The sequence below is a fragment of the Thamnophis elegans genome, chromosome Z (genome assembly GCF_009769535.1).
Source record: "Thamnophis elegans isolate rThaEle1 chromosome Z, rThaEle1.pri, whole genome shotgun sequence".
NCBI lineage: Eukaryota > Metazoa > Chordata > Lepidosauria > Squamata > Colubridae > Thamnophis > Thamnophis elegans.
In genome coordinates this window covers 99,452,174-99,588,639 of record NC_045558.1, presented here as the reverse complement: position 1 = coordinate 99,588,639, position 136,466 = coordinate 99,452,174, and the positions used below count along the sequence as shown (strand labels likewise).

At 38.0% G+C, this 136,466-nt stretch overlaps 2 protein-coding genes across 4 annotated transcripts; one reads left to right on the top strand and one right to left on the bottom strand.

The window, feature by feature from the left end:
• Nucleotides 1-16,665: 16,665 nt before the first annotated feature.
• Nucleotides 16,666-46,711, bottom strand: CAVIN1 (caveolae associated protein 1). Its single transcript, XM_032237478.1, has 2 exons — nt 46,038-46,711; nt 16,666-19,192 (listed from the first exon to the last, which is right to left on the bottom strand). Exons 1-2 carry the CDS (start codon nt 46,455-46,457, stop codon nt 18,503-18,505), a joined length of 1,110 nt encoding a protein of 369 aa, XP_032093369.1. The 5' UTR covers nt 46,458-46,711; the 3' UTR covers nt 16,666-18,502.
• Nucleotides 46,712-52,655: 5,944 nt separating this feature from the next.
• ATP6V0A1 (ATPase H+ transporting V0 subunit a1) lies at nt 52,656-113,998 on the top strand. Of its 3 annotated transcripts, none has more exons than XM_032234675.1 (21): nt 52,656-52,772; nt 55,181-55,343; nt 57,261-57,339; nt 59,044-59,141; nt 61,919-62,047; nt 68,246-68,331; nt 70,758-70,884; nt 72,540-72,622; nt 76,395-76,488; nt 77,061-77,273; nt 77,961-78,111; nt 79,591-79,730; nt 80,476-80,633; nt 80,845-80,935; nt 81,913-82,031; nt 82,435-82,648; nt 83,408-83,515; nt 89,695-89,802; nt 99,917-100,034; nt 100,650-100,821; nt 112,356-113,998. In XM_032234675.1, exons 2-21 carry the CDS (start codon nt 55,227-55,229, stop codon nt 112,447-112,449), a joined length of 2,499 nt encoding a protein of 832 aa, XP_032090566.1. In that variant the 5' UTR covers nt 52,656-52,772; nt 55,181-55,226; the 3' UTR covers nt 112,450-113,998. The 3 variants fall into 3 exon arrangements, with proteins under 3 accessions (XP_032090566.1, XP_032090565.1, XP_032090567.1); XM_032234674.1 differs by having other exon boundaries at nt 68,228-68,331; XM_032234676.1 differs by having other exon boundaries at nt 52,657-52,772; nt 68,249-68,331.
• The last annotated feature ends 22,468 nt before the right edge of the window (nt 113,999-136,466 follow it).

Genomic DNA, 136,466 nt, shown 5'->3' with positions numbered 1-136,466 from the left:
CTGATTAAGGCCTACTCACGGTGGAAATATTGGGTAAAGGAGCCTGACACAGAGCTCGTCTTCCTTCGGTTGCAGGAACTAGCCATGGCTAGTCTAGTGAAGACAAGGACCAGGGGAGACATGATAACAGTATCCCATTATCTGAGGAGCTGTCACAGAGAGGAGGGGGTCAAGCGATTATCCAAAGCACCTGAAGACCAGACAAGGAATAATGGATGGAAACTGATCAACGAGAGATTCAATCTAGAATTAAGGAGAAATATTCTGACAGTGGGAACAGTCAACCAATGGAACAGCTTGCCTTCAGACGTTGTGGGAGCTTCATCACTGGAAGCTTTCCAGAAGAGACTGGATAGCCCATCTGTCAGAAATGGTGTAGGCTTTCCTGCTTCAGCAGGGGGTTGGACTAGATGACCTACAAGGTCCCTTACAACTCTGGTGTTACTCTGTCTTGGAAGATTCAGTTGCCCTTCAACTGCTGTGGGGAGGTTGAACACCCTCATGCCTGTCTGTCATCCCACCCCCACCCCCCCACCCCGCTTCAAGGGAAATAAAGGGAATAAATAAAGGGAAATGACACATTTTTGATGGTTAGAAGGATTTTAGTAATTTTTATTAAATATTATAATTATGGTAGTAAAATTTACTACAAACTAAAAGAAAAATAGGAGTAAAAGGATCAAAGGGAAATAAAAAGGCATAAAGAATAAAAGGAAAGGGAAAATATGAATTGGTGAAGGAAAAGAAATATAGATAGTCCTCAGTTTACAACCACAACTGAGCCCAAAATTATGTTGTTAAGCAAGGCAGTTGCTGAGTGAGTTTTGTCCCATTTTATTACCTTTTTTGCCACAGTTGTTAAGCAAATCATTGCAGTTATTAAGTGAATCCAGCTTCTTCCACTGACTACTTTTCAGAAGCTTGTTGGGAAAGTTACAGATAGTGATCACATGACCCTTGGACAGTACAAGTGTCACAAATACATGCCAGTTAAGTGGCTGCATTTTTATTATGTTGCCATGCGGATGTTACAACAGTCATAAGTGTAAAAATGGTTGTAACTTAAGTCACTTTTTTCACTGCTTTGAACGTTCACTAAATGAATGATTATAAGCGAAGCACTATATATAAAGAAGTGACTCCCTGTTTCAATTGCAACGATTAACAATTTTAGCAATTTTTCATCTCTTAAGTTATAACAAATTATCTCCTCCTGCATCCCATTTGTTATTTATAAACAAATCCATAAAGCGTCTTCATTTCAGTCTTGGTGTTGGCAGAAGTCCATTAAAGGTTATCAGAAATAATAACTATTTTAACCTTGATCAAATAAACTAATTTTATTCCTTCCTTTTACTTCTAAAGGAAATCTAGAAATTGATTTATTTTTTTTCATTTAATCTTTGTCTCTTCTTATGAGATTCTTCAAAACTTTAACAAGACTGTTCCAATATGGAAAATAATTCAGGTCGCTCTTGTTTGTTGTATATCCTTTTTAATTATTAACATAGCCAGTTTCTTTGTATAACCCATGTAACGCCTTTTTCATGTCATTCTCACAGCCTATCATTTGCAAATCCATGTTGAATTCAGTCTCTGTCATGTCAAGTAAAACTTGTTCTTCTTTACATAGTCTGGCATAAAAACAGATATTACTATTACCATTATTAATATTAACTTCTGACTCCATTTTTTGAAAATATTTTTCAATAATTCCAGTGTAAGAACAGTTTCTTCCATTCCGTAGCTACTAGTTGAGTTTATTCTCCTTTAACAGAAATCCTAAGATTATTCTAGCGTCCCAACTTTTTTATTTATTTTCTTAAATTCAAAACAAAAACATTTTCCCATGAGAAGGATTTTTATAATTAATACTATTTCAAATATATCTGGGCACTTAGTCATTTTGTAGCTTTTTAAAATCAAAGTTTTAATCAACCTTTTACTGATTATTTAAGGAAAAATGTTTATTTATAAGCTTGTAGCTAAATTTGTCTTTTATTGGTTGAAGACAGCCTCCCTAGAAGTTTTTAGATTTGTCACTTCAAAGGTTTTTAATAGCTGAAAATAAGTTCATAAACAATTTCCAGATGTAATTACAAAAGAAAGTACATGAATTTAATGCCCTTTTAAAAGTAAGTAAAGTAAATGTTCCCCTCACACATATACACTAGTTGTTCCCGACTCTAGGGGGTAGTGCTCACCTCCATTTCAAAGTCAAAGAGCCAGTGCTGTCCAAAGAGATCTCCGTGGTCATGTGGCCAACATAGCTAAACGGTGAAGGCGCACAGAACACTATTACCTCCCCACCAAAGGTGGTTCCTATTTTTCTGCTTGTATTTTTACATGCTTTTGAACTGCTAGGTTGACAGAAGCTGGGACAAGCAACAGGAGCTCGTGGTGCTGAGGATTCGAACTGCCGGACTTTCTGATCAACAAGTTCAGTGTCTTAGCCACTGAGCCACCATGTCCTCCTTTAAAGGTACCAAACACAGTTTGAGCAAAATAGCTATTCCCTTGCCTCCTGATGTTCAAAAACCACTGTCTTTTAGTCTCCTTATGAAGAGCAACTGTGTGGAGCACTTGTGGGTGGTCTGTGGTCTTCTTTATCTGGAGAGGTTTGGCGAGCCGTGTACTTGCCACATTTTTATTCTTTGGATGGTTGCAGCTGTCTTTGGTCCATTATTTTTTTCCTCCAGAAGCCCATGGTTGGGAAGATTTAAAGAAAATGGCATAATAGTCTTCCTCTCCTGTACTTTAGGCAGAGTTGACAGCAGAGGCTTCATGTGAGTAACTAAGCCCTTTTAGTTTCAGTATGCTGTGGTAACTATGTGTCTGGCAGATTTAGTCAAAACAATTATCTTGACTAACTCTATTTTGCAAACTCAGAAACCCTGTTTTGGAGCTCATAGTTTTGTACTTTCATTCCTCCAAGTAAGCAGGATGAAAATGCAAGAAGTTGCACTGTGAAACTCAATGCAAAAATCTAATAGCCACAAAACAAAGCTCCCTAATGTTGATTGCCTGCAGTACCAAACTTTGCCTCCCTGGTCAATCAAAAATTGGCTTTTGATATAATGGAAGAACCATATCTCTTCAAATAGTTCATATGGATCTGATAGGATTCAACCTGAAGAAGCTGCAAATGGTTCAGTGAGTGTCTGGAATGAGCTGTGCAGCATTTTCATCTTCAAAGATATTTTGTAACATATAAGAAAATGCTGGGCAGCAGTAGCAGCAGACCAGTAGGCCAGCCACACTCAAGAGCCATAAATGGGCCATGCTCATGGATCAGTCAGTAATAACTTTGACAATGACTGATCATATCTGAACCTATCACAAAAAGAGTTAAGGAGTTTTAAGGATGCTGTTTGGGGGGGGGGGCAGTGCCTGCAAGTTTGGTTCTAGGGTGAGAGCCTAGGAGCAACAAGTAGGCTTGAGTGAATGTTAGTGACCACCACCAAGAGAGAATCAAGAGGTAGACCCTGCATGAGGAAGCCTCCTCCCTGGTTGGTGAGAGGGATCAGCCTAGGCTGGAGAAAAGTATAATAGCTGGGGTGAAAGGAGTGTGGGGGAAGCCCTTGGTACAGAGAGTTTGCTTTCTTATCGGAACATCTCTAGAATGAAGGAGTGGATGCATATGAATGACTGAGTTGGGGTGGCAGAGCCCTCAGTAGAGAGAGGTAGGCCAAGAGAGAGAAGTATAGATTGCTCTGAGGAACATAGAGCAGGACATTACATCAGTATAGTGATGGACATGGGATGCAACAGAAACCAAGGGGCAGGCTGTTACAAGGGAAGATGCCACGAATGTTTAATGTCATACTCTGGCCCCTTGAATTCACGCTCAGTTCCTTGACAGTATTCCCTCAGAGATCCAGAGCTTTGGCTGCTGTTGTTGAATGCCAGGTCAGTCAACAACAAGGCTCCCTCATTCAAAACCATATTGAGGAGAGGTATGTTAACATAACATGCATCAGAGACCTGACAGTCAATTGTTTGGAGTTTGGCACCAGCTGAGACTCCAGAGCAGGGTAAGTGGGGTGGCTATGATTATCAGAGAATCTCCAAGGGCCTTGCTCCCCAAGTGTCTGGCTGTGAGATCGTATCTGAGATGGGCGCACAGGACCATCTGGAATTATTGTTACTGTGATCAGTAGGTCTTGTAATGGAGAGGTCACATCAGAAGAGGGTCTTGTGATCGGTTTGTGATGGGCCAGGTGTGGGTTGCATCAAGTTAGGGTATAGTGATGGATCAGGTGTGGGTCACATCGGGTAAGGGTCTTGTGATGGGGTTCCACAAATCAACCACACAGCCAACTGACCCTCAGCCAACACAAGCATCCCCCATCCAAATCAATACTTCACCTCCCAGTGAACGTCACCTGATGTGACTTCCCCATCATAAGACCAATCATGACACCTCACCTGACATGACCCACGCCTGACCCATCACAAGATCTGTCACAAGACCCTCATACAGAGGTGGGTTGCTCCTGGTTCGGGTTAACCGATAGTAGAGGCAGTGGGAGGTCCCACCCACCCGGATTCTTCTGTGGATGTGCAGAAGCATTGGGCACAAATGCGAGCGAACCTGTAGTAAACCATTTAGGAACCCACCACTGCCCTCTCCATCACAAGACCTACTGACTACATAAAGCCCTTATAAAAAGAGAAACACTGACACTGACACCCCCTAAACTCAGTTGAAGATGTTACTTGGTTTGGTAATGAAATGTTTGGAAACCAACCCACAGCTTCAGAGAACTAACCTCCACCCTCATTGTTGCTACTATACAGACCTCTCTGCCTGAATTGCTAGAAGCTGTCGTAGGATTGTCTGTGGCGTTCCCCAAATTTGTGGTTCTGAATGATTTCAATCTCCTTCCCTAGGTTCAGCTTCAGAAGCAGCTGGGAGTTCATGTCCTCCATGGTGGCCATGGGCCTATCCCAGATTGTTACAGGTTCAACTCGAAAGAGTGGTCAGATGCTAAATCTAATATTCTTATCAGAATAATGTCAGTGCGATCTAGTAGGGAGTTCAAATTTATCCCCCTGTGATGGTGACATCACAGCCTGATGTCCCTGAGATTTTCTTATATCATCTCCCCCACCACCACCTACGGCTCTATAATGAGACTGGACTCATTATAATGGTCCGCTCCAGAGAGTGAGGATCCAAATGGATGACTCTGAAAAGACATGATTTAGAGCCACTATTAAGGCCTTTCTTGTGATAGAAATAGCAAAACAAAATATTTCTCTGCTCTTTTTGTATCCTCGGAGTATTGACCCTGTTCCAGATCACCCACTCCCTCCCAGCCTGGGGAAGTTTGGCTGATCATCTTCAGGGCTGGGCAGAAGAATTGGTTCAACATCAGTCACTCAGATTCGTTCCCAGTTAGAACTCCTGCATAGTGCTAGCCTTTATGAAATGCCCAGGGAGATTTCTTGCCCAACAATTTGGAATCAGTTTGACCCTGTTAGACCTAAGGAAGTGGACAGTGCACTGTCAACACAATCACTTACCAATTAGACCCTTGTACCTCCTAGCTGGTGAAAGCCTCCAGGACGGTGACCATCAGGCAGATTCATGGAATTATAAATTTCTCACTGCGTGAATAGACATTCATGGGAGGTTTTAATCAGGCTTGTCCTCTCCTTTAAAAAAAAATCACTATTTGACCCCACTCACCTGGTCAATTTTCATCCAATTTTCTATATTCACATTTTGGAGAAGATGGTAGAAAAGGTGGTGTTTCAACAGTTCTGGGATTACTAATTAAATCCTTTCACTTAGGATTCAGGCCTGGCTGTGGGACACAAACAGCTTATACTCATAAATGATCTCTGGCAGGATCAGAAGGTAATGCAACCATTCTCACTCCCCTTGATCTCTTAGCGACCTTCGAAACTATCAACCATGGTATCTTTTTGGATCGTCCATATGAGTTTTGACTGGGTGGCACAGTTTAACACTGGTTCAGCTTCTTCCTCCAAGGTTGGTCCCAATCAATGTTGATAGGGAATGGGAGATCCAGCCCTGATCACTCAATTGCTGTGTCCCACAGGGCTTGGTACTTTCTCCTCCCTTGTTTAACATCTACATGAAACTGTTGTGTGAGAACATCGATCCCCATGGTTGAGGAATCATGTTTGCTGTTGATACTCCACTCTACATCTCCACACATAGTGATCCAAGTGATTCTGTCTCTACCCTGTCACGATGCCTGGAGGGATCTGGATGAGGGACAACAGACTTAGACTGAACCCTGACAAGATTGAGTGGTTTTGGATGCATAAAGCCTCAGGATTCAAGTGTTTGTCATCTTTAGTTGTGTACAGGGATGCACTACCCTGTTCAGACCCAGAATGCAACACAGGGGCTCTCCTTGATTCATGTCTCCTTCTTGAAGAGCTGATAGCAGGTGTGACCAAGGGAGCTTTTGAACAGCTCCAGTTGTGCCCCAGTTGTGACCTTTACTGGATCATGACTACCTGCAGTCATTTACTCAAACCCTGTCCATCTTTTGCCTAGACTGTACAATGCACTGTACATGGGGCTATCCTTGAAGTCAATTCAGGATCTTTAGCTGGTGCAAGAGGACTCTTTGGACCTCCAGAGTGGCCCATCTTACATCTCTGCTCCGTGAACTTCACTGGCTATTGGTCTGCTTCCAAGTGTATTGCATGGTGTTAGTTATGACCTTTAAAGACCTTAATGGCATAGATCAGGCTAGCTGATGAGTTTCCTCATCCCACTAGGACAAGCCTACCTATACTGGGAGAAACTCCATTGGTCAAGAATTTTGATTATTCAGGATCTAGAATGCAGCACCTGCTCATTGGAACATTTCACCCTCCTAGGTGGGATCCGCCACCACCCTACTATTCTTCTGCAGACTTGGCTATGCCAGTTGGCCTGGGAACCAAATGTGGAAGTTGCACACTGGAGGTAACTGCTAGATTGATCAAAGGCTCTTCCACTCCCTTTGTTCTCTACTCTCCACCCAGACATCTTTTTGGTTATCATATTGATGTATTTATTGTACCTGGCCCTTGTTTATTACTTTTCTTCTGTTTACATACCTTTTCATTTTTCTTTCTTTTTGTTATAGCAATAGCAATAGTAGTTAGACTTATATACTGCTTCATAGGGCTTTCAGCCCTCTCTAAGCGGTTTACAGAGTCAGCATATTGCCCCCACAGTCTGGGTCCTCATTTCACCCACCTTGGAAGAATGGAAGGCTGAGTCAACCTTGAGCCGGTGAGATTAGAACCGCTGAACTGCAGATAACAGTCAGCTGAAGTGGCCTGCAGTACTGCACCCTAACCACTGCGCCACCTCAGCTCATCTTATTGTAAGTCACCTAGAGTAGCCCCACAGTAAGATAGGCAGTAAATAAATTAAACAAATAAAAGATAAATGAAAATGAACAGGTGCCATATTTGTGTTCCTACACGGTGCCAAACAGGTAAGTGAATCTTACAGATTATGTGTTTTGTAGCTCTAATAGTTACACAGTATGGTCAACACAGTTTTCTTCTCTCTTCAGAATAGTTAACAAAACTCGGTCCAGTCTTTAACATGCTTCCAAAGACAAAAAAACAAGGATAAGGAATGTTTCTGTGTAACTTCTGCTATGTCTAGCAGCTTCTTTAAGTCACCCTGTAGGGTTTGTCCAACTATCATGTCCCTCAAAGGAACTGGGAGATAGAAAGCATCCATGAGGGGCCTTTCACTTCTCATGGATGTTTCCACCCATTAACACCTTCCAAACAAAAGAGAAAGACACATGGAGTAGAATTGCTTCTTCCAGCCAAAGAATTCTTAACGATTCAGGAGAATTCCATATCAGGAGAGTTTATTTCTAACCTCCTCTGATTCCAAAATTATGGCCATTTATAGTAGGAATACTGGCTTAGATTGGTTTGCATAATGTTATCCCCAAATACGGTTTATTTGCTTCTGGCATAGCAAGTTGAGTAGATCCAGTAGCCATTGTAACTATGTCAGTTACACTCAATTGAGGTAAACCATGCTTAGTCAAAATGTGGCTTAGCATGCTCTCAATATTTATTTTCAATTGAAATTACTGCTATTGTCAGATGATTCCCAGACTTGGACATTTTCTCTTTCACAGTAGGAAAATATTGTGTCATCCAGCTAGTTTTTTTTTTAATGCTTTAGGGACACTCCAATGGCAACGACTCAAACTTAAGTCTATTGGGGCTGATTTTTTTTTTAAAGATGTCCTTTGAGATTGCTGTCTTTTCTCATTTTTCTCACAGATTCTTTTATATAATCGTTATAGTTTAATCTTATCACTAGATATAAGGGACAGTCAGACCACAATTAACTGGGATGTGGTGGCTGCAGGGTATTGGAAGAGAAAGATGTGACATGTAGACCATCCTCCTCTAGGCTGCTTACCTTTTGAATTGCTGCCCCATTCTAGGAGCTGAAGAGACTAGGGAATGGATGAATAATCTTGCATCAGGATCTGCTTTGGGAACCTATCTTCAGTTGAAGCTTTACAATATGTCTAGGCTTAGTAGTGGACTTACAGTCTTCTTTAAGATTGCATAAACATAGGAAAATTGCGTTTCTCTTCATGTCATCTTTGAGTCACACTGAAAATCAGTGGATTAATTCTGGATGTCTGTAGAGTTTCTCGGTCACCATGTCATAATTGCTTCAGAAACATTCTGGGTGAGGTTTTTCATGATATAAAATAAAGGAGAATATTTGTAGCTCAAGATTGAAATGAAGAAGGGTCCTTGGTGTTCCCTGACCTTTGTTATCTTGCATTTTCTTGCACATTTTCATTACCCAAATTAGCAAACATCATCAGTGCTACTAAAGAGTGGGGTTTGCTCTCAATTCATGTCTTTGGCTCAAATACGTAGATGATTTATATAAATCATATATATTTGAGCCAAAGACATGAAAAAGTCAAACCTCCTTTATTACATTGTTTTCCTCATATGAGGAAAACAATGTAATAAAGGAGGTTTGACTTTTTCCCCCTTCTTTCAATCCCCCTCTAATATCACTCAGTGGATACAGTTTGGCCCTTTCCTATAGATGTTTTAACTGAAAAGCAAATGATTCACAACCTTTCAACCAACATTTTATTTAGGCCATGAGGTGGCAGACCGGGTCTGGGAAGAACTGTGTCAAACAGCCAGAAACCCTCCATGTAAAAGAAAAATACCATACACATTGAAAAACAGAAAAAAATAGAGAAGACTAGATTGCTTTAATATGTTGGCAAGAAATGTGGAGTAACATACAGTTGTAGTCCTGTGATCTTCCACCTGCAATATAATATGATCCAGATCCAAATCTGGCTTATACATATGCTAAACAATAGTGTAGTGTATGTCTTAGTGTGTTCTGTGAATACAATTACATGTGATTTATGGTACTGTGACTGCAGTCAGAGATTTGAGAGCTCAGTCAGCAAGTCCTTTATGAGCTGGAGTCAGCATTCCCTGTTCACAATATTGTATTCAGTGCAACATTTTCATGTGGAACACAAAATGCACATGCTTCTTGGCTGCTATTTCCCCAAATGCATTTATTTGTGGAAATAGGACAAATTCTGAAATGGGGCAAATTTTCAGAGAGTTTAATTCCTTAGACTATTGTATTCCTTGTAGATTATTATATATTTAATAGAGGGGTACTTACTTTAAATATCATATGGCCAATGTATGTTTCTCATATGTATTAAGCCACAGGTGTCAAACTCACCATGTCATGTTGCCATCACATGATGTTTTGCAACATTTTTTCCATTCACGAAGTTGGGATGGGCATGGCATCCGGCCTGCGGGCCACCCGTTTGACATCCCTGTTTAAGGAATAAGTGCTTTTGAGCACATCAGTCTAATACTTTGATGGCGAACCTGTAACACGCAGAGCCCTCTCTGCTGGCACGCGTGTCATTTCCCCAGGTTAGATCTCCATGATATTTCTTTCGTGAGCTTCTGTTTCTCTGCAAATGACAAAAGAGAAGCTCATAAAAGAAAAAGATCTTACCTCTTGCTGTGCTGCCTTGTTGGGATACTCCATCTCCCGCCGACCAGGTGGTCTTTGGGTTTCTGCTGCAGATACCACGTGCACAATCATGCATGTGTGAACATACACATGTCTATGCATGTTTGTGCACATGTGTACCTTTCAGTTTGGGCATGCGTGGGCAGTTTGAGCACGGTGTCTAAAAGGTTCACCATCACTGATCTAATAGTTTAAAATTAGTAGCAGAATGAAGTTCTTAGGTCTTTTTATACCAAATCTATTGTTGGCTTTTCTTCAGGAAGTGGGGCTTTGTAGGTGTTGCTGCACTTGATTAGATCTCAACTTATTTAAATTTGTTGCAAATTACCAGAATTGTACAATGTGATGAGTATCTACTTTCAGTTTTGTCTTTTTTTTTTTCTCCCTTACTTCCTCCATTTAATTAGACGTACAGTTTTGGGGAACTGATTGTATCTGCTATCGGTTTGCCAAATAAATTTTCATTTTGGGAAAGTAAATGCAACAACAAATCAAATCATGGAAGATTTGAGATAGATTAAAGGAATTGTTCATAACATGCAGCTCTATGAAGCATTAAAGCTATTTACTGCTTATAATTACTATGACTGCATCTTCTTTAATACCAATGTGCTTTTTGGAATGCCATTACTAAAGAATATGAGTGGAAGGCAGGGATGGGCTGCTGGGATTCACATGAGATACTCTAGTTAAGATTCTGCCCAGTTCAGCGAACCCACAAATGCCACCCCTGGTTGGCCCCGCTTGCCCTACCCCACCTCTCCCACCCTGCCCCTCCCCTCTCAGGAGTCTCCATGTGGCCTGTTCATCATGCCAGATAGGTTCAGGGCCCACACAAAGGCTTGGAGAAGGCAGGAAAACCGGCTTACCAAAGGTTCTGGAAGTCCAGAAATGGGCCTATTTCCAGCCTCCAGAGAGCCTCTGGAGGCTGGAGGAAGCAGTTTTCGCCCTCCCAGAGGCTTGAGGAAAGCCTCTGAGGGCAACTTTCATGCTCAGGTTTTGGCCATTTTTGGACTACTAGCTTTTAGTCTGATCTAGAAGGATTCATTATGATTCAAATTGTTTTGTTGTTGTTGTTTTTGTGTACAGGATACTACTGATCTGTTGGAATTTATCTTTGCATGGTGTCTTTTTGCATTTACAAACCTATTAACTATTAGGAGCAATACAAGGCGAGAAAGTTAGTAGAGAGCTTATGTACTTTTATTTTCTATCATTGTCTAAAATAGGGTCCCCAATCTCCAGTCCATGGACTGGCACCAGGTCATGGCATGCCAGAAATTGGACTGTGTAAACAAGTGAAGCTCCATCCATGGGATGCAGGCAGCATGAAAAACCACAACCCCTCCATTCCACGGAAAAACTTTTCTCCACCCAATCAGTCCCTGTTGCTCAAAAGGTTGGGGACTGCTGGTCTCAAAGACTTATTTTGCATGTCTGTAATGTGTCTTGTATTGGTTAAGCTATTATTCTTGAGACCTTCATCACTCCTTTCTCAGTTCAATTCTTATTCTTTTCTAACTCTGAGCTGTGTAGTTTGAGGTACTTGTCTGACTTAAGCTGTCTCACAATCGTGAAAGCACAGTGCAAGCTTTAGTAGATAAATAACGTTGTATTATTATTGCCATTCCCATTTTCTGACTGCATAAATCTATTTGCTAACCAATATGGCTCTCCTACTCTTTCTTTATAAATGGTGTTACCACAAATAGTTGTACTAGAAGACAGAAGCCCATTCTTCTTCTAGCTCTGCTCCAAAAAGAAGTGGCAGTTCTGAAATGCAAAGATCAGAGGAGTCTCCTCTGTGCAGCTGACTGAGCTGACCTCAATATAAGTGCAAGCTATTCCAGTCAGTTTGATGACATTGTGGGAAGGCCCATCAAAGTAAAGGAACTACTCATATCACACTACTTTTTGGAAAAAGGGATAATGAGTTGCTGAAAGAGGAAAAATATGCCCTCAAGCCAAATTGTATTATAAGCACTTTCACTGGAACTATTCTTTTTCTCAAGAATCTGAATAATCTTTCATAATCTAATCCATCAGGAAATTAATCACTGGTTACATTAATATTTAAGTAGCTGCTAGGAATTTTTTTTTTGTATTGAAGGGTGAGAAGACTTTCAATGTTGACTTAGATTGTGGCCCAGCTAGACAAAATGATGGATACCATAATTATATGCTTGTAATTCTTTAAAATTACATTTGCATTTTTTGGATTATATTAAAAGACTTAATTTTCTCCCATCCTAGGCCTTTTTCCTAATGTGAAATTCTGTACCATCAAATGGAAGGAAAATAGACAGATACTAAACGTGTACTTAACTAAGAATGATAGGGTGTGTCTTTTCCAAAGAGTCCCAGGGTAAATTCTTCTTTATCTCCTCTGAAGGCAGAGAAAGATTCCTGAAACCAGAGAAACCCAATTTCAGTTAGACAAGGATTCTGCCCTGCTGTCTAAACTGTCTCCTCTGCTGGTCCAATTTATTAAGCCAACTTCAAACACCCATGTCCAGCTTGCAGTGGGACTGGGCTGGATGAATCAACTCTGTCTTATGGTCATAGTAGGATGTGGTTGGTCATTCCTCTGTCCATTTCATCTTACTGGCTGGCAGTCATGAGGATAGTCTTCCAGTGCCTTTCTCTTCATTTTAGGGATTGCTTCTTCTTCACTGGTTGACATACCTTTGCTTTTCTAGATTTGCAAAAATGAATCCAATCTCTTTTCCACATCTTCTCTTTCAACATAGATACAGACTCATTTCCCCTCGTGATGGTATCATCATTGCTCTGATGTTACAATAAACAATGCAACAGGGGTACGGGTTGATCTTCCATTGGCACATTTTCTGTAAGTTTATGAACACTTTGTAATAAGGATGTGTTAATAATTCAGCTTAATGGAAATAAAGCGGCAACATGGTGACTTTAAAAATGAAAGGGAGGAGAGGTTTTGTATTGCAAGGCTGTGGATGTGGTGAGAAACTTAGGGGTTCATTCTTAGCCACCTGATGGCCACTAAGAAATACAAAGGTTGAGTGGTGAGGATAGTCCCTCCAGAGCTGAAGATGGTCCCTTGATTTAAGGGACCATTGTTAGTCATCTGCAGAAGTATTTTAAAAAAGAAAGTTGACAAGTGGTGAAGAACATAGCAGCATGGTAGTCCAGGATAGAATGGTTGCCCAGGTTAGTAACCAGCCATTGCTGGGAAGGGAAGACATTGGCATTTGACTGGGGGGTCTGCTTAGATTGGACAAAGCAGCGAGGACCATCCTGAAAGGCTTAAAATGCCTCTGGTGGAAAATGGCAGTTTGGAATCAAAACTGGAAACCATTAGCACAAGATGGATTTGTGATGGGTTAGCAATGACAGTTGGAGTCATCCTTTTCTGCAGGCTATTACTGGCAATTGGCCAAGCAAAAAGTGTAAGTTTGCCTTAATTAACTGGAAGATAAATCAATAGTTTAATTCAGGGTGAAATGGTCTGAAGTCTGCTACCGGTTCCCTTTGCGTGCACATGCACACAAAATGCGCGCTTCGCACGGATGCACACCACAGGCACTAAGAAGCCCTTTCTGAGTCTGCAAAGGTAAGCACAACAGCGAGGGGGGAACAGCTGTGCCGTGCGATTTAGATTCGCTAGAAAGCAGGATTTCCTGCTTTCTAGTGGATATAAATTGTGCAACACAGCTTATTGTTGCACAATTGCTGATGATTGGAACTTTAAAAAAAACTTTTTAAAGCATTTTTTTTATTACCGGTTTGCCTGAACTGGTAGTAAAAAAATGCTTTAAAAAAGTAAAAAAAAGTTCTGATGATCAGCTGTGTGACAATCAGCTGTGCTGCATGATTTCTAGATAATAAAATCAGGTGGCACAGCTGATTGTTGCACAGCTGATCATTGGAACTACCGGTATTTTTTTACTACCAGTTCAGGGGAACTGGCCCCAACTGGTAGCATTTCACCTCTGGTTTGATTCCATATGTCCTATATTCATGTGCATTCCCCACTGGCTTTGAGGAGGTAGAGTAAATGCTTTGGGAAATGAAATCTCATTTTTTATTTCTACTCTTAAGAATCTTACACTATTTACCTATGATGAATCTGTGCAAAACTGCTTGCCTTTAAAAAAAAAAAAACTTCACTTTCTTTAACATGGCTGTAATGGAAATATATAATAATTTTGGGAACTTTTTACAAAATTTTCATCATTAATTTCCAATCTATTGGGAAAGATGTGTTTTATTTAAAATTTGAGAAAGCTAAATATTATCCTGTCATAATTATACATGCATAACCCTATAATGCTTTTAAGAAAGCAAAAGTCGTTGCATGCATAAAATAGCTGTCATTATTAAAAAAATCAAAAACTGAAATTTTACTCTCTATTTGAAAATGTTTAAACTATAAACTGTTTTGCACAAGAGATGTACTATACTTGTAATATATTAAAGAAGCTAAGACTGATTTTTTTTCTCTCCCAGGGAAAGTCACTATAAATTTCTCTTGCCCCAGAGAATAGAAAAAGTGGTACCAGGGTTTTTGTTGCTTCCCAAAAAGAGTGATAATGGTTTGCGATTAATTTGAATTCTGTTTTAATAGTTTTATTATATGCTGCCTACAGTCATATTTCTGTGAAATGGGTGACATATAAATATAAGAACATTTAATGATATTTATTTGGATTCAAAGGAAGGGATATAAACACTTTAATTAAAAAATTGGTAATGGAGACTGAGACCCCCCCCCCAAACACATTCATTTGGTCTTTTGCCCTTGCTATTATTATCATTTGTTTTATTGTTTTTATTTTAATTTCATTGTCATCAACTGCCCAGTCACTGAGAGTCAGTGAATATTTAATGTAACATTTTCCACATAGACTGGGTAATCTGTATTTCCTTCGATCATTTCATCTGAACATTTTTTTTCTTTTCCAGTAAAATTGTGCAAGCTAACACAAGGGTGGGATTCAGCAGGTTTGGACTGGTTCTGGAGAACCGGATGCTAATATTGCCAAACTATTTATTGCAAAGACTGGCTGGCCCTGCCCATCGCTCCCAGGAGTCTACACACAGCCCGTTCATCATGCCAGGTAAGTGCAGGGGCCGCACTGAGGTTTTGGGAGGGCGAACAACGGGACTTCCAGAAGTCCAGAAACAGGCCCATTTCCAATTTCTGGAGCCCAGAGGAGGACGTTTTCACTCTCCTGGGGGCTCGGGGAAAGCCTTCAGAGCTTGGGGAGGTGAAAAATGGTCTCCCAGAAGTCCAGAAATGGGCCTGTTTCTGGCTTCCGGGGAGCCTCCGGAGCCTGGGGGAGGCAGTTTTTGCCCTCTCAGAGGCTCAGGGAAAGCCTCCGGAGTCTGGTGAGGGCAAAAACACCCGCTCCCAACCTGGTGCAGGAAGCTGAGTAGGCCATGTCCCCCATGGCCACACCCACCCAGCAACTGAGCAGAGAACTGGTTGTTAAAAATTTTCAATCCCACCCCTGAAGCCAAGGTGAATTATAGGTAGTCCTCGAGTTACCACAATTGAGCCCAAAATTTCAGTTGCTAAATGAGACATTTAAGTGAGTTTTGCCCCATTTTACAACCTTTCTTGCCACAGTTTTAAAGTGAATCACTGCAGTTGTTAGTAATACGGTTGTTCAGTGAGTTTGGTTTCCCCATTAACCTAGCTTGTCAGAAAGTTACAAAAGATTATCACAAGATCCTGGGGCACTGTAACAGTCATAAATACATGCCAATTGCCAAGCATCTGAATTTTGATCACATGACTCTGGGGATGCTGCAATTGTTGTGTGAAAAATGGACGTAACTCACTATTTTCAGTTGTAACTTCAGTTGTAACTTTGAAGTCACTAGGTGTCAAAATGATTTATTCGATGCTGGATCAGCACTGTTGTTCTCTGTAGGAGGGGGGAGATGGGACGGGCACCTCCTGCAGCATCCTGACAGCCAAAATGGGACATGGGGTGTGTGTCTGCACTCAGCCCCCTGTACTCTGTTTTCAGCCTGGATGGTCTCCTGCAGCATCCTACTGGCCAAAATGAGGTGCACCCTGCACCCCATTTTGCTGTTTCCAGGCCAGCCTTGCAGGGCAGATTTAAGCACCCTGCAGACTTTTACTGGTAAGTTTTGCTAGTAAGTAAATTTTGCTGGTAAGATCTATTAAATAGTAAAAATATGGTGGACAAGCAAAGCCATTAGCAGTCTTCTCCAAACCACAGCATTTTGGTTGTATTGGCACTGCTGCACCCACCACTCCCAACCAATATCTTTTAGCTAGGCAAACTGGAAATTTTTTGTCCCTTTGAAGGATGCCAGGTTAGAAAGGGCTGCTCTAGAGAGTGAACAGTCATTTGGCCAATCCTTCTTCTACTGAGGCAACTGCTGTCTCCCTTCCCTCTCCCCACTTCCCAATGGGATCTATGTCTCATTTCTTATTTCAATTTATTTCTTGTTCTTGGGAACCGTTCCTCAAAAACAGAAAGGTGTTGATGTACTTTTAAAAAATGTCATCTGATTGTGGAAATGTTCCTGCTTCTAGTTCACTAATCTTTGTAATGTTGTTCCCCAAAACACTTTACACTTGTCCATGTAGAAAAGAAAGTTTATTATTCATGCTGCTCACCAGGATGCAGTCTTAGAAAAAAGAGCAATGCGGCTGCTTGGCACAGCACCCTCTTCCCCACATATTTATTTTCCCCAGAATGAGGCAAGATCCCCATCCCATCTTTGATGGTTTTGAAGGCCAAGCATATCTTACATCCTGGGCTCTCTCTTCTTCTAGATAGATCCATGACAAGAACTGAAAGGCTTGAAGGAAAGTGCAGTGCAAAGGGAACAACCCTTACTCACTTGCACACTTCTCAGTCCAATAAAAACACCCCTTACACACATACACTTCTTCTTGCTAAGGTCTGGGTAGCCAAGCCATTTCTGGGGATGTTAGAATAGGCAGTTCCGGTACAGATGTGGCATTTGTGGTAGATACGTTGGACACAGAATTGCAAGACATATGATGGATTCATAGCTGCAAATATTTTCTCCTTGACCATAGAGAGACACTGGGGGGAAATCCCAGTAGAATGTGAGGAAGGCAGGAAAGCAGGGGCTGGGGTAAATCACAAAATCATGCAAGGCAAGGTTACACGTGTCAGAAAATGGGGAAGGAGGCCATTGTCTTGTCACTAGAAAGCGAGGCTTCAGGCTCGCTTGAAAACTGTCCCCTGCAAGCCAAAGAGGTAGCTGTATGGAAGTTAGTATGTCTGTGTTTTTGAATAGTGTATTGTTCAGGGGAGGGGGGTTTCTGAGAATCCCTTTCCCCGTAATGAATTATCCTGTATTAGTGAACTCTTGCACTTTGACACCCTTTCTATGTTACAAGCTTAATAAAAACTGCATGTACTCAAGTATTACACAACTAGTTAAGGCTGGCCTATTGCTGGAGCCCTGGCATAGGCAGAAAATAACCCTGCAGTGCTCTCTGGATCCAGCCCAGGAATGGAAGTCAAGTTTGCTAACGTAATAGATGATAGTTGCCTCCTATTTTGTTGATGTTGATAACCCTTTATTGCTCCTAGCTAAAGCTGTCATAAGGCCACATCCACTCTCTGTCCTTGATCCATCTTTTTCGCCCTTGATTCTCCCTACTTGTCCAATGTTTCTTGCACCCACTCCTTATCCCCAGATCAGTATCCCTTTTTCAACCATGTTGCAATAGCTTCACAGATCTGTATAGCTAATAGTGCAAATGGACACCCTGTTTATATTACTCCCTGTTGATGTATTTATTGGCAATCACTTGATTCTTACTGGTGAAATAAGGTCTACTAAGTGCAACTTTTTCCATATAATCTCTTGGAAATTGAAGTATGCACAGACTGTATGCCTGAATCAGGCATCACAATATCTTTGAATTCAGGCAGTAATTTCCATGTTCCCTTCATTATTCCCTAGTTCTATGATATACTGAGCCAATTCCTTCTTTGCTTCCATACCTGCACTTCATTCTTCTGTCTGACAAGTTTGCGTTTAGGTCTCCAGGAAGCATTCTTGACATCAAAGAGGATAGCTAAGACGCAGCATGCTTCTTGAGAAATAGATTATTTCTTGGGTAGCACCTTTGGGACATTGGGATATTGCCATGGCAGGCTGGCAAAGCAAGCTTTTAGTAGCAGGAATGGTATTTTGCTGGATTATAAGTATGTTCCATGTTCTATATGATGAATCAGAAATATACAAAAATGCACCTTGAAGCTACATGTTGAAAAAGGGGGAGGGGAGCTGTAAAAATTCTGTATATACTGTGTATGTATATGTATGCATGTGTATGTGTGCATGCGCATGCCCATGTGAGGCCAAAAAGAGGAAATGTGGAAAATGTGGAAGATTATATATTAAGCATTTGATGCTTTCATGCTGCCACCTGCCTCACTCACTATCACTCTTCTCTTGAAGCACTGCATCTGACTCCTCGGTGATCTGCAGAAGTGTGCTCATCTCAGGGCTTTCGCTTCTCAGCAGATCTGTGTTCTCTGTCTCATCTCCACCAACTTCCACCATCTCTGTGGCCTTCACTTCTACCTCTCCCTCACGGATCTTCTTGACATGAAAGGTGAAAGGTGGCACTTTATAGACAGCTGTCTTGGAACGTGCATAGACTACATGATCAGGGGTGAAGGACTTCTTCAGCTTATCTCGGGAAGTCTTCATCTTCTCTCTGCGTTCAGTGGTGACTATCTTAGTGCCTAGTTTGTTCATTCTCTTCTCTAGGTTATGTCTGGTCTTCTCCAGATTTTGCTTGGTTTTCTCCAGGTTCTCTCTGGTCTTCAGCTTGGTCTTCTCTAGGTTCTCTCTAGTTTTCAACTTGGTCTTCTCCATTTTCTCCTTAGAGAATGCTTTCTTAAAGTCATCAACCTTCCTCATGCTGCTTCTCTTAATACGTTCTGCTCGTGATTCCTCAATAATCTCTTCAACTTCAACCTCTTCATCTGAGGAGAGCTCAATATGATCCTCTCCAGGGTGCTCCTCATCAGCTGGGATCTCTTCCCCTTCTTCCCCTTTTTCTATTTCTTTCACAGATTTACTTATGCTCAGCTTGGTTGGCAGTTTCACCTCATCCTGCAAAACATAAACAAAAACTACTGTGTGCATAATTTTTTGATCTTGTAAGAAATTAACAGGCAGTTAAAGTTTGTCCTCAGCTATGGTAAGAAAGCAAACCCATTATAACTTTGGTAATTCTTTTTTGTTTTAGCTAAAATGGATTTGCTAATCCTGATAATTTAGTGTGTTGAACACTGATAACAATAATCAATCTCAATCAGCTTAGAAATCAATCCATTTGTAGACCAGACTAGAATCTTACCTAGAAATCTGATTGTTTAAGCCTTTTGTTATTTTGGTACCCTACACTTTGAAATAAAATTTCATATCTAAGCATCATATTCATACTGAAAGTCTGGATCATGGTTTATAAATATTTTGGGGAATCTTTACAATACTTACTATATATTTCATTTTCTTTTTTTATGACCAAAAGGCCAAGAAGCGACAATAAATTACTTTTGAAAAAACACAAGATTGTCAATTTTTTGTGTAGTAACATATAAAACTAGACAAAGAATAATCAATTGAACTTTTCTGAAAATGGCTTTACCTCAGCATAGGTCATTTTTTTTAATGTCCACTACTCTACTGTATCTACCTCAGATTTATCTGGGGCTCTGTAATTCTAAATTTTAGATTACTTTTAACTATAAGAATGAAGCTTTTAAACATATTTTTCTATGTGTAGCTCCTTATTTATTGTTAGATGTTCTGTATATCTGAAAACAATTGTTTTTCTTCTTTTTTTCTGCTGGCTAATGATTGCACTAAGTTTATTTGGATTTGATCATGGCAAAAATGTTATTGTCTTATTCTCCCTTACTTCTGCTTTTGAATGCTACACAGACTATGATGACCTGCACAAAGCATCACTTAGCAAATCTTGAGTGATAGCTACTGTGTCAGTGGCAGAAATGGAACTATTCCCAACTTTGTTATAGTATTATTTTGTGGACCTCTTTTTGCAAATGTTCTTTAGAACAGATATCTGTACTAGTTGTTCTTTGCGTTTGGGTATCCCAGATATATAATAACAGCAGATACTTTGAATAAGTAACTTGCCTTGAGTTACTTATAAAGTTTTAAAGGCAGGAGAAAAATCTAATGTTGTTAACATGGTTAACATAATTAATTCATGGTTGGTGTTCTGTGTTATGGTTGGTATGTCATGTTGGGCAGCTCAATTCTGATTAAATTACAAATCATAGCTAACTCTAGGAAATATAATGTAAGAATTACTTCAATTTATAATTAACTTTCAAAAATATCTTAGATAGATCATCAAAATATTCAAAAATATATGCGCCTTGATTTTGGAAAATTTTACTTGGTGGAATATGTTGCTTTAAAACTTTTTTTTTTAATACCAGCATGCTCAAGTACTGATTGTCAAAGGGTCTTCCCCGCTACCCTGACCAATGCACATAATTTGATTTGAAAACCTTAAGTAATATAAAGAAAGCAGGCAGTTATAGATAGCAGTATATTTAATAAACCTGGAGCAATGGTAGCAACTAGATGTGACAATTTTTTCAACAAACTCTCTGTTTCTTGGCAATATAATGAGATAGATAAATGATAGGTAGGTAGGTAGGTAGGTAAATAATATACTTTTTCATAGATTAGATACCATTTCATTAAATGCATGGAATGTCACCTTGAGTTAGCAGATACATGTGTATGTGTGTACTTGGTGTACAGAGAAAAAAAACAACTGTCAGGACAGGTCATAAATAAATACATACATAGAATATAGATACCAGTGGTGGGTTTCACATTTTTTTTCGAACCTCTTCTGTAGGTGTGCCCTGCTTTGTGGGAGTGGCTTGCCAGCCATGTGATTGGATGGGAGTGGCTTGCCAGCCATGTGACCGGGTGGGAGTAGCTTGCCAGCCATGGGACTGTGTGGGGGTTGTTTGGCAATTATGGCAACTGGGTGATTGTGGCCAACTTGTAAAATATGGTGAAACTCACTTAACAACGCTCTTGCTTAGCAACCAAAATGTTGGCTCAGAAACTCTGGCATTTGAAGCATGCAAGTCTTAAAGCTGTCAAATTACAAGACCCTTGCACCCCTAACTCTTTAGAAAAAAACTCCAGGGGTGTTCAAACTTGACATCTTTAAGACTTGTGGACTTCAACTCCCAGAATTCCTCCTCTCGCTCTTCATCTTGATGATGTGCGGACGGGCGCTGGGCGGGAGCTGGAACCGGTTCTAAACGGCACTGTAGATTTGTGGAACCTCTTCTATAGAAGAGGTTAGAACTGGCAGGAACCCACACCGGATAGATACATATGTTATTTGATTAAATACCCTTATACTGTTAAGTCAGTCAATATAGTATAAAATGGTGTAAAGCAGGGGTAGTCAACCTTTTTATACCTTTTGCCCACTTTTGTATTTCTGTTAGTAGTAAAATTTTCTAATCGCCCACCAGTTCCAAAGTAATGGTAATTTATAAAGTAGGGAAGTAACTTTACTTTATAAAATTTATAAAGCAGAGTTACAGCAAATCCCTACCGCCCACCATGAAAGCTGGAACACCCACTAGTGGGCGGTAGGGACCAGGTTGACTACCACTGGTGTAAAGAATATAATCAGAATTCAACTTTGTCAATCTTTTGTCAGCCATTTCATCATGAATTCCATGTTTGAAATTCATTTAAAAAGCTATTTTAAAATCAGAAACCATTTGGTTTGGGAAAATGAAGTAATTAACCTACTAGATGTTCAGCTTCTGAAAATTCATTTTGAAAACACTAGATTAGATTAGCTAAAACTTTAATAGATTCAATTATTATCTAACTAGCAACAACTGCAGGAAGTAACAGGAGAGCAGGAGAAAAGAAAATCTATGTGGTTTGTTATCTCTGCAAGATACCAGCTCATGTTGACTCTTCTGAAGATATTCCATTGGGCTGCTGAAATTGTTCTCATGCTGGCATATAATTGTAAGAATACAGATTTAAGATATAACCCATATAACCTATGTTTGATTTTTCCCTCCCTTTAAAAAAACATTGATATTTGCATGGGAATTCTTTTGGCTAAAGAACATGGCAAGCATTATTTAAACACATCAAAATAGTGGGTAAGATTAAAAAAGACATGGGATTTAATACATGGCCCTGAAATGTTATGACAGTTTTGATTTATGTCATTCACTTGCAGACTGCCTGAAAACATATTGTGTGGCCTGGCATTGGTTTGAAACCAGGATGCAGAAACTATTGTTAAAACAATGATGAAAGTGATGGAGAAGGCAGTGCTCATATGTTATGCTAAGCTAACATAACATTGACTTGTTGGATAAATGACTGGAGTCACAAAATACACAAACTGGGAATAATATTTTGGAAGCTGGAACACTGATTTAAAAAAAAACATGTTTTCAACTTCCAGTATAATATTATGAAATGATTAGTGTAGTGATTATTTAGTTGTAGTGGTTAAGACATTGGGCTTAAGACTGTGAGACTATGAGTTTTAGTCCTTCAGTGGGCACAAAACTAGCTGGGTGACTTTAGGCCACTTGTTCTTTCTTAATCCCAGAATACAGGTAATAGCAAACTACTTCCCCCCAAAAAAAACTTGCCAAGAAAACTGAAGGGGCTTGTCCAGGCAGCCACCAGAAGTCAAGAAACATTCAAATGCTCACTCACTCCACTTGACCCCCCCCCCCCAATCATATTTAAAAAATATTTTAAAAATGAAATAAAGTATAGCTGATATGAAGCCCGGCAGTGTCAATAAATGTATCCATAGGCATAGTGAGTTATATAGCCATCACACTGGAAATCCAAGCCATAAACTATAGTTTATAAATCACAATGATATATTTTATACAGTATGTCAACCCAGAGGCAAAATAGCCATCTTATGACTTACTTAGTGTATGGCAAAATCCTAAAAGTGGAAGCAGTAGGCACCTCTAAGAAGCATTTGTCACAGGTCTTTCTCTGCAGACAAGTAGCAGAATTCCATCTGACATTTTATATTGCTGGAAAATGTGTGCTTTTTCTATTCGTAAAACTTTCAGCATCATCAGTAAATTTGTTTTGCATACTGATAACCAATTCACTATATATGCAAATTATTTTATGTATTTCAATATGTCTGCCTGATGACATTAAAAACCAATGTTTTATGGACAATTATACTTGTTGATCTGAAAATGTAATCAAAAATTTAAATAAAACATAATGCTAACCTAATCATTAGAAAGTGGATGTTTAAAAATTTAAATTAGTATTATAACTGTGCTTTCCCCCCCCCACTGAACTGCAATAGATAGCTATATTTAGATATGGAAATTCTGAAAAAGAGCAAATAATAGAACACCAATGAAAATCACAGTGAAAGTGTCCTAAATGAGGACAGGTTTCCCTATCTGATTAATTAGTTGCAAATGGGAAAATTACACCACTTGGATACAAAAGACCTTTCCCCCTCAAATCAATTTGGTTAACTACTGGTGTCAAACAGGTTGTAAGAAGCTGAAAAAAGTCTCAGGAAAGTGAAGTAATAATACAAAGCAAGTGAGATATACAGTATATCCTTGTTAAAAGCCTAATGTGGAAGCAGCCTCAGTGAGGACATTTGGTGATAGGGCAGCTATTCTTGAAAATAATTCTAAGCATTCAGAATATCCTACTACAAAACCCATTTTTTTTCTTTCCAAATGAGACATAAGCAATCTTGCTGAAGACTATCTAAGCCAGAAAACCTAGTGGATTGGGTTTTTCTTATATGACACTTTCTAGCTATACAATATTTTAGTTGTGTCCAACCTTTACGGGACCAGGGACCGGTTCCTCAGAGAGGCTTTTCTGCGGACCAGAGGGGATGGTGGTTTCACATGCTGCCTGCATCTTGTAGATGTGGCTTCGCTTGTTTGTGCGACCCAGTTTCTGGCATGCTGCGGACTGGTGCCGGTCCACGGATCAAGGGTTGGGGACCCCTAGAGTACTTGACAGATCAGAATTTCTAATGAGGGGCCCTTGATGGGGTAAAATTTATCCCTACAGGATGGCTCATTCCTTGTTTTTTTAATTATTATTTCTGTTAGGATAGCTAATTGTAATTAGAAGCTCAATAGTGTTTTTGATCGGAGTCAGCAAACATTTTCTATGCCTATCTTCTACAGGTGGAGCTGGCAGGCCAAAAGGCATGGCAACCATTGGATGGTGCCAGCCTGCAAGCATTTTATGCCCCTTTGCATGTGGGAAGCATAGCTGAAGCCCAGGGCATGGCAATCTGTCAACTGCGCACTCAATTTTTAGCTTGTTTGCCATATAAAAGCAGGCAGTGAGACTAATTTGGTCTGTGAGCTGTAGTTTGCCAAGCCCTATTTTAGACTAAAAAGCTGTACTTCCTCATAAGAGAAAGTGTCTGGGATGGCTGTGCTTTCTTTAAGTATTTGGGCACAGTTATTGCACTAAGCAAAATTCTATGTTGGTTGGTTTGGTTTAATTAATTTTGCAAACTTATTCAGTTTTGGCTAATTCCGTGAATCCTGATTAAAACAACCATTGCTTTGTTTAAGGTGTGACCTCATGCATTGAGCATGAGCTCAACCCCTTAAGTTTTGTTTCCACCCACTGCAAGTATGTTCCCTCTCTGCCCCAATAACTTGCTCTCATTGGAACGCAACCTTCTCTCTCCCCTATGCCACAATGATATTGTTTTAGGCCAGCGTGGGGACTCACATTATTATTTCTGCACTACAGCATTTCTTACAACAGCTAAGTTAGAGGAAAATATTTAATTAGATTTTCTTTATGTCAAGGTTTTTTTTTAATGGAGAAACTTTCAGTCAAATTTGCAATTTTTAGTGGAGCATCTGAGATATAGATATCAAAAGATGCACAGTTCTTTATCTGTCACCCCAACCCTTTATCGTTTTTCACAAATAAGAGATTTACCTAGCAATTGACTGCAAGCAAAAGTAAAATGTGCAAACAGCATGTGGATGAGAAGGGAGCAGATATGAAATGAGATTGGTTTTCACCCAAGCAGCACATAGCGTGCATCCTGCCTGGCATTCTCAAGCCATGCTGGAAATAGCCACTACCATACAGAGCATTGGGACAGAAGATTAAAGACAGGAAGATTTATGGCCCCGGATCTGTACTATTTGAAGAGAGGGAATGGGGAAGCTGTGGAATTACTAGGGAAATTCTTTCCCATAGGCTAAGGGGAACAAGACTGAGAGGCAGGAGGAAGGGGAAGAGGAGTCAAACATGAAGATCTCTTCACAACAAAAATTAAGATTTCTAGGAACATTGTAAGCATCTCAATTTTGCCCAGCAGGAATCCTAATCATGGCTTTCCTTGTTCTTTCCCTTTTGCCTAAGGATTGGTTTGGTTTATTAGATTTATATGCCACCCTTCTCCCAAGGATGAAGTGAGTTTCCACTTTCTTCTTAATGGGATGATGATAATTTTGTCACTTCACTCCTTAAGCTACCAAGAGTTAAAACTGATTAGCAAAATGCCAATAGCACAAATTAGAACACTGTGTTTTAAGGGATTGCATTCTTGTCTGATAATTCAATCCAATCAACTGACAAATATCAAGAGTCACATATTAAGTGGAGAATGAGATAATACCAAATATTTCCTGTTCAAAAGAATTTTAACTTCCAGGCAAATGCTCATTTATGGCAGTACCATATTTTATACTGGTTAGCAAGAGCTGCCCAAACATACTGTATATGAGATAGTGAATAGTACCATGGAAATAGTTTTTTGGGCGATGACTGGAGGAAAATTTAATCTCTCCCATTTCTGCTGATACTCTTTTACTGCCAGTCCTTTCTCCCTGCTGGAATTATTAATTGAATATGGAGAAAGAAAAACCAGTGTATGGGAGGAAAGCTAACCTCCACATTTTCCCTAAAAGAAGCCTTTCCAGATTTCATTTTCACAAAAATATTCTATTATTTTCTACATTGTTCCAAACAGCTAAGCTACTTCCTATTATCACCTGGACAGTATCTCCAAAACATGCCACTTGAGTCCTCAGTATTCCAGACTCATTATGCTAAATGAGTGACTACGGAAAGCATCCAAAAGGTATCTTTATGATAAGGAAAGAATGATTTTCCTAGCTCTGCTATAATGAAGCTGAATCTTTGCATTGACAAAGATGGTTCCTTAGAGATAGGCGAATAGGACTTGGGAGACTCAGGTTCAACATCCATTAAAGGTTCTTGGGGTAGTCAACCTCTCTCAATCCAACCTACCGCATAGTTGATGTGGAAGGGAAACTGTTATGTTGGGGGAGGTATAACTAACAACACAGTGCTTACAATGAGACAGCTATACTCTAAAAGAAAAATATTTATTATTTACATAGAACATCAGAAAATACAGACTTATAAATAATTCCAAGTTTTCTGTTTCTATATTCCTATTCTTTTTTTCCTACCTTTATCCTTAGATTCTTTTTCTTTTTAAATTCTATGCAAAGTGCTTTACCTTCCACTTATTTATTCACTTCTTTTGTTAGCCAATGCTTTCCTGGTTCAAAGCTCTATAGACTTTTATAGATATAGTACCAGGTTTGTGGGGTACATTGCACTGTATACAGTGACTGGTCCAAAGTCATCCAGTGAATTTCTTCAGTGGCTGAAGATTGTCTAAAATCTAAGCAAGCCTTATTCAATCCTTTCCCATTCATTATTCAACACCTTAACCACTACACTATGCTATCTTCCATCAATGGAGCTCTGCTGTATCTTCACTTTTTCCCTGCTACTAATTCATAACCTGCACTTATTGCATTCAAAACTTTGTATTCGGGCTACAGGTACAAGCAATTCAAGAGATGTTTATATAAAAGCATAGATAAATATTAAAGGGTGAGGCATTAAAATATACAACCCTGGCTAGATTTTTATTTGGGGGAAAAACCTTGTCTCTTGTTATTTACATACATATTACTATGCTGAATTTCAAAGCCTATTTGAATCTGTTAGGCCAAACATCTGTAAAAGTAATAAAGTTGCAATTGTAGTCCAGACTTTACAATTAGGCTTTTTTGGATGGAAAAGAGTTGCTGTTTGGAATCAGGATATCCCCCCACCCCTTTCATGGTACAGGTCTATCATTTTGTTCACAACAACACCTGGAAGGGCAATTCTTCATCTCTCAGAGACTCCAGTCATCATTGGCCAGAAACATCAGGAATCACTTCCTTCCCTGGGAAACTGCACAATTAATGCCCGAACAAAAGTTTCCCCTGCTTCAGAGTTGCATAGCTATATCTGGAAGCTAGCCATATCCGGACAGCATAGCTCTGATTCTTATCAATCTCTTCTTGGCTTCACAACATTTGTACAAGGAGAGATGAATTCCAACCCTCCCCATTGGTGCACGTAGGTCAGGTCCTACTTGTTGATCTTCTGCTTGCAGGTGGTCCATATTTCAGCAGGGAACTGTAACACCACACATTATGGAACCCAGTCAATATCAGAACACAACCCAATTATTTTTTTAAAGGTTTTAATCTTGCCTTTTTTTAAATCTGTACCTTAAGGAGGCAAATATACCAATATTCCTTTTTCATCCTATTCCCCTACACACACACACACACACACACACACACACACACACACACACACACACCAATCCTATGCGATGAATTAAGAGTGAATGATTGGCTCCAAGTCACCAAGACGATTTTCATATTTAAGGGAGGCCTGCAACTCACAGTCTCCTGTTTTTTTTAAGCCAAAACCTTAACACCTATACCAAGTCAATGCTTTAGAATTCAGCACAATTGGAAGCATCAGGTTAGGAAACACTGTAGTGACCATGCTGTTGCATTCAAATATATCAGATAGACGTTAGGTAAAATTAAGTTTAAAAACTAGGTAAAAGGGTGGCAAAAATGAAAGATTAGCTTCACAGGAATATATAGGTAGTCCTTGAGTTATGTTCAACAACTGCTCAATTAAATATACTGAACAAATGGTATTTGCAATGGATCCTCATAGTTCATGTGGGGACATATGAACTATGGTTACGTGTTCCCCACAGTCACATGACCAGAATGTCCAATGTCCCTTTCCAGCTTCCTACAAGCAGAGTCAATAGGGAAATTGGCAGGAAATTGAAAATTGCAGATACACAAGGTCCTCACTTAATGAGTCATACATTCCTCATTTAACAACAGCAACCATAACTGCTGTTGCTAAGCTATTCAGTCACTGATGTCATCTTTTATGACTGGATTGATAATTCGATTGTAAACCAAGGATTATCTCTAAACAACTCATGTGAAAGTGGTTCTATTTTGTGTAAGCCAATTAATTTTATGAATTAGCCATAGAACACTTATTAATAACATGTACCCATTTGATTTATTCTAATTTCTGAAATCACATATTGTCACTGATATTACTTTATTACATCTAATGCAACTTAAATACCTGTAAGCATCTTAGAACAAAAGTGATGGATGAATTAAAAAAAAACATAGGCAAAAGTAGAAGTGCTAAATATGTTAGTAAAGGAGTTGTGTTGCAAAATAAAACCTTAAAATCAGAACATAGAAGCTATGTTTTTAAGAAGTTGTAGGGATAATAATATATGAGAACTTTTGCTGAAAGTTACAAAAAGCTTAAAGCAGCTGGAGAAATCCTAGGGAAACATAAGCACCAAGAAATCAAGTCTGATTTCTGAATAAATTATATTGTAAAGGAAGACCTCTTCAGTCTGATGATCAGATTTTAGTATCAATTGTGAACATTACTCACTATTTTTTTCTTTGTTGCTGTTTCAAATTTTAGTCAGATTGTTAAGTATCATTCTGGCCTATATCGCAAAGGGTGAGGTCAGAATTTAAGTAGAGCAATTCTGTGCACAACAATCTGCTGCTTGAAACATCTATCACTATTAGAGCGCCTTGCGAATAAGCCTCTGTGTATCTGTCACTAAAGGCTAGGGGCACAGCAAGGGGAATCAGGATTATATGCAGACTTATATCTAATCCTTATAGGGCTTGGATCAGGACTCTTTGTTACCTTGGGTGACCTGAGAAGAATATCTGCAACATATCCAATATTTCCTGATAGCTGTGAACCAAGGTGTAAAACACCAAATAGTTTATTGGACAAGATGATTTTTGCCGTTACTGATTTTCTTACTAAGGAGCTGCAGATCTCCCCTGCTAAAATAAAATGGAAATAATTTAGTAATACATTGGACTTGTATTTAAGCAACGAGATTGCAACAGAGGAGTGAAACAAAAAGCTCCATCTATCCTCTGCAGACAACACAAAAAACAAGTGACTACCAGAGAAACAAGACTTGTTCTTCTCTACCCAGCAGAGAAATGCTGTGAGTTACTATGGGAGGGACAGAATTTTACTTTAAATTTTTAGGGGTCCCTAGAGTACAACGAAGTATTCATTGAACTGAACTTCTTAGGAGACGGTTGCATAGCTGCTGCATTTATACTTAAATCCTTTAGCTATTCCAATTGTCCTTCAATAGAAAGTTGGATCAACCAACCCAGCATGCCAGATGCACTTCTTCACACAACACGTACTTGAGATTTGGGAGATGTGGGTGTCGACCCATCTGTAATAAACTGCAACCTCTGCTTATCCATCCACCCCTTCATAGCATAGGCAGGTGTGTCAATGCCTACTTGCAGTTGTGGGCAAGTCTAAATCATGTTTACTTCATAACAAGATCCTTATAAGATAGCAAAGGTACAGATTGTTTGGGGCTTACAAAGCAGTAGAATCCTACATCATGCTAAACCAAAAAAAAAATGCATTTTAACTTTAACTTTTGTACTACCCTAGATTGGAAGATATTAATCTTATTTCATATTTATATATTTCTATTTTGTGGCCTTTTGCTTTTTACAACTGAGAAAAGGCAAATTTATATTTTTGGGAATTGCAGGAAGCAATGTAGAATTGCTCCACTGCACAGCTACCCTTCCCAACTTGTCGATTCTACAAAACAGCTTTTCTTCTCACTCCCTGTGTCCTCCATCCAAGTTAACATTCCTAGGTAATGAATCACTGATCCAGCGGTCTTTATGTGTACACTCACTGCCTGGTTGCTACAACACTAATAATAAACACTCCTCTTCCTATATAAAAGGCCAGCAAGCACAAAGACAAGTGATGTTCCTAGCCTGGTAGGGCTGGGCATTATGCAACCAGAGGGTGGTAGAGGCATAGAGAGCAGAACAGCAGCAATTTAATTCAGTATTCAGAGGAAGGAAAAGGGTATATTTGATGCTCCAAATAATAAAGTATTTGCCAGACACTAAGAATTGTGTGTCGCCATGTTTTAATCTTTGGGGCAAGATGGACAATGTTGTTGAAGACATGTGCACACTGTGATAAATCTAATCAATCATGTTCCTTTCTAAAGACAAGTTTGGAATAAATTTATCCTCAGCTCTGCAAATATAAGAGGAGCCAGCTCTGTATACCTCTACTTGCTAAACCTAAATTGTGGCCATCGAGAAACTTCCTATTCTCTTTCCAAAAGCAATTTTCCACAAGCAGGGGAAAAAAAGATCAAGGGAGCAAATGAACGGATAGATTCTAGATTCATAGAATTCATAGAATTCTCCCTTTAATTCATAGAATTAAAGGGAGAAAAAAAAAAGGTTGCCAAACATGCAATAACTTGCTCAATTTAGTAACCTGGGGATGAGGACAGGTAAGGGAAAGACAAGCAAACTCAGTATATATGGGATGTCAACCCAATGCTTATGGAACTATAAGAGGCCATCTGAGTCCATTCACATCTGTTTGTTTGATGATGTCACAAATTGTCCTATAAAGGTAATAACCAGGATTGGGTTTCTGCTGGTTGGCTCTGGATCGGGTGAACTGGTAGTGGCGGCAGTGGGAGGCTCCACCCACCCACACGGACGCTTCTGCGCATGCACACGAGTGAACCGGTAGTAAAATAAATTGAAACCCACCACTAGTAATAACATAATACTCAACTGCCCAATGGCATTCTGGGAAAATTACCTTACTTTCAGTGGAGAGTGAAACACTATTATACACTATATTACTATTGAAAAACAAGAGACCTGTTCTCCAAAGGCTGCGGAAAAGAAAACCATGTTTAAAATAGATACAGTGTGCTTACAATCATACGGAAAGTTAATCTTACTATGTGTTGAAATAATTCTCATTGTGCAGATCTGGGAGAGACGCCATCTTAAGAAATAGAAACACTTTTTGAGAGATATCATCATTTTATTCTTTTATCTGGGGACTGACCTAGGGTTGTGCAAATGAAATCTACATATTCTCTAAACTTCATCATGTTAGGAAAAAGGAAAGATGAATCAAAGGAAGCTGATTGGTACTTGCTTTTTAAATCCCCCAAATTGGATTCAAAATTAGTTCCTGATTGGTCAAACTAAATTTTTGATTGAAAATTTATTAAAGAGTCTTCAAACAAATAGGCAAAATTTTATCACCAGTAACATACATCTGTTTATTAACTTAATCAAAACAGTAAAATTGTTTGGAATATGGAAAGACAGGTTAAATGCTTAAATAAGCATTTAGAAGTTCCACAAGCTGGTATATAATCTTTATTTTTGGCTATAACAAAGTATTTCATTCCAAATTCTCCCTGTTCTTTCTGGAAATCTTGCATATTCATTTAGTGCAGGAAGAGATGAAGGAAGGAATTTGAAGCATATGAGCCAGCAAAGGCCCTTCCATATCCAACCAGAAAAATAAAATATTTTTTTCTACGTTTCTGTTTTAGCAAGGGTGTGGCTGGGTGAATAGGATTCCAAGCATGTGGAGGTACGTACTGGTACAATAGAAGAAAAATAAAAAATTCATTTTGTAGCCTTAGTCCAGGAAATCTTTGGTTTACTAAGATGAACTGTCCTAAAACAGCATATATAAGATCATTCCTTTATAGCATGGAATGGGGAGTCCAAGGCAAGGCCCTCAAGTCTTCAAAAAGTTCACATCAAGTAGAATACCACCTTATTTCCATTTCATTAAGATCGCTATACTGCAAAGAGCTCTGTTTTGTGAAACTGCCAATCATAAATCTGGTTAAGGTCCGAGTGGTATCATTTTGCTGAGGATAACTTGCTTTATGTTTCCATTCAAGTCAATCTGAGTCAGGGATTTGCTTGCACTGAAGATTGCAGTTGCCCAGTTTGGTACAACTTGTTTGCTTAACCATTTTTTTACTGAACAAACCAGTATTGACTGGCTTTTCATACTATGCAATGCCATAATTAAAAAATATATACATGACTAAACTCACTTATTCTATAATTGAACAATCCACATAAGAGTTTAGCGTTTAACTGTGTTTATTCAACATGGTAAGTTAAGAACTTTAATCAGTAACAGTGTTTGGATTTCATGAGAAAACATGGTTTATCAAAGTAAAAATAAATAGATTCATTGCCATCACAAAAGTGCCAAAAACATGTATAGTAATCATGTTTAGTGGGGTATCAACTTCAAGTAAAAGCATCCCCAGCAGCAGCTCTATTTAAGTTATCTAAGAACTTAGTTAAAGGCTAACATTGTTTATGTCCCAAGAAAGTTCTGCCTGGCAAAAAAACCAAACAACTCAAACCCTGAAACAATTTTAACACCAGTTCTTTGCCTTGCCTTACAAAAGTTTGCAGCGTGTTTAAAAAAAAAATCAACTTAAATAAATAAGTCACACTACAAATCAATCACAATTAGGACCAGAATTTCTGTTACTAAGCAAGGTGATTGTTAAGTGAGGCATGCCCAATTTTACAATCCTTTTGCCATTGTTAAGTGAATCACTACGATTGTTAAGTGAATCATGTGATTATTAAGTGAATTTAGCTTCCTCCATTGACTTTGCTTATTGGAAGTTGGCTGGAAAGGTCACAAATGACAATCACATGATCACAAGACGCTGCATCCATTGTTAGTATATGCTGATTGCCAAAAGTCTGAATTTTGATCATGTGACCGTGAGGATGCTGATATGGTTAGAATGCAATATTGCAGGCCAACTCTGCTCACTGCCAGGCGTTCGAACCTGACCAGCTCAAGGTTGATTCAGCCTTCCAAGGTTGGTAAAATGAGAACCCAGATTGTTGGAGGTATATGCTAACTCTGTAAACCACTTAGAGAGGGCTGTAAAGCTGTATATAAGTCTAAGTGCTATTGCTATGGTCATAAATCATTGCTGTTATAACTTTGAACTAAATGAACAATTTTAAGTTGATGATAGAAGTAGTTATGTGGAAAATTACAAAATAGTATAATATATGTATGCAATATGTGTTCCATGGCAAGGTTTGGAGGTCTTCAAGAGATTTAACAGGAGACATACTTGGTGGATTATTATTATTGCTGTCATTTCTATTTTAACACTAAAATTATGCATGCAACAATCTAAGCAAAAGGATGCAGTGTTCTGGATCACATTAAATCTTAAATCATGTTTACAAAGTACTATGACTAAGTTTGCACATTAATCAAACTTAGCCAGGTTCCCACATTGGACTAATCAATAAAGTGGTTTATTTAATTTGCTTTGGTGTACTCTGCAATCCTAGCCATTGCGATTTATCATAGTATAAGCTTAGAAAAAAGTATTAAAATACTTCTTATAGCTTGGTAAACAAATCATGGCCTACAAATCATGGCCTACAATGCACTGAAGAGCTGTGAGGCAATCACCCAGACATACAAGATGACAAAAATCATTTAAAAATTAAGATCTGACAACTGTATAATATTTTCAGTATATTTTATTCATTATTTGAGGGATTGAAAAGGTTGCCTTGTTTAACGTGGTGTAATATTTAACTTTTCTAGAAATGTCCTTTGTATTAAACATACAGTATCTTGTGAATGGAGTAGTTCTTAAACAAACCTAATGAAGATTCTATTATGCTGGGAAATGAATATATTTTCTCATATTAAGATATTGTATATACTTACACACAAGCCAATAATAAGCTGATCTTCAAATTTTTAATAAAAATATTGTGAAAAATATGCCATCTGCACATTTTTTTATTTTGTCACCCAACTTTGTGAGACAGGTAACCGAATAATTATGAAATGAATAAATAAATAAACCAACTCTGGCTTATTTGAGATGAGATATCCAAGCAACATCTAGATCAGGGGTCTCAGGTTGTGGCCTGTTCAGAACTGGGCTGCAGAAGTGATGGGCGAGCGCCTGCATGCAGCATGCGTGAAGCAGCAAAGATCCAAAATAATGAATCAGAAAGCATTAGGATAATAAAATGCATGCTAATTAACAAAACGGTTCTCTGTCCAGTGACGTGCAGTCAGGGAAGGCAGGGCCTTACCAATGTCATCATGAAAAGAAAAAAAAAAAGGAAAAAGGCTGAGGTAGTTGCTGCCAGAGTCACAGTGGATGACTCTGCTTAGTGCTTAACTGTTTAAAAAAGCCTCTAAAAAAGTGCCCTCTGCAGGAGGAGGCGAGAGAACCACGTGCCTCATTTAGTCTATCTTTATGATCACTTGAGCAGAGTTAAGCAAGGGTTAAAAGGTGAAAAATTCCTTATGTAGATGAGGCACACGGTTCTCTCGCCTCCTGTAGAGGGCACGTTTTTTAGAGGCTTTTTAAAAATAGTTAAGCACAGTCATCCATTGGAGACTCTGGCAACAGCTAATCCAGCCTGACCTTGCCTTTTTCTTTTTACATTTTTTACATTTTCATCATGGCAGACAAGAGCAGCGTTGAAAAAGGTATGTTGGTCGGAGGGAGGAATTCAAAATTATTGTAATTTGTAAGTAATTGTAATTTGTATTATTGTAAGTAATTTTTTTGTGTGTGTGTGTTTTATCCGCCTCTGCTGGTGCGCGGGCTGGCACTTTATTTCCCAGCCCCAGGGCACCTTTCCACGGTTGGTGAAGCTCCTGCTCTCCCCGCAAAAGGCAGCCTCCTCGCCGCCTCTCTCTATTCCCTTTGCCCGCTGTCGGTTAAGAACAAAGCCCATGGCAGGGAAGCTGCTTGTTTGTCTGTCTGGGATTCTTTGGTGTGCGGGTGTGTATGGCGGATATACCGCCGGGAGCGGCCAAAAGCCTCTTTCTTGACAGCACTTTCAAGAAAGAGGCTTTTGGCCACTCTGGTGGTATGTCCGCCATTAGAGGCGGAGAGGCCAAAAGCCTCTTTCTTGAAAGCGCTGTCAGCCGATCAAGAGGCGTGCTGGGAATCAAACCCAGTTCGGGGCTGAGGAAAAAAGTGCCTGTCATCCTCGCCAATCCCTCGTGGCCGCTGATCCCAGAATCACCAGATCAAAGTCCCGCGTTCGCAGTCCTGGGATCCTCCGCTTCAAGATCTCCCTCGCAAGCTTCAGCAGCCCCGATGACAGCTCAGCACGCTGCTTCTTCTCTGCATGCCCCCCTCCCCTCCATTCTTTTCCTCAGTTCCTATCCCCCGGCGGGTCCGCACAAGTTCCTCACCTAGTTAAGCGTGCCTTGGATCCCAGCCCCAGGGCACCTTTCGACGGTTGGTGAAGCTCCTGCTCTCCCCGCAAAAGGCAGCCTCCTCGCCGCCTCTCTCTATTCCCTTTGCCCACTGTCTGTTAAGAACAAAGCCCACGGTGGGGAAGCTGCTTGTTTGCTGTCTGGGATTCTTTGGTTTGTGTGTGTGTGTATGGCAGACATACCGCCGGGAGCAGCCAAAAGCCTCTTTCTTGACAGTGGCCAAAAGCCGCTTTCTTTCTTTTTGCCTCACCAGCCATAAACCACACCGCACGTCACTGTCTCTGTCAGATTCTTTAGGTCTTTTTTTCTACCAACTACACCCAAATTTTAAAAAGCTTATTTCTATTTATTGGACCTCTTCCATGCTTGGTGCTCTGTTTCAAAAACAAAACTTTTGCCATGATGTGACCTAGGCCAGGACAGAATTGTCTGCATGACAGCAAAGAAAATTCCAAAGCAAAGTTCCAGAGCTTAGTGGCTTGATGTGATGCAGCATTCACTACATGGGTCTTTTTACTATTTGTTAGGAAAGAAATGCCAGGCTGATACTGAGGCATCAATGCTGCTAGATATTCTCAGGCATTGTCCAAGGATAGCTAATGCCACAAGTTGCTTAGCTGCTTGTTGCAATAAGTAGGAACGCTATTAAAATATGAACAAAGGCTGAAACTCAAAATAAATAAATAAATAAATAAATAAATATTCAGCAACAGAGGTTCATGTAAATGAAAGGGGACAATTCTTTAGGGGCTTAGTAAATTAACAGAAGGTGGTAGCTCTATTATTAGCAGCCATAAGCAGTTCAATTTGAAAATCACAGAAGATAGCAAAGTGTCATGATTTAATATCTTAATTATTGTCTGAGTGAAAGATGAATATATGTAGCATTATCTACATTATGTACTAAAATATGACTAGCCCAAATTTATAGGCTTGTCTAAGGAGTATTAGTAAATGACAGTCCTCTTCTAGCTAAGCCAGGATGCCCAGAGTCAGCCAAGTTAGTTGGGCATAAAAGGAAGAAAAACTTTATCCACATTTCTTTCCTTTTGGGGCAATAAAACCACAATGAAGTATTAAATAAGGAATAATTTGCTGGCCTTTTGAGACATGCTAAATTTTGTGCCAGGGATCTTGGCCTTGCTTAGAGATAGTGGGAGTTAGATCCAAAATGTCCAAAGAAAATAAGATTGGGGAAAATTGTACTATGAAATGAACAAAATATTAACAATGTGTGCGCGCGCGGGGGTGGGCATGTCTATGTCTGTGTATCTATCTATCTATCTATCTATCTATCTATCTATCTATCTATCTATCTATCTATCTATCTATCTATCTATCTATCTATCTGGCAAAGTTTAGTCAAATTTCAGCAGGAAGGGAGAGGAAGTTCTAATCCTTCTTGTTAGTTAACTATCCCTTCAGTCTCTTGATTGTATAAGGACCCATGACATTGGGTTCTTGATTGAGGTCAAGGTAAAAGGTTGTAGCCTTATCTATCAAATAGCATTAGGACTAAATGAGCACTAAAGTGGACTGCTATACTTTTCTCCTCCATCCTCTAGAGCTACTAGCAAACATAGCAAAAAGGTGTAACAAAAGCTAAAGCCACTGAACTGACCCAAAACTGCTTTACAAGCAAAAGGGCAGGGCTACAGACTTCAGTGAGGCAACCAACAGCTAAAATGTAGGGGCAGAGGTTTCAGAAGCTGAGAAGAAAGGGCTCAGTTTGATCCGCAGATGGCTTGGCCTTCTCTGACTCAAAGCTGCTGCCTCCGTTTTCATTCTGTGCCAGCTGATGCCATGGCACTGTTTCTGCTAAAGGGACAGAAGGCAAAATCTCTCCAGAAAGGTCATAAGGTTCGCTGTCTTCTGAAAGATCAAGGGGCACACTCTCCGGTGAAGTTTCACTGGGCGCACCATGGATCATCTCGGGCTACAGTGAGGAAAATGAGTATCAGTGGGCAGTATTGATGGAGCCAAAGGTTTCTTTATAAGCATAGCCACTAGGCACAGGTCAAGTCAGTGCAATGGCAGCAAGGATGATGCATAAGCAAAGGCACCTATAGCAATCTGGCAATAATTTCCCCCCCAATAATTTCCCCCAATGATAGCTTTACCCTACTTTTATATGTGTTAGGGATTTCTGGCCTACAGTATATCCACTCTTTTGTTTGCCTGGAAAGCATTGTTGCTCATCACAAAAGATCAGAAATCGTACACAGATATTGTGATAATTCAAGTCAGTCATGTCCCATTATTTGTACAGGTAGAATTTAAGTAACTCAATTCTACCTTTAGATCAGGGGTGGGTTCTTGCCAATTCTAATCTCTTCTATAGAAGAGGTTCCACAAATATACAGTGCCGTTTAGAACCGGTTCCAGCTCCCTCCCCCGCCCGTCCGCACTTCATCAAGATGAAGAGCGAGAGGACCAATTCTGGGAGTTGAAGTCCACGTCTTAAAGCTGTCAAGTTTGAACACCCTGGGGTTTTTTTTCTGAAGGTTTAGGGGTGCAAGGGTCTTGCAATTTGACAGCTTTAAGACTTGCACACTTCAATGCCAGAGTTCCTGAGCCAACATTTTGGTTGATAAGCAAGAGCGTTGTTAAGTGAGTTTCACACATTTTACAAGTTGGCCACGCCCACCCAATCACATGGCTGGCAAGCCACTCCCACCCGGTCACATGGCTGGTGATCCACTCCCACAAAGCAGGCCACACCTACAGAAGAGGCTCTAAAAAAATTTGAAACCCACCACTGCTTTAGATATTTCAAATCCAACACTGCATTACCTGTCAATTATAATTTATATGTAGAGCTCCATTTGAATTTTTTATTTTTATTTTTAAATTTAATATACCAATGGTTCTCATTGTGGGCCATATCCCCCTTCAAGAGGCCAATTCCTATTTCCAGGCATGTCCAGGGGCAGGATGTCAAAGAGGTCAATGAGGCTCAGTAGGGAGTCATGAACAAAAAAAAGATTGACTGTCCTTGTTATATAACATCTGAGTTGCAAATACTCCTATAGTTTACAACATTCACACTCTTGTGAAGTCACACTCTTGTGAAATCTGCAGCCCTATAAATATCACAATTAAGTAAATAACAATAAAATAATCATGGGTCACAAAGGGGTAGTTGATGTGCCAATCAGTTGTTTGGTGGAGCAGTATGACGACAGCAATGGAACATTGTGTTTTTCAAAGTAATAGCAGCAGTGGCAATCTTTGGCAGCAATGAATTTGAGTTTTCAAAAATGTTGTGCAGAACTGGTTTACAATATAACTCCATTAGCTACCCAGATGCTAGCTCATGATAAGTAATTTTAAGGGATCTACTCTTTCTCTTTTTTTATTGTTAATCTGGAGTTGGATTGAATAGTCCTACATACTGTACAATACAGAGAACTTGTTGGGTATGATAGTTGTTATCTACCATATCTAAGAAAACAAATAAAATGTTACCATATTTTATTTGCTTATTGAAGAAGTTTGTATACTATTGAATAAGTCAAACAAAATAATTTGTTCCATCAAAGTTTGGCAGCTGATGTAAGTTTTTATGTCAGAATATATTACTCAAGAAGGTCCACTTGTACATGAAAAGCAGAATTTTTTAAAAAAGAAAGGATACTAACTTTCCATCTCTTCTGTTTTTTTCCCTAGGCTCATTGATGGTTGTGATGGGCGACCTGAAAGATGAGTTTCTGTGATGGATTAGTTTACTGAAGGTTCCCTGAAGTCTCTCGCTGGAATAGTTGTATCCAGAGACTCCAAACAACTCCAGCCTCAGAACAATATGTTAAACTATGTCGTTTTCCCCCTTGTCAACAATCTTATCGTAGGTTAAGATACATTAAGACTAAAGGTTATGGTTACTAATGACATATTCAAAGCTTACCATATATCTTAAAAATAACTCAGATTTCTCGGTGAAAATTTTTTTTTTAATATATAATCCTCTTAAACTTTAATATAAACAGGTCAGTTGGTTTATTTCAAAGCTTCTTCCTTCCTGATGTCGTCTTTAACTGGACACAGCGTGCAGAAGAGGGAATGGAAACATGCACCAACATCCACCCTACTTGCTTTAAAGTATAATCTAAATATCTAGAGATTGTTCATTCTAAATGTTTAGCTTGCTCTTCCTTCCTGAACATGAAACAAAAGAAACATCTGCTGCTTTGGACTTTGTTCTGTCTTGTAGAAAGGTGCCAGATTGTGAATTAACTCCAGAATGTTGTACATGAATGTAGGTAGAGTTCATTTATTTTTATAACAAAGAATTTTTAATTGTATTTGGATTAAGTTTTTCTAAATATTTTCAAAGCTTTCCCAAATGATTCATTTTAAGATTGGCAACTTTTTCCCATGCTTTCTCATCTCTCCATCTCACATACATACAATACAATTATAGGCACAAGATAATCTTATTGTTATTAATTCTCATTATCTCACTATAGTATTATAGCAATAAAGAAAAATTATGTTTTGAATAATCCAGAAGTTGATGTCAAAACAATATAATTGTTTTATCCCTTTTTTCAAAGAGTTACTGGAATACACCGAGACACACCTAATTCCTAACATATAGGATGAAAAATCAATTTTAGCTGGCAGCATGTGCAAAGCAAGTTTAAGATTCAGGATAATGAGATGTCAGATGTCTGTAATTTTGGAATAGACACTATTTGCCTTTGTTTCTGCAATGCCTATGAAGTCTATATATTTGTTCAGAAAAAAACATTATAGAACTTTATATTATGATTCTTGAATCAAAATCAGCTGAGGACATTTGGTTGTTAGAGCAAAAGCCTTTTCATGCATGCTTCTTAGACCATGTATTTTTATATTATTATTTTTTGCATTATTTAATATAATTTTGTAAGCCATCCAGAACTGTTGGAATCCTTGGATGTATAAAATTAAACAAATAATATGATCTAATTCCGTGTATTCCATAAAGACTGTGAAAGTGACCTGAAATGCACTGTATTTCAAGAACAGGAGGAAATGCTGCCTACATGAAACCAAATTTACAGTGCTGGATGAATGCATAAAAGGTAAATTGTACCAAAGTTTATTTTCATGAGTTGTGGTATCAAGTATTTTCACTGTCACCACCAAATCATAGTATGGGACCAACAAATTTTTTTCTAAGCATGTGACACAATTTCCTCCAACTCTGCTGCATTCAGTTTTGTGGCATCCACAAGTACGGTTGGTTATTTGGGTTCTTCTGATTTAAACAGCACAATTTGACATACTTGCCATTGTATAAACTTTCTTCAAAGAACCTTTAGTCCAACACAACTCGGTCAGCCCCCCCAAAAAAAACTATCTGAGCAGTATTGGGAAAAGATGTTTCCTTTAGTTCATCTCCTATCCTATGAGGTAATTAATCACTGGGGACCCAGTCTACTGCGACAATGCACACTGCATTCCAACAAGGCCGTTTTTTCAGTCACGGTTGCTTTAAAACAATAGCAAGAGAAGTAGCAATTTATTAATAAACCACCACTTTAAATTAGACACTACAGACAATGCATTATGCATTTTAAGAGCTAGGGGAAGAAGCTAACCTTGAAAATATTTTGCATGAAGCCAATGATTTTTGTGAGATGCTGCATCGAGCTAAATTTTCCAAGCATCTCTTGGGAAACTTCAACATCAACGCCATGAATAATACTGAAAATAGACAGAAGAGAACAATCCCACAGCTGCCTCTCAAGGGAAGACATAACCATGGCCTTATAGGGATTTGTGTTTAATTGTTTTTTTTTTTCCATGCTGAAGAGCAAAATGTCATTTGTCAAAATCTGCCTGCAGCATTCAAGGAAAATTCAACTGTTCTACTTATAAAGAGGCTGCTAGGCTACAGTAAATTCATGCTAGTCTTTATGACTATGCACTTGCATACTAATAGAACTTCATGTGGTTTGGGCTTAATCGAAATGGCTAAGTCTACAACACTGACTTTGAGTATCAGTACTTGGGAAATCCAAAAGGGGGCAAGGAGGTAATAATTCTGTATTAGGTGTTTCCTTTGGGCATTGTTTAGCTGGATTCAAGACAGCACTAGGTTCTTATGGATTCTCTTTTACTTTTGCTTTTCATACCTGTAAGAAAATTAATGTTGGCTTGTAGTATGACTATATGGGTAAAATTATTGGCAAATATAAAGAACTGAGAATTCAAAGTATAGTACAATAGCAGCAGTATGTGGATTCATGGAACAACATGAAACAGGGAACATGGAAGATTCCAGTGTTTTTTACATTTAATCATTTTTGTTCCCTTGGAAGAGAAAAATGTGCTAGATGCTGATATTTACATGGTTGAACAAGTGACATTAGAATGGCAACTCTGATAATCAAGAGAATGGATCCCTCTGGAAATTCCTGCAGAAACAACTATTTTTTTATTACTATATATATTTCATCTTCAATTTAGAGAATTTTTTTGCCTACTTTTCAAAATAATGTTAGTAAAATATTTCTAAATACCATGTGCAAAATTAAAATCTGGCATGGTGAGCAAAATTAATGCGTTCCAACACTACTTTGAAAAATGCTAAGAGATTTGCCCCCACAAATCAAGGATGAATAAAAATTAAGGAGAAACAAAATGCTATGCAGAACTATGCAAACAAAAAGTTATTAATTAATCTGGAAAAATGCTACAAGTATTTGGAAAGTTTGGAGTACCACATAACTGCTCTCGGCCACTAAAAGAAGAAAGAAACCATTCTTAGGATATAACAGAGGTACTTGTAAAATGTAATTACACAATGTGATTAATTTAGAATTAATCTGACGTATAAATTTGCATCAAATGCTAAGGTGAGGCTATGAAATCTGAGGTGCATAAAATTAATATGATTACTAGATGATAATAAAAAGACTAAAAAATTCTCTCCTTCCATCAATTGACATTTAAGCATTTTAAATTTAGCATGTTGTGCAAATGCAGATGTTAAATTAATAATTAACCTGGTTGAATAAGTTGGATGAATGCAATTATAAAGTTGTTTCCAGAAAAACTGCCACACCCTATTTTCACAAAGAAATGATTCATACATTAAATGTCAAATTCTCTGCACATTCTTAAATATTTCAATGCACACTTCAAAACACATGAAACTTAGGCAAATTGTTATTAGCAAAGCAAATACTTTTATCATGGCTGTTCAGTGAGCCGTAATGAACAAAGCTCCTTTCAAAACATTACTGAGTGGTAAACCTAGTTGATTATTGTATAAACGTGTAAAGAAGGGAGAACATGAGAGGGGAAACTAAAATTATATTTAAAATATATTAATGATTCAAATTCTTTCTTCTGCACAACTAGTAAAAGTATGGTTGTCTTAACTATTTTTGCATCAATCCACCCTATTTAAGTATTTCTTAATAGATGTCCAGCTCCACTTTTATGACTGGCTTCAGATAATGTTGCACAGGCAGTCCTTGTTTAGCGCCTGCCTTGTACAATGATTCTTTGCTGTTATGACAATGATGCAAAAATAACTTTGCAACCAATGCCCACATTTATTATTTCTGCAGGTTCATAAAGTGAAGGAAAACTGAAGTAAGATTCTAAGCACAGTCACAGTTTTACTTAACCACCACTTCACTTAACAACTGAGTTGCTGATCCCAACTGTGGTCACTGAACTAGGACTACCTGTATAGGCAAGTTTTGATGATTTTTGCACTAAATAAATATTTTGCCCTACATATGACTGCAATTCTATATATGTCAAGAGAAGACAATAAAATAAAAACCTCTAGTATTCCTACCTCAGTGGAGGTGGAATAGGAGTTGCCTTCTATTTTGAAAATACCAGGTCCCATTTAAGCCCCTTGAGCTTCTGTTTATTTGCTTGAAGCAATAACAGAAGTACACTCTAGGATATTCAGAGGATTACACCTATAGAAACAACTGCTTTAATAACTTCTAACAAAAATGCTGCCTTTGATGTGTTCAACAGTATATTTCTTCCAAGAGCAAGGCATCAACCCTGCTTTGCCAGCAATTCAATTTTGCCCCATGTATACACATATTACTAACACTCTCTTAAATGTTCAAATCATGTTAGGTTGCAAACTTGTTTGGTTGGGAACATATTCAGAATGATGCTAGCCTTATAGCTACAATTCAGAGAACATTAGTATGTTAGCAGCATGGCTTAATCCCCAGCCCAAATAGCAATCACTGCCAGAGCTATTCTGAAACAAAACACAGTGTGTCAGGCAGGGCGAGAAGCATCCAAAGCAAGAGCAGAGACTGAGGTTGATTTAAAAAAAAAACCCTCTTTGAAAGCAAACCTATCCTTCTTTCTTTGTATGGAGAGAAAAGTTGTGTTGCAAAAAAGCAAAGTTCTAGAAAATATCAATCAGCAGCTTTTCCCATCACCCATATGGTCAATTGTGATTCTTGCACTATGATGAATCTATGTGGCAAAGTTAATTCTGCAGTTATCTTTAGCCTGCTAGCTCTCTATTTACTCTGAAATAATTACAGTTTAATCATTGGTTCTACTGTGTTTTGTAGCATACAAAAGTCATCATCCTATTCTCATTTACTCTTATAACTCTTATATTCATTGTAATAAATAAAGCTTATGGGATTGGGAAAAATAATGGTCATTTTATTTCTATTTTTCTATTTATTTATAACCCATCTTCATTATTTTTACAAATAACTCAAGGTGGCATACATATCCAACATACCTTCCTTTTATTTTCTCCACAACAACAACCTTGTGAGGTGGGTTGGGCTGAGACTGATTGGCCCAAATTTACCCAGCTGGCTTTCATGGCTAAGGCGGGACTTCAACTCATGGTGTTCCATTTTCAAATGGAACCTATGCACAAATAATTACACAAAATCTACACACTTAATTCATGATTAGATATTAAATTATACTTTATATGCATTATATAGAGAATTTTTAAAATAACCCACATAAGAATGTCTCCAAATTGCAGGTGATCATTTCTACTAGTCTCATATTTCAGATGTAACGCTGAACATTAATTGCTTTAATGCCATCTCTTAGGGAGTTCTTTGGTTTGATTTAAGAACTTGCAGTCTAACTTCTAGCACAGCCACTATCAGATTCATTAACATAAGGAGTATGCTATGCCTATTTCAAAATTCTATATCCCAAGTAAACAAACAAATCTATAAAATCTGGAAAGGTTATATTGCATAGTACGACATTTTCCCCCCCAAAATCAAGCTGTTCTATAACAATCCAAGATAATTTTGCCATAATTTTAGGGAAGGCAAACATTAACACTTGTAAAGTAATCATGATATAGATTGACTTTAAAATGTTTTTATTCCTTCTTCCTTTTACTTTCTCTATTTTTAATCCGGTGAGCCTTGAAACTCAATTTCAATGACTTCCAATTAAGAGTAGTTTTTAACTGTGTTGATTTATTTTCATATAAATAATCTGGAGTATTCCTGCCTTTGAGACATGATATAATTGAGAATGCTCAAGACATGAATCAGTGGGTTATATCAGTCAGGTATTTGCTGGATTCCTCAAACAGATATAACCTGATCTCCTTGCACGTTGTGGTAGTAAAAATGCAACCATATTTTGCACATTTCACCCTTAGAAAATAAGCTCAGCTGATTTTTAAAAAAAAAGATTGTCACAATAGTATGACTTAATCTTGTTTTTCTTTATACAGACCATAAAAGCTTAGACTACCAGAGAAAAGAAAGACTGGCTTGGAACTACATATTTTTGTTTGTTTGATATTAACAAATTTAAAGCTGGCCAGGAAATAAGAGGGAGAATTGTGTGCGTGGGGGGGGGGGGGGACGGGGGGACTACAATACAGAACAAAGCTGCTTTTCACCAGTGACAAAGAATGCTAGGGCATGAAGATACGAACAAAATAATATTACATCAGGAAACATAACTTTATGCTTGTTACCATCCTCAAAAATTAGTTTATATGGTATTCTCTGCAACACAACTTCTCTGCAAAGTGGCAATGAAAGCATAGGGATTTCTTTCCCCAAAAAAAGTTAATATGAATATTTGAGAAACTTGAAAAAAGATTTCCAATTCTGTAACTTTTAATGAGACAGGTTGGTTCCCTTATAAAACAGCTAAATTTCTCCCTCTCTGATTTTGATCAAATTCCTCCATGGTTTAAATGGGCATGCAGGGCAATTTTGGAATCTTAGCAAAATATTGGGCAATGAAATACATATAGCATTTTCCTCTCCATTTTTTCAGACATGGGATAACTTTTAAAGGTGCAAAAAAAAAAAGAGGCAATGTTTTGGCACCTTTAAAGGCCAACTATTAAAAAGTAAACAGATGAGATTAAATGGCATCTTACCTGGTAGATCATGACTTTAAAGTTCCTACGCTTCAGCAATTCCGTCTCATTGGATTCTAACTTCTTGATTTGTCCAGCTTGTTTCTCCAGATTTTGTCGGACAGTTTTCACATTAACACTGACCTTACGGACTTTCTCCAACATCTTGTTGACTGTATTGCTGGTGGTGGTGTGGGCTTTGGTGAGCTTAGCCAGTTCTCCCTGGATGCTGGCCACTACACCATCCATTTCTTGCTGTCTCTCTTCCAATTGAGTCTGGGTCAGCTGAATCTGATCCACAGCCCCAATAATTTTGTCCAAAAGAGTAAGCACCATAACACCATTGATCTGGTCAGATTTAATGGGTTCTTCAGCAGCTGGCTCCTCCGAAGCCTCAGATGCAGTTGGCTGCTCGACGATATGGAGGGTGGTGTCTGCCATGGTCACTTAAGAGTTCTGACTAGGAAAATCTGGAGAAGCTTGACACTGCAGTGACAAGACAGAGAAGTGAAGGCTGAAACTGAGATCTCTCAGTTCCGGGAGGCCAGACAGAAGCCAAGAGCTGAGCGTGTGGATTTATGCTTCTATTGAAATGATACAATCCTTGCAAAGCTGTCAGGGGAAACTGTCCTGCAAAATTTTCCAGGCTCTGAGGCCATTGGTTGACTCCACCTCAACTGAAGGAAAGGACGCTCTTGCCAAATGCCTTGTCGACCCACCCCTTTTTTTCTACAATGATTAAAATAGTTGGAGAGGAGGCAACAGCTTTAGCATGTGAGCACAGGCAGAGTTTGAGCGTTCGCTCACTCCCTCACAGAGGAATGCAAAAATCTAAAGTGCAACAGCCTCTGTTGCTTACTAGGTGGTGGGAGGGCAGGGATTTCTTAGCAAGCTTTCTCTGGAATCTAGAGGGAGGAAGGGAACAAATATTCTGTACAAAACTAATAATGGAAAAACCACCCATTCTGTGAATATCAGTGAATATGTAACAGGGGCTGTGTGGGAAACAGCTGCACGGAAGAGTACAACTGGGATAACCCAGAAACTTCTGTGTTGAGCCAGGCCAGCTTAAAGTTTCATATTTCCTTTTAAAGGCATTCGGTGACAGTTTAGGACACACACAGAGCTTGGATCACTCAGTATACACAACTGGTAGTACAACTGAATTCAGCTATGCTAGAGATATCTGGACAAAATAGCATACACACACAGCTCCAACGTACTTCAGAAACGGCTATCTGGGTTTAAAAAATGGAGCTCTTTGGTGCAGAAACACTTGCTAGTTGTATGGCCAGGCTTGTTTGCTGTACAGTACAGATTAACTGTTGCCTGCAACAGTAGTTGCCATTTTATGGAGATGAAGCAATTCTGAACTGGTAACTTGCCATAAACAAATCTGAAGATTATTCTGCATGCTTTCTAATGTGGTCAAAAGTTATGAGTCTCACTGATAAAGAAACTTATCTTTAATTCAAATGAAGGCTGTATGAATGGAAATGAATTCCATAAATATCATGAATGTATAAACATCTCAGAATACGAAGAAAAGTTCTCCATTTAAGTGGGCTATTTTCATTATTTAGACCACACGTGGGGAAGATGGCCTATTTATATGACTTGTAGACTTCAACACCCAGAATTCTGGGAATTGAAGTTAAATCACAAAAGGGCCATTGTTTCCTCATCCCTGATTTAAATTATTGAGAGTAAGAATGCACTCCAAAAGATTTTAGGAAGCTTAATTCCATGAAATCTATAGCTGTTATGCTCTTGAAAAAAATCCACAATAAATCCTTCGTTTCAATTTGAAAACGACAGAGACTGATCTCAGCAATTGTCTAAAGGAACCCAAGACAAGAGGAAAAGTGAATAGAAAAAATAAAACAGCAAACATTTGTTTGTTTGGAATTCATGGTTTATAACTAAAGAAAAGAGAGAGCTAATATCCCCCCCTAACTGTTGTAAAGCAGCTATAAGTCACTGGCTTTACGAAACAAAGTCTTCCAGCTAGAATTTGTTACTGCTTACTCCTGCCAGCATGGGTAATACTGATAAGAAACTTCTGTGGCTCTAATTGCAATTGACATTGATGGACTCTATATAGCCACCCAGAGTCACCTTGTAGAGGAAATGGGCAGTATAAAAATTAATTAATTAAAAGATGGCTTCAGCACAGTAGGAAAAAGCAGCCTGAAATAGATTCAAAGGTGCTTTTCCAGAAGGCAACTGGTCTTCCTTGGTTTTTTTTTCTTGAAAAGTATTTGCTTCTCATCAAAGAAGTGAAAACGAAGAAAAAAATGAAGGAAATCCAGTTGCCTTTTGGAAAAGCACCTTTGGGACAACAATGGCCTGGATCACAGGTGTCAAACTCGCAGCATCACGTTGCCATCATGTGAGGTATCACAATGTTTTCCCCCTTCGTGGAACTGGGGTGGCCGTGGCCTGCATGTGATGCATCTGGCCAGTTTGACATCCCTGGTATGGATGATTGAGAATCTCCATAGACATTTAACCTGTAGTGGAAACAATGTACCTAATCTGAATGCATTCAAGGAATGCTATTTCTTTTGAACAACATAAATGGCCTTATATGAAACAATGGTTGGTCCTTTGACGATATTAATTGATTATGGTACTTTTTAACACATCTGAAAAAATAGATATTTGACAGAGGCATTGATATACAGCACATCATTTTTATTGCTCAGATCAGACTCTACACCCAATGCCTTGCAGATGTGCAATCCTTCAGTTTCTATAAACCCTAGCCAGGATGTGGAAGTTATTTTAATTTGCTTTGGCATGTAAAAATAAAGTCTGGTTTACTAGTCTGATATTTGGGAGATAAATATATATATATACATAACTGCAGAAAATGCATGATTCAGTTTCCAAAACTACATCAAACATCTTCATTATTTAGTCATGTGTCAGGCTCAGGTGAAAAGCCAGTCAATCCATTTCATGCACCCAAAATCATGTTTATACTTATATATGTTATCTAATACATGCTTGATGAAATAAAATAGAATAAATTACTGTTGCAACTAATGAATCAACAGTTTTGTTAATCTGAAAAAAGGTAGATCCTGTACTTGTGAGAGAATATAAGAAAGAAAAAAAAATCCTACATATATACACATCAAGAAATTGCAAGGTAAGCGACATCATGCAGAACAAATAAAAAGGTATAAGAAATAGTATCTTAAATAAATTAATGTCCTAAGAGAAAGGAAACCTATATAAAACTAGCTCATACCAACACTATATTTCTCTCCTATCTTTCTATCTTTGCAACCCATTTTTGTTTTAGATATCCTTCTGGTTTTTGAACTATTGTACCTTTTATCTTTTTCAGAATCTCAAGTTTATCCAAACAATGTTTTCTTGCTCTTCGCCTTTCTCTTAGCTTGTTTGCTCTTTATTTTATATGACCAAACTATCTTAAGATATTTTTCTACTAGTCACACACTCCTATATTAATCCACATTCATTCAATCTCAGCTGAATCTCTTATTAAATACCCTTTTGAATACCCAATTTGCATAGCATTCAATTTATTTTTATGATGTGATTAAGGCAGTAGACTAGAAACTAGACTTGAGTTCCAGTGCTGGTAACATTGGGTCAGTCACTTTCTCTCTCAATCTTAGGAAGGAACTGGCAAAGTACTTTAAAAATGCTGCTAACCCCCCCTCCCAAGCATGGCACTTGTCAAGAGTGAAAACTTACTTTTATCGCATTACATTGAAATCTAACACATAGTATATATCCCCCCTCCCCCCTAACACCCCTCCCCCCCGACTTCCCAGAGCCCGTACACGGTATAGAGTTTTAACAAACACAGTCTAAAATATATTGAGACAAAAGAAATAATAAAAAGAAGTTAATAACATCTCTACATTGATCTTAGCTTCTTCCTGTTACACTAACTTTGAACAGTTTAAATTATTCCTGATCTTAAGCATAGGCTATCTGGAATTTCTTAGTCCCATATTTGTTTTGTATATAGTCAATCCATTTTTTCCAGTCTCGTTTATATCTCTCATTTGAGTGATCTTTAAGATATGCCGATATTTTAGCCATCTCGGCTAAGTTTGTAACTTTCAATGTCCATTCTTGAGTGAAAACTTACTTGAAGGCACAATGTATCCTACTCTCTTTTACAAGTAATTTTTAACTTAAAACAATTTATTTAATGACTGTTTGAAATTACAACAACATTTTAAAAAGTGACTTATGATTGATTTCACACTTTAGACTATTGCAGCATTCCCATGGTCACATGATCAATAAGCCAAATGTATACGTTTATCAGCATACATAAGAGCATATACATTTATATCACCAACTGACACACCTCTCAAATCACCATAAGCATTCCTTATATATTGATCCAGTACAATAAACAACCAAAGCAATATCATCTTATTCTCAGCACTCCTAAGCATTCCATTTATTATCACATTTCCCCCATTATATACTCTTATAGTTGAATTCAGCAAGTAGTCAAGCTATATTCATACAGAATAAACATTTGCATTATCATACATTCTGTCTAAAATAATGAATGCATAATAGAATCCATGTCATTCTTTACTCATCTTCAGCTCCACATTCAATAACATAATTCCATAAATCCTTCTCTTTGAACTGATGCAACTAGCAGTGTTTGACCACACTTGTAGGAAGCAGCAGGTGAAACTAGGTAAAATCACATTGAATTCCCCTTCAATTCACACAGGAGCCCACCAAGGCTGTGTGTGCTCTCTCCATTATTTTTTTCTTTATACACCAATGACTGCCTCTTCAAGGATTCCTCTGTTAAAGTAGTTTGCAGATAATAAAACATTCATTGGTCTTATTGCAGGCGATGATGATGATGAATACAAAAGTGAGGTTGAACAACTGGCCCTGTGATGCAGTCAAAACAATCTGGAGCTGAACACATTTTAAACTAGAAATGATAGTAGATTTTAGGAGAAGCTCTCCTATTCTACTATAGGATATTAGAAAACACAGTATTAGAGACCTTCAAGTTTCTGGATTCTAAATTCTGGCAGGACTTGAAATGGACACCTAACAAAGGACTATCATTAAAAAGGAACAACAAAGAATGTTTTTCTTGCGTCAACTCAAAAACCTCAGATTGCCCAAGGATCTGCTGAAACAGTTCTACAGAGAAATTATTGAGTGTCATTTGTATTTCTATAACTGTTTGGTTTGACACAACAACTAAACAGGACAGATACAGATTTCAACGGATAGTTAGGACTGTATAAAAAAACAAGTGCATCTAGCCTGCCTTCTATTGAGGACCAGCATACTGCATGAGCCAGAAAGGGGGCTGAGAAAACATCTATAGATCCCTCACATCATGGACATAAGCTATTTGAACTTCGCCCCTTAGGATGCTGCTATAGGGCATTGCATGCCAAAACAACTAGACAAAGAGATAGCTTTCTCCCCATCACTCTGCTAAACATCTAACTCCCACAATCTTATGCCTAAATAATATCTATCCATGTGGTAGGGCTCTATTGTTATTCTTCTAATCTTACCTTCCTTACTACCTTTTTCTATTGGTATATTTTGATTTATGACTGCATCCTATGATTTATGAACCATGACATCCCTTTGATATTGGTATGTATACTGAGAGTTTATGCATCTGAGACAAATTCCTCATGTGTCTAGTCAAACTTGGCCAATAAAGCATATTCCGATTCCAATATTTATTATTATTAAGGGATGCAGCTATAAGAAATAGTAAAATGCATTTTTGGATTTAAGGAATCTTACAGGGTTGAAATGTATCATTATTGTAACATTTAGTAAATTAGCTATGTACTGGACTAATAACTGCAAACCCTCAATGGCTAGACAAAGTATGCCTCATTTTGTAAAGACAAATTATTTATCTAAAATATTTATATGGCTGCCCAATACAGACAATGACTTTGGGTGCCATACAAAATTATTAAAATGAAATTCAAAAGAAAAGTAACAAACATCACTAAAACAGAGTATGTTAGAAACCTTAGAAAGATAAAGGGTTTTGCTAATAAAAATCCACAACTCCCCCACCCCCAATGAGTTGAATCATTTCCAAAGAAATTGTATTCATGCATAAATGTGAATACTAAATATTGGGTAACACTATTCTATTGGTCTTGCGTATGCTATTTTTTGGGTCGCCAATGTCAGATGACGGATATGGCACAAGAATAATAATAATCCTATTTTCTAAACGGCTCTTATTGTACATAAAGTATCAAAGAAATATTAAATAGGAATAAATAACAAATCAATCTTCTTCAACTGGTGCTCTGTAGATACTTTGAACTAGAATTGCGAGAGTTGGAGCCTAAGAGATCGGCAGTGCATTACATGGAAAAATCCCGATCAGAGTAGTCCCCTTCGCTGCCCCTGATCCTGCCGAGAAAAGGCGATTTGGGGATAAACCCCGTTTTCCGGATCAAATCCTCCGTCCATCCCACTCGAAAGGAAAAGGCTCCCGACGAATAACATAACTCTCCGTGCAGACGGGCCACTGAAGAACCGGGCCGTCAGTATCTCCCCACACAAGCAACCCAACGACGCCCCGCCCACCAGCGGGAGAACAGCGGGAGAACAAGAGCAGAAGGCCGGACCAGGCCGCCCTGCAAGGAGGGAGTTACGTCGTTACGCGGTGACGTCATTGACGGAAGCTCAGGCGGCACCTCTGGATTGAGGCTGTGGGTCACCCTTGGAGAGGTAGGTGTTTGGGGGGGGGGTGTCCTTTGGGAGAGGTTCTCTTTCTGGCGAGAGGCTGAGGAGGGAATAGCAGGATGCCCTTTCTCCTGGGGGAGGGGAGCGGTGGGCAATTGTGGGGTGAGCGATTTGGTCTCTGTCCGCGGGATGCAATGGTTGTGGGAAAGGGCTTTTTGATGCTGGTGTTCTACCAGCTTAATGCTTAGGTCTCTTGCCCTCTTAATCCGTGTTGTTTGGTTAAAAAGGAGAGCAAAAGAGAGGATTTTATCGGTGTGAGGTTGAAGAAGCTGGGCATTGGGGAGGGAGCTCATCTATGGGTGGGGGGAGCATGTTTTTCCTGGCGATCATACCTGGGTCATCCTTGAAAGGAGGGGACGCTTCATCAGCCTTTTTAAGAGGGCAGGCATTTTGAGAGAAATATTATTTTATATTGCTCTTATTAAGGTACATGGGGATTTTATTTCTTATGATCAAGGAATATTGGGGATTGGATGATCATGGAAGGCGGGTGGTGAAGGAGGAATATTGGATAGCCTTTCTTTCCACTTCTTTACCATAATTGTGAAGAATATATGGTAGGAATAGGTGGGCAGTAGACTCTGTGATGTGCGAGAGGTACTAGCAGTTTGATCTTCATTTTGGTGATTTGATGGGGCAGGATCTGAAATGCAAATAAATTGTACAGAATACTAATTAGATAGGAAGGAATGACTGTTTCTCAAAAATTATTGTGTCCTTCTCTCTCCCCCCCCACCCCACCCCCCAGGATTACTAAAGGCAGAAATATTAATTATCTGTGGGATTGGAAAAGGTTTGTTTATGCAGCAGAGGATAATGTATGAATTTAAATATTGATTCATTGCAGACATGTTATCAGATCTAGGCTGCACAAATCTGGATGGCCATTAGACAGCAGCAAAGAATTTGTTTTTTTTCTGCCATATAGTGATGTGGAATTTTGTAACCTAAATCTGGTATCTTTGATTATTTACTACCCTGATTTTTTAATCTAATTGCTAGATCTTTTTGGTTTTGTTAATACACTATAGTCACTAAACATTTTTTGATCACAATGATAATAATTTGCTTTTTAAAATCTTCTCTTTTAGTTTGGATAATGGCTTTTGTTGTGTTTTTGTACAAGGCTTCTTATTCTGTGTTTGTCAGCCTGCAATATAATGAGCAGGAGGTTGGAAATGTAGTTTTGTTCCTTGTGGTTTCCAGTTAATTTTGAATGGTAGCTTTCATTTTTTATTTTTAATGCAAAATATACTATCACACATACATTAAAACTTATTGTGCATCCTATTGTCTAAAAAGAGGAAGTACAAATCTTTTGAAAGCTGTTCAGGTTCTACAGGTTCTCAGGTGGATAATATAATTCTGTTTATTGGCATCCTTAATTCACTAATAGGAAGCATATAAGGCATTCTACAAAATGTTTTACATTGGCAATTAATAAGTGATGCTTTATAGATGGAGAACAATGCATTTTGGTTGATGGAAATTCAAATATTTCATGAATTTGCTTAGGCTTATCTCTTAGCATTTTCATGTATAATTAGTGCCTCTTTATTTTATGACCTTTATTGGAATTGCCACAATACCAAGTATTATTTGCTTCCATAGATCTTTAATCTATGATCTCTGGATATGGTGTGTTCGTTACTGAAAATTGAATTTGGAATCCTTAGGCTAAAGGTGAATCCGCTGCAGTATGATAGGGGTGGAAAAACAGCTCCTTTACTAAAATAGCTGTCAACTATAAATCTCCAGTAATGTTTCTAAGACAAAAGATACTGTTTGATGTTATGAGAGGGACTGATGTTTGAAGCTTTAGGATCAAGGCTGAATGAGTAATCTCAGAAACAATTATCTACAGATGAAATGTCTAAATTGGGATTATTTGAATGGCATATAAAATGCATTAACAGGACATAGAAGTCACTTGTAATGGTAATATTATTATGCAGCTTCTAAGAATTGAAACAATACAGATATATGGATATTTACACATTCAAAATGTGGAATAGCACATTAAGATCGGATATGGCAGTCTTTTGGAAGTTGTTGGTTAGACTTGATATTGAGGATAAACTGAGCATGCCAGAAAATGAGTTTCTTAATGGACATAGTTTAATAGATAGTAAACTAGTGATATAGAAGTTGCTCACTGCTGTTCTTCTGGCCTTCCAATTCTCTATTCCCCTAATTAACATAAAGCCTACTCAGCATTTTTATTTCCTAGAATGCCATGGTAATTTGTCACTATTAAAGTCATAACATAAGTTAAACAATTATCACCCTTCTTCAAGAGTAATTTGTAAAAGTTCAGATCTGAAATTAATTCACATGTATAGACTCCAAGAAGGATTTATGTAAACTTACCTTAATGTTTTTCCCCCCTTAAGGTATATGAAGATTCTTATCCTAGTTTGATTGGCTTCTTTTTTCACCATGGGTGAACTCTTCCGAAGTGAGGAAATGACCCTTGCACAACTTTTCCTGCAGTCTGAAGCAGCATACTGCTGTGTCAGTGAATTGGGAGAACTTGGGAAGGTCCAGTTTCGAGATGTACGTATTTGCTTAGGTTCATTAATATAATTATTATGCTCCAAAAACATGATTTTGTGCTCAGAATTTTTGTATCTTTCAAGAGCATTAATGGGATTTCTTTCAATTAAGTATGTGATGATTCAGACCTATGATTGAAAATGGCTATACTTGGTAAGGCTCACTTTTTAAAGTTAATCTGACCAGAAGTTATAATTACAGTAGCAAAAAGTAATACAAACAAAAAAATAGAGTTAAAGCTGCAGAAAAGGAAAAAGACAAAGAATAGAAATAACAGAAAATAAAAATATAGCATGAAAAAAATATAAAGACGTGATGCCCTTCTTCATCACAGCAGGTATAAACAATTTTAGTAATTTATCACCTTCTCTTAAATACAATAAATGATCTTTCTGTATCCCATCCATGCAAATCCATAAAACTTTGCCATTTCAGTCCTGATGTTACCAAAAGTTCATTAAAGATTACCAGAGATAACAACGTATCTGTTTTAACCTTGATCAAATGTACCAAATGTATATTCCTTTTACTTTTAACAATCTTGATCTTTAATTTCTTCAAATTATATCCTAGAAATTGATTTTATTTATTTATTTATTTTGTCCCATCTCACACGGTTCTTCAAAGATTTAAGAAGCCTCTTTTGAAAATCCAAAACAGCAAACTTACCCAGGTCATTGTTTTGTCTACTTTTTTAATTATTAAGACACCAATTTCTTTTGTACAATACTCTCTTCTTTAAACTCTTTTTCAAATGAGGCTCAGTTCTTATCAGGTAATACTTGTTTCTTTTCTCTCATTTCTAAATACAATCTATAGAGGCAGACACTCTTAAAACTGACTTCTGAGTCCATTGTTCAAAAATATCCTGTGTTAAAATATTTCACTTTATTCTGTATTAGTAAGTTGAGTTTGTTTTCCTTTAATTGTAGTATTTAGCTCCTTTTTGTCTGTCTAATGTCCAATATTTAAAGTCCTGCCTTATTTTTAAAAAATAATTGAAAAGAAAGCATTTTCCCACAGGAAGGAGTCCTTGTAATTAATTCCAAAACCTTATTTCAAATTTACTTGGACTCCTAATCCTTTGATTCAACCTAGCAGGACAGAATGGCTCAGCCACGGTAGATATGCTCCTAATCCCTTCCCTTAAATGTTGCCATCTTATGGGATCTAGATAGCATGTCTTTTCAAAAAGCAGCCTCTGCTCTGTGGAACATGTTTCCCCTCGAGGTTTGGCACTCTTCCCTCCTCTTAGCCTTCTGAAAAGTATTTTAGACTTGACTTTTCCTTCAAGCGCTGGGATAGGGTGAAGTGGATGAGAGGAATTAACAAAGTAATACATGTGGATGCTCAATTTTGGTGCCAGGTTTTTAATGTTTTGGCTACACGTACATACGTACATACATACATACAATACATACATATAGTTTTAATTGTTAACTGAGAGCTACCCAGAATTTGATATAAGATGGGCAACTGTATGAATGTTTTACGTAAAAAAATAAATAGTATATTTTCAGATTTGTTCTTCCAGAAAATTCTACTAGCAGAAAAATAAGTAATAATCAATTTCCAGATAAATTAAAAAAGGAAGTATGCAAACTTGGTGTTCTTTTAAAAACACCAACTGCTCAAAACCTGCCAGAATCCGCTCTCTGTATCTTCCTGAAGAGCAACTATATGAGCACTGGTAGGCAATCTGCTCCCCTCTCTACTCTATCACTGGCTTCTTCGCTGCAGTCATTGGTTCTGCTTTTTATGGCCCTGTCTTCAGTCCGCCATTTTGTCCTCTGAAAGTTCAAGGGTCAGATTGTTATACTAGTTTCTGAAGTGAAGTTGGAGGCAGAGACCAACAGTATGTTCATATTTCTACATATACTAGTATATACCATTATAATTACATGCATTTATTGACAGCTAAACCCTGATGTGAATGTGTTCCAACGTAAATTTGTTAACGAAGTCCGAAGATGTGAAGAGATGGACAGGAAGCTCAGTATGTCATTGTTTTCTTTTATTTGTACTCTTCGTGTAGATTTATAGGACAAAATTAGGTTATATATATATATATATATATATATATATATTTGTATACATGCTAGATTCACATTTAGTGCCGGTTCTGATTTTTGAATATAGGTAGTTCTCATGTAACAACCATTCATTCTGCAGCCATTCAAACTTACAATGGTACTGAATTAATGGCACTTATGATGCTTAAGTTAACTTAACTCATTCTTAACTCATACTTAAATTGGCAAGCATCCTCATGGTCATGTGATTGTGGTGTTCTTCTTACAATTATGTCATTGCAGCATCATGTCATGTGATGACCATTTGTGACCTTCTTTTCTGGCTTCCCATAATCAAAGTCAATGGGTAATATGACAGGAGATCACAAATGGTAATCATGCGACATCCTCGCTTGTGATTTACTTAACTATGGCAACCAGAAATGCCAGAATTTATATTGCTAAGCAGTGCAGTTATATTTCATGATCACATTACTTACATTAAATCTGATTCCAATTACTGACATTAAATGAAGATTACCTATGAATGAAAATTGACTGGGTTCAAAGATAATGTTAACTTTTTTTTATTAAGAAAAATGACAGAGTTAGCATAACACACTAAGCCAAAAATAGGCAAATCTTATTATATCGTAACCTGTGGTGCATCTTAAATAAAATACCTCTATCCCAATAGAGTACTCTTTGTGCGTATTCACTTTTTGGATGCAAGATGATGTAACATATTGAGACCAGCTCTGCTACATTGATTAGCAACCATTTTTCCTGGTATCTCGAACATCTTTATAAATATTGCCATCTGCTTCCTGTTTTACTGCATTTAATTTTTTAAAAAGAACAAAGTAGAATGAAGAAATTTGGATGTTTCTCTCCCTACTTTATATTTCTATATCTCTTTGACACCTCCCATAGAGGCTATGGAAAAAGGCATAGGAGTATAGGAATCTCTTTGTGCTTGCTCTAGCCTTTCATATGTGTTGACAGAATTAACCTCAAACTAATCTTTTGATTTAGCGCTAATAAGATGAGGAACAGAACAAAAGATAGACAACTCTTTTACCAAATCTGATTACAAATATATATTAAAGCACAATTTTTCCATAATTCAGATTTGAATAACACAGATCTGAGTAAATGCCTTGAAAATCTGGTGTGCAACTACCAAAGGCTATTGGAAATTCTTATAAATTGTATTTTTAATGTGACAAGAATGTTCAGCAACTATATGACTGGAAAGTGTTCAGTAACCATATTTAATTATAACTCAGTTTAAACAAAGATAAAAACAGGCTTTTCCTTAGTCCCCCAGCTTTTTGGATTGTGATCTCTGCACACTTGCAAAGTATGAATATGGTCCTTGCCTGGAAAAAGAAGTGCATCCTGTACTATCATAACATGCTAGTTAAAATAGTGAATTTAATTATTTATTTTCTGACTTCTTCAGGAACTCAAGGTGACATTGTACAAGTATGATTAAAGAGTATACAGTTTTGAATTTTAATATTTGCCGCTTTGTACAACTTTTATTTTTTAATGGGATGAGATGTTTGGAGAATGGAGGCATAAATTGAAATTAATGGATTTGGATTTGGGAATCATTGATTAATTTGTTTTCTGATACAATACTGCATATCTTCAATCACAATGTCATTATGACTCTTTTTCAGGATTTGTGGAAAAAGAAATTAAGAAGGCTAACATTCCCCTCACAGACACTGGAGAGAATCCAGAAGTGCCATTTCCTCGAGACATGATTGATTTGGAGGTAAATACGTTATGTAAAGCAGGGGTGTCAAACTCAAGGCCCAGGGGCCAGATCCGGCCCATGGGATGCTTAGAACTAGCCCTCAGGGCCACCCTGGAAACAGTGAAGAACTGGCCTGCGGTGCTTCTGCCAGTGAAAACGGAGGTCGGGGGAGCTGTGTGCAGCCTACCGGAGCTCGATTTTCATTGGCAGATGGTTGCAGCTGAAAACGGCATTTGCGAGGGCAGCAGGCAGCACTCCCAAATTCAGTATTTGCTGCCAGAGGATTGCAAGAGATTGTTGCAGCCAAAAATGAAGCTCGGGAGCCCGTTTTTGCTAGTAGAGTGCTTGGGCCATCACAGGCGCCCACGACAGGAGTGACATCAAGCTGGCTACCCCCCTCCCCAGGTCAGACGCAACCCTGATGTGGCCCTCAATGAAGTTGAGTTTGACACCCCTGATGTAAAGTGTTGTATGTTGACAATGCAAAACTATTTTTTCTGCAATAGGTTATAGAAAGGAATTATCAATACCATGCTTCTATGATATTAATATAAGCTTCTCCTAAGTTAATAGTTTAGAAAAAAAGTGCAAAATACAATATTTTTCTTAGTAAATCCCTTGAGTACTGATTTTAGTGAATAGCTGTGGTAAATTTGGATACTGAACATTTAGCTATAAATATTCTGCTTTTCATTATCAAATACACAAAGCCACAAATATACTTTCAATAAAGGCTACAATATCATAAATAGCAAGGCTTTGATAACTAAACAGATTGTTATAGCATAGAAACAAGATGTGTGCTACATTAATAAACAAACAATTAGGAAAATAAAAAGATTTCATGATATGTTCCAGTGAAAATTGGTGCTTGGGTATAAAAATGCATATCACATCATAATGCATATTGACACAGATTAATTCTACGTCCGAAATGTACCCTTGTTTCCTACTTTTTGTGACATAACCCACATCAGTTCTTTTTCCATTCCCTGTATCTTATTTTCTGCCTTGTTACCTCCTTCAATTTTTTGTTACAATAAAGTGATTCAGCACTGATTGCTCATAAACCATCAAAGCCTCTTTTTTCTTTCCCTGAGAGTATTTCATATTTCTGTTACTGCTTTCTATCAGAATGTGAGTGTGTAGGAAAGGCAAATAGAAAAAGCAAATAGGCCAAGGAGCATCTTAGGATTGAGAGATCATTCTAGTTCACTTTTGTGAAGTGCAGGGTTGGGTTTTTTTGTTTTTTGTTTTGCAAGAAGAGTAAACAGTTACCATTAAACCTCTTATGAAATACTGGTGCTTTGATATTGAATTAGATGTTTGTGTAAATATTAACGTTTGGAGGAGCCAGGGAGAAGTATTTCACACATTTAAAATTCTGTGTTGATTAAGAAAAATAGTGGAAGAAAGATACTATTTGGATAATAAAAGTCTTTGAATTACAGCCCTAACTGGGACCAGAATTTGCATTGCTGAGCAAAGTAGTAATTAAGCACATCACTATGTGATATACTGATTAGCTATGCTAGTTCCTGCAGTCCTGGTTGTGGATATTAAACAAGGACTGTATGGTCGCTAGGTGACAGGGTATCAGGCAAAGTGTAGAGCAGACAAAAAGTTGGAGATAGGTGAAGAGATAGATGGATGGGGGGTAAGGGGTGACGAAGCATAAACAATCCACACAGGAGAGGATTACATAAATTGTGGGACACCACCAGTGTCATAAATCAGTACAGCTTTCAAGCATCCACATTTTGATTACATAATCGTGGTAGCACCACAATAGCTGGAGTTCAAGGAATGTAATTATCATTCATTCAGTGATGTTGTAACAAATGGTCTTAAATACATGGATGTAACTGGAGGACTACCTGTATCTGATTCAGAACTATAACTTGGGGAATATGCATTAATTAACAGTATAGAGTCTCAACAGAACCTCAATATACAATATACTTTCCCCTTTGTGGCAGGAGCTGGTTGCACTTATGCCGCATCTTACAGGCCATCATATATCCTCCCCAACTTGGCAATAGCCATGTTTGGTTCCTCCATGCATCACATGTTACCTTCCTGCTGGCCTGCTTCCTGTAACTCACTTAATAATCCACAGTCTTTGCTTAACAATGGCAATCAGAAGTGGTGGGATTGCCTTCATTAAGTCATTAGAAGGTAGAAGTTTAGGACACACACACAGACACACACACACACGGCCTAAATCAAACATTTTGGTGTCAGGATCTCTTTATATTGTTAAAAATGATTGAGGACCAAAAATATATTTTTATTTATGTGGGTTATATCTATTGAAATGTACTGTATTAGAAATTAAAACAGAAATAAAACATTTATTTATTTGAATTTGTGGACTACCTGAATACCTCCCCACACCACACTTTGAACTTCACAAAGTTATTTAAACATTAGAGTATTAGAAGTCTTTACTTAATACTGTGCAGATATCATTGTATCAAAATAAATATAATATGTATGTTCTACAGCTATATAATTAAAAAAAATAGAGAGAAAATATTTGGGAACATTCAAGAATGAAATTTCAATAATTGATTGATATAATTTGTATATAAATAGATATAAAATGTAGAGTTATTGAATTTTATATTATGGCCAATGCTGCAGCATTCATTTTAAGGCTAGCATCTGTCCATCTCTGCATCATAACTCTTCATTGAAGTTTACATTAATATGCACATTGAAAAAATAAACATGTCTGAAGTATATTGATGATTGCTTTATTTTTTCTTGTTTCCTCCCCAATCACTTTCTAGGCAAACTTTGAGAAAATTGAGAATGAGCTAAAGGAGATCAACACCAATCAGGAAGCCCTGAAAAGGAATTTCCTAGAGCTAACAGAGTTGAAATTCATACTTCGAAAAACTCAACAATTTTTTGATGAGGTCAGAATATCGGAATGTTTTCAATTCTTACCATCTGGGCCAGCCCATCATAACCCACTGTTTTCCTTCTTACAAATGCCTACTTAAGTTGCAATTTGGGTTGGCAGCTCTATTTGCTTCTGAGGAGTTGTTGCAAACTGTTTTTCATTATTCATGAAAATTTGAGAATTAGACATAGAAAAATCTATTTGTACTCCTAGTTTCTAGAACATCTTGCAGCTACATAAGTATTTGGAATATCTCCAAGCATGTTTTACAGTTAGATAGAAAAGAGAGTTTACAGAAGTACAAAGACATAAAGTTCTATATTTTTAGAGCACAGTGATAAAGCAGAAGTGATTGAATATTCTTATATGTCTAAACCAGGGAAGAATAATCACCTTCTACACTTTTCTCCTACATTTCTTATACTCCTTGACTTGCATATAAGCAGTAAACAGTAAAATTATAATCCAAGAATTGTGAAGAATGACACATTATCTATCATTGCTGTAAGCTATAATTTCAGTGGTCTGAGGTCAGTAAAATTATAATTCAAGAATTGTGAAGAACAACACATTATCTATCATTGTTGTAAGCCATAATTTTAGTGGTCTGAGGTCAGTAAAATTATAATTCAAGAATTGTGAAGAATGACACATTATCTGTCATTGCTGCAAGCCATAATGTTAGTGGTCCCATGTCATAAACTCACTTATCTGGAACATTTTCCTTCCAAATCTAGATTAAAGAATTAATTGAGATTTTCGCAGTCTTGTTTGGCTTCAGAAAAAATAAAAGGGAGGAATTTAAGAAATCTGTATCTGCAAATACCTTCATTGCAAAAAGTAATTTAAATAATAACTTTCCTTTTCAGAAATCCTGTTACTGGGCTATACCTGGTTTCAGGTATACATTTAGATTTAGGTTGTTCAGTTTTAATGTTACAAACATTATATAAAAACTGTTTTTGGGTGCATTTTTGGTAATTACTTGAATATGCTAAAGATATGAAATCATCTAATTCAGTGCTCCAAACAAGAAAAAATGTGTTGTGTAAATAGAGGGATCTATTTAGTCTTTGCACTATGGATGCTTTCACTTGCTTTGTGAATAATGATGTGGTGAATCTATACAATAATGGTTCTGGGTGCCTAACTTCAGATGTTGAATATCAGCTTCAGATTGTGGTTTTGGAGTGATTGATTTCTGTGTACATATGCAAGTAAATATTTTATTTTTATGACTGCCACCATGACAAGACAGCTCAAATACTGTTTTTAAAACAAAGGTTTAGTTAGAACAGTTATGGAATGTCTCTTGAAAAGGTGCTGCTTGGAAAAGCATCCAACCTTGGTGCAACATGTGCTTGTCCAATTTTTCTTTGACTTGTCAACAGGCATGTATTAGATCTTTTCCAATTGCTTAAGAGATAATTTAAATGACATTTGAATCCAGGTTATATGACAACATCAGCTGCAAATATTAACTTTAAGTTATATGATTATTTTTATATTAGTCTTGCATATAATGACGGTTTTATTTCCTGTTCAGTAGATTGTCCAGTGCCATGCTGAATATTCTCTGAATTATTTTCTCTTGGGCGTGACTGGAAAAATATTTTTTTTACCAAGGGCAGATGAAAATTCACTATGTAACTTAGATCCTCGCAGTTTGCCGAGAACACTGGCTTCAATTTTATCAACATAACATTCATAACGTATCAATAATGTGGAACAGCCTGTGCTGGATATTCTTACATTAAGATAATTTCTTCTAAACCACATTGACAATTTTTTATATATGTGATATCTTTTTAATGCAAGAACTACCCTAATTCAACCCCCAATACATTTTAAAGTGATAAATCCTGATACATTGATGTATTTTTACTGCTATTTGTAAGAATTGAGCTTTTCAGCTTCATACTCTAAATAGCATGTGGTGGACAATAGTATCACTAAAGAGGAAAAATGCCTATATCTGGCCTATTTCAGTCGTAAACAGACTGATCACTCTGGATTCCATATATTGGGTTATAACTTTACATTGAGATGTAACCTTAATAGTTTTGAGTTATTTCATGTTCATTCTTTTAAAAGTTTTACATAACCAGTTATCAGCGCTCCAAATTTAGGGTGTGTTTTTAAGGTGGCATTGTCTAGTTGCTCCATCTTCCTTTTTTTTAAAACCACACTGGTTGCTGCATTCAACATTTTGAAGACTTTATAAATCTTTTGGGAGAGATTTTTAAAATATTTGTTGTTTAATGGCAAGAAATGGCTCCCAAGGCTTGCAGACTTTAATTTAATTGAGGTGGAGCTACAGGAGAATTTGGGCCTCATTGAATGTTTGCTCTGCCGGTGTAGCCATTTGTTGCATGTCAAAAAAAGAACACAGTGATTTTGATTCTATTAACTGCTAGTCATTTTCTCATTCTTCATATCTTTATCTTGTAAAGAGCACAGTGAGAACTGGAATAATATCTCGGAATGCATAAACCATAAGTGTTCAGAATAGACTGAAACAAGACTGGAAAAGTAATGGTTAATGGCATGCAGTTCCCATTTCTTTCCTCTGATTTCTTTCTTTCTTTTTTCAACATGTCCCATCTTTAGTTCTCATTTGCATCTGTCATTTCTTCCTTCTCTTGGTGATCCTTGCTGGAGGTGCTGGAAACTGTGAAAATATGTCTCCTGCTTTATGTGTTCTGCCTGAAGGATCTTGACTTGCTTCTCCTATATAGTTGCTTATGAATAATGATCATTAATTGGATTTACTTTCCACTGTTTTGAAAAGTTAATGTTTCTTGTTTTAGCAGAGGAGATACATAATTATTACGGAAGGGCACTTGTGAATACTATTTTCCCGCCTTTAAAAATAAACTGTTCAATTAATAGTAGGTAGTATTAAAGTAGCATCTCAGTTCTGATTTTAAAATGTCAGAATTGGATCTCCCTGCTATTTGTTAACTTTTCTTTGGAAAGGTTCCCTGAAACATAATTATTATAATAACCATAATAATTTTTATTTGCAAATTCAATTCAAGATGCTTCATTTGAGCATGTACGTTTGTAAGTGTGCTGGAGTAGGTATCTTACAGGTGAGAAGGCTGGCCTTTTCAATGGGTTGTATTTCTTGGTATATTTCTGCAGGTGAAATTGAGCATGATATTAGACACAGATATTTGAATGTTAGGAGGAAAATTGGAGCTTAATAGAAAACATTTGTGTGGAATGACAGATAATGATAGTATTATTATGAATATAAGCACAAAGATTTAAATTTTTTCACATGATACATTACTATATATCCAGAGTTGTTTATACCTTTGTGTACATTTGTGCAGGAGTTTTAAAATGTTTTGCCCCATGGTATGTAAAAAGAGATTTTTTTGAGAAGTGACTATCCTTTGATGCTTGAGATTAATGCAAAGTAATTGCAGAGAAAGAGCTGCTTATTTAAAGAATGTTAATATTTTGAAGAATATAATTGTGGAGAAGAGAATTTGAAAGCAAAATAAATGTATTTGGCCTGGGAATCAACATATATTGTATTCTCCCCAATTATGTTAAAAACTGTACAGGTTTTTCAGTGAGAGATTTTCTTTAGTGTTGAGGTTGGTAACTCCATGGGCTTTTTTGCTAGGCCATGCTCTTTTTTATGGCCGGCTGCTTGTTCTGATGTGTACCTGTCTTCAACTTCAAATAAGTATGAAAAGCCATCTATTTTGCAGGAATGCTTTGCATGCGTTGGAAGGCAAGAACTTTTCCTTCCAAAGCTTCATCTGCTTTTGCTTCTCTTTAACTGTGTTTTTAACTGTGTGCTTTGTGAAAAAAAAATGGTTATCCCATGTAATGTTATCCCTGGAGGTGTGGCAATGTCATTCTTCCAGAGCTATATCACTAGTGCTTCTGCAAGTTAAGTTCCCAGGACTCCCAACTAACAAATTATAGAAATAAAGGTTATCTGTGAATTTCATCCTATTTGTAGAGAGATGGAATGCCCTATATTAAAAAATGGAAGTCATGCTAAGCAAGGAATGTTGTGCATGATAACTTAAAATATTTTTATATACTTATTATTTGAATTGTTTAAAAAAGCAAATTGTTCTTTGTAAATGCACTCTATACATAGGCTGTTTTTGCAAAAATAATCTGATTATTTAATGAGGGTTGTATATATTACATATAATTGCACAGTCAGTAATATTGGACACAATTACAGTAGCTCTATAGTAGCTGTTGCTATATAATAGTAATTAAAGGATTTTATTTCATGAGAATTTTGAATTCTATTTTCAAAAGAAAAAATATTTTTTTAAACCTGTGAATTGGTGGGAAAGGATTTTGAAGATTAGTTATTGCTTTGAAGAGGCAGTTTGCTTGATGAATTTAACCGTTTTTCTATATCCGAGTAGGGCTTTTTTCTTTGCTGCCTTGTCCAGTTATCTCTTTCCCTTACTCTCATCACCATTGTGTTTTCTTCCCTTTTTAATTCTTGCTGTCAGGCCTCACATTGGCATGGCTATAAATCTTGGCTCTCTAGGCACTTAATTCCCAATTCAGAAATTGCTTTACTGCGCATAAGCAAGACTTTTTATTGCAGACAGGAATGAAACTATATACACCCTGAAAATGAGTCCATTGCAGTTAGCAGAAATCAGTCATTCTATAGGCATGTACTCTAGAGTTGTTTTGAAAGCCTTGGAAAGGCGTTTGATTTATGTTCTAACATCTTGCTAGGGGGGAAATTGCTGGTTCCTGTCTTGCTCATCTTTTTTTGCTTACTCCTTCAATTCCATATGGTGGAAGGAAAAAGCGTATATGGGCGCATCAATTCTGTTTTCTTTTTTCTCATGAGAGAAAAAAAATTGTAGAGCAACAGTTAATCTTGTAAATAGACTTATTTTTTCCCAAGCATTTAAGTTTGATTAGTCTATTAATATAAGACTATGGCTTTTATTCAGACCCCGCCCTTCAGTTTCAAAGGAGAAGTCATATGGATAGCATAATTAACATATATGTTAGCACCTTTTGGAAACAAAAGAGTTGTGCTTTTTTTAAATGATGCTGCAGTAGCATGAGCCTATGAAAAGATTTGTTTTATGTAAAAGGTGTTTGCTACATAACCACATGAACTTCTGAAGCTAAAGGACTGCACAACTCTCGTGAATATTTCCACAGATATACAAGTGTATCATGTGCACATATTTACGGAGTCAGTGGGGAAATCTCCAGAATTGATTTCAATGGAGTTGTAAGCCCTAAATTGAAAAGATGGAGAGACTGATTATTTCCCCCCACTGCATTAATCATTTTTTCTGCCTATCCTTTGGATGAATATGAGAGAAGAGAGAGTCAGTATTTTATGCAGTGTGCGGTTCAAACTACAGATTTTTGTTTGGAGGTTTTTTCATGCTTGTCATATAAGGAATCTTCCTTATATAGATGTTTTTAGTTATTAATGGCAAGTAAGAAAAATATATGGGAAAATAGCTGCTAAAATCATGGGAAAAACCCCAAGAACTCTCAACAGTTGTACTTCAGTGCCTGTTCTTTACTCTTCTAGGGGTTAACATAAACATAAATATGTATGTAAAATAAACAAGCATAGATTGATTAATTATAATTAGGCAGAATTGACTTTTTAGAAATGGAATACACTGCCTTGTATATATTGCATCATATCTTTGACCATGCAATTTCTCATTTTTTAGCAATTACTGTGATTCCTTTTGTCTCATTTTCAGATTCTAGATTACCCTTAGCATTCTTTCTTGAAACCTCTCCTGTAGTTTTCCCTAGTGCTGTGTAGATGCTCATGATAAAGTTGTAAGTTGGCATTTAAACAAACAAACAAACAAACAAACAAAAAAGATCCCCTGCCCAGATAAACAAAAATAGAAATTTGTTCTTTTTCTACCATATTCCTTTGGAGCTTAACTTGCAATCTAGGCTAATTGTTGTCCAGCTTGAAAAATCTGTGATTCTGAGTATTTTGTTGTTGCCCCCCCCCCTCACTTTTCTGGCAATATAAAGATGCTTTGTCTCTCACTCATATTTTCTTTAAGCTTTCTCTTCTTTTGCACTGTTTATTCTTTTCTGCTTTTCTTCTCTTTTTCTCATCCATCTCCTGGTTCCTCATCCTCTGCATGCCACTAACTAGTTTCATTAGATATTAATTGATTTGTGAATTCAGGCTGAATTGCATCATCAGCAGATGGCGGATCCTGAGTTGTTGGAGGAGTCCTCATCGCTGTTGGAACCAAGTGAAATAGGAAGAGGAGCCCCACTGCGATTGGGGTATGTTTTTCAGAATTAATGGTACTTTATAAAAATTGTAGTACTGATATTAAGGACCAGAGTTGCCCTAGTATACTGTAATATTATTCTTGGTTTCTTGCATAGGAAAATACAAGTTGCCAGTCTTGTCCTCATATCAGTTGAATTTGTGAATTCAGTTACTGGATAATTAGTATATATTAATCTGAACTAGTGTAGATTTGATTTCTGTATCTATGACTAGTAGGATTTAATAAACTGAAAACAATTTTTAAATAGTTTTGAACAGATAATCTACAATATTTCTAGAGTATCAATTGTACTCCTTTCTCTAAAGGTGTTGATTAAAGTATCTGGAGAAGATAATCAGATATGGCTCACTAACAGCCATAATTGATAATTTTATATTAATCATAATTGTTCCTTTTAGGAAATTAGAAATTCTATTAGAACACAGGAAGATTTTAATTTATTTTGGGAAGAGCAGCAGTATGTTTGTTTTACTTCACTTTACCTTTGTTGATTTATATCCCACCCTTTTCTCCAAGAATGCAAGGAATGTATACTGCATAAACTGTTATTCTCTCTCATTTTATTCCCATAACGATCCTCAGAAATAGACAGACTTGAGAAAATGTAACTGACTCAAATTCCTTATTGAGTTCCATGTCCAAACATGGGCTTCAATCTGTATCCCTTAATCCTTTTTAAAGCAATATACTGCACTGTTTAACTTAGAGATATTTTCCCCACAGCTGTTGCCATTAAATTGGATAAATTCTTACTTCTATCAATTTTATTCAACAAGGATTTTCTAAAAATATTTTTTATTATTTTTTATAACACATTTTATTATTTTAATGATAAAATATATATTTTAGAAAAGAAAGAAAAATAATGAATAAATAGTAATAGCATTAACACTTAGACTTATATACTGCTTTACAGTGCTTTACATCCCTCTCTAAGTGGTTTTTACAGAGTCAGCATATTGCCTCTAACAGTTTGGCTCCCCATTTTACCCATCTCAGAAGGATGGAAGTCTGAATCAACCTTGATAAGTTGAAGAGACAAACAAGAGACAAATTAAGGAGAAGAAACAAAGTGGGGGGCGGAAGCATTAAAAAACAGTTATAAATGTATTTAACATTTTATCCCCTTTCTAAGTTTATATCATTCTTTCCATAAACTGTCCATTCCAATTATCAAATCAATAAACCAAGTATTTTTTTCTTCAGCAAAAGGTCAATGAGGGTTATGCTCTTCTATAACATATCTTAATTTTTAAGCATTGAAGAAGACCCACATGCAGATAAACATCAGTATTAATTTCAAATGCTGATCTGTAACATTTGCAGTTTATGACATTTTCCCCAATATCTAGATCTTCCTTAAATTTTATGTCTTGATTGTACTCTTTGTAGAGATTTATCTCAAATAATTTCTTTATATGGCTATCAAAACTTTTTGATAACTGATATTGTCAGTTGAACTCCCAAGTACTTTTTGATCACAGGTATTCCCAGTGAACTTCAAGAATTTAAGAATGCATGTATATAAGTGTTGCTCTTTTTGTACAGTAGCATTAATTCCTTGATAGTTCAGACATAGCTCCAAACCAAGCCAATGTTGACCATTAAGAATCTAAATTAAAATATGGTAGGTAAGCAGCATACAAAAATTACAAGTTGTTAATGAGCTATTTTTAATCATAGATTACAACAGCAAAAATATAGATTTTCTTTATACTTCATAAATTTCTGAGATAGATTGAAGCCTATAGATATAGATTCAATTCAGGAAAATCAGAAATTAACTATTTCTAACCTGATCTCAGAATTCTCAGCCAGCATAGCATTGGTCAGAATTCTGAAAAGTGAAATCCATACATTTAAAGGATAATCTGGTTCAAAAATAATTGTACAATTCAGACCATTTTTTTTTCTTTATTGAACTGTGGTTTGATTTTATTCAAATATACATGTATCAGTTTCACTTCACTCAGAGGCTAGCTGTTTTTTTAGAACTTAGGCAGCAAACACATCCCAGGTCCATTCCTTAAAATCAAGATAGTTTATTTCTATTTATATAAAATTATTCTTTTTGCCATGCTATTTATGAGATGACAAATTCAATGTGTAAGGAGTATAATTTAACATAAAAAATTAATGCACATTCCTTTTAAAACATTACTTGAGGGTAATGTTTTGAAAGGAATGCACATTAATTTTTATTAATTAAGTAATTATTAACATAATTGTATGTTGTTATTCTCTAATCAAGAAAAAATGATTTAATCTAATTTTTAGATCACAAGCATATTTTCGATCTTGATCCATTTAGTCTCCAGAATTGAATATCCTATTGTTTTCATATCTTTTCATAATTCAGCTATATAGTTAATACTTTTGTTTTATTTTGTTTTATTTGGTTTCTCCTCTGTTTAGATTTGTGGCTGGAGTGATCAGCCGTGAGCGAATCCCGACCTTTGAGCGGATGCTATGGAGGGTGTGTCGTGGAAATGTTTTCTTACGGCAAGCTGAAATTGAAAACCCTCTAGAGGACCCAGTAACGGTATAGTGGCCATTTCTGCAGGAGGAGGCTGTAAACCGGGGTGGGCAATTAATTTTCCCAAGGGGCCATATGAGGAATGAGGATTGTTATGGAGAGCTTAACCAATAGCTCCCTGTTGCATTCTGCCATTCAAAGTTGTAATGGTAAATGGTGAGGTGACAGGAAAGATAGAGATCACGAATGGAAGTAGACAAGGATGTCCACTATCGCCATTATTATTTATACTGACACTAGAGATTTTGAATAGAGAAATACGATAAATTAAAGAGGTAAAAGGAATGAGGGGCAAGAGAGAAGAATATAAATTACAAGCATTCACAGATGATTTGGTGTTTATTATGGAAGATCCAATAGAAACAGGGCCAAAACTAGTTGAAATAATAGAAGAATATGGAGAAGTAGCCGGCTTAAATGTTAATAAAGATAAAACAAAAATTCTGGTGAAAGATATGACAGAAAAACAGAAAAGAGAGTTGATGGGGAAACTGGACATACAGATGGTGAAAAAAGTGAAATATTTGGGTACTCAATTAACATCAAGATGTGTAAACTAAAGGAGGATAACTACTATGAGGTGAGAAAACAAATAGAAATAGATCTGGAAAGATGGAAAAACCTACAATTATCATTGATGGGAAGAATAGCAGTAGTAAGGATGAATATACCACCAAGATTGCTATACCTATTCCAAACAATACTGATAAAATTAGAGAAAAAATACTTTGAAAGTATGAATAAAATAGTGGGGAAATATATAGGGCATGGGGAAAAAGCAAGAATTAATATAAAAATGTTGCAAGATGCAAGACTTTGAGGTGGATTTAGATATAGAACCCAGATGATGCACTGTTAAATGGAAAAGGGTGGGAAGAAGGGGAAAACAGAAAAGAAAATATTTAATATATAAGTATATATTCAAAAGCGAGATATAAAGGGGGGGAATATAGTTAGGATAGATTAGCAAAGGTAAGGGAATAAGAAATGATATCAAATTATGTTTGGGTTTGCGGAAATACCATCCCAAGGAAACAAACTGAGATCTGAAAGAGATACCTACAATAGAAAAGAAAGAGAGAGAGAAGGAGAGAATGAAAGGAAGATGGGGAAAAGAAGAAGAGGTAACGAGAGGAGAATAAAATGGAGAGGAAGAGAAGGAGAGATGGTAGGAAGGGAAAGAGGAAGAGGAATAGGAGAAAGGTAAGGGAAGAAGGAAGGGGAAGGAGAGGAGGAAGGAAGAAAGTAGAAGGGAGGGAGAAAAGAAAGGGAAAATAAAGTGGTGTTACAACAGGAGGAAAGGATGGTAAATAAAGCAACCCAAACTGTATATTGTAACCTATTAAATGAAATAATAAAGATCTAAGAATGATAAATGTGAAGAATAACAATTATGTGAATATATACTTAAAATGGTATGTAAGAGAACAAAAAATAAAAAAAGTCTTCAAAAGGATTTCAGGAAACTTCAGAAAACATATATGCTTCTAGTTAGAGGGATATGATAATAGGAGAGATTGGATTTGAGAAATCCCCAGTAAATATTATGACTAAGTGGTAAATGTGAACGAGGATTTTCATGATCCAAAGCTAATACTTTTGCTATACTCAACTGAATAACTTTAATTCCAAATTGACCTTCTCTATCTTTTCTCTTCTAGGGTGACTATGTGCACAAGTCTGTGTTCATTATTTTTTTCCAAGGTGACCAGCTGAAAACCAGAGTCAAGAAGATTTGTGAAGGGTAAGCAAACAAGAATAAGAAGACTGCTGCTTTTGATTTCCAACTCTTGTGATTTATTTTACATTATTTTCTAACCTTCACATCCATTTACATGTATAACATATGGCTGGTTGGAGGGAGGCCCAGGATATTAATCTCATGATCAGGTTATTATGTGGTTAATCTTTGGTGAGATTCACAGCCTTTGGGGCTGGTTGGTAGCTCAACAGCTCAAGTCCTAACCAAGGACCTAGGATCTGTTAAGGTAACGTCGGAAGATATAAGCTGTTCCAAGTAGGGCGTTTTTTTGTAGAATCAGAATGTTCAAGTCTGATAAATTTAAAATTTCCAAATGGCAAGATAGCCCTTTGGGTATTGCTCCAAGGGCTCCAATTACAATCGGGACAACACATGATTTCTTTTTCCACAGTCTCCCAACTTCAATTTGCAAGTTCCTGTACTTTGTGATTTTTTCTTGCTGTTTATCTTCAATTCGTGCATCTCCAAGTATTGCAATGTCAATGAACCATACTTTTTTCTTTTCAACTATTGTTATGTCAGGTGTGTTGTGGGCCAAGTGCCTGTCAGTCTGAATTCTGAAGTCCCACAAGATCTTGACTTTCTCATTCTCTAAAACCTTCTGAACCTGATGTTCCCAGTGGTTTTTGCTGTATTCATATCCAAACTTTGGGCACAATTTCCAGTGAATGATCTTAGCAACGCAGTCATGGTGTTGTAGGTAGTCAGTTTGTGAAATTTTGCTGCAACCACTGATCAAGTAGTCGACTGTCTCGATTTTCTCATTACAGAGGTGACATTTGCTGTTGGTGGTAACATGTTGAATTTTTGCCTTCATGCAGTTTGTGGCTAAGGCTTGTTCTTGAGCTGCCAAAATAAAGCCTTCTGTTTCTTTTTTTCAGTACTCCTCATCTTAACCAGTTCCAAGTTAGCTTTTGGTCAGCTTTGCCTTCAATACTTTTCAAGTATTGGCTATGCATAGCTTTGTTTTTCCTATTATTATTATTATTCACAACAACAGAATTGTATCACAGCGGCCAGTTGTTTCGCCGGATTTGGCATTGATTACTAGTCGGGCCCCACCCAGGGGCCTAGGACGTTATAATAATAATAATAATAATAATAATAATAATAATAATAATAATAATAATAATAATGGGCAGATGCTAGTAACTTAAAGAACATGCATGAGCAACGGCTTAAAAAACAACAAAATCATAGATCGGCTAATCAGAAGATATAGATTGGATACAAGAAACATCAATGAAGCTGTAGAGATTGTAAAACAGCAGATAACAGCAACAGCTAGAAAAATTGAAAGATATGAGGCACGAATCATCCAATATAAACAAAATCAGCAATTTCGATCAGACCAACGGCATTTTTGTCAAAGTCTTAATGTGAATGGTGACACCAAAAGTGAAAAACTAGAAAAGCAGGCCACAGTTAATTCTGGAAAGAATTGTGGGAAAATGCAAAGGACTACAATAAGGAAGCAAAGTGGCTACATGACTTTGAGAAAAGCATTGGCAACAAACAAATGCAAGTATTAAAAATAAGAACTGAGATGGTCAAAAATCGAGTAAAAAAGGTAAAGAATTGGATATCACCTGGAAAGGACCAATTACATGGTTTCTGGCTCAAATATCTGACCAGTTTACATGCAATATTGGCCAGGCAACTGAATGAAATTTTACAAAAGGGCCAATTGATAAATGGTTGACAACTGGAAAAACATACTTGATTCAGAAAGATGCAACTAAAGGAACAATACCTGAAAACTACAGACCAATAACATCTTTGCCAACAACCTTCAAATTACTCACAGGCATTATTGCAGATAACATGATGGATTATTTGGAAACAAACAACATCTTGCCAATAGAGCAAAAAGGCAACAAAAGAAGGAGAAGGGGCACAAAAGAACAGCTCCTAATTGATAAAATGATATTAGAAAATTGTAAGAACAGAAAAACGAACTTGAATATGGTCTGGATTGATTACAAAAAGGCATTTGACTCACTGCCACATAGTTGGATCATAAAATGCCTAGAAACAACTGGCATTAGCAAAAATATTACATCCTTTACTGAAAAGGCGATGAAACAATGGAGAACTGAGTTGGCAGTAGGGAATGAGATCTACGGAATGGTTAATATCAAGCGAGGAATTTTCCAGGGTGATTCACTTTCACCTCTTCTCTTCATCATCGCAATGATCCCACTATCAGTAATCTTAAAAAAAAATGAAATTAGGCTACCAAACAGCCAAAGAAGCTGAAAAAATTTCGCATTTACTATATATGGATGATTTGAAACTCTATGGAAGAATGGAGAGTTGGCAGAACAAAGCACTGCATGGCCAATTTTTGGAAAAAATAAAAGATAAAGTGGACAGTGAACAAACTTGGTTATGGTTAACAACAGGTACATTAAAGAAAGAAACAGAGTCACTAATCCTGGCTGCGCAAGAACAAGCTATCCGCACAAATGCCATTAAGGCCAAAATCGAAAAATCCTCTGATGATGCCAAATGCAGACTTTGCAAAGAAGCTGATGAAACTGTTGATCACATACTCAGCTGCTGTAAAAAAATTGCGCAGACTGATTATAAATTGCGGCACAATTCAGTAGCACAAATGATCCATTGGAATTTGTGCAAAAATTATAATATTAAAACAGCAACAAACTGGTGGGAACATCAGCCTGAAAAAGTCACCGAAAATCCGATGGTCAAGATCTTGTGGGATTTTCGCATACAGACAGACAAAATACTGGCGCATAATACACCAGACATCACATTGGTTGAGAAAAATAAGGTCACAATCATAGACATCGCAATACCAGGTGATAGCAGGGTCGCTGAGAAGGAACATGAAAAAATCGCAAAATACCAGGACTTAAAAATTGAAATTCAACGACTATGGCACAAACCAGCAGTCGTAATTCCAGTGGTAATTGGCACACTGGGTGCTATTCCAAAAGCACTGGAATTACATTTAAAACAGTTAAAAATTGACAAAATCACCATCAGTCAAATGCAAAAAGCCGCACTGCTTGGATCTGCACGCATATTACGAAAATACGTTACAACGTCCTAGGCCCCTGGGTGGGGCCCGACTAGTAACCAATGCCAAATCCGGCGAAACAACTGGCCGCTGTGATACAATTGTATAATAATAATAATAATCGAAATTCAACGACTATGGCACAACCCAGCAGTGGTAATTCCAGTGGTAATTGGCACACTGGGTACTATTCCAAAAGCACTGGAATTACATTTAAACAGTTAAAAATTGACAAAATCACCATCAGTCAAATGCAAAAAGCCGCACTGCTTGGATCTGCACGCATACTACGAAAATACGTTACAACGTCCTAGGCCCCTGGGTGGGGCCTGACTAGTAACCAATGCCAAATCCGGCGAAACAACTGGCCGCTGTGATACAATTGTATAATAATAATAATAATCGAAATTCAACGACTATGGCACAACCCAGCAGTGGTAATTCCAGTGGTAATTGGCACACTGGGTACTATTCCAAAAGCACTGGAATTACATTTAAACAGTTAAAAATTGACAAAATCACCATCAGTCAAATGCAAAAAGCCGCACTGCTTGGATCTGCACGCATACTACGAAAATACGTTACAACGTCCTAGGCCCCTGGGTGGGGCCTGACTAGTAACCAATGCCAAATCCGGCGAAACAACTGGCCGCTGTGATACAATTGTATAATAATAATAATATTGAATTACTTCTGTGTGTCTTTCAGATTCCGGGCTTCTTTGTACCCCTGTCCAGAAACTCCACAGGAAAGGAAGGAAATGGCTGCTGGAGTCAACACAAGGATTGATGATCTTCTGATGGTATAATAATGATAGGATAAGGCAGGAAGAGACCGTTCTTGATGTTTTTACACTGTCTTTATTTCTGAATAAAGACTATTTTTGAATAGACTTTTTTGGAATAGTCTTAAGGGAAGATAAGAAGATAAGCCAATAATGTGCTTTGTCCATTTCCTCTCTGAGGGAGATGGGCTGTTAAGAAATTAGAATAATTGATAAATAAATAAATAAAATTAAAATTTGGAAATACAAGGACAGAATTGGAACTGTAGAACTGGTGTAGCCCAGTTCTGCTCTCATCGGTGCATAGTTTGTATTCTTTCAACTGTTTTGTTCCTGGAATTAAAGGATTATTTACTCTTCATATAGAAGAGTTGGACATCAGTACATGGCTTTAATTTAATCATTGTGTTAATCTTGGCTTCTAAGGTGAGGAAATAAATTTATAGCTTGTGTGAAGGCTGAGCTATGGTGTGAAACTGTTGAAATTCTTAAATTAGAATGAATATATGGATTTCCATAACTCATAGATGATATATACAGTATGGACTCCGTTTTCCTTTTTATAACAAAGTCTCTCCTCCCCATGGCAGGTTTTGAACCAAACTGAAGATCACCGTCAGAGGGTTCTTCAGGCTGCTGCAAAGAATGTCCGTGTTTGGTTCATAAAAGTGCGCAAGATGAAAGCCATTTACCATACTCTGAACCTCTGCAATATTGATGTGACCCAGAAATGCCTCATTGCTGAAGTCTGGTGTCCTGTTGCTGACCTTGATTCCATTCAGTTTGCTCTCAGGCGTGGCACGGTAAGCACAATTAATACCTCTTAACCTCTTCTACGATGTTCAACATTATTGCTAGCCCTGACTTTCAAGAAAACATGGAGTTTTCCGAATCTTGCAAGCAAAATCTGTTTGTGCAAACAGACTGCAATGGATTTTTTTTAGTTAAAACATTCCCTTTCCATCTGGATTAGAGAGAAGCGCTATTCTGTTCCTTGAAATGTGTCCCAACTTTGAAAGCATATGACCTTTAATTCACATTTCCTATTTGTTTCTCAAGAGGAGGTTTGCCTTGATTTTTGTTCTCAGAAATACAGATAGTTTTGAATTCAGATAAGTGATAGCCCACTTCTTCTGAAATCCTTTGGTGTTTTTAAAAGCAAAACTTTTGTAACAGTACTGACTTTATTTATAGGAATTTCTTCATACATAATTTATATATTTGATTGAAAGAGTGATAGAATCCAATATCTTTCTGGTTGTAATTCAGAAGGAAATCCAAACATCTATTTTGCGGGGTAGTGGTGGTGGTGTTTGGAAGAATATTTTGTGTAACTTCTATTCACCAAAATTAAAAAGTATTTTCTAAAATGGCTAAATAAAAAGGTATGCTTGAATATGTGCAAGAGTGAAAGATTGCAAAAGCTGTCTGGGTTTCCACTCAGTTGAAAAAGTAACTTTTCTAATCTTCAATTTGTTTGTGTATAACAGGAGCATAGTGGATCCACTGTCCCCTCTATCCTGAATAGGATGCAGACCAACCAGACTCCACCTACATACAATAAGACCAACAAATTCACTGATGGGTTTCAAAATATTGTAGATGCTTATGGCATTGGAACCTATCGTGAGATAAATCCAGGTACTTGCATGTATTCTATGAAACTGTCTAGCTTCTGATAATTTGTTTTAAGAGACTGATTTGTCTCCTTTCTGGCTTATTCCGTTGCATCAATTTAACTTACTGAAAGAAACCAAAACAAACAAAAAGTCAATATTTCTGTTGATTAATACATCCATTCTACATATCAATTCTATTGATCTATTGACCCAGTGTTATTTTATATTACTCGAAAATTGCTAAGGAAGTTTAATATAATAAGTTTTGAGTTCCAGGGAAGAAATCTTTTTAAAAGAGAAAGTTGACATTTTGTTTTCATGTTAAGTTGGCAAATTCATTTTTAAAATCAATTCCCCCTGTACATGCCTTCTAATAATTCTGTAATTTTCCCTAATATAATACATTTTTTCAATAAGCCCTTTCTACATTTTAAAGTTTTTTATAAATGCTGAACTATACCAAAAGTAGATAAGCCTATAAAAGCATCAATTAGCTGGTAGATTTGAAGTGTAGCTTGGGAAAATTCAAACGGTATTAAACTGGGCATTAAATTAATTGGTTTGCCAGCTTCTCCTTGAGAGACCATTTTGAATTCCAGTAAATATATTTATAGAATGGTCTGGTAAGCAACAGTATCCTCCATTTTCAAAATGTATCAAGTGAAATTTATCAACAAAGATCCTAAACAAATTTGGCAGTCATGAGATAAGAGATGTCCTCTTATAGGGTATTTAACATTTTTATTCTGATCCATGATATGACCATCTTTAAAACTTTGGTCTACAGTTCTAGTAATATTAGAAGTACTATAAAGTTTGAAAGTGCAATTAAAATAATAAAATGAGCATCAATCCTCTGAGAAAGGATTGCAACATTTGGGACTGTTTGCTTAGAAAACTTACGTAAAAAGGGAGAAGAGAGAGAAAAGTATGAAGAAAAACTTTTCTTCAATCATAATTCCAGAACTAAGAACTGTTAATTGCAACCACTAGCGAGTTGTCAGCTTCTGGAAACCATAGCAGTATGAAATGGTTAAGAAGGGGTGGGGGGAGTTGCATTACTGATGTTCTATATCCCACCTATTTCATTTTCTCATTTTTCTGATTTTTGTATCACTTCTAGTACTTTATATCTATTGAGTAGTACTTTTTACCCATCCCAGACAATATTTTACTCATTATGTTTTATGCCTAACTTGTTCCAGAATGCTGATGTGAAAAAGATAGTTATACTTATTTGCACAAAGGAAAATATAAATTCAGTTCCAAAATTATGAAGATTCAATACAGTTCTATACAGTTATACAGAAGATTCTATATAGCTTTATAAAAGTTTCTCGTATCTTTTAAGGCACCAGTATCAAAACATTTCCTAAACTGTCAGACAGATAAACTAAACTGTCTTAGTCAAGGCATGCTCAGTAGATCATAATTTTCAATAACTCTTTTATATCATTCTGTTAAATAATTTTAAATAATTTTCAATCTCCCATTCTTTCAGCTCCATATACAATCATAACCTTCCCATTCTTATTTGCTGTGATGTTTGGAGATTTTGGACATGGCATTCTTATGACACTTTTTGCTGTCTGGATGGTGATCAGAGAGAGCCGCATTCTGTCACAAAAGAGTGATAATGAGGTAATTTGACCACTGACTTGAGAAGTTAATATGTACATTTGAGGCAGACTCTCATGGAGCTTTCTTAGTAGTTTGCGATTTGAGCAATTTTTATTTCTCAGCTTTTTGATTTATGTTCAGGTGGAGAAAAATGCTTTGTTTTCTTTGGAACTACTGTGTGAAAGATTTTTCTGCTATATGTCCTTATGTAAAACAATTGACAGATATTTCAATATGTTTTTTGTTCTTCTGAATCAGAGATTCAGAAGTAGCCCAGAAGCCATATAGGGCCTCTAAACGTGATGGAACTTATGCCATTAAATTTCAGATGGGAAAGAAGGGCAGTTAAAGAGCAAAATTGAGTCGCCATGGGCAAATAGGCAGCAATATACTGTATATTAAATAAATAAATGTACCTCATAAAATCTCCCTCTTTTAAACATCAAGCCAAGGTTTCCAACTTGGGATGAAGATTTAAGGGTTAAATATGTGCCTTAACTTTCTGCAGAGCCAGAGGAATCATTTTTGTTCTTTGAATCCCTACGTCTTCCTAGAGAAATGCAAAAAAGCCCCCCTCCCTTAAAGAAATCAGGTCTATAATATGAACTGAAGCTGAAAAAGACTGTTCGGGTGTCAGAGGAAGATGCTTGGCAGCATACCTTTGAACTCTTAGTGTAAGAGTATTGTTGTCACATATTTCCAGTTCATTTTTTAAAAATTTCTCTTCTCTTTCCCTCCCCATAATCTCCTTTCCTAACTTGGACAGATATTCAACATTATTTTCAGTGGCCGTTACATTATACTGTTGATGGGTTCTTTCTCCATTTATACTGGCCTGATCTATAATGACTGTTTCTCAAAGTCACTCAATATGTTTGGCTCATCCTGGAGTGTCCGGCCAATGTTTCAGAAATCCAACTGGACGTAAGTGATGAGACGTCTGCAATGTATAGCAAAATATTTGGGAAATGGCTTCAGGAAGTTTAGTAAATGATGAGTCGATAAAAGACATGGAAATGGTAGAATAACATTGAATGTTTACTCTGTTATAACTGTGTGGAGTACATTGATTTTGTCATATCTGTTCTGCTCTGCTTCGATATTAATGCACTTAATTCTTTCCCTTTCTCTACAGTGAAGATCTTCTCCGGGAGTATCCTATGCTTCAGCTTAATCCTGCCATTGATGGTGTCTTTGGTGGAGCATATCCCTTTGGCATTGATCCAGTATGACTCACCATTTTCTATTTTCCCTTCCCTTTCTCCTGTACTTCATGTTGTTTCCCCTTCCACACGTTTCCACTTTATCCTTTATAAAGTAAGAGAGATACCAAAATATCAGAAATGTCTGATTCACTGAAAAAAAAAAGATAATTAGTTCAGTTGTTTTGTTAATGTGATAGGCTGTTTACTGCTTGTTAAGAGAGCATTACATTATGCAGAATGAGATGATAGAATTTTACATTTCATCCTGGTCTTTAAAAGTTACATTTTTTAATGTTTTCTATATGCATCACAAGTACACAACTTGTATAATGCTCTCCTGAAATGCTTGACTTGCCATATATGGAAATCACCAAAAGTACAGCCAATCCTAGCTATGTCTAAAATGGATGGGACATTCACCTGGACTACCGGAATTTCCTTTACATTCAAATCCTTTTATAGAAATGCCTCAGATTGTTTCTGTAGTCATGAGGTCCATAAACTGGTGGCGTTTAATTGGTTATTTAAAGTGAGAATGGTTTTTGGTCCCACTACTTTGTTCTAACCATTACACTTTATTCTTTGTAGGTAAATAGAATTTTGAAAGAAAGCATGAAAGGACTACTGTTCATCTCTCCATCAGCACAATAACTCTCTGATAACTAAGTAGAACAGGGCCACATTTAGCCCAGGGTGGAAAAACAACAAATTAATGATCATATTTAAAAACTTAAGTTTGGGGTTTGCAGAAGAAAACATTCCTAAAAATTCACCCAGTGTATCTTTTTGGGAGAGGCACTTGGGCAGTGGTTCAACATGTTGTGACTGCTGTATTGTAAACTTTTTCCTCAAGTCACAAGACCCAGAGTGGAATGAGTGCCTCCCAATCCTTATATGAATAGAACTTATGGCCATTGCTGGAAAGGGGTTGGAAAGAATTTCAGATGCCATTATCTACCTTCTGTCATATCTTGTTTATTTCCCCCCCTCCCCTCTAGATCTGGAATATTGCTACCAACAAGCTGACGTTCCTTAACTCCTTCAAAATGAAGATGTCAGTAATTTTGGGCATCATCCACATGATGTTTGGTGTCACCCTTAGTCTACTGAACCATATGTGAGTGTGTTCCATTTAATCAAATTATTAAAAAAGTAAAGAATATGGAAATAAAGACAGAATATTCATTACAAGTTATTTTTACTTTGCTCCAAATAATAGAGTCGTATCGACTGTCAGAAGTCATGCAGTTGAAATTTTTTTTAAAGATGAAGATTTTTTCTTATAACATATTGTTACTAAAATAACTAAATGAACATGTTCATGAAATTGCTGAAGTTTTTGTATCAAAGGGGGCTTGGAATTTACCATTCAATAAATAAGACTTATTTAATTTAGCAACTAACTATGCATATTAACTAAACAATTAATTTCACAATTTGTTGGCTGAAAGCACTGTTTAATTTTTTCCTAAATATTTCTTAATATTTTTTTCCTAAAATATTTTTCCATACTTCTATAGTTATTTTAAGAAACCTCTGAACATCTTCCTTGGCTTTATTCCTGAAATTATCTTCATGTCTTCATTGTTTGGATATTTGATCATCCTTATCCTCTATAAGTGGGCAGCATACAATGCTAAGAACTCCATGCATGCACCAAGTCTTCTTATCCACCTCATCAACATGTTCCTCTTCTCCTATGAAAAAAATGCCCAAATGCTTTATAGCGGGCAGGTAGGTAGTCTAGTAAGAGCTCTCCTTCTCTATAGGGCACTTTTTGTTTATTCCTTTGGGGGTTTTAAATGAGTTTTCCATGGGGAGAGAGGCAAAATGTCAAACCTGAGTTTGATGTCACAACATTAACAGTTAGTAAAGTCTTTGGGGGAAAAGAAATCCAGTTTGTTCTAGTGGTTAAGACTCCAGAGACACTCCAAAGAGAGTGTGAGGTCTAGGCCTCCTTTACATTTAAAAGCCAGCTGGTGGCTTTCGATCAGTCACTGTCTCCCAGCACACAGTATTAGGCTATGGGCAACAAGCTGGTTGATCAATTCCTGCAACAACTAATAGGATCAACATTTGGTTGATCTGCAAAGCAACCCTGCACATGCAGGAAAAACTTCAGATAGGAAGAAAAAACAAACCAGTATTTGGAAAATACTACGCAAAATATATTAAAGCAGCCCCCAATACGATTTGTATCAGGACATTTGGGAGGGAGAAGTTTTTAGTCATAAAACTTTGTAGTCCCCTTTCAATAATCTAGAATTTAAAATCTGATTAACAGCAGGTTAATAGACATTTAAGCAATGGTTCAGTGTCTTCCATGGATAGCTTGGTTAGGTTTTGTTAACCAAGTTCAACTGAAGGGCCTTATATCCCACAATTGTCATTGGCACTGAATATTTTGCTCCTAAATGTGCAATGCAGCTACTGTCATTAAGATCTTATTTAGTTTTAGAGGTGATGTCATTGGCTGTCCTGTTTTCATTACAGAAAGGTATTCAGTGTTTCCTGGTCGTAGTAGCATTTCTGTGTATCCCATGGATGCTGATTGCTAAACCCTTGGTTCTTCGCAAACAGTATTTGCAAAGAAAGCATTTGGTAAGTGCATATAAGATATTTTTTCCTAAGAATCTTTTTATTTATTCAAGTATGGAAATTGCTCCAATTATCTAAAGTGGAGAACTGCATGCAGATGAATATTACCCTCTGTTTTTTTTCTGTTCTAAGCTAAGGAACAGGTACACCCATAATTGCCTAGTATTATCTGAATCTGTCTCCTGAAATCTTGATCCGTATGCATGAATTTGCCACATAGGAATCCAAAGAGCTACTTTAGATATGCCCAGCCCTGTGGGATTCTTGATATTGGACATTTTTGTCATAAATATCTTTTGGCTCTACTTTTGGTTTGGAAGGTGTTAGTTGCATAGAGAAGGATGCTGCTTTTAAGGAGAAATAAGCCCTCATAAACCCTTGGATATGTTTTATTTTTTTAAATCTAGGACTATAAAGGGAAATTTGTCTTACTGGCATGTTATTGAAATAATGGGCCAGGCACTCTAAAAGAAAGACTGTCCCCAAGATTCTCCAAAGATCTGACTCTGGCTTCCAGATCTGTTGTTCTTGTGGCAAGTACGTTGTTAAGATGCAACTGCCCTTCAAAGTGCAGCTCAGTTAAAGACACTCCCTCTTCCTTCTCTGACCCTCTCATTTTCCCATGACCCCTCCATTTCTCTCCCTTTTTTTCTCTTGTTTTTCTTCTCCTTTCCTGCATTCTTTCCTTCCATTCACTATCAGGAAGGGCAGCCTGAGGAACCCCATGTCAGCCCAAGCCAGAGTCCGCAGGCAATAGAGGCAGCAGCGGCTGCAACAGTGAGTGGATTAAAAGATGCCACCTATACACATGATGAAAACAGAAGGTGTCAGGAGCTTTGGAAAGTATCTACCCTGAGGGAGAGGAATAGCACAACTGCCTTTTTCTCAAAAAGATACAGTCCAATAATCTTATTCATTTCAAATTCTATCCGCACACATATAGGAGATGATACAGTCTAAGTTTATATCCGGAGGATCCTGCTGTTACAGTATATTGCAAAAGATTCTCTGCATGTTTTAAAGCATGTCCTCACTATTTTAGAGTGCCAGCCAGAACTTTTTGGAATTAAGTATCCCTTTGTACCCTTATCCATAGTTGCATATATCCTCTGAATGCAGATTGTAAAGAAAAGGACAACAATGAAAAAGCGCATTTAAAGGCAGCTTGCCTGCTATTACACTTCTTATTGTAGAATCCCTCATACTTCAGAATTCCTGAAAAAATAATTTGAAAAACACATTATAGTACTTCATTAAAAGTCATCACAATCGGGAAAGAATATCCCCTGTTTTGTATTTGCTGCTGATTTTTCCATAGTTGATGGCTTTTTCCTCCTCCTTTTACAATCCAACCCAGGATCCCTCTTTCCAACATATTTTAAATTTTTCATGCTATTTTTTTTAATTACAGTTATATTATAGTCTTTGCAGTAGTATAAACTATTCCGAGTTTACCTTTGCAGTCATCACTATTTTTCTGTCCATTGAAAGTATACTTCAATCCTTGTGACAGTGCACTGAACTATATATAGACTGTCACTCACTGGAGAGAATTCTATTCAATAGCTTTTTGATTCTTAAGTAGTTTCCTTTGTTTTAAACTCCTCGCTGTCTTAAAAATCATGTGAATATCATGAATTCTTGTTACAGTATTTAGTTCTTAGAATAAATCATATGATTACTTCTTTAAAAATCAGGGATGTTATTTGACAGACTGCAAAATATTTTCAGGCTATCTTTGTTAATTGGAATTATAAATTATATATAAAATCCAAAAGTATTACTTCATTTTATCTGAAATCAAGGCTGATTTCTCAGACTCAGGTTATAAAGTCAAGGTTAAAAACATTGGAACTGCTTTACTGAGTCAAGTCAAAGGTCAGTACTATTTGCTAACCAGTAATATTCCTATGGAAATGTATAAAATAAAATATTAAATCTTCTTCTAATTTTACCTGGAACAAGGGAACAAGGATTATTTCCAATCTCAAGTGTACAGAGTCAAGCTTAAGTACATAAGAACTATTTTACTGAGTCCAGCCAGGTAGTAGTATCTTGCTTGCTAACAACCAGACTATTTGCAAGTAATAGTTACCTTTGTAGCTGTGCAGATTTCTAATCAGAATCGTCTGAAGTAGGACAGAATTAACTGTAGATAAGATTTTTTGGTGATCAGCTAATGAATTTATCATGTGAAGCTAAATGAAATGTGATGTTTCGTTTTTCCTAATGAAATGTGAGTTTGCTCACTTTTCTCAGTAAATAATTTGAGTTTGCTTGGCAATCAGTTAGGGTAACTATGAAAAGTATATTTTTAAGACTGAGAGGAATATAAAACATGTAAGTGGCTTTTCTTGTTATTGCTTTTGTAATGATCTAACAGATAAACCTATGCTGTCTAGTAATTTGGGGAGAGTTGCATATGCTAGTGTTGAAAGTGTCAAATGTCTAAACATATGCCTGCTATGTGAATTTTCCTACTTTTGTCTTCAGGCACCTGTTAGTGACAACCATGTTTCATATGAGATGCTGGTTGATCATTCTTCTATTTGCTAGCAAATAATTATTTCAGCTAATAGTTTTGTCTTTTATTTATTTATTACTTTTATTTATTATAAAATTTATATTGCGGCCTATTTGTACATGGCAACTCAAGACAGCTTACAGGGATATAAAAACATCATATATAAAAAATAAAACTAATAAAAAAATAGTAAAATAATAAAATAATATAATGGCCTCCCCCCCCCCCCCTCACTCTGGTGACAGAACATCACACAAGCCATTTATTGGACTCTATCCCACTATCGGCTCCCCAGGCCCACTGGCAGAACCAGGTTTTCAGTGCCTTCTGGAAGAGTGTTAGAGTGGGGGCCATTCTAATATCTGGGGGAATCATGTTCCAGAGAGAGGGAACCACCACAGAGAGGCCCTTCTTCTGGCTCCCACCTGGGGGATGAGATCCGCAACATTCCTTACCTCCCTGCTCTAGTGGGTCAGATAGATGTGACCAGCAAGAAACAGTCCCTCAGATAACTTGGTCCCAAGCCACGAAGGGCTTTAAAGGTGACAACCAGCACCTTAAATTCTATCTGGAAGGAAATCAGTAACCAATGCAGCTCCCTCAGGAGAGGTGATATAAGTTCACACTGAGGTCTTCGCAAAACTATGTGGGCCATTGCATTTTGCACCTTCTGGATTCTCTTCAAGGGCAGCCCCATGTAGAGCATGTTGCAATAGTCAAAGACAGGAAATGACTAGGGAATGAGTACCTGTGAGTAGGGATTGTTGGTCCAGGAAATGATGTAACTAGTGCACAACCCACAGTTGCACAAAGACCATCCTGGGCATAACCGCCACCTGCTCTTTGAGCAGGAGTTGCAAGTCCAGGAAAAACCCCAGATTACCTACAGGGGTAATTTGGGGTAGTGCCACCCCATCCAAGACCAAAAGTGGAAATTCTCCATGGGCCAAAGAACCACAGACCCAGAGCCACTGACTCTTGCCAATGTTCAGTTTCAACCCATTGCTCCCCATGTAGCCCCTAACAGCCTTCAGGCACTGCGAGAGGGAGGACACGGTGTCGCTTAATTCATCTTGGGCTAAGACATAGAGCCGAGTCTTTTCCTCTTTCTCTTGAATATTGCAAATTCTTCTAGGTCTACAAAATTTAGTGGGAGGTGTATAAATCTTTTTAAAAGAAGCTGTCCCAGAAGAGGATCAGTTTTTTACCCTCTTTTTTTATAAATTAGACAGGCAAATGCCAGCTCTTTGGGATAGACCAACTAGAAATCCAAACTTATGAATACTATTTTTATTATAAGTTACAGTAACTGAATCTTACAATTCTTAATGGACTCCCTACCCCACTTTGTCTCTATGAGAACTAAGGAGGTCAAGTCTAAGGTGCTTACTCAAATTACATTTTTGCCTTCCACTCAGATTTCTTTTATCTGATTGGTGTCTTGGCTATGGCACGTCTTCCTGTTCCCCAAGGTTTATTTCTAATGCACATTACCTCAAATGAGATGTGTGTAATAATTTTACATGTAAAATGTGATACCTGAACATGAAAGCTAAAATTAAGTGGTTAGTTGAAGCTGTAGCAAAGGATGCTAAAAATTAAGCAGTTTTTGGTGTGTTCAGAATGAAAGATGGCAAGTAAAAAGCTTAATGAATATGGTAGAAAGCTAATAGAGAAGATGCAACTGTTCAGATTTTATTTTAGCTCAATTTCTCTGAGAGAACAATATGTTTTCCATTAGGCACTGATAGAAGATAGTTCAACTTGATAGAAATATTGCCAGGGAATGTACACTGAAGCTGAATGAATTGAAATCGCCTGAGCCTAATACATTCCATTCCAGGATACTGAAATAATTTGCTGATAGATTGGCTTAACTTCTAGTCTCTGAGAAATGTTGGAGAATGGGGACAGTACCAGATCACTGAAAAATAAGAAAAAAAGGAGGATTCAAGAAACAATAGATTGACATTGATATCTGAGAATATGCTAAAGCAAATAATAAATAAGATGAAAGCATTTTGAAAAAAATGAAGTGAAATTAATAAAAATCAGTGTTTATCATTAGAAGTCTTGTCAGCCTAATATTTCAATTTTGGTCAAGTAACCTCTTAGTAGATTGTGGGAATATTGTAGACATAATGTACTTTTAGTAAAGATGTGATAAAATATTTGATGACATTCTGGTTTCCAGATTAGTTATACAAACTGCATAGTGTGTGACTCCATAATCATTCTGAAAACTACTTGTCATCATTAACAATACTTCTTTATCATGCTGACCAAGGTATCAGTGAGATTTAATATTAGGTTATCCTCAGATGAAAAGATAGACAGAAAGATTATCAAAATTACAGATAAAGCAAAACTTGGTGGAATAGATGAAAGACTGACATAAATTTAAATAATTTTAAAACACAGAAAAGTAGGCTCCAAAGATAAATGAATTTTTTGTTTAGTAAGGAAAGCCAATGACCAAGTTCATAATGCAAGGCTCAAATCATAGAATGATGATCTTAATATAAATAATTATTTTAAAACTCTTCTTAATAATAAAAGCAATTTTATCCAGAGAGGAGATGGTTTTTTCATCACTGAACATTTTTATGCAAGGGAAAAGTAACCATACGTCTGTAATTATTCATTGGAGTTCTGTGCTGAATGGAGCTGGACCCAAATCTTAATGAATCCAAATCTATAAGCCAGTGAATTGGAAAATTAAAAATATAGGCAATCCTTGATCAATGGCATTTGGTCAATGCCATTCCAATTACAACAGTGCTGAACAAATTGTTGTTTTGACAAGTCCTTGGAGCTCCAGCTCTCCTAGCATCCCTGTGGTCACATGGTTGCATTCTAGGTGCTTGGCAACCAGTTCACACTTAAGACCAGTTGCCAAAGGCCCAGAATCACTTGGTTGCCTTTTGTAACCTTTCTTGACAACATCCCCAGGAAGTTAATGGGGAAGCCAAAAAAGAGTGTTGCATATCAGTGAAGTATGTCTCCTCCACCCAGACACTTTCTTTCATGCCCTCTGTTGGTGCTACAACACCATTCACACAATCCTGTGCAATCTCCCTGATCTATGCCACTTGCTTACCTCACCCATGCCATGCTTCTTGCACATCCTTCCCAGCCCACTCTGGTGCCTCTTACACACCCTCATAATAATCTCTGCACAATGTCTCTTGTACACCTGAGTCATGACGTACTGTCATGCATCTTCTCTGACCGTTGCCAAATCTCCCTAACTTGCACCTCCTCTTGTGCACTCCCTTGCCCTGTTCAGATCTTCCCCTGCATCCCTGCATACTCCCTCATTCCCTTTCCCATATACTTACTTGTCTGTAGACATGAGATTTACAATTCTTTTGATTTGGTTGTGGGAAGCTGGCAGGAATAGGTCTAACAACCATGATATTCAGTTAACAGCTGCATTCAGAATTACAAGAGTATGCATTTTTTGATCACATTGATTAGCGATGAAAATTCTGGTTCCAATTGCTGCTGTAAATCAAGGACTACCTGTCATCCAAGCAATTCTTGCACAAATCTTGTTCCAATGTACATTAGAATTTTTTTCTGCAATCAAATATATATGTGTGTATATGTGTGTCTGTGTGTATGCATATCTTTTCTTCTGTGTTGCATGCTTTAGGGAACAATCAATTTTGGTGGGATTCGTGTAGGCAATGGGCCAACTGAGGAAGATGCCGAAATAATCCAGCATGATCAACTCTCCACCCATTCTGAGGAGGGTGAAGAGGTAAGTCTTCCTTTTTAGTACTGTAAAATTTTAGGTAGGAAGATTTGTCTAGCAAGATTCATAGGCCAAACACAGCCTCTGTTCCTTTGGCTTTTTTCAAAGACAAACACTAACAAATTCTGTCTTAGACAAGTTCTAATAGCAACCAGCTATTGGGTAATGTACATACATGGGTTGCTTTGTAATATTTTTTTTTAAATATATTTTATTCATTTTCACATTCCATTTTACAATCACTTATATACAGGGTATTTGCTGTAAGAAAAAAAAAGAAAGATAAAAAAAAAAATAAAACAAAATAAAAAAGAAAACACAACTCATCATTCACAACCCCACCTGACACTTCCATCCTCCATACACCCCATCTACCCCCTCCAACTTTCCTTTCCTCCCTCTAACACTCCCCTCCTACTTCCCTTTCCCCTCAAACCTTCCTTCTCCCCTTACTCCCAACACGCACATTCCCCTTACTCCTTCCTTACTCCTCCCTCTTCTTTCCCTCTACCTCCCTCCTTGGTGTATGCCTTTATTCAAGTGTTGTTTAATCTGATAAAAAGTAAAATAAACCAAGGAAAAAAAAAATATAAAGAAAGAAAAGAGAAAAAAAAAAGGAAAAAAAACCAACAACAACCGTATATAAGTGCATTCTTGTTCTTATTGAGACTATGTTAACACCCACCCACCCACCCCCCATAAATCCCCATCCCTAATCCTCCCGACTTCCCAGGGCCCACACCTGGCACTGCCTTCTATCTAAAGTATCTTGTGTTCGTATGGATTAAAAATAAAAGTAATATATTAAAGGAAAGAAAAACAAGAAAAAAGAAAGAAAAGAAAAAAGAAAAAAGAAAAAGGAAAAAAAAAGAAAAAGAACTCTTTGTGTTAAGCTCAGCCCCCCATCTTTATCTATGCTTAAATAGTGTAAGTCATTCTATCTATATTTTATTCTCGTCTCTTGCTTCTTTGTTATTTACCCCAACCTCCTGTAGACTCTCCCGTTCCTCTTCCTTAACCTTGTATTCAGATAAACATTTATACAAATTTGTATAGGCATCAATATACAGTCTAACTCAAAAGTAATCCCTACCAGTAAAATTTAAGCAGCGTGGATCATTCCACATATTCAAATATTACTTTACAGAAAAATAATCAAACTTTCCCTTCTAATAGGATTTAAACAGCGTAAATAATCTTTCTTAACCTTATTTTCAAACAGTAATTCAAAATAATCTAACCAAACCTTCCCTTCTTAGTAAAATTTAAGCAGCGTGGATCAAGTATTACTTTACACAAAAATCAGTTTACATTCTATCTTAGGATGATCCCGACCGGCTTTCCCTTCTAATAGGATTTAAACAACGTAAATCATTCCGCATGCATTTTACCCTCATCCCTTGCTTGTCTGATATTTACCACTATCAAATTTATGCAGACATTAGTTTAAGATCTAGCTCAAAATAATTTCACCAAACTTTCCCTTCTAATAAGAATTAAATAGCATGGATCATTCCACATATTCAAATAATACTTTCAACAAGAATCAGTTAACCTTCTGTTTTGAAAAAATAATCTCGTCCAGCTTTCCCTTCTAACAGAATTTAAACAACATAAATCATTTTGCATCCTTTTACATATATACATTCAATATCACCCCACCAATATACGTAAATCATTCCGCATGCATTTTACCCTCATCCCTTGCTTCTCTGATATTTACCACTATCAAATTTATGCAGACATTAATTTAAAATCTAACTCAAAATAATTTCACCAAGCTTTCCCTTCTAATAAAAATTAAATAGCATGGATCATTCCACATATTCAAATAATACTTTCAACAAGAATCAGTTTACCTTCTGTTTTAAAGTAATCCCTTCTAACAGAATTTAAACAACATAGATCATTCCGCATTCATTTTACATATATACAATCAGTATCACCCCACCAATAAATTCCGCTTTTTCTACCGGAGAGAGGTCTCAAACCCCCATTCAGTCCACAACTTTGGCAAATATTTTAAAATGTCTAAATCCTCGGTCTCCGCTTTTCTGCTTCTCCGAGGGAGGAAAGGCTACCCCCTCCATCTTGCAGCCATGTGGTCTGTTGCTTGCCTTCTCCTTCAGCTTGTCTCTCCTCTTTCCCAAGTGAATCAGGAAGTCCCGCCTTCAAAGTCTTGTAATAGAAATCTCGAGCCTCCGAAACAGAGTTAAGACGAAGTCTTTGATTCTCAAATGTGACCGTAATGCCGGCTGGGGCCTCCCATCTATATTGAATCTGTTGATTTCTAAGCTCTTTTGTTAAAAATGCATAGTCTCTTCTTGCTCTCAACATCTGGAAAGGTATTTCTTTGAAGACAATCAAGTCCTGGTCATCAACTCGCAGACTGTTATTATGAAACTTTTGCATAATCGCGTTTCTGGATTCTTTTGTGGAAAAATATATAATTATGTCCCTCGGGAGCTGTCGCTGTTCCGCTACCAACGAGTTCTGGCGATAGATTTTCCGAATCTGCCAATCAAAGTTAAGTCCCGGGCTTCCCACCGCATGGCTGAAGGCTTCAACAAAGGTCTGTTTCAGATTCTCTCGCTCCTTTTCGCGGAATCCTCTGACTCTTATTGCGAATGCCTTCTTATTAAAATTTATCATCACGAGCTGTTCTTGAGTGTCTCTAATTTTTTGTTGTAATATTTGAATATTAGTAGTCAAATTAAAATTAGCCTCCTCCAAGCTTTCCAATTTATTCTCTATTTCAGCAGAATAATCTGACAGGGCAGACACGGCTGCAAACGTATTCGCCTTCATTTGGTCAATTTTAGACTTTAAATCATCATATAGCTCCAATACAAATTCCTTAATGTCTTGTTTAAAATCATTAAGCATTTGAAAGAAAAATTCCTGTGTTAAAAATTCTCCAGTACAGGGCGTAGGAGACAAGGGCTGCGATTCCAGTATAGATTCTTTAGATTCTTTAGGCACATTTGCAGAGAGACGCTTCGATTTTGACCTGGGTGCCATTATAAATAAACAAATAAACAGCGCTTTCGCTCCCCTCTGTTTCCAAAAAAAAAAAATTTATTTTGTTAAGGAGCGGTCTGCAGGAAGGTAAAACCGGCTAAGTACATCCCCTATCAGTCACCAACGGAGAGAAATCGCCATTTTGAAGTCCTTTTAAACAAAGAAGGCTCTAAGACAAATGGTGCTGGTATTTAAGATAGTAATAAAAGCATAAATCTCAGAGGAGTGGGACCCGCCCGTATTAATCCTAGCTTCAAACAACTTTGCTTTGTCCTGGGGGGGGGGGCTCGCCTGTCTGGGGCTGCAAAAAAGGCAGCTGAGAAGAACTGGCTGGAGATAAAAACTCCGCTCACGCTGGGTCTAATCTCTGTCCACAGCCAAAAAAAAAGAGAAAGGCTGTGGATTACGAATAGACCCTAGCACACAGAGCTACTCCCTGCCCCTTTCTTAGCCAAAAAGGGGTGATATCTATGATCTTATTTAGATATACAGACCAGATCTCTGAGAGGAGCTCGGTTGAGCCCTCCTCGGCAACAGGCTCCGCCCCCCCGGCTCTCGCTTTGTAATATTTTTTACATTATACCTTTAAAAAAAAATGTATTCCATTATTTGAATGTGTTTTTTGCCCCTTGAAAAGTTGATATTTTAAATACTATTTAAATTAACCATATGTTTTGGCTGGTAGTCTTACTTTTTTTCAAAGAGCAATGCTAAAATGCTACAAGTCTAGCTAGCTACTTATTAAACTTGTATTATCCTTATATAGCATGGGTCCTCAAACTATGGCCCGCTGAAGCCATTAATGTGGCCCATACAGGACCATAAGACTTCCTCGTCCACATTGCCCCGCACACCCTTCGGCCCCAGGAGGGCAGAAAATGGGTGAAAACGGACTATTTTTGGCCAAAAAACAGGCTGTTTTCACTCTGTTTTTGCCCGCAGAATGCTTCTGGAGACAGGGGAGGTGAAGAATGGGGTGCACTGATGTCCCAGGAGGCCAAATAATGGGCCCATTTTTCACCTCCCCCCATCAACAGAAGGTAGATAGATAAAGAGAGAGACTTGTTGATTGTAAACACCTTGGGGCTGAGAAGAATTGCTGCAAAACTGAGTTTCCTGAAGTGAACCACTAGACTCATAAAAAACTGAAAGAACAATCTAGGAGGAAAAAAAATCAACTAAAGGAGGAACATGCAACAAAAGCAAATAAACATTCCCAGGAGCAAAACAAGTTTAATTTGTGTGCATTGTTTAATGGACTGTTATATTGGCCATGCCCAGCTATTCACATGAGCTAGTCATGACCACCCAGTCACGTGACCACCTAGCCACGCCCACCAAGCTGGTCCGGCCTCCCAACAGTCTTGGGGACTGTGAATTGGCCCCCTGTTTAAAAAGTTTGAGGACCCCTGTTATATAGTATACATGTTTTGATCAGGACGTATAATGATGTCATGGATATGAGCTGGATAACTTCATTGTTTATAGCCTGACTTCTTATACCCTGTGGGATAGGGGATATAGTCTTAACATTCCTGGACAATGGAGTATTAGTGTTGTGTTGCTCAGATGAAGAGATGCTTTTGTGTTCTTAAATTATACGTGACAAGCTCTGTGTTCCTTTTGTGTTTTCAAGCCTGCCGTGGAGGAAGTGGTAAGCCTGTAGCCAATTTCTGTTACTCTATTTATCCAGATTAAATATTCCATGAATTTAAACTATTTTATAGAATTAAATGGTCTCACATTAGTGATTCGGCAGATATTGTTTTAATCATATGCATAAAATATTTATAATTTTAGATAATTATTAATCATTTTTATCCATCTTCTGCTTTAAAACAAATATGTATATGAATCACTACATATACTTGAAAGACTTTTCTGAATTTTGCTGAAATTTAGTTTATAAATTATTGTTTTGAATTGCACAGATTAATAATTACGGGGACTTGCTCTTCATTTGTCTGTCTCAGTCCCCGGGCTTTTCAAATCTTCTGCTTCATTTGTTGAGTAAAGGTAATAAATGTCACAAGGTCATTCATTTAGAAGCTCTTCAGTTAACAAGCCTGCACTTACATTGCAGCTAATCAGTTTCTGCTGCATGTTGTCACTTGTGTAGTCACACATCAAAGTTCTGCAGCACTCGCCAGAATTGTTTGTAGCAATCTGGGGGTTTTTTTTATCTCTGTTTAACAAAGCTACATTTTATCAGCTACATAATAAGTTGGAAAAGGAGAGGGGTATGTAATTATCATTATTTGTGTTCCCAATAATGGGACTCCTACAGAAACTTATGTGATTAAAGAGAGCAGGCAAATGAATAAGAGCAAGAGATTATCTGCCGACCAAGCTAGCCTCCCTTTTTTCCTCCCTCTCGGCTATCTCTGCAGAAGAAGAAATTGTTGTTTCATTTTGTAATTATTATTGCTGGGTTTGTCTTCTAGTGAAATGGTCTGTTCCACACGCAGATGCAGAAAATGCCTTAGTTTTATGGACTTTCTGGAAATATAGAAAACAATTATTTTATTGTCTTTTACCCTGCTTAGAAATTGAGCTTGACCCTTCTAGCAAAACATATGTAAATCATTTATGTTTGTATAAAGAGAGAGAGCTTTTCAATAAAGTAAAAAACAAACAAGGCATTATGATTAATTTAAGAACAATTAGGAAAAAATGAATTAAAAAATGAATGAAAACACCCAAAAAAGTTCAGATATGCCTTCCACCTTTCTCTTGAGCAAGTATCATTTTAACCTTTCCCAAAAATATTTCCATCCAAGCTATATTTAATTCTTCAGGGGTTTATTCCGCAATACCTGATAACTACAATGCCTTACATCGATTAAGTGTTCAGGTTCAGGTTGCCTAGTGCTCATTCAGTTTCAACAGTTAAAGCAAACTAGGTTCTTCAAACTGCATCTCAGAATACAGGAATGAGTAATATTAAAGAAAATTGTTTGTTCGTTGTTAATTTAAATTTTAAAAGTACATCAGAATCATTAGGATAGAATTTGAAATAAGGAGAATGAATATCTGTCACAGTGTGTTAATATTTGCTTAACTGACAATTCAGGATAGACCGTGTTAGACAAATCAACTGGATTTTTTTTTTGAAAATTTGTAATCAAGGAGATTTCTAATTGAATTTGTCCCTAGTGCATGGGTGTCAAAATCAAGGCCTGGGGGCTGGATCTGGCCCACAGAGGTACTTAGATCTGGCCCACGCAGCTGCCCTGGAAACAGCGAAGAACCGGCCCACAGTACCTCTGCAGCGAAAATGGAGATCAGGAGGGCTGTGTGTGGCCCTCTGGAGCTCCATTATTGTTGGCAGATGGTTACAGGAGGCTGTAAATGAAAATGAAAATGAAGCTCACGCAGGCTCCAGGCATCCATCTCTCCTAAGCTCCACTTTCACTGGCAGAAGGATGTAGGAGGCCATCGCAACTGAAAACGGAGCTTGCAAGGGCTGTGGACAGCACTCCCAAACTCCGTTTTTGCTGACAGAGGATTGCAGCCAAAAATGGAGCTCAGGGGCCCGTTTTCACTGGCAGAGCGCTTTACCCACCACAGGCGCCTCCAACAAGTGATGTCGAGCTGGCCATGCCCACCATGGCCCCACCCACCCCGGTCCCCCAAGGTCAAACACAACCCTGATGCAGACTCAATGAAATTCAGTTTGACACCCCTGCCTAGTGTATCAGCCTCTATTTTGTCCAATTTCTGAATGACCAGATGTCCTTTTTGGTTTTTAGAGAGAGCTAGATCTTGGCAGCACATGATTGCAGTAGTTAAAAATAGATCATTTTATCTTCCGTGCCTCTGCCAAGAGAAGAGCAAGAACCTTTCCATAGCAGCCATTTGATAACAGGGTCTGATAATGAATCCAAAGGCATTGATGGAAATGTAAGACCGAGCACATGCAGCACAGATTTTCCTCCAAATATAGCTCTCAGTTTATTTGCGATGTGCTGACTGGGGCAGACCCTTCACAAAGGGACAAAGTAAGCATACTCATTAACCTTTGGACTGCTGCATCACAAAGGATTTGTTATACTCGTAGCTTAAAATGGATTTTTTTCCCATTTTGCTTTTTACAGCAGAATGTATATTATAAAGTTAGCATACAAAATCATGAAAAGTGGTGGGTTGCCATCCTGCATCTAATAAGAATTGTAGCCACACAGTTTTAATTATCTGGTTCAGAGTCTTTGTATTAATCCAGTAGTTAGTCTGGTCTTCCTAAGCAATTGCTTAATGCAGAAGGAGAAACAGTTTGAGAAACACTATTCTAACACCAAGCAGTTTCCCAGGAAATGGGAAAAAATGTCCAGTTCTTGTATTGTATCTTTTCTCCAGACTTACTTTTGTCCCCCCATCTCCCACCCCCAGCTATGATGCTAAATAGATTCAGAAATTCTGGTTGTCTTTCACTTATGACCATAATTGGGACCTGAATCACAGTCACAGAGTGAAGCAATCATTGAGTGAGATATCCAGGTGACTGCTTCACTCAGTGACTGCAATCCTGACTCAGTTATGGTTGTTAAGAGGGTGGAGCAAAACGCTTGTCTGCTGTAGGCAGACAGGCAGTTCCCCTCCTGCTTGGAAGGGAATGCCTGCACTGAGCTGGATAAATGAAGCAGGGGTCTTCATTGTAATCTCTACTTCATTTCTGCAGCATAGTGAAAAGAGCTTCTCTCTACTCTATTCACAAAAGGTGAATCTGAGATCTGAGCTTCATTTCTTCAGCCCTCTCTGCAGTTTACAACCTTCCCTTTCAGTCTCCCCACTGACTTTCTGGAAAAGCTGGAAGAAAATGGAGCTGTCGTAATTTAATGATCATTAAACAACCAGTCATATGTTGAGGGATACCTGTGGTCATCCCTTAATGTCTACTCATTCAATGACTATTTGAAGTAGCAACAGCACTGAACAAGGAGGACTTATCATAGGTCTTTGTGGCTCCAGCTATCACAGACTTCCTGCAGCCATGTAATCACAATTCGGGTGCTTGGCAACAAGTCAAAATTACAATGTTGCCATACACCACTGTCACATGATCATTATTTGCAAACTTCCTTGTCAATTTCCAATAAGTGAAGTCAATGGGAAGCTAGTAGGAAGTTGCAAATGGTGATCATATAACCATGGATGGATGCTGCAACTGAATCAGATTTGCTTAATGATGGCAACTGGGGCAACCAGTACCACCATCATAAGTTGGTGCAATTACATGATGTTGCACCATGCAACCATATTGCTATAAAGTAGATTTCTTGGTCCCAATTTCATTGGTAGTGAGGACTACCTGTAACCATAGAGAGTTTTTATAAGCCTGCAGTGTTTGTGCCAGGCTTTGAATATATAAAAAATATAATGCAAAACCTCTGAGGATCTGTATAGAATATGAACCTATAACAGCAGATTAAATAGACCGGCCAGCTTAACCATTGTGCTCTTTTCCTTTTAGTATTTTTCATGCATTTCCAGTATATTGTGTAAATGTGCTCAGTAGGGATATGGAATGTGACTTTGTGCACAGAATTCAGCTGTCTCAGATTTTTATGGTCAATTGGCAAATAAAGCACATTTCTAAATATTCTTGCTGTTAGTAGTATGTGGAAAGTACATGGTCAAATGTCTTCGGAAATTGAAAAATTTGTAGAGAGGTGGCCAGATAGTCAATGAGGCATTAATTTGGTGTATGGCTTTTTGCCCTTTTCATCTGACAAATCACGTGAGCCTTCGAGATTTTATTCTAAACATGTATGGTGCTTATTATAAGACAAGTGTAGGTAGCATTATGCAAAAACAAGCTTGATAAAGTATCTCAAGCTTTTAAATCCAAAATATGGAAATCCCCAGTAATTTCAGTGTTTATTTAGCATATTCATGAGATTAGCTTTGGCTAAGACTTTTAAAATCTTCCATAGTTGCAAATAAGAGACTTGAATTCATTTAGTCTTTGTAGTTTGAAATATGCTCTCATGTAACTTAGAAAATTTTTGAAGCAGCAAAACTGCAGTTCGTATCTGGTACTTTTAGCTGAGTATCTTCAATTTTGAAAAGGCTCCATACATTCTAAAATGAATCAGCCAAAATAGATGGGATGTCTTAATATTATTTTATAATGTTTCATGTCTCTGGTGACTATTCATCCTTTTCTTACTGATTGTTAAATCTTATTCTTCATGATTGTTTAAATACCCAGAATTATGAGTGGCTCTTTTTCTAAAGAGTAAATGATAAGAAAATGGAAAATTTTGCAAATGCAATGACGAAATAGATAAATTCCTATCCACAGCACCTTGAAAATATGGATAATGCTTGTTAATGCTCAAGCCTCACTAAGACCAGGTTTTGTGGCAGTCCCATGTTGTTTGATAATTTTTGTCTCCTAGTACAACAGGGGCATTGAGAAGGCATGGAAATGTAGGCCACAGAGATGTAAAAGTAAGAATTATTTCCAAATTTAATGTTGTGCACTTTACTCCCAAATCAAAGTTTTCAGATGGTTTGCTTGAACCTATGATTGCATCTTGCTCTGGAGAAGCAATCCTGTTTGCAGTTTAGTGTTACACTGCATAAACAATCATTTTATGGTAATTTTATTAGAAGCTATATTAAAATACCAAACTTATACAAATTTTTTAAAATTGAAAGATTGAAAAGAAAAAAAAAAGAAAAAATAAAAGAAAGGAAAAATAAAAATGTAAAGAAAAAGTAATATATTAAGAAACTACTTTTCCCTTCATCAAAGCAAGTATAAACAATTTAATAACTTATCACGCCTCTTAAATTACACCAAATGATCCCTTCTTCCCATATCCTGTCTCTTATCTGTAAATAAACCCCTCAGATAAATAGTCTGGGGAAATAATTTTCATTTTGCCATTTCTTCCTCAGAAGCCCACATTAAGTAAATAATTCTGACCTTTAGCTGTCATAGACTTTTGAGGGCCTGAGTGCTACCTGGGAATTTTGACTATTCTTGCAATGCTAGGATTAGTTTCTGCTGTTACTTTTACTGTGTAAAGATTCTCTATTAATTGCTTCATGCTTTGTTTCTCATTAGAACTAACTTCATTTCCTTCTGCAGTTTAATTTTGGAGATACCCTTATCAATCAGTCTATCCATACCATTGAATATTGCTTAGGATGCATCTCCAATACAGCCTCATACCTGCGGCTCTGGGCACTCAGTCTGGCTCATGCACGTGAGTACTTTCTCCCTGACGTATTTGAACATAGTGAAGAGCAAAGGCAAATTCCAGTCATGAATTAAAAGATTAGTTTTTTCCCCCTTTTTATTATTAGTGTAAATGAGGGAAGGCAATCATAATACCCTTTATTAATAATAATTCATACTTTTTAAAATTATGATTCTGATAGCCCTTTGCTTTTGTCTGTGGTGACTAAAGTGGAAGTTGAAATCTAAAACAGCTGGGAGATTAAGGTTTGCACTACTCATTTCTTTTATTATGCTGAATATAAAAAGTGCTGGAAAAGATCATGTGCACTCACTATTTATTAGTTCTTTATCAAAATTATTTAAAGTACTATTTATTACATAAGTGTAAAATGTCCCTTGAAGCAGGATTTGTACTTTCCACTGTGGAATGGGTGTGGAGTTCTTTAGAGGAAATTGTTCCTGGGGTGTGTTTCCGATGTATGACTAATTTAAACAACTAGCATCTCCACACTTTCTAGGCATGATCCTTAGATACCTTTAAAAAAGAATGGCTTAAAAAACCCAGAATGAGGTTGGAACTGCTGGTCCCTTTTATCCTTCTGTTTTCATTGATTTAGAGGGTTTTTTTTTCTCTTCACAGAGCTTTCTGAAGTCCTCTGGACCATGGTGATTCACTTGGGTCTCAGTATCAATAATCTGGCTGGTGGTCTGGCCTTGTTCTTTTTATTTGCTATCTTTGCTACCCTAACAGTAGCCATCTTATTAGTTATGGAAGGTCTTTCAGCTTTCCTGCATGCCCTCCGTTTGCACTGGTGAGTGTCAAGTAGTTGATTTTCTGCTACAAAAAAATCTCATAACTCAGTAAGAACGCTTGAATCTTAGATCTGTAAAGGCTCAGTTTTGATCCCTGTCAATTCCTGATGAAATATAGATAACAAACTAAGAAGAAACCTGTGTAAAATTTTCTACCATTGCTGTCAAGCTCGGCAAATAATAGTTTGACCAGGGTTAGAAGGTTTCAGTTCAGGGTACAGCCAAGACTGTTTTTGTGTTAATACCTATTTCGACACTAATATCTATGTGTCTTGATTATCTGACTTCTTACTGTGAGTAAAGAGTGTTTTCCTCTTTACTCAGCTACTTGTTGGTTCATATTTGGTGATTCTATGCACTGAGTTCAAAGGTTGTATAAAATTTCCAATGACCATGATCATGTTCAGTCCATTTCCAATGAACCGAAGCTGTCTGTAGCAATATTGCAGATCTCATATTTCAGACTGGCTAATTCAGATCATGAAGGAGAAAGAGCATTCTTCCTGCAATTCAGTTGGTTGAATTCACATACTGTGGTCATTTTGGCAAATTGGAATCCAGCTAATATAATTTGTAAATCATAGTTGTACTAAGAATGATATACAAATTGTTGCTTAGTAACTTATTACTTGATGTAAAGTTGCAACTCCAGCAATTATCTCAAGGTGAAAATCTGAAGAAACCTCCTGTCAATCTTAATTTTAGCAATGACGCATTGCAGGATGCTAGCTATTCTGATAGGGAAACTGCCAAATCGAATTCCCTTTCCCCCATCTCTGCCTTAGCTTCCTTAGTGTTCAGCTTGAAGAAAAAAACAGCTTCCCTTATGTGCAGGAACCTTTTAGTGTTGAGAGAAAAATGGGAAGAAAGCTACATTATGATTCTCCTTCTTCCCTTGTGTGCATTGTATCCCAGTGGAGTCTATCTCAAAGATGGGCAAAGCAGAAACCTACCTACATAGAAGTATTTATTATGTAGAACTATGTAAAACTGTGCATTCTTTTTGGCAGAGGTCCAGAGCACCAATGCATGAAACATAATTCCATTCTTCCACTGGTTCCTTGCATAAGTCTTCTCTCAGTTTTAAAGGGGTATTCTTGATTCTGAAATGGTATTTCCTGGACTATTTTGCCAACATTTACAGAATAAGCATGACAGTGATTAATCAAATGGATTATAAGTTTTCACGCAATTATTTTTGGGTGTTAAAACTATTACTTCAAGATCTAACAGGCGAAGATTCTCCAGAATCTATCTTGGATTTAGCATCTTTGACTCTTCAGTGTACTTTTGCTGTGCTCTGAGTCATAGCTTGTAGCACTTGTTTTCCTTGCCTATTTGATGTTAAGTTGCTTATTTGTTGCAAATAAGCAGGGGGGGGGGATTCTTTTCTTGTCAGGAAAGTCCAGCTTTACTGAACAATAGAAGCTACACTATTTGCAATCATGACATCAACCACTATCTCAATCTTGCAGGAGGGCCCAGAGATCACTTTCCTTGCCCTGCCCTTTTTATTTGTGCCAAGTTCCAAACACAAAAGCTTCCCACATGACCAGCTGTATTTGAAGATAGGAGGCGTTGAGTCATTTTTGGTTAGGGCAAAGTTCACCATCAATACCCAAGCTTGCAGAAATCTCTGTTGGTTGTCTGAGACCTTAAACTGAAAATTTTGCTTGGGAGAAAAACCAAATGTTTTTCAAAAGATGTTTCCGTCAATAAAAAGAGAATAAATGATGGGCAGTGGAAGAAGCAAGGTTCCCTTCGCATCAGCAGATAATCTGAATAGCTGCTAGTAAGCTGAATTTAAAATAATACTCTGTGAAATGTTCAGATTGTGCACAAAATTGCACATAGATCATTTGCATCTGGGAGGAACAAAACAAATAATACTCTTCCTGCAAGATCCAATCTGGATTGGTCACCAAAACCAGAGTTGATACCCTTCCTGCCAACGAATTAGAAATGCATTTCCAAACTGCAAAGAAATTGAATTCCACTTAAATAAAAGCTTGCTTGTAAAGTTTTAAAACAGTATTACACTTTTCTTAAAGAGTAGGCATGTAGTAATAGACATATTGAAGAAGATAAATAATTTGGAACTCTAGAACTAAAGTGAATGAAGGTAATGTTTGGCTGAGAGACTTGCATGTTCAATAGATCTTTTCTCCATCATTTGCAGGATGGTGATAGATGAAGAAATAGGGAGGAGGGGAGTCCTTTTGATTTAATGAGCTTTCACTTTATGCATTAAGTTGGCATACAGTAATAACGTAGGAATTCTGGCTTAATATACCATAGAATGAATACACTCTTATTAGAACATAAGCAGTTGGTTCCACTTTGTGCTTAGCTTCCTTTGAATGTATAAATTAGCATAGACTGATGGGTCTTTCTCATTATGGCTTATTAAGCTAGGTCTTACCATATATATGAAAGCCTTCCTATTAAGTCAGAGCATTGATCCATCCTGCTTTCTGGGATCCTTTTATCTAGAGGTGCCAAAGTTTGTACTTGGCAGCCTTCTGCCTGTGGAGGGCTAGTTTATGAAATGAGTCACCTTATTTTCCCTTAGTATTCATAAGCTGTGAATGTGTTTGCTGCAAGGGAGAATGGAATGAATTCTTCAGACCACTGGAAAAATACTTTCCGTTTCTCCCTGTTTTGCCATTCCTGGCTGGGATGGGTTTATCTTATAATTTTTAGGCAGCTGTACATTCCAGGGAGATGATTGCCCTGGCTGAGTCACACCTTTTCAAATAAATTCTGGGTTTCCTTATTTATATGGCTGCATGAGAAGAAAGTGGATATTTTACAATTATATACTGCTGGTGGATTAGATTCTACTTCTTCTACTACACAAAAAAATCCTTTTGCCAGTGAATTGACAGCTATGAAAGATTGGTACAGTGCAATTTATTAGTTTAGACCAGGGGTAGTCAACCTTTTTATACCTACCACCCACTTTTCTATCTTGCTAGTAGTAAAATTTTCTAATTGCCCACCGGTTCCACCAGTAATGGTGATTTATAAAATAGGGAAATAACTTTACTTTATAAAATTTATAAAGCAGAGTTACAGCAAACTCCTACTGCCCACCATGAAAGCTAGAACGCCCACTAGTGGGCGGTAGGGACCAGGTTGACTACTATTGGTTTAGACTATGCGAGAATTGGAGAAGACAAGCAGGGTGGAGTTGTACCCACAAGAGCCTTGGCAGCTGGAAAGAGAATAACCCAAAGACAATCAGAGTTGTGCTATTGAAAAAAGTAATATTTAGGATTTTTTAGGATTTTTAGGATTTTATTAAGGATTTATATGCCGCCCTTTTCCCTGAGGGGACTCAGGGCGGCTTACAATAATGAGGGGAAGGGGGTGCAAGACAAGACTTAAAAGAAAAAAAAAAATCGTGAATAAAAGAAAATTATCCATAAAAACACAACATTCACTCAACATTCGGGCGGGGTGAGAGTAATCCTATCCCCAGGCCTGACGGGATAGCCAGGTCTTGAGGGCTGTGCGGAAGGCCTGGACTGTGGTGAGGGTACGGATCTCCACGGGGAGGTTGTTCCATAATGTCGGAGCTGCAACTGAGAAGGCTCTCCTCCGCGTAGTCGCCAGTCGGCACTGACTGGCGGATGGAATTCGGAGGAGGCCTACTCTGTGCGATCTGATGGGACGCAGGGAGCTAATTGGCAGGAGGCGGTCTCTCAAATAGTCAGATCCACTACCATGGAGCGCTTTATAGGTGGTAAGTAGGACCTTGAAGTGCACCCGACGATCAACAGGTAGCCAGCGCAGCTCACGGAGGATTGGTGTTATATGGGCGAACCGTGGTGCGCCCATAATCACTCGCGCGGCCGCGTTCTGAACTAGCTGAAGTCGCCGGATGCTCTTCAAGGGCAGCCCCATGTAGAGCACATTGCAGTATTCCAGCCTAGAGATCACAGAAATTAGAAATGTGTTCCCTCTCATGACATGTATTTGTGTGACCAAGTTATAGTCCCCTTTCAAGTTAAGAGTGAAAATCCAAAAGATAACTCAGACCAGGAGCAGAAATAAGGCTCACCTTGTTCAGCAAAGGTACATGATGCATTGGAAATGAACTTGTTCCTGAAGGACAAGATCTGTGGAATTTCCAGGCTAAATGAAAAGAATGGCTACTATTGCAGTTAGCTAGGCCAAGGGAGTGGGAGCAGCAGCAGCAGATAACTTGGTGCCAATTGGATGTGATACTTTTCATGCCACAAAGGAACTGCACATTCTGTTGAGGGTTGTGTATAAGTAGAAGGGATGGGGAGAGGAAGTTTTTTGAGACAATATTCTCAGTTATGGGTTTTGGAATGATCCAGAATTTAATCTGATTCAGAAATGGAGAATTTATGTTTCCCTGCTCTTATTATTTTTAAAGAGTGTTGTTCTTCCAGTAATAAGATTGTGGAGTTTGCTCTATGCTCTCTCTATTTTTGAATAAATAATACAAAAATATCTAGATTAAATCTGCAACAATCAGTGTCACTATTTGGGGCATGGGGAGATTCTTGTTTCTAGATATAGGTAGTCCTTGACTTTCAACAATTTGTTTTAGTGACTGTTTGAAGCTATAAGTGACATGACCATTTTTCACACGTTACAGCATTTCCTTGGTCACATGATCAAAATTCAGATGTTTGGCAAATGATACATATTTATGATAGTTGCAGTGTCCTGGAGTCACGTGATTATCTTTTGCAACCTTATAAGTCAAAATCAGTGGGGAAGTCACATTCACTTAACAGCCTTGTTACTAACTTAACAAGTGCAATGATTCACTTAACAACTGTGGCAAAAAAAGTTGTAAAAAATTTTGGGCCACAATTCATTTAACAATCTCTTGTTTAGCAATAGAAATTTTGGCTCAACTGTGACTAAGTCAAGGACTAACTGTTTTCTGTTCTCTTTTGCTGTCAGCAGAATTGCAGCTACTCATAAATACTTCTGAACTGGATTGCTGCTTGCCTTTTGGTAGTAAACATCCCTTCCTTCCCATTTGGTTGCATTTCATACCATTTTTGTCTGATGTTCAATCACAAATGCTAGTTGACACAGAAAGTTGATCTTGAAAGTTCAGTGATTCCTAGTTTTGTGGCATAAATTTTAAATGTTGACAAATGGGACTATTTCTCTTGCTCCCTCCCCCAACTCTGCCAATCAGTAGCTTCAACAAGCAAAGAGAAGTAAAATGTGGGGGTTTTCCCCTAAGTCGTAAGCAGAACTGTTTGTGAAATTGATAACCTTAATGGATTGAACAGAAGGTAGCAACAGAGAAGTGCTAGTGCTGGGGGTGAGGATAGGGAAGCAAAGATGACTCTGGGCCGCTTTAGGGAGTCTGCCTTTGCTCTGCAAAGATCCCCCCCCCCCGCCACACACACACTTCATGAGAGGTTGAATGTAAAATACTTTATCCAGTGAGATAAATTTTAGATCATTCTGTCCCATTTTTTGCACTCCACATCCTCACTTATTTACTAGTAGGCTACCCACTCTTCAATGTTTGCATTATTGATTGCTGCCTTAAGTAATGAGTTTCTGTGCTGCATGTAATTTTTGTAGCTGGAGTTCAATAGATGCTCAGTGTAAAAGTTACACTTCTGTACTGAGTATGGAAAGACAACTTTGATCTAACTACTGATTTAATTTTATCCCTTGATTTAGGCAGGAGTGGGTAGCCAATTAGTCAAACATGCTTCTCGCTCTCAATCTTTTTGTTTCATTTTCATAATCTTTAGTATTTTTCAGAGTATAAGGCACACCAGACTATAAGACAGGCCTTAATTTTTGGAGAGGAAAACAGGAAAAACAAATTCTGCCTCTGCCTACTAGCATCCATCAATATTAATCTGGCTAGCGTCCTTGCAGCAAACGGCCTGTTCAGCTTCAGCACGTTATTACAGCCTGATTCAGCAGGAGCAGCTGATTGGCTGGGAATGGGAGATGGATCTGGCCAGGAGGAATTGTTTATGCAATCAGGGAGGAAAAAGAGTGTTTCAGAAGGTGGGCGATTCCAGGCTGCAGTAATTGCAGATGGGTCTCCAGGGCCAGGAGCAGAAGCTGACTGGCTTCTGCATGGGTCATGTGGAGAAGTAGAGATGCCTAAGGAGCAGCTAAGCTTCCCCTCCTTTAAAAATTTAGGTTGAATTGCTTTGGGCACAAAGATTCTCCTTTGCAAAGCTGCTCATCCTTTGGCCACCCATTTTTTTGGCAGTCAGACCAACCCTACAAGGTGGGGGGGGGAATATTTTGGGCAACATCTGCTCTACCCCCATGAATATGCAAGGGACAGCCTTGAGAGATTTCCCCCCCCCCCCTTTTCTTTCTCTTCTGCTCCCCCTCCAAACACTGAGACTGCCTTTTTTCTCTCCCTCAGCTACCCATCAGCTGCTGGCTGCCCTTCCTTCTACTCTTAGACAAGTTGCTTCCCCCTCTTCCCTCAGAAAGGGAGGGAGAGCCCCACCATCACCCCCCATGGATGACCCCCTTTTGGCCTCACTTCATTAAAGTGGAGAAGCCCCTTTCCAACCTGCACTATGGAGGCAAAACAAAACCCTGCACCACAGGCTTCCCCCTCGCTATGTTTGCAAAAGCGCCCATTGTGCACCCAGCACCTGGTCCCAGCTCATTCGCCTCCACTGACCCCCGCTCTTTCACAGCACACCTGAGGCCAGGCATGGGCTTCCTGAAATGTTTGCTTCTAGGACCCATCCACAAAGTCTCCCAACAGCTATCTGGCCTCCCGGGCTGGCCAGGGGCAAAGATAGCCAGTACGACATGCCCCCCCTAAAGCTGCGTGGCTTGGGAAGGAAAGGTGGCACCAAGTTTTCGCCAGAGGAACCCACCACCACCAACACACATACTCCCTGCCCGCCTCACAGAGCTCCCTCTTCCCTGGCTCCCTCCAAATGTAGCCCGGTCCAGATTAATCCTTGAACCAGATGGAGGGCGGTCAGCTTCTGCTCCTGGCTCGGAAGACGGATTTGTGAATCGGCCATTGCCTGAAATGCTCTTTTTCCACCCCAACTGCAAAAATGGGGCATGCATTCCCCCTGGCCAGATCAGTCTTCTGGGCCAGGAGCAGAAGCCGACTGCCCTCCATCTGGGTTGTCTAAAGAAGGGGAAGGCCAAGCAGCAAGCCACCTTGTCTTACGCCTCCTGCGCAATGCCCACTTCACCTGCTCCTTCTCCAGATGACCTAGGCGGCTACATTCGGTGTATAAGATGCACCCAGATTTTCACCCTCTTTTTTGGGGGGGAAAGGTCCATCTTATAGTTCAAAAAATATGGTAATTATACTACTGAACTTTAGCTGCAAAAAATAATAAATGCTGTACCAGTAATCTTCAACTTGCAAGCACTAATTGGGATCAAAATTTCTGTTGCTAAACAAGGCATTCATTAAATGAGTTGTACTCAATTTTTTGCTACAGTTGCTAAACAACAGCAGTTGTTTAGTGAATCACATGATGACTAAGTGAATCTCATTTCTCTAATTGACTTTGCTTGTTGGAAGCTGATTAGAAAGATTGCAAATGATAATCACATGACCCTGGGAATTTTGATCATATGACTGTAGAGATGTTATGATGGTCATAAGTGCAAGGACTTGTTCTAAGTCACTTTTTTCAGTGTTGTTTTAACCTTGAATTGTTTCTAAACAAATGGTTGTAAGTCAAGGACTACCTATATAGTTTATTGACACTTTCATTCTTGGCCTCCAAGGAAGATGTTCAACCCAGTTCTTGATTTAGGATATAGTTGAATATAGACAGTGATGAAAAATATGCATCTGGAATATCTCCTTTCAAGTTACAATTGGGTTCTTATACAATTGAATGATTCTTAACGAACAAAAACCATGTATAATAAGCTGTTCCTCTGATAAGCTGTTTTGCTAAGTATAGGAAGTTTAGGGAATAACTTTTTCTTTTTTGGCATATTTTTTTGACATAATAAAAGTATTCGGCCATGTTAGCCTAACTTTAATATCCTTGTAGTGAACAGAGTTAAGTGATACTAAGGTAAAGGTTCCCCTCGCACATATGTGCTAGTCGTTCCCGACTAGCACAGGGGCGGTGCTTATCTCCGTTTCTAAGCCAAAGAGCCAGCACTGTCCAAAGACATCTCCGTGGTCATGTGGTCGGAATCACTAAATGCTGAAGGAGCATGGAATGTTACCTTTCCACCAAAGGTGGTTCCCATTTTTCTACTTGTATTTTTACATGCTTTCAAACTGCTAGGCTGGCAGAATCTGGGACAGGTAAGGGGAGCTCACTCTGTTACGCGGCACTAGGGATTTGAACCACTGAACTGCTGACTTTTCTGATTGACAAACTCAGCGTCTTAGCCACTGAGCCACCACGTCCCTTCTTTAGTGACACTAGCAAACCTTAAATTATACCAAATGTAGAGTTTGTAAAATATAAGCAGTAATTCAAATTGATACATTAATGAATAAAGTCTCTCCCATTTGTTTTCTTTTCTGTAGTTTCACATTTACCTACAAACTAACTGAAACTGTTATTTGTTCCTTACAGCCTCATTACATTCTGTCCCTGAGAAAGCATGTGTATTTTAATACAAGCAATGAGATGGATGTTGTTTCTAAAAAGAGGCCAGTATTTAAAATGTTCCCTTAATGTGGAAAACCAGTAAATAATTTCCTCAAAACCTGGCAGGCAAAAAGGGTGGAAAATATTTCCTATCTTGGGCCAAAAGAAGATCACCAGACCTGTTTTTTTAATGAATCATGGAGTTTTTCTTTCCATGTTTGATGCCTGTTTTTGATTGAGCAGCCTTTTGGTATAATTCTCTTTATATTCTGAGTGGAATTAAAATTAGTGGAGATTGTAGAATAACAAAGAAATGTTCTGACATTAAGATGAAGGAAAAGTTGGGAAGAGATTTTAAGATTCTTCTTTCCTAGAACTTTAAATGGGTATAGCAGTTCTCTGGTGCAATTGAGGTATAAGCCTCTGGTCTTAAAACAAGGTGATCCAGTAGTGGGTTCCGGATCCCGGTGCAACTGGTAAGGGGCAATGGAGCCCAACATCCACCACATGAATGCACGCAGTGTGCACGCACACACGCGTAGCACACACATGTGTTCTTATCTCACTGCTCTGTGGAGCGTCGCGCAGGCACCATGCGCTCCATGCACGTGTGCGGAAGTGCTGAAGAGCTAAAATACAGATAAGGAGCTCGGGCCGGCAGATGGGCCCTCCGGAGCACTGTACCGGAACGGTACCCAGTGCTCCAGGCAGGTACCGCCTGCAACCCACCACTGCTGTGATCCTACAGGTAGTCCTTGAATTATAATAGTTCATTTGGTGTCTGTTCAAATTGCACTGAAAAAAGTGACTAATGACCCTTTTTCACACATATGACAATTTCAGTATCCATATAGTCACGTGATCAAAATTTAGACACTTGGCAACTGGCTCATATTTATGACAGTTGCAGTGCCTCGAGGTGATCACCTTTTGCAACCTTATAAGCAAAGTTAATGGGGAAACCAGATTCACTTAACAATTATGTTACTAGCTTAACAACTGCAATGATTCACTTAACAACTGTGGTAAGAAAGGTTGCAAAATTAGGCAAAATTCATTTAACAAATGTTTCATCTAGTAACAAAAATTTTGGACTTAATTGTTGTTGTAAGTCAAGGACTATCTGTACTTTGAGCTATTCCATTCTAGCACTGCTTATATTTTTATAAAATATAAAATATGCATTTTTTTTAATTTGTCAAATATATTTTATGGATAACTAATTGTTACAATGTCTGTTTATAAACTTATAGTTAAGGAGCAAATGTAGCTTTGAGCTTGAGTTGGCTTATTGACTAACTGATGACATTACTATAATGAGAAATTGTAACACTTTTGCAAAGGTGTGTAAGGTGATTTGAAACAACTAAAATGGAAAATGATTTTTTTAAATATTTTTTAATGAATCGTGGAGTTTTTCTTTCCATGTTTGATGCCTGTTTTTGATTGGGCAGCCTTGATTGTTGGAGTATGTAGCTATCCTATAATTTATTTGGTAAACTCAAACTGAAACAGGCCTGGAGAAATAGACTTGTCCATTCCTGCTTCATTTCCACGAAAGTACCATAATTTGCATAAAATAGAAATAAAATAGAAGAAAGAATGGTGAATAGAACAGAATAATAAACTAGAGTAGTTTATTGGCCATGGGTGATTAGTTTTGCAAGGAATTTGTCTTATTGCATAAGATCAGTGTACATGCAAACAACAAATGAATATGATCATAATAATGATGCTTACATAATCCACAAAGTCTGTGTGTAGGTGGTGGGTGTGGGTGTGGATGTGTATGCATATGCACTGGAAGCTTCTACTCTATATGATACTGTGTTGCAGTGGTCAATCTGATATGGGGGCAGAGAGAACCAACCAATGATTATTCTGATAATGTAGTATAAGAAGCTCTTTTGGGGGATACCCAATGTTGGATTCGCTTAGCCAGTGAGTAGATGGTGAGCCAGAACTACTGATTCTTTTTTTACAGAAACAATAAATTGGGACTGAAGATGGTGATTGGACCACCTCATTCAGTTGATAAGAATTTAGACAATAAGTGCAACAATCTGCCTATGCAAGTCAGTTTGCACAAATAGGTGTGCTTTGCTTGGGTCCATTTAATCTTTTAAAAAGGAGCTTTTACCCTCCATTATAAAATAAAGGGTTTATACTTTTTATCTCGGGGGGAAAACATTAAGGCCATGTAAACGTTTGGCAGTCCTGCAGGGTTCTTTTAGGAATGTTAACATACTAGATCATAGAACAGTCTTCCTCAACCTGGTAACATCCAGGCATATTGGTATTGCAAATTCCTGAATTCCTAGGCATGCTACTAGATATTCTGAAAATTGCAACATCAGCATATTTGTTGGGTGTCTTATTGGGGAAAACTGCATTACTGAATAAATTGTCACTGTCTTCAGTGCCATTCCATGTTTCCTTGCTTGTAGTTCTCTATTGGCATTTCATGCAATTTTAATCTTGAAAATGGACTGATGATAACTCATAGGATATTTGGAACGGTATGTAATGCAACAAAATGTAAGAATCATAGGAAGAACTTACAGATAGGTCTCATTTAGGAATCACAATAGGTTCTAGTGAAGTGATCGCTAAACAAATCAGGTAACTGAAAAAGGCGGAGAGACAGATGAAGATTACTAGTTGCTACGATCTCATTCAGATAAAGTTTTCTCATGCAGTAACATGAGCATTATTCTAACTCCAAATTGCATTGTTGTAATGTACAGGGTGTAAGTATCAACATTGCTTGCAATATGCTACCATTTATTATTGTCATATTTTGAATGGTTGCTATCCAATGTAGTTGCTAAATGATAGCTTTTGATTTAGGAAATAAAATGTCAGTACTACTTTGGATTCTTAGAGAAATTTCAAATATATATGATAATGTGCAACCAATGACTGCTTTTCATCTGTCTTTTTCTTACCAGGGTGGAATTCCAGAATAAATTCTACATGGGTACCGGGTTCAAGTTTCTTCCATTCTCATTTGACAGTATCCGTGATGGAAAATTTGATGAATAATCATCTTAGAGACATAATGCCTGGAAGTGTGGCACTAAATCCAGATCTTTACCTGCATGTGCGCATACATATATATGTCTTCCTAAATGATAATCTGATGTGTAGTTTTCCATTGTGTTCATAATATCCTAGTGATAATAATTTTATATTTCATTTAAAGTTTTTATTGAAGGAAAAAAAATCCTAAGAGGATACTCAGAATTTCAGGGGTGGGGGGATTGCTAGCAAAATTAAACTGTACTTTTGGCAAGTCTTGGTTTTATAATATAAGTGCTGTCAGAGGAATGTTTGTGATTATGGAGGACGATATCCAGGTGGTCTGTAGTTGTCTTGTTCCCCAAAGCCATGGCAGCTAAAAGAGAAAAATCCACGTTTCTAGTCCTATAAATTGCTTCAGATTTGGGGAAACACCTATATTGCATACATTTGTTTTGATGACTTGATGATTAAAGGGGGCTCAGTTATTCATCCATGCAATGTATACGCTTTCCATTCAGATTTTCAAAAGAACATTTATATTTCCTACAGATTGGTATAAAGGTTGCAATCCAAAAACAGTCTCATTTACAATAGCCTCCTCCTGCATTTTTTTCTCAGTTAAATCACAAACTAAAGGGATGACAGTGCACCAGAAAGTCCCTTCACTATCATGACAGACATTTTAAGTGTTTGTCCCTGCACAGGATTTTTTCCATATTTTAAATGTAATTTTAAAGCTGGAAACCTTTTTTTTTTTGGTAATATTTGAAGTGTAATCTAGAAAATGTAAGTGGAAAACAAATTGCTTTTTGCCCCCCCCCCCAAAAAAAAACACCCCCAAACCTTTGCATCTTGCCATTATCAGAAATTTCTTTTCCCTAGATGAAAAGAGCAAGTGGAGGAGCAAATTACTTGTTTACCCTGTTATAGCTGGCTTCTGTTTGCTCCACATGATTAATTAATAAGGAAATTTAATAACACTGGTTAAAATCTGAACTGCTTGTTTTGTTCAAAGAAAACTCAGAATCTTTCACTTCCGTTCTCACATGAGCTTGACACCTATTACTGCTGTAGGGAAAAACTTGGCTTCTCTTGACATGTCTACAGCTGAACAGTTCAAGAGAGTGTGGTAACTTGACAGCAGGCAATAGCAGCAGTATATATGTTTTTAGGACACATTCTCCTTTAAAATAGGAATAGCTTGAGGGTAACACCTGTCTTTGGTTTGTGTGTGTTTAGATGCAGGAATAAATCTAGCATTGTATGCCTCTGTAAATTTATGCTGTGAGTGTCGTGCTGTGGTGTGTTAGATAAATGTGCACTTTTCTGAAAGTGTTTCACATGAAGTCTTCTGGGCCCTTTATTGGTACTTAAAGAATGAGCCTTGATGTGCTAACTTTACAAGAGGGTGCAAAAACAACACTTTTTAATGGAAACTGTGAAATTATAGCTGTTGCTGTTGTGTAAAATGCAAAAAAAAACCTGTTTTGACCACTATAATATGCAGTAAAGTTTTTTCCTATTTTTCTCATCAGCTAATTGCTGTTATCTATTAAAGCAGTTGAAGTCACCTGTAATGTCTTGTGTTTTTTTTAATGTATTTGGGGGAATGAAATGGATGAGGAAGATTAAAAGAGAAGAGGGTGAACACAGATGTAGGAACACAGAAAAACAAATATTATAAAACAGATCATTCCAAAAGCCAAATTCTAGAATCAGTTACTGGTAAAATTCTTTTTATTGTTGTTGTAATATTTGGGATTTAATCAATTTTGCTGTTTAATATAATCCCCCCCCTATTCTCCCCCCTCCTCTTCAATTATACTCCAATCCCATCCACTAAAACTGGAGTTGTATTTTTATTCTGTTATCCCTTTGGCTTATAAAATTTCAATGGCTTTCCACCCACAAAAGTGAAAAACTTTTTTTTAAACGAACTGACTCTTGGGAAATTTATTTATTTAATATATTTCTTGCCTTTTTTCAGGAGCTCAGGACAGCACACATAGTGCTTCCTCCTTTTATTTTCCTCTGCAGAGCAAAACCTGCATGGTAGGGATGGCTAAAAGAATTAGTAGTCATCCAGTGAACTCTCATGGCTGAGAATGGAATTTAAACCTAAGACTCTTCAGTGCCATTTCAGCACCAAAACCATTACATTATGTTAGCTCTATATTTTAGAATTCTGAAATACTCCAGTTTGAAACTGCTTGGTGTTCCCATCTCTTTGATCAATACCAGATTGTTCATTTTCATGGAGTTATTAGATCTGAATATTTGACTCTGCTGCCTTTTGTGGCCCATGCTAGTCTATGGGCTCTTGTCTCTTTAATCTTCCAGGATAAATTCCAATATTACAACGTTTTCACTGGGACTGAACCTCAAAATATCCACCAAAAGTAAATGCCAATTTTCCCTAAACAGATTTATGGTCCTTCATTTCCAAAATTCTCAGCAATGGCCATGCTGACTGGGGAATTGTAGGAGTTGATGTCCACATATTGGAGAGTACTACATGTTGGAGAGATTTAGAGAAGGCTTGTATAACAGCAGTAAGTGCAACTTTACCTCAAGTCCTTTAAAGTATTCCCTTCTACTTTTGCTTAGCTGTAGGAGGCTCAATCAGACCATTCTTATCTCAAAGGTTTCCAGAAAGTAGATGTGCTTTAATGTCTTAAACCAAAAAATGAACTAACAACAAATATTGCTGTTAAAGAATAAAACAGAGTCAAAAAGCCAGTTTATCCAATGCAAACTGAACATCTTACAGAGGTGGTAGATTATATGTCTGATACCAGGTGGTTAGGGAAGGATGTGGAGGACGTTGTCCAGGTATCTTATGAAATCTTGTTAGCAGGAATGTGCTCATTTTAATAAAATGCTGAAATGATTTAATAATGATTTGTGTCAACATTTTTCAAACTTGGCAACTTTGAGATGTGTGGACTTCAACTCCCATAATTACCCAGGTATCAGGCTGAGAATTGAAGTGACCTATATTAATAACACTAAACCAGTTATTTGCAAACTGGGGCAGTCTATGTGCGGACCAGTAAATCAATTGAGAAGGATAGAGTTTTAAGGCAGGCAGAGCCCTTCTCCCTTTTCTATTAATACAGCTTGGCTGCTCTAAGTGCATGGTTTAAAAGATCTCCATTGATCAGATTTGACTGGCATAATTTGAATATTTTGATGTTGCAAAATGGTTGGCAAGAGATTTCCTTGTACATGGTTTAGAGAGGACAGAGGGTATTTCTTTGTACATGGTTTAGAGGGGACAGAGTGAACTTTGCAGCCAGTTGAAAGCCTATGTTAAAAAAAAAAAAGAACGAGACAGCAAACATTTCAATGTGTGCTTGTTGTGTTGCAACATATTATATTGCAATACAGTGCAGTTCTTGAAAGCACATGAGCTTTAAATCTTTTTTTCTCTGCCATAACCCAAATTGCTTCATTCTTAGTTCACAATTATCCATCTCAAGGATATTTTAATCTCTAGAGAAATCAAAAGAAACAGCTCTTGCTATTAATGGATCAACTCAACCTTCTGGAAGAATTTGTTGGTAGGCTATGATTGGGACAGAGGCTCTTGTGTTTCTTTCTGTTCCTATGGGGAAAAACAATCCTGGTCTAGGACTTGCTTACCAGAAGCTATTTGAATCTGTTACTCATTACCTAGGCTGCAGGAAGAAGGGCCAGTGGAACAGTGTTTGTAGGCCGTAAGCTGGTTCTTGAAAAGATGAGGTCATGTGATAAATAGGCTGTGTCATTCTTAGATGTAATCTTTGACTTACAGCACTTACTTAGTGATTGTTCAAAGTTACAGCAGTACTGAGGAAAAAAGATTTATGACCATTTTCTACACTTAGGACCATTATAGCATCCCCACAGTCATGTGAACAAAACTCAGATGCTTGGCAACTGAGTCATATTTAGGATCGCTGCAGTGTCCTGGAACCATGTGATTTTCTGACAATTATTGGAGAAGCCAGATTCACTTAACAACTATGTTACTAACTTAACACCTGCAGTGATTCACTCATCAACTATGGCAAGAAAAGTAGCATAATGGGCTATACCTACTTAACGTCTCACTTAGAAACAGAAATGTTGGGCTCAATTGTGGTGGTAAGTCGAGGACTACCTGTAATGGAATATTAGCCTGTGTAAGATAATGTATACATTGAAATCGGAATTTTGGGCAAGTGTTCAAATTTAACATTACCTTGTCCCAGACCTGATAGGTAAGGTCTATGATGACTTGGCACTGGTAGCTCAGGGCAGGCTTACTACCACCAACTCTCCTCTACCAACTCAGTACCGACATTTCTTTAAAGGACATCTTGACACCAGAAAGTTGCTGCGAGAATAACTCACTGTGGGCGCTGAATGGAAAGCCAGATGAATGAATGGGATTTCAGAGGGTGGTGGCAGTAGGTTGGCTCTGCCCCAAACACTGAATTGGCAGTTCGGCTGCAGCAAGGAATGGAGCAGAGGGTGGGGAGACAGAGATAGGAATGGGCTTCCTATTTTGACACCACTTGAACCTTAGTTTGTTACTCTGCAGATGTTTTTTTAAAGACCAGTGGCTGCCAGGTTTTTTTTTCCTAAAGTGCTGAGTAGAAAAACCTTGTTCGCCACCCCAAGGTTGGCCACCCCGAGCTAGCGGTGTCGAGTCCCCCCATTCCATGAAACATAAATGAGTACATTTGTTTTAACCTTTAATATAGTTGATAACCTGATTCATTTATTTGTAATGACCAAAAATGAATTGCAACAATCCTGACTTTGCATGTACTCTTCCCTCCCCCACATATCCTGTCATAACAAATGTTGTTTTTTAAAATACAAAAATATATTCTGTATTTGCTACTACATATTAATCCAATTATTTTTTCCTTCTCAGAATTAATCCTATTTAAAGGTAAATTGTAATATTTCTGTGGAATACTTTTTTTTTAAGCTGAGGAAAAAATGCTGTGGAAAGGACACGTACTTAAACCTGCTTTGAAATTTTGTTTCAATAATAAAATTTCTCTTTCAGTGATAATTTGTACAACACATGAGACAAGATTGTAAAATGGGAGAGGATATCGGATTCAGTATATCATACCATGGTCTTGGTATGTTGATACAGAAGGCTTCTTAGTTAAGCCATAGTATGAAATATTTGGCTGTACTCTTTATATAAATGCAATGGTTGGTTGAGTAACCTGAATTAACCATGCTGAATGAACCCAACCAATGGATTGTATATAATAAACTCAATTTCTGCTGATTCATTGGAGGCTTTATATCAGGGTCTAGGCCAATATTATTTATTGTCTGTTCTGTTTCTCTCTGTTGAGCCTTGGCCTTTAATCAACCTTCTCTGATGCCTTATTTTTCAGATTTTTCCCTTTATAAGATTGTTGACACAATATGATGAATTCTGTTTGGAGTCTGTCTCACATAAATTTTTACTTCTCTGTACAAATTTTTCTCTATTTTTATACCTATTGTTGCCAATCTTACATCTTACATTGCAAACACTTGGGACAGTGGCTTATCTGCCTGCATTTTTAAAGCATGTTGATGGAGTTATATAACTAAAGGGCTGGAACTGTGTATTATATAAAAGATTTCAAGTTATATGAACCCAGACTAAAGCAAAGAAGCAACTGGCCTGTTTCCTTTTAACAAAAGAAACAATTTGGTAATTATAAGACAAGTTTGCAGTTAATGCATGTTATAATATAAACCAAGAACACCTCGGAATTATCAAGTGAGTCATTATCATTTCTAAAGAGAAGCAGAAACAGCAGCTTTCAGAAAAGCTAGACTTCCAAAACCTTTTTTTTTAAAATTGCCACTGGGGTGAGTGGGTGAAAACCTGTGGGCGATTGTTGACACATATCTGAGAGAAGTGGGAAGGCAGGAACAAGTGAGAAGGTGCCTGAAATTATTGGGAAGCTGAACTGGCTACTGTCGCCTGCTTGTGCCTGTTGATTTCAGTGAAGGATTTCACAGCTGCTATTCACATCAATCTCTGATGCCCAGACTCTCTCTTCCCTGCCCTTTCCCCTTCTCCCTCACTCCCTCATGTATCTCTCTATATTTATCTGTCATCTATTTATCTATTTTGTGTGAGTTTCTCAGACATAATGCTCTGACCCCATCACTTTAGCTTAGTTCACTCTCCTTTTCTGGCAAGTCCAAAACATAATTCCCCCCCCCACACACACACAAACACATACATATTTTTAAAGAACATTGTCAAACAGGTCTTAGAAAAGTGGGGAAAGAGCTACATGATGAAAAGGAAAGTAGCTGATTGCTTAAAATTTGAGGCCTGTGGGAAATGAGATTAAATTTTGCATTATGACTCTAGCAATGGAGTATATTTTATTTGGCTGGATCCCAAGTCAAACGGATTCTGTGTGAGACTTGATATTTTTTTCTAAGCTAAAGTAGGTAACATGGGAATCAGCACTGTTCCCATAGGCTGTGATGGCAAATCTATGGCACGCGTGCCACAGGTGGCATACGGAGCCATTTCTGAGGGCACGCAAGGCGTTGCCCTGTCAGCTCCAGTGTGTATGTGTGTGTGGCCATTTGATTTCCGGCCTTGATTTTCAGCTGTTTTCCACTGAAAAACCGCCCAACGCACAACCAGAAGTTTGGGAATGGATTTCCGGTTTGCACGTTGGGCTGTTTTTCGCTCTCAGGAGACTTCAGGAAAGTCTACTGAGCCTCCGGAGGGAGAAAAATGGCCCAACAGGCCAGTTTGCATGTTGGGCCATTTTTTTACTTCCATAGGCTCCTAGAAAGCCCCTGGAGCCTGGGGAGGGCAAAAATGGACCTACTGGGCCCACTGGAATTCAGAATATGGACCATTTCAGGCCTCTGAAGGAGAAGGCTGTTTTCCCAGGCTCCTAAAAATCCTCTGGAGCAAGGGGCAGCGGGGTGGTCATGCATGCATCCACAGGGGGCACGGCATGGGGGGCACTAAATTATGGGGATGGGCATGCATCCGTGCACAATAACACAATCCATGCACTATAGTGTGCTTTTGGCCCCTGAGCTGAAAAAGGTTCACCATCACTGCCATAGGGAGATTGTTTTAATTTACAGGCTCCCTGCCACCAAAATATTGTTTTAATTAAAAATTAATGGAAAACAAAGCATAATATTCAGCATCTTCTTTATTTCTAAGAATGTTCCTGGACCCAAGACAAGACCCATAACTATTAGGAATAAAAAGATGTGATTGGTTTTGCTGATAGAGGCAGTTATTTTGTGAATATACATCATGAAACTCACAGGGTATGTTTGAACCAACATTCCTAAATTACAGGATGTAAATGTAGTACATAAGTAAAATATAATATCTCTCTATATAAATGCGAAAACACTCATGCAGGAATCATGAAATTTCCATAAACCATAAAGCCTACAAAGTTGAAATTTGGCACATATGTTCTTCTTAGCTTCTAGGTGCTCGGTAACAAAGGATTTTTCGAAATGATCATCAGAGCTTTAGTATTTGTATATTATTACACTCTCTGATTGTAAGAATTAGACGTTCTACTCCCCCTCCCAACCTGAAAACCTGGATGTGGGCATGGCCATCATCCAACCTGCTGGCTGGGAGTTTGGAGAGGAGCCTAAGGAAGAGAAGGTGATAGGATAGGTGGGCTTCTTTGGGGCAAACCTGAGGGAGAGAAGGGGAGGAGGAGAAATGGGCACCTAACATTAGCATCATTATTAAAAAAACATAGGAAAGAATATTCTTCTTGTGCCAATTCAGAAAACTCTGATTGCCCAAGGATCTGCAGTTCTATAAAGGAATTATTGAGTCTGTCATTGTAGAACTGTCTGGTTTGGTTCAGTAACCAAACAGGACGAGGTGCAGATTTCAACGCCTGCCTTCCACTGAGACCCAGTATACTGCACCAGTTCAGAAAGAGGACTGAGAAAATATATTTCAACTCCTCCCCTTGGGATGCCGCTTTAGAGTGTTTAAAGCCAAAACAACAACACAGAGACATTATTTTCCCGCTATGCCATCCACTCTGCTGAATAGACCACTATCTTATATCTAAGAATTCCCTCAGCACTGTCTTGTATCTAAGAATGTTTGCCTATGTTCTAGGGCTGTATTATTATTATATTTCTCATCATTCCTATTACCTTCTTCTACTGGTTATCTTATGATTATATTTCTTTGTTGTTTGTATGTATCCTGAGAGCTTATGCATCAGAGACAAATTTATTGTGTGTCCAATTACTCTTGGCCAATAAAGAAAATTCTATTATTCTACTCTACTCTATTGTATTCTGTTCTGTTGTTCTGTTCTGTTCTGTTCCGTTCCATGGTTTGAAATTCCAGATATGCCTATTATCCCAAATACCTTTCATTTGTAAAATGAATTCATTCTGAAATAATTGGAACTAAATTTGAGTTTCCTGAAGCTTTGTGGCACTCATTTAAACTTTTTCCATCTTCTTTACTCCCATACATTGAATGTATTCATGGCTGGTGGGAAGGAAAATTGGAAATAAACGAGAGATCTATTATGTAATCATACTTTATTAGGGGCTGCATGATGCTTGGGGAAAGCAGACTGAATCTTACACAATGGTTTATTCAGCTTTCTGTGGTTTGGCTAGTTCAGCCACTGAACAGGAATGTTTGAAGAACTTTGGTTAAGGTGGTAACAGAAAAATTGCTTGTGAATTTTGTATTTCCAAGTGTTTTGCTTGTCCTTAATAGTAGTCATTCTTCAAACCAAAATCCTATTTTAATCTTCTAATCCTTAAAAATATTCCCTTCCATTCATTTATATCCTGATCATTCGTAGAATTTTCATTACCACTACTACTTATTTTATGTTGATCTCATATGTGTGTGGTGTGTGTATGTGTGTATGTGTGTGGTTGTGTGTTTGTGTGTGTGTGTGTATATGTGTGTGGTTGTGTGTTTATGTTGTTATGTGTTTATGTGTGTGTGGTGTGTGTGTGTGTGTATGTATGTATATATATATATATATATATATATATAATATATAATAATATATATATATATATATATATATATATATATATATATATATATATATATATATATATTCTGAGGTTTTCGCGGGTTGTTAGTATGTAGGTCTCTAGTTGTTCGGGTTTTCTCCCGCGTAGAATTGGAGATGTCTTGGCGACGTTTCGACGAAGTCTCATTTGTCATCTTCAGGCTGCTTCAGACTACTTCAGGTTTGGTGTTCCAGGAGGGGATTCCCCTACTGGCAGGTTAAAAGGAACAAACAGCCGAGATCTCACACTACTCCTGGAAACACCAAACCTGAAGTAGTCTGAAGCAGCCTGAAGATGACGAATGAGACTCGTCGAAACGTCGCCAAGACATCTCCAATTCTACGCGGGAGAAAACCCGAACAACTAGAGACCTACATATATATATTGTACCACACATATTATATATGTGGGAAAGAACAACTGGACATCTTCCTTACAAACCTCAACAGCCTACACACCCCAAAATACAGTTCACCATGGAAACAGAAGTAAACAACCAACTCCCCTTCCTGGAAGTCTAGTCTACAGGAAATCTAACGGCTCCCTAGGACACACCATCTACCAGAAGAAAACACACACTAACCGCTATCTGCACGCACTCTCACACCACCACCCAGCCCAGATCAATTCCGTAGCCAAGACACTCATCTCCAGAACAAAACGCCTAGCTGATGAACAACACCTAAAAACCGAACTACACACTCTCACCAACGTACTGACATCCAATGGATTCCAAAGAAATAAGATCACCAACCTAATCCAAAAAGAAACCCCCACTAAAGTCCAGGACAGAGAACAAGAAATGGAAAGCCCTCCTCCCATACATAAAAGGCACCACAGACAAAATCAGGCAAAATCCTCCGCAAACACAACATCAAGACAGCATTCTGCACAGACCGGAAAATATCCACCATCCTAAGAAACCCCAAAGACAAAATTGAATTAGAAAATCAAGGAGTATATGAAATCCCATGCACTACTTGCCCCGCCACATACATCGGACAGACCAACAGAAGAATAAGTGCACGCATTGAAGAACACAAAAATGCAATCAAAAAAAGAAGAACCAACTTCTTCCCTGGTCCAACACCTCAAAGCCACAGGACATAAAATTGACTTCAATAAGACAAGAACCATCGCCAAGGCCGAACACTTCAACAACCGTATAATCAGGGAAGCAATCGAAATAGAAAAACACCCACATAGCATGAACAGGCGAGACGACACCTCCCGCCTGCCAGCCCTTTGGAAACCCGCCCTCATCAACAAACGAATCCCAAACATGAAGAATGAGACCAGGCCCACACTCACAATAGCCACACAGAACACTACCAAAAAACATCCACAAAGAAACCAACCCAAAAACACAAACTGATGAGGAGGCACGACCAGAACCAGAAGCCAGACTGCTAAAGCACAATCAGCCTCTTCAAACCCCTCCTACCCTCACAGGAAACACAACCCCCCAAACAATCAGAACAGAACACCCTTCCACCAAATAAGGGACACACTTCCACCTAATCAAGACAACACCCAAGCCCCCATTCAATCAGTTTAATCCCCTACTGGCAGTTAAAACTTAATCCCCTACTGGCAGTTAAATTTAATCCCCTACCAGCAGTTATAAGGAACAAAACAGCCAAGATCCCACACTACTCCTGAAACACCAACCTGAAGTAGTCAGTAGCAGCCTGAAGATGACGAATGTGACTTCGTCGAAACGTCGCCAAGACATCTCCAATTCTACGCGGGAGAAACCCGAACAACTAGAGACCTACATACATACATACATACATACATACACATACATACATACAACATACATACACACACACCACACACACACACACACACACACACATTATATATATATTATATATATAGATATATATATATAGATAATATATATATATATTATATATATATGTTATAGTTTGTGCTGATAAATAAATAAAGGGAGACTAGTATAGATCTATTCAAGCTATTTAGCTCTCATCAGCTAGCCATACCCTTACTGGGAATTGAGCCTGTGCTGTATTGCCTCTAAGGCAGATGTGTTACCATTGAGCCACAGAGCTCGACTCCTTATCAGCCAGCCAGGGTGAAAGATATCTATTTAGATTTTACAACCCCCGGTATGCCCAAATATGGGAGGAAGATCACTACTTCCATTCTCTGTCCTTCGGCTCGTCACAAGAGGCCATCCAGACAGAACCCAATATTTTTTTTACTGTTGCCTTTTTGTTACATTTGTTATATTACAAATGTAACAAAAAGGCAACAGTAAAAAAAATATTGGGTTCTGTCTGGATGGTCTCTTGTGACGAGCCGAAGGACAGAGAATGGAAGTAGTGATCTTCCTCCCATATTTGGGCATACCGGGGGTTGTAAAATCTAAATAGATACCTTTCACCCTGGCTGGCTGATAAGGAGTCGAGCTCTGTGGCTCAATGGTTAACACATCTGCCTTAGAGGCAATACAGCACAGGCTCAATTCCCAGTAAGGGTATGGCTAGCTGATGAGAGCTAAATAGCTTGAAATAGATCTATACTAGTCTCCCTTTATTTATTTATCAGCACAAATATAACATACATATATATATATATATATATATATATATATTATATATATATATATATATATATATATATATATATATATATAATGTGTGTGTGTGTGTGTGTGGTGTGTGTGTGTATATATATATGTATGTATGTATGTATGTATGTATGTATGTATGTATGTATGTAGGTCTCTAGTTGTTCGGGTTTTCTCCCGCGTAGAATTGGAGATGTCTTGGCGACGTTTCGACGAAGTCACATTCGTCATCTTCAGGCTGCTACTGACTACTTCAGGTTTGGTGTTTCCAGGAGTAGTGGGGATCTTGGCTGTTTTGTTCCTTATAACTGCTGGTAGGGATTAAATTTTAACTGCCAGTAGGGGATTAAGTTTTAACTGCCAGTAGGGGATTAAAACTGATTGAATGGGGGCTTGGGTGTGTCTTGATTAGGTGGAAGTGTGTCCTTATTTGGTGGAAGGGTGTTCTGTTCTGATTGTTTGGGGGGTTGTGTTTCCTGTGAGGGTAGGAGGGGTTTTGAAGAGGCTGATTGTGCTTTAGCAGTCTGGCTTCTGGTTCTGGGTCGTGCCTCCTCATCAGTTTGTGTTTTTGGTTGTTTTCTTTGTGGATGTTTTTTGGTAGTGTTCTGTGTGGCTATTGTGAGTGTGGGCCTGGTCTCATTCTTCATGTTTGGGATTCGTTTGTTGATGAGGGCGGGTTTCCAAAGGGCTGGCAGGCGGGAGGTGTCGTCTCGCCTGTTCATGCTATGTGGGTGTTTTTCTATTTCGATTGCTTCCCTGATTTACGGTTGTTGAAGTGTTCGGCCTTGGCGATGGTTCTTGTCTTATTGAAGTCAATTTTATGTCCTGTGGCTTTGAGGTGTTGGACCAGGGAAGAAGTTGGTTCTTCTTTTTTGATTGCATTTTTGTGTTCTTCAATGCGTGCACTTATTCTTCTGTTGGTCTGTCCGATGTATGTGGCGGGCAAGTAGTGCATGGGATTTCATATACTCCTTGATTTTCTAATTCAATTTGTCTTTGGGGTTTCTTAGGATGGTGGATATTTTCCGGTCTGTGCAGAATGCTGTCTTGATGTTGTGTTTGCGGAGGATTTTGCTGATTTTGTCTGTGGTGCCTTTTATGTATGGGAGGAGGGCTTTTCCATTTTCTGTTCTCTGTCCTGGACTTTAGTGGGGGTTTCTTTTTGGATTAGGTTGGTGATCTTATTTCTTTGGAATCCATTGGATGTCAGTACGTTGGTGAGAGTGTGTAGTTCGGTTTTTAGGTGTTGTTCATCAGCTAGGCGTTTTGTTCTGGAGATGAGTGTCTTGGCTACGGAATTGATCTGGGCTGGGTGGTGGTGTGAGAGTGCGTGCAGATAGCGGTTAGTGTGTGTGTTTCTTCTGGTAGATGGTGTGTCCTAGGGAGCCGTTAGATTTCCTGTAGACTAAGACGTCCAGGAAGGGAGTTGGTTGTTTACTTCTGTTTCCATGGTGAACTGTATTTTGGGGTGTAGGCTGTTGAGGTTTGTAAGGAAGATGTCCAGTTGTTCTTTCCCACATATATATATATGTGTGTATACATATATATATATGTAGGTCTCTAGTTGTTCGGTTTTCTCCCGCGTAGAATTGGAGATGTCTTGGCGACGTTTCGACGAAGTCTCATTCGTCATCTTCAGGCTGCTTCAGACTACTTCAGGTTTGGTGTTTCCAGGAGTAGTGTGAGATCTCGGCTGTTTGTTCCTTTTAACTGCCAGTAGGGAATCCCCTCCTGGAAACACCCTTGAGGACTGTACAGCTTGGTATGTCCCATGCATGGATGCTATCTCCACCCTTATTGAGAAAGGATATTGCTAACTTACCTGATACGCCTCTTCTAATAGGGTGGAGATAATATCCAGCCCCGGCCCGAGATTTGACTGTTCCTTGTCTCTGAAGACTGTTTTTCTGTCTGTTCGAAGATTTGTCTCGACAGGTCGGTGATGTTGTTTTATTTTTTTCTATGATTCACTAAACTTAAAAATTGGTTTGGATAACACGTGGAGTCTGTCTTTTTTTCTCTTTGTCGGAAACTGGGTGGTACCACTCATAGAGGTGGGTTATATAGAGGTTAACTAATTAGTAATCAGACTCAGTCCAATCAGAGCACGGACAGTGTCAACCCCATGCGTGGATGCTAGCTCCATCCTATGAAGAGGCGTATCAGGTAAGTTATCAACGCCCTTTCTCCATCATTAAAATATACTCTAAAGCGTGCATGCGTGCACTGGCCAGTTGAGTTCAGCCTTTTTAAAAGCTATTTTTCGTCCTCCCCAGGCTCCAGAGGCTTTATAGGAGCCGTGGGGGAGGAGCTTCCCCACCCCCCAGAGGCGCTCAGGAGGCTTCGGAGCTTTCCTGAAGCCTCTGGAGTGCAAAAAACTGCCCTATGGGCAAACCAGAAATTCAGGAATGGATTTCCAGTTTGCTCGTAAGGTCGGTTTAAGCCCTCCGCAGACTTCAGGACCTTCAGAAGGCTTCCCCGAAGCCTCCGGAGGACTAAAAATGACCCTACAGCAACCGGAAGTCCTTCTGGTTTGCTCGTAGGGTTGGTTTTTTGCCTCAGGAAGCCTCCTGAATGTCCCTGATGCTTCTGGAGGGCCTTGTGGGGGGCAGGAGGCTGTTTGCACCCTTCCCCAGGCTCCTATAAGCCTCTGGACCCTGTGGAAGGCAAAAAAGCATGCAAAAATGGGGGTGTGGTGCCTCTCATGCACGCATGCGTACTAGGAGTGTTGCACATTGCATTATGGGTGTAGCATGCCCATGCATGACACCCGTGCTCCCCCTTATGTTACGTGAGCCAAAAAAGGTTTGCCATCACTGCTCTAAAGTATCTGTTGCTAAGGATAAGCTGTAGTGGTGCAGTGTTTAGAATATAGTATTGCAGGCTAATTCTGTTGACTGCCGATTGCCAGCAGTTCAGCAGTTCAATTCTCCCAGATTCAAGATTGATTCACCCTTCTCCCCTTCTGAGGTTGCTAAAAGCAAGACCCAGATTATTGGGGGCAATATGCTTGGAGAGGACTGTAAAGCACTGTGAAACGGTATACAAGTCTAAGTTGTATTGCTATAACATGCATGTTCTGCTTCTGTTGGCTATTATGGAATTAGCATTCTGGAACCCTGAGTTTATAATTTGGTCCAGATTACCTCAATCATGAGACTTTAGATGGTGTACAATATTTTAATTTTTTAATAGATTATGAAACAAATAAACCTTTTTTAAGGATAAAAATATGAGAGTTCATATTGTTCCAAATAACTAAGAAAATTTGACTTGACTTCCTGCTTGCTTGCTCTTCTTCTGCTATTAAATAAGGATTGGACACTTTTGGATTTAGTATTACAAAAGGTAAGAGTGAAACCAGTTCCATGGTGTGTGTGTGGTGTGGTGTGTGTGTGTGGTGCGTGTGTGTGTGTGTGTGTGTGTGTGAGAGAGAGAGAGAGAGAGAGAGAGATGTGTACAAATACCATGATTTACATACTTGTGACAGATGTAAGAAGCATGAAAATAATAACATTAGCCAGATAACATCAGAACCATTTCTCTGAATACGTTGAATCAATAAGCAGGCATTATATAACTGAATTATATCCCATGACATGACATGGTTTTTTCTATGCCATTGTGGGTCTAGAATTCCTCTTTTAAGAAACTCTGCCTACATCTTCCTTACTTTAGGAGGGCTTACAACTGTTTTGAATTTGAATTGCATTTTCATTATGTAAACTTAGTTTATTATGAGAAAATCAATCACATGGAAAAAATTATTTATTAAATAGTAATGTAAAAATTACTATTTTTACAGAACACGGTGGCTCAGTGGCTAAGATGCTGAGCTTGTCGATCAGAAAGGTCGGCAATTCGGCAGTTCAAATCCCTAGTGCCACGTAACCGAGTGAACTCCTGTACCTGTCCCAGATTCTGCCAGCCTAGCTGTTCGAAAGCATGTAAAAATACAAGTAAAAATAGGAACCACTTTTGGTAGTAAGGTAACAGTGTTCCATGAGCCTTCGCAGTTTAGTCATATCAGCCACATGACCACGGAGACGTCTTTGGACAGTGATGCTTTGGCTTTTGAAACGGAGATGAGCACCGACCCATAAAGTCGGGAACGAATACAATATGAGGGGAAATCTTTACCTTATCTTTAATGTAAAAATAATACAAATAGAACTGGATAATAACTATCCATAAACTATGGATAATAACTATCCATAAACTATGGATAATAATCCATAAACTATGGATAATAACTATCCATTACAACCTAACTACTTGAATGTACTAGAATTATTAATAATTTGAACTTAGTCATATCTGCCATCTATAGCTTGTGAGGCAATAATCTAATGTAAAATCTACCAGCCAAAACCAATGAACACCATTTGTTTGTATGCCCATACTTACTAAATGTTGCTATCTAGGTCACAATGAAGTTTCTGAAAAACCAATAAACCCTCAGTATTATATTCCCTAATATAGTTATTGTTCATGAGACTAATATTTAAAAACAAATCTAAACATTTCTATGTAGTAGTGACAGGCTTGAGGAGTATTATAAATATGAGAGGACAAGCATGTTAACAATATTAGCCAATTTATATTAATATTTTTGATCTAAGAGTGATAGGCAAGCATGTTAATGCATGCAATCTTTATATGGGCATCTTTTGTGCTTCTCTAAGTTCACATGTACAAGCAATAAAAGGCTTTGTTCCTTGCTAGGACGAGAAGCTTTCAAAAGAATTTGAACAGGTTTAATGAGTTAAATCTGTCCAGAAAGGAAAAGAAATTTAAAAAAAAAACTGAATACTTTCAGAGCAAATGTCATCATCTATTTTAGACAGTTGCTGCCTCTCATCAACTACTCATGGTGTATGATCAAGCTATTTAATTACAGGCCTAATTTTGTTCAGCTTTCCTCTTGATTGTACTTAGTTGACCTTAGCTGGTGAGTAAGAAAGTAAGCAGGGACTGTCTTAGCATTGGGATGAAGTGAGGAATTCCAGGACTGCACTACACTAACTTAGGACTCAAAAGGCACACTGCCCAGCAGGATGCTATATATATATCAGTAGATGTTGAGCCTTGATTTGAGTGTGTCATTTTGTTTCCTTTGTCCCCTTAAAATTATTTCCAACCCAATGGGAAGTGGAAAGAAATGATGTTGGAGGAGTTTAAGTTCTCTTCATCCCAGTAATAACTATGAAATGAGAATTCAAGGGAAAGCTGGTAAAAGGAACAATCAAAATCAAAGGCTAGAGCAGATCTGACTGGAGACTACAAGGAAAATTGAAAAAAAAGTTCAATACTTCTCTATGGGAGAAGCCATTGGAGAGCAGTTTGTTAATTTCTAAGCCTTTCCCCCAACCTGTTAGAGGACACAGAGTAGAGCAAATACAGTTTGTCCTTTACACTACTTGCAGACATAGATTACAGCACTAGTGAAAACAGAAGAATACAGACAAAATTGATTATTTTCACACCCTGATTATACTTCCTAATTCATACACTTGGAAGCAATCTCATGGTACACACTTTAAACGTTTCCTACATACCATGGTATACACAAGACAGGCTGTATGCCACACACTGGTTGTTTCATGAGGAGAAATGTACACACCCCAACGTCTCCCAAGGAACATATAGATGACTTCTCTGGCCTCTGCTGGTAAAAGGGCTGTGAAGATTCAGATATCCTGCAGTTTACTGTCTTGTTTCTTAAGGAAGAGCTAGTTCTCTGATTCTGCTGCCATCTGTGCTTCATGTATTGCAACTGCATCTTTTCTTTGCAGATTCTGTTATGTACTGCACCACGTACAATTTTGAGGTATGTGTTAATTAAACCTGTAGACAGTGATGGTTACCTTTTTGTCTTTGCGTGACCACAACCCATAATGCCATATGTGACGCACCCCACATGCCCTGCCACCTGCGCATGCCTGTGCAACCCCCCCCTCCGTGCCCCATTTTGGGCCTACCAGGCCTCTCTGGTTTCATGGGACCAAAAACTGAGCACAGGCGGACACTGCACTCCATGCTCCCCCGCCCCCCAGGCATGCGTGCATGACTCCACACATGCACATTTCTTGCATGCACAGCAGACCCAAAAATCAGCTGGCCAGTGGGAGGCATGCACGCTTGCACACTAGAGCTGAACTAGGCGACAGCTTGCATGCCTGCAGAGAGGGCTCCGTGTGCCATCTGTAGCAAGCGTGCCATAGGTTTGCCATCATGGCTGTACACTCATTGCATGTAAGGTACCCCAAAACAAAGCATTCATCCAACAAATTATTCTTCCTTATCCTGGCTCACAATTATAGTATTATCACTACAAATTAGAATAGGTTTTCCAGTACTGAAGCAGAGGTGGGTTCCTACCAGTTCGCACCTATTTGGTAGAACCGGTTCGTCAAATCTACCGAACCGATTAGAAGAGGTTCCACCAGTGGACCCGGAAAGCAGGCCACACCTACAGAAGAGGTTCCAAATTTTTTTGAAACCCACCACTGGTCCTTGGATATGATTATCGACACTATCATGCTCATATTTATAAAACTCAGTGCCTCTGTGAAAGGTAAGGATGACTACTGCGTTTGTGGTGCAATCAGAACATTGCGTGTGTTGAAGTTGTTTAAACGCAAACCAAAGATGCTTTTAAAAAACAAGTTTACATTCTATTCTTATGCATGCCAGTGCTGTGTGTGAGGTAATTTAAGGTGGTTCTGACAAGTGTCGTTGGCATCTTCATATCTGGTCACATGGGCAGCAAGCCACTCCCACAAAGGAGGCCACACCCACAGAGTAGGTTTGAACAATTTTTGAAACCCACCCCTGTACTGAAGGCAATACGTATGATATTCTATATGTATACCCAATTCATTTCAGTAATGGTTTTCTCTTATCTTTGCTACCAGTTCGCAACTGAGAGCATGTGCACATGCTCGCTTTATTCACATGCGATGCTTTGTGCATGCACAGAGCATCCGTGATGACGTCGGGCGGGTGGGCGGACCTTCCCGCCGCCACCGGTTCGCTCAAACTGGGGCAAACCAGCAGAATACCACCTCTGATTCATATGATACAGAAACTTTCATCTAAAATAGTAAAAGTTAAAAATAAGCCTTAAACATGTTAAATAGCAGCCCTATTCACAGAGTGGTCTTGGTGCTGCAAAAGGGGAAAAAATCCTGCTCTTTGGGTCCATATGTTCTGCTTCCAAAAACAAGTAGATATGGATCGGAATAGGGATTCAAAATGTAAATCTCTAAGGCTGGGTTTGTCTCTTGAGTTATGTCCACCTGTTCCTGCATGCTTGCCATCATGGATACCTTTAGGGACTTGTGTATTATTTGCTCATCTCCTAAGGATAAGTTCTTTTGGGCACCGTTTTTTCTGCTGCTATATTTACTTTTCCTCTTCTATTCCTAGTGTTTTGTAGCACATATGTATGGAAAAAAGCTCTGGAGTCTAGAGTTATCAGAGTGAACCAAAATCCTTGCTGTGGAAGTGAATTGATCAGCTCACCCCATCTATATATAGATGCTGATCAAAGTGATATTGTTCTTAAGGCAATCGTGTCTTCTAATGAGACTGAGATGCTGAGGGCAGGGTGAGGATAGAAAGGAAGGTTGTGTTTCTTTGCACGGATTAAAAAGTTCCGAGACTGGAATGCTGACAATGGGGCATGACTGTCCAGTGGCATAGTTATAGCAAAGTGCAGTAAAATCCTTCAACCTTCCCCAGAAGAACAATCTGGCTCCTAGAAGAAACAAGTCTCCGGCTTTTGCACCTGAACTAACTCCAACCTGCACAGACTACAAGGCTATTATATTCTATCCAAGGGCCTATACTACAGCTGCTAAATTTAACAATGTCTTTAAAGGTGTAATTTCTCTTCCTGCAACAAAATTTTTATTTCTGAGAAAAAAATATTTGAAAGCAAAGTAAACTCTGGTTTTAATCCTGTCGGAGTGATGGTACACATTTTAAATAAATTTCAAACAGGAAACTGTGTGCAGGAATCATAGCTGGCAAGGTAGAGTGTAACAATAATAAGCACAGAACGGTTTGGGGGCAGGTGGATGGGTGGGACATGATGTGAACATTGCCAATTGTATCCTTCATCCTGAAAGGAATAGTTCTCTACATCAGTGTTTCTTATCCTTCGTAGCTGGAAGATATATGGACTTCAAGTCCTTGAATGTCCTAGCCAGTATGCTTGCTGGGGAATTCTGGGAGTTGAGTTCACACATCTTACAATTGCCAAAGCTGAGAAACACTGGTCTATGTGAGTGACTAACAACTGAGATTCTTCAGTCCAGAATTTAAAATTCCCCAGCTGCGCCATCGTTTTTTTTCCTTATTCCTTGTCTGTGGTGCTTGCTTGCTTCTCTTTGCCTGTTAGCAGTGGCAGCTCTGACTTGCGCTAAAATACACACCCACAACATTTCTATTTGCATTTAACACTTTTAGATAATATGATTTATGGTCAGTCATTGTATATATTACATACATCTGTTTTATTGTATGTATACAGTTATTTTTCATAAAATATGTATAAGTGCTATCATACACTGCCTGGGACAGCATGAGGTAAGTGTGAGCTATGACTCAGCTTCTCCTTTACTTGGCTTCAGGCTGGGCCTAAAATATTATTTTCCTCAGCATTAGGCACAGTTAGATGCGAAGGAAAGCTAGGCTCTTCCATTTTGAATAGGGCCTGAGTTCTGAGGGTTTAAAGTGATAATGACTGCCCTTCTTAGTGATTTAAAAATGCTAATTAAAGAATACATCTCCTCCTCCTATTAATTTCGTAGGTTGCAAAAGGAATCAATTGTTTTCTTCACAGTCCTTCAATGAATCTTGGTGGGTGTATGGCTGCCTTTTATTTTACATCCCTCTCTTGTAATTATGAAAACTGATGAGTTAGCATTTTGATAAAAATGCTGGGAGATCTGAAGTAAACACTGCCATCTCCTGTTCTTAATGAATTCTAAAATGGAGGGGGAAGCGACAGAAGGATTCCAGTCTGAATATCCCCCCCCCCCCCCGCCAAGCTTTTAAAAGGCTATGAGAGCTGTTTAATATGAGGCGAATTAGAGTTGCTGTGAAAATTTCCCGTGTTTCTGCATTTGAAGCTTTCTTCTCAACAGCTTTAGCCAAGATGTAAAAAAAAAAAAAAAAAAAAAAAAGGCCGGTGTCTTCCCCTCCTTGAATTGATCAATCAAGAGAGAGGGTGGGACGTTTTGAATTCTTACCACCTTGTTTGCTCTCTGGTGGCTGGCCTCAGGAAGCCCCTGGGAAGGAGTAAATAAGATTATTGTTGGGTACTAGAAGCAGAAACTACATTTAAAAACAGAACTTAATTTATCAAAGCTGTTTTTAAAGCGTTTAGGGAAGGAAATTGTTAGGCACAAGAAGCAAGAACTACGTTGAAAACAGAACTTCCCTCCCTAAGTAATTACAGTAGTGATAATTGTAATGAAAAAGGCTTTACTGTCATAATTTCATTTAGTTTTTTTTAAAATTTATATTGCTTTTTTCCCCTTTGTATGTTCATGCATGATCCAGAAGAGCCTTTTCTGTCATTGCTCCTGCCCTTGGGAACATCATGCCCTCCGCCCCAGTGGTGAGATCTGCACCCACCCTTTTTGGCCTTCTGAAAGGGCCTGAAATGGAAGACTCTGCCAAGCGACCTGGGGCTCCAATGATTGCATGTCATTTTGAAAGTGGTGAATGGACTAAGATGAGAACCCACCACTTCCCTGTGTGTATCTTGCTCCCGCCCTTTACATCTTTGGCAATTTTAAGTTAAATTTAATCTTATGTTTGTGGTTTTAATGTTTTATTTGGATGTTTTATTGATTGTAAACTGCCCAGAATCACTTTAAGATGAGATAGGCAGCATAAAAGTTTAATAACTAAACTGGAAGAGCAGGTGATTGGCCAAAAATCAAACACAGTAAGAGTCATAAGCCATTTGGATATTGGCCTCCCCCAGGCTCAAACTCATTTCTTATTCACCATGCAACATTGGCTTAGGATATTATATACAGAAATACAGTGGGACCTCGGGTCATGAACGGCCCAGACCACAACCAAATAAGGTCTGAGCAAAAAATTCGCATTTTTTTTTTACTCTGATCACGAACACATACTTGGGTGGTGATCAAACGCAGCTGCAACTGATTTCCTTTTCTGCACCATAGAGAAACTCTTGATCTGCTGATTGTCTGCCATTCCATATGTTAAAGTTACCCTTTAATCTTGTTCTCGCTGGCTTCTAGCTTGTTTTGCAAGCTCTCCCTCTCCTACCTCCCTGGGAGACCCACATGACGCCGCAGAAGCCTTGATCACAGCTTTTTTGTTACTGTTGTTTTGCGCACATGGTGAAGGTTGGGAACAGAGCCAAGCAAGCTCTGCAGTTGGGAATTCTGGCAGCTTGGAAGCCAGGATCTCCCCACATCTCCCCTCCTCTCAGTCCTCCAGCTTTCTGCCTCAGCAGGCCGGCAATAGAAAGGCCCTGGCACTTGGCTTTGGAGCATGGAAGGAGGGCATGTGTTGGGCCGCTTCTTCTTGCCGGGGTTTCCTTGCAGAGAGGAAGGCAGGAGGAGCACTGTAGAAGCCAGCCAGCCTAGCCCAAGCCTCCTGCCCTCCCGCCCAGGTTGTGGGAGGGCCGATCCCCTAAGGTAGCAGGAGCTATCAGTGTTATTAAAGGATTTTACATTTTACTATTACACTGAGAGTTCTGTGGCATAATTAATTATTTTTGTGCTTAAAAATATTTTCTTAAAAATTTATATATAGTTCGTAGGGGTCTGGAACGGATTGACCGTATTTACATACAATCCAATGGGAAAATTAGATTTGGGCCATGACCAAATCGGGTTGCAACCAAGGTTGTGGAACGAATTGTGGTAATGACCCCAAGTCCCATTGTAATAGGAATGAAAGTCTGCTTTGTAGAAAAAAAAAACCACTTACTGAAAGAAGGCATTGACAATCCACTTCATATTATCACTAAAAAAACCACATTTTCTGAACTGGACTTGAGGGATATCACTACTACCTGTTGATAATGAATGGATTCTCAAAAATAGTTCATTTCAATGCAGTTAATTTGGCATTTTTTTCTTACCCAAGTATGGTTATATTTTATTACCTGTTCTAAATTGATAATTCTTCCACATTACACAATACTGAGCTTGCAACTTGAAATGCAAATACTGCCATGCAATTCCATATTCTGCCCTTGTACATTTTACATTACTCTCCTCTGCTTGCAGAAATCTTGGATAAGCAGAGAAATGGATAAGGAGAAATAAAAGGAATATTATTTGAATGCCCAGAGACCAAATTTAGTAATACTTTATAACAAGAATACTTTATGGTCTGTCACAGTTTCAGTTTAAATGTGTTGGTTAAATACTCATTTAATGGCTCAGATAAAGCACATAAAAAGCAATATCAAATAAATGCCTCCTTGGACTTACATGGCATACTTTGTGGAACTGCATTTAAAGCTATTTCCTCCTGAAATTACCAGATTAGATTTTTTTAAAAAGCACAGCTAAAAGTGGCTTTGCATCATTAACAGTGAATAAACAGTTCAATAACAGTTCAGTGAATAAATTAGGATTGTCTGAAATTTTTGAGTGCACTAAACCATTAACTATTTCTCATAATCTATAATGGCTACCATAAACAACCCAATTATATTATGGATTAGTTCAAACTTTTCCAATGTGGGAATTTCCAGATGTGTTCAGACTCCAGCTACCAGGATTACCTGCAGAATTGTCAGGTGGCATGGATAAAGGCCACACTGGTGAAGAATTTGGAGTCTCAAACAGATTTTGAGATACCACATTAGAGCTTTGTTTAAAATTATTTATCTTATGGAAATACAATTTATTTTCACATGAATGGGCACACTAGAAGAAAGCAAGGACAAATCACTTTCAAATTATTATTAAATTAAACTACAATATATAGCCCAATCCGAGTAGCTTTAGGAGATGAGCTTAAGAGAGACATTACTTTTTAAATGTGTATAAAACCTTGTGAAATTTGTGCAGTGACATCTATATCCATTGTATACTGCTCAATGTAAAATTACAGGGTGGGGGCAAAGCCCCAAATTACACATGGTAAGAAATTGCAAAATAGATTTTAGAAAAGTAGACTTTAAGGGGATGGAGTTGAACATAGATCTCCAAAATATTTCATATACTTAATGAGGATGTTGCTGAGAAGAATGTGAAACAGTTTAACCCCTTCCCCCGTATAAAGCAAAACAAGGAAAAACTAAAATATAAAAGGTGGTAGGGCTCCTTCATGTTTATCCTTGCTAAAATTCTGTTTTCTTTTA

What these genes read in the sequence shown, in the direction of transcription:
- CAVIN1 (XM_032237478.1), bottom strand. Translation starts at nt 46,457, where the DNA reads ATGGCAGACACCACCCTCCATATCGTCGAGCAGCCAACTGCATCTGAG. An exon ending in TTAAAGTCATGATCTACCAG is followed by an intron (nt 19,193 to 46,037) that starts GTAAGATGCCAT and finishes TATGTTTTGCAG; the next exon opens with GATGAGGTGAAACTGCCAAC.
- ATP6V0A1 (XM_032234674.1), top strand. Translation starts at nt 55,227, where the DNA reads ATGGGTGAACTCTTCCGAAGTGAGGAAATGACCCTTGCACAACTTTTC. An exon ending in CTCAACAATTTTTTGATGAG is followed by an intron (nt 62,048 to 68,227) that starts GTCAGAATATCG and finishes TTGTGAATTCAG; the next exon opens with GCTGAATTGCATCATCAGCA. An exon ending in ATTCTGAGGAGGGTGAAGAG is followed by an intron (nt 89,803 to 99,916) that starts GTAAGTCTTCCT and finishes TTCCTTCTGCAG; the next exon opens with TTTAATTTTGGAGATACCCT.